At 40.9% G+C, this 144,179-nt stretch overlaps 4 protein-coding genes across 6 annotated transcripts; 3 read left to right on the top strand and 1 right to left on the bottom strand.

The window, feature by feature from the left end:
* The first annotated feature begins 2,121 nt into the window (after window positions 1-2,121).
* Xkrx (XK related X-linked) lies at window positions 2,122-14,764 on the top strand. The gene is made up of 3 exons (XM_059250972.1): window positions 2,122-2,456; window positions 6,714-6,982; window positions 13,503-14,764. The coding sequence occupies exons 1-3, from the start codon at window positions 2,122-2,124 to the stop codon at window positions 14,246-14,248; spliced, it is 1,350 nt and encodes a 449-aa protein (XP_059106955.1). The 3' UTR covers window positions 14,249-14,764.
* Window positions 14,765-63,230: 48,466 nt separating this feature from the next.
* Window positions 63,231-89,814, top strand: Nox1 (NADPH oxidase 1). Of its 3 annotated transcripts, XM_059251282.1 has the most exons (13): window positions 63,231-63,314; window positions 67,178-67,273; window positions 74,803-74,913; window positions 75,125-75,209; window positions 75,530-75,678; window positions 75,785-75,966; window positions 76,054-76,186; window positions 80,596-80,688; window positions 82,145-82,380; window positions 82,593-82,755; window positions 84,394-84,540; window positions 84,710-84,834; window positions 89,688-89,814. In XM_059251282.1, exons 1-13 carry the CDS (start codon window positions 63,243-63,245, stop codon window positions 89,812-89,814), a joined length of 1,719 nt encoding a protein of 572 aa, XP_059107265.1. In that variant the 5' UTR covers window positions 63,231-63,242. The 3 variants fall into 3 exon arrangements, with proteins under 3 accessions (XP_059107265.1, XP_059107262.1, XP_059107263.1); XM_059251279.1 differs by lacking the exon at window positions 74,803-74,913 and having other exon boundaries at window positions 63,270-63,314; XM_059251280.1 differs by lacking the exon at window positions 84,394-84,540 and having other exon boundaries at window positions 63,270-63,314.
* A 354-nt stretch (window positions 89,815-90,168) lies between these two features.
* Cstf2 (cleavage stimulation factor subunit 2) lies at window positions 90,169-118,448 on the bottom strand. The gene is made up of 14 exons (XM_059250963.1): window positions 118,246-118,448; window positions 117,063-117,141; window positions 116,346-116,515; window positions 115,513-115,649; window positions 114,886-115,005; window positions 114,634-114,771; window positions 110,866-110,986; window positions 107,135-107,197; window positions 103,510-103,651; window positions 102,814-102,998; window positions 102,308-102,600; window positions 96,317-96,442; window positions 95,423-95,548; window positions 90,169-92,767 (listed from the first exon to the last, which is right to left on the bottom strand). Exons 1-13 carry the CDS (start codon window positions 118,301-118,303, stop codon window positions 95,426-95,428), a joined length of 1,755 nt encoding a protein of 584 aa, XP_059106946.1. The 5' UTR covers window positions 118,304-118,448; the 3' UTR covers window positions 90,169-92,767; window positions 95,423-95,425.
* A 7,496-nt stretch (window positions 118,449-125,944) lies between these two features.
* On the top strand, window positions 125,945-131,742 carry LOC131899411 (transcription factor 4-like). The gene is given in 1 exon segment (XM_059250857.1): window positions 125,945-131,742. A coding segment is annotated over 1 exon segment (1,998 nt). The 5' UTR covers window positions 125,945-126,015; the 3' UTR covers window positions 128,014-131,742.
* The last annotated feature ends 12,437 nt before the right edge of the window (window positions 131,743-144,179 follow it).

The following is a 144,179-nucleotide window of genomic DNA, read 5'->3' as shown; positions in this document are numbered from 1 at the left end:
CAGCCTGGTCTACAGAGTGAGCCAGCCAGCCAGGGCTACATACATAGTGAGATCTTGTTTCAAAAAACAAACAAAATAACAAAGCCCCCAAAGAAAAATAAATAACAAAGGAAAACAGTGCAAAGAGATTCTATCCTGTGTCCCACCGGTGGAACACCCATCTTCTAAGACATCGACAGTTTTTAAGAAGTTGATCTTAATAGTGTCACCACAAAAGAGGAAGTATGAGCCTCCCAGGCCAGCTGCTAGACCAGGGGCAGCTGTGCTTCAGAGGACAACCTTTCCGGGTGGAATGTGTCCCCCAGTTGACTCTTGGGAAAGGAGGTGACAATTGAGAGAGCTACACACACACACACACACACACACACACACACACCATAAATAACAAAGACTAAATCCACCTTGAGGTCATCCATCCTTTTGGTGGCTGCTCTCTGGCCACTCCTCCCATAGATTCCTCTTGCTAACTTCCTGTGGTAGAAGGAGATTGGCACAGGGTGCTACATTGATATCACCCAGAAGCAGCTGTTTTCCTTTTTTCCTTGGGGTTTAGGATTATGCAAACGAGGCAGGAAAACAAAAGCTCACTGAGGTGGGGGAGGATTGCCTTTAAAAATCCAGGCAATTTTAAGAGCTATTTAAGACACCCCTCTCTGTTTTCCCTAACATCTCTCTTGGTTCTTCGCCAGTCTGTTTAGAATCTGGCCCCTCTTCAGAGCCTTTTAACCAAAGACCTAAAAGTTTATTCTGAAGCTTCTGTCCTGGCCTCATTTTGTAAGAGCAGAAATCAAGGCATATATGTGCTTTCAGTGTCTGTGGGCTGGCTGTGAGTTTTGATCTCTATCTGACTCAATCTTCCCTTTGCTGCATACAGTCTTACCTGGGCAGGAAACTCTGACCCAATTCCCTCTTAGGTTCCCACTTTTCTGATATTATCTGGAGGGCAATAGGACCTGGGGAAGTTCAACCCTGCGGCCAAGGGAGACACACCTGCCTAACCGCGTGGGTCGAGCGAGTGTGGGAGCGAGCCACTTTAGCTAGCTGTGGAGGGAGGGGTAGAAGTGGGTGCCTGCTGCTGCTCCCGGAGAAGAGGAAAGCTGTGGCTCCCTCCTTGCTCCTGAGGTCATGGTGAGAAATGTTGCGGAAGACGGGCTCAGGCTCCTTTTTGATGTGCCTAGCTACCTGGAGCATCCCTTGGCAATTCGTCTTGGAACTCTGGCTCATTTTGTTTTGCCCCAGCTGTCTCTCCCACTCGCCTGGCCCACGCCGCCGCCACCACGCCCAAGTCATCCAGGTACCATAGGTCCCAAAGCCCAGGACCCGCCGCACTTCTCAAACTGTGCCTTTCGTAGGAAAGTGTCTCGGTAAAGAAACCCCTCCAGCCTCTTCTACTCCATACGGCGCGCCCCTCTTCTTTCCGAGGAGACCTCGCTTGGGGACAGTGGTGGCATTACTCCGGCCCCCAGCCAGGCGGTCTTAGGGGCGGGGCTTGGGAAACCTTCCTGAGAACCCTTGCCTCCCTGCAGGTCCTGAGAGCGCTCTGGTGAGCCAGCGCGAGCAGGCAAGCTAATAGGCACAATCTAGCAGCAGGTTGGATGGATGGATACGGTTGGATGGGTACCTAGGTGCTGAACTGAATCCTCCAGGCTGTACTCCTTCTGCCGTGGTTCAGTTCTTTGCTGACTTACGAGGCCACACTGATGAGAATTCCTCAGGAGAAGCTGCTGACTGTGTGATGTGCCACCCCAGAGTGGCTACTCCCCTGCCTGGGGGACTGTGAAAGGAGCCTCAGTGGAAACAGCTGTTCTTGACTCTTCACACACCTGGAATTGGACAGCAGACTCAGTGCTGGGGTGCTTGTCTAAGTTTCTCAGCATCTATGTTGATGATTGCATTCCAGCCAATCAAGAGTGAAGTTCAAAGAGATACTTCTGGACTCTCTATTCCAGACTCTCAAGTCTGGAAGAGAGGTGGCTCCTGTTCTGACTTGTCGGTCTTCATTCAGGAACTCGACTTGACACTGTCCACCTGACTGATCCTTGGACAGCAGTGGCTATGCGGACTCTGTTGGGGATGGATGGAGAAGAGCTCTGAACTCCAGACCATAAGAGATTCTCCACAATGGACAGGGTTTATGAAATTCCCGAGGAGCCAAATGTGGTTCCAGTTTCCTCTCTGGGAGAAGATGTCATCCGCGGGCCTAACCCACGCTTTACCTTTCCGTTTAGTATCCTCTTCTCCACCTTTCTGTACTGTGGGGAGGCTGCATCTGCCTTGTATATGGTTAGGATTTATCGAAAGAATAACGAAACCTTCTGGATGACATACACCTTTTCCTTCTTCATGTTTTCATCCATTATGGTTCAGTTGACCCTCATTTTTGTCCACAGAGACCTGGCCAAAGACAGACCACTGTCATTATTTATGCATCTAATCCTCTTGGGACCTGTTATCAGGTGAGCATTTTTAAATCTCTCCCCAACCAACCCCTTCAAACGTGTACAGAGGAGGATGAAGCTAATATTTATAATCTGATACTGTGTTTCTAATCTAATTCTTCCATTCCTTCTCACTCGATTTCCCTGTCTACTATCCTGAAACCTTATCTGAAATCTTGGGTGCCACCATGGTGACCTTGTGGCATGTATATGTATTTAAAAACGATGAGCAATATCACCAATACGACTTATTAGACAATTTTTACTGAGTTTGTGTTGTGGAAACCGGTATGGGACCAACAAATGCAGCCACCCTGTGCTCTCGGGTTATAGATATAGATTTTTCACTTTACTTGGAATTTGAATTCTGCCTTTTAGATGCGTTATGAATGGATAATCATTCATTCCTACTTCCATTCTGTCCCACATTCAGTTTTCACAACTTGAACTTCTTGGGCTGGCTTTTTTTTTTTTTTGCCACTTTCAAAATTTCTAGAGCTATTTGACATCTGGAAAATGCTTTATGTACTAGGTGGTAGCAAGCTGGTACTACAACTCAATGAAGTTCAATTTCTTTATTGGTAGAGCAGTCTCTTGCTTATCTCATGTTAGGTTGCTGCAATATATGTACACAGATTGGAAGGACCAAGGAAGGTAGTCCACTTCTGTGTGGAGTTAGTAGCAAAGAGCAGTAGTATATCAGTACTCCCATTCAGATTGCTGTGAGCAAGGTGAGAATGTGCTTAATTGTAGGGAGACAGGCATCTGTGTCCGCAGACTCATCTGGATGCTATGAGGTTTCAAGGTAGAGAAACATTGCGTAACTTATGAAATCAGTAGGGAGGAATGGACCAAGTTTGTCGTGACTGTAAGAGAGGCAAACATCTGCAGTCAGCTGAGGAATATGGGTCACAGTGTTGATGGTGGAATCACAATAGGAAGATAGCTCATCATTAGAGATCTCAAAACACTCTGTGAAATTTATTAAGAATGGGACTCCCCTTAATAAAATCTATTACCTATCTGTATATCTATATCTATATAATTCTATTTGTCAATTATATTTCCTTAAATCTGGAAAATGTTTATCAGTATTGTTTTAAACGAGGAGGAACTGGTTAGGTTCCATCACAGAAAATGTGGGATATCATCACAAAGCAGTGGCCTGAATTAGGAGCTCAAGAGTCTAGTCCTCTCTTTAGTTTCACTAGTTGAATGGCCTTAGTGGCATCTCTTAAAAATGTCTTGTGCCTCAGTTCCCTCATCTGTAAGGAAATGGGTTGGACTAGACCTTGTGTTCTAAATCCAAGTGCTCAGAGGGGCTAGGCATGTACTATAAATGAACCAAGTGGGTCAAGAATTAGAAAATAGTCTCACATCTGTTGATAAATGGAAATAAAGTCTCAGTGTTAAAGAAATGGAATACCATGGCAAGTTGGAATCTGGGACGTGCCTGTCTAGGAGGCAGCCACTTAAAAATTCTAACCCATCATTTCTGTGTTGGAATTCAGACTCAGTATTGCCAGACCTAACTTTTGAGGAGAAGTTAGTTCCCAAGACAGGGTTTAATGTGAAATTTCATGATTTTAAATTTGGCAACCTGCAAAAAATGCAGTATGGGCCATACTAAATGCGTACTATCCAGATGTGACTTAGCTGGCTGTATGTAACTTTTGGGTTGGGTGATCTAAAGGTACTTTCCTGTTCTAAGTTTTTCAAGTTGGCTATAAAAGGAAGACTTTATCTTTAACTTGGAACCATGAAATTTCAAGATGTCACTAGAGACTCAAGACAGCCATTTTTTGTTCCTGTTCTAAATGCAATATACTAAATTAGCAGTTGAAGAGGATGCAAATTTTAGCAAGTACCCAGCCCTGAGTTTCTACTTCCTTTTTTTGTTTGTTTATGGCCTTCTACGCTGTTTTTGACTTTGCTCTCCGTGGAGTGTTGTTCACTATTTTTCAGATTGTCATTTAACTTGTAGTGCACGTGGATTGAGACACATTTATAACCCTTGGTTACTCTAAGCCCTCAGCCCACAGCAGGAAGATAATTTTTTTTTAATTTAAAATTTGTATATATTTTTGAAAATTTCCTATATACATACTGGATTCATATCATTTGCATCTCTTTTCCTGCCAACTCCTTCAAATTCATGACTCTTCTTTATTATTGATATTTATATTAAATATAAAATTACATATGCTATGGGACTTCCAGCTACATATATACATATATATAACTTGTTGAGTCCATTCAGTGTTATTCATATGTGTATGTGTTTAAGGCTGACCACTCGGGCTTGACCACAAAGTAACCTGTCATGGGGTCTGTTCCTGTTCAAGACTGGTTCTGCCTCTCTCAGCAGCCATTTGTTGCCTGTACTTCTTCCAAAAAATCATTACAAACCCAGAAATGATACTATGGATATGCTTATTTTCAAGACCCATTCCTTTTCTCATTAGGTAAGAGTTTGATTACTGCTATCAGGCAAATGGAGCTGTTTTTAGGGCACAGCTCCCTTACATGAAATGCAAACGTGCTTTTGGGAATGAAGATGTACTCTGGTTTACTGTAGCTCAGGAGCAAGGCAAGAACTCTTGCTTAAACTAGCAAAACAGCCACAAGAGTAGAAGCATACACAGAATACTTCATGCCACTACTCCAATATTTTGTTAAGCAATGGTATGGATGGCCTTGAAAATGTGCTTAGACATTTTTCCCTAAATAGTGAAAGAGTTGCAATTTCTTCTTTCTTTCCTTCCTTTTCTCCCCCAGGTCTTCCAGTTTGTCTATAGAAAATGGAAGTTTCAGGGCTAGGAAGATGGCTCAGTGGATAAAGCACTTACTGTGTGAGCATGAGGATTTGAGTGTAGGTGCCCAGAACCCATGGACAGCTGGACCTGTATTCCCAGTACTCCTACAGTGAGATGGGAGACAAAGACAAGAAAATCCCCAGCAGCTTGCAGCCAGCTAGCCTGGTATACACACAGAGAACTGCCTCAAACAAGGTGGATGGCAAGGACCAACACCCAAGTTTGTCCTTTGATCTCTACATACACAAACTGTGGCACATGTGTGCCTCTTCGTGTGCTCGTGTGTGTGTGTGTGTGTGTGTGTGTGTGTGTCACACACACACACACACACACACACGTGCACACACATGCACATGTGCTCAAATGTGGAAATTTCTCCTGTATGTATTGGAGTAATACACATGAAAAAAATTCCAGGGCACCTGTGGAAAATGGCAGCCAGTACTTATAGTCTAAACCTTCCTATTAACAGTCAAAGCCTAGAAAAAGCCCATCAATCCTGAACTTGTCTTTAGTCTGTTTTCCTGTTAAATCACTCTCTGTTACCCTCACCTTCTGCCATTTCTCACCTGCCTTCTCTTTTTCATTCTCATCCTCTCATTTGCTCAGCAAATGGTTATCAAATCCCCACTATGTGATAAGAGCTGGAAACCAGATAAATAGAGCCTCTGCCCTCAGTCTATTGGAGAAGATGTCTTCGTTTCCACTACAAATATTCTTGTCAAAAGTAGGCAAGTTTCCCTTCTTTTCGGGGTCAGTGGGGGGAAGCACACTGAGGTGCAACAACACAGTGCACACCAGTTGCTTTTCTCTTCTGTTTACCGCCTCAGAGCTGCCAGAGCTTTTGATGGTGATGGGGGAGGGGTGGGAGGGTCATAACAGGAAATAGACTGTCATCAGGACTTCATGGGTAATATGCTCTCGTAAGGTTATTTTCCTCATAAAGAAAGAATCAGGTTTAAAAAGGATCTGTCCCCAGAAAGAGGCACTCAAAAAGAGATGTTTTCTTGTAAAAGCAGAACTTAGGAATCTCACTTATGAAGCTGAATGCATTTATTAAAGAATGTTTGAATTTAGGAATTTAAGGTCTTGTGAAAACCAGGGCATTTGGGGGCCTTCATCTTTATCTCAGAACATAGTGTTTCTTAATACTTTTGTATGTGAGACTTTTTTTTAAAAAAAACTACAGGCATATTTTTGAGGAGATAAAACAATTCCTTGACTAGAAGGAAGTATTCCTGAAATGGTGTTCATAGGCCAGTAGGTGACCAAACAGAAGAAAAAACTTAGACCCAAGTGACTTGTACAAGGTATGGCCAACCCTTGACTCATGAGCAATTGGCAGAAGAAAGGAAATGCCAAAATAAGTAATACAGCCTCCCCCAGATTTTTCCCTTTATGACACCTTCCTTTCTTGGGACAATTTTAGCTAAGTTCCCGTGATGCTTTACTCCCGCAGATGTTTGGAGGCCATGATTAAGTACCTTACACTGTGGAAGAAAGAGGGGCAAGAGGAGCCCTATGTCAGCCTCACTCGAAAGAAGATGCTAATAAATGGCCAGGAGGTGCTGATAGAATGGGAGGTGGGCCACTCCATCCGGACCCTGGCTATGCACCGTAATGCCTACAAACGTATGTCACAGATTCAAGCCTTCTTGGGCTCAGTGCCCCAGCTAACCTATCAACTTTATGTGACTCTGATCTCTGCAGAGGTCCCCCTGGGTAGAGGTGAGTGGGGTCAAGAGAAGGGAGGGCTCTGTTTAAACCAAGAATCTTAGAAGTTTAGGCCTAAACTATCCAATATACTGGATATACTAGCCTTGTGTGCAATTTAAAGAAAAATAAATAAATAAATAAAGATCACTAAAAGTGCACTTCCTCAGTAGTGATGGCCACAGTGCAAATGCCCAGTAGCTGCGTCTGACTAATAACTTCGTGTTCTGGGATGGCACAAGTTTGGAACGCTTTCAGCATCACAATAAGCTCTATTGGACAGCACTAGAACTTAGGGAGTCAGACATCTCAGACCTGCCAGAATTCTTAAACTGGGACAAGCTATGTTTATACTAAAATTTTTACAAACACCCCCTTTGGCCAGAGTAGCCGTCAGAAGAAAAGAAAAATGTCCCTTTCTGGAATGTGTACACTGTGTTGCTAGTTGCTTACTTTGTTTAGAGATGGCCACCTGTAGAGAGAAGGTTCTCAAATAGTTTTATATATCACAATCATGTGGGGAAGTTCTTTTCCTTTCTTTTTTGTTTTTGGTGATGGGTCTCACCTTATATTCTAGGCTGGCCTGGAAGTAACTATATACGCCAGGTTGATCTCTAACTCATGGCAATTCTCCTGCTCAGCTTCACAAGTGCTAGAACTATTGTATAGCCAAGAGCTAGCATACCTGGGTTGGAAGGGTCTTTTTAAAATTACCTTCCCTCCTCAGACCTGAATCAATCACAGAGCGTGGGAAGGCCAAGAGTCTGCATTTGTAAAAAGCACTCTAGTTGATCCCAGCTAGTTTCACTAAAGAACCACAGATTTAATCATTTTCTCCCATGGTAGTGGAGAGACAGAAAAGTGGTGTGGGATGGATCCAGGTCAGTCAGGTCTGGTCCAAGATCTGACTTTCTTTCTCTGTGATCTCTGAAGGAAGTTACTAGGCAGTCACTGACATAAGTTCCTACTTGTAAAAGGAGAGGTCCCTAGATGAGTAAATCCTCTGGCAGAGGGTGATATATGAGTCAGTATTGTCGATGTCGAGATCAAATGCTGTTAATGAATTTTACCAGCCCCAGTTTGCTTCATCTGGTTGGGCAGATGCTGTTTCAGATGTGGGTACAGCTTGGGCCATTTCTTTATTAGTAAGTACTGACCCTGTTTGACAAAGTCCTCTGTCTCAAGTAAATGCAAGGGTATGGGGAACCTGCCCCCACTTTTTCCGCCAGGGTATTCTTGAGCAGGGAGAAGGAATATGTAGATAGAAATATAGAAGAGAGAGAGACAGTTAGAAACATAGGATAGCCTTGGGAGGGCCTGGGTCAAAACTCACCTGCCCCTTCTGTCTCTACTAAAGGGCTTTTAAAGGAATACCAAGGGCTGGAGCAAAAGACCTCCCCCCAATGCAGCCAAGTGCAGACCATCCCAGACACCTGGTGATCATGCTCATGGTCCAGCCATTCCCTAATGCAGCCCTGTTGTGTAAAGCAAGCTCAGATCTCACTACGAAACCTTTGTGAGCTCCCACACAAGGGGACAGATCTATCTCCTTTTCTCCATTAACAATTGTTTATGAAGTTCTGTTGGTTTGAAAGCTTTATAAGTGTACACGTGACAGTAGTGAGGGGAACATTGTCTGGAATCGATGCTGCTTTACTTCCTGAGAATTTTGGGAGTTGGGCAATCATCTAATTAAAATATGTTTGCATTCCAAAAGTGTCAAATGTGCAAACTGATTGATCTACAGGTAATTGTATCCACACAGAAAATTTCTGGGAAGCTATAAAAAAAAAATCTACCCCAAGAGGGAGTAAGAAATCAGCAGAGTGTGAGTTTTTAAATTTTTTATAAGAAAGTTTACCATCTTAATATACTACTTTTTATTATTTATTTATTTATTTATTTATTTATTTATTTATTTATTTATAGACAGGGTTCCCTGTGTAGTCCTGGCTATCCTGGAACTCCCTCTCAAGACCAGGCTGGCCTCGAACTCACAGAGATCCACTTGCCTCTGCCTTCGAGTGCTGGGCTTAAAGGTGTGCGCCACCACTGCCTGGCTAAAGCCTAAGGACTGTCAGATGTTTGGTAACATTTCAGACCATATGGAATAGATATAAACTAGAAACTAGAACATCACTCACCCAAAGTGATCTCTGTTAACCATTCAGTATATGCGCGTCTAGACTCCTCTTTACTATGTATACATACTGGGCTGTGGCTGTAACTCAATGGAAGAGTGACTGCCTAGCATGTTGAAGGCCTTGCATTAATCTCCAGCATTGCAGGGAACAAAAACATAACATATAACATATAGTTCATATGTGAAATACTCAATTTTTCCATACTAAAATATTCATTGCTTATATTTTCACCTTTCTTGCAGGATTTTTATACCAATCTTCTAAATAGATTCATTCCCGTGATCGATTTGTCAATTACCACATCTTTTAAAAACTTTTCTATGTATGAGTTTGTCTGCACATCTGTATGTGTGTCATTTGTGTGCCTGATGCCTGTGGAGACTAGAAAAGGTCATCGGTTTCCCTGGCACTGTAGTTCCAAGCCACCATATGGGTGCTAGGAACTGAGCCTGGGTCCTCTATAAGAGCAAGCAGCAAGTGCATTTGACCATTGAGCCACCTAGTTAGCCATTAAGAATTATTTCTACTGTGTTTTAAATTAGGAGTATGTGTATCTGTATGTGTCTGTGTCGGGGTATGTGCACATGAGTTCAGATACCTTCGGAGGGCAGAGCTAGAGGCGTCAGATACTCCTGGGGTGAGTTACAGGGAATTGTGAGCTGCCCAGTAAGGATGTTAGGAAGAGAACTCAGGCCCTCTTCAAGGCAGTAAGTGCTCTCAACTGCCGAGCCATCTCTCCAGCCTCCATTTCCTCAATCTTAATAAGCAATACCCACAAAAAGAAAAAAAAATTCACTGATTTTGGATTGAGTTAAATTCCTTAGGTTTGGGGGTTTTATATGAATAATCAATTCTATGTTGAGTGGCGGTGAGAACAGGAACAAGAGTGGTTTAGAAAGCTACGAGCAACCACTTTGCATTCTTCATTCAGGTCTTTGGAAAGAGGAAGGAGGAGGGGGAGTGGAGGAGGAGGATGTAGAAGACAGAGGCTAGCTAAATAGAATTTACTAGCTTCTAGACATTTCTCTAAACCTTTCCCATATAATTATTTCATTTAATCTTCACAACAACTTTATCTATGAGCTTATTACTATCCTCATTTTACAAAAGATAAATGGTAGACACAGAAGTTAAGTAAATCCTCCCCAAGGTTCTGTAAGTAGTATATGGGAATGACTAGATTCAGTGTCTGGTTCTGGAGGCCATGTTTCTGACTATAGCAACATTTAATCTCATATGATTAGTCTATTTGTAGAGAGACGTATGGAAATGGTTTGGCACTTATTGGAAGCATCAGGTTTTCTTCCTTTGATAGCACAACTATCAGTCATTGAGTTCCAATTGCAGGGAAAGCATTGCCCACTTGGCTAGATACCCACTGTGATCACATCAGCTTATCAAAGAGCATCATATTGCGGTGGTGGTGGCACACGCCTTTAATCCCAGCACTTGGGAGGCAGAGGCAGGCGGGTCTCTGTGAGTTCAAGGCCAGCCTGGGCTGCAGAGTGAGTTCCAGGAAAGGCTCCAAAACTATACAGAGAAACCTTGTCTCCAAAAAAAGAACATCATATCTTTTGAATAGGAACAAGAGTGGTTTAGAAAGCCAAGAGCAACCACTTCAATTCTCCATTTGGGATTCTGACATTCTACTCAATGCTCAAGAAGATTTTAGAAATAGAGCTGTGCTTCCTTTTGGATTTTCATGGGGAAGGTTTCAGTTTTCTCACAGCTGGACATGTATCTTCACGGTTCTAGCTTCCCTGGATCTCCTGTTTTTGTGGTATTAGAGAGGTACAGGGTAGACCTACCTGATGCAACAGGCTTCTGAGTGAACAATAAATGAAGAAGAACCTTCCCTTTGCATAAGCATTCCCCAGGACTCCCACTTTCCTTGAGAGCTCCCAGTTATTAACATTATTATTATTATTATTATTATTATTATTATTATTATTATTATTAATTTAGTAATCAGTATTAACATAAAGGAGGAAAAGGGAAGGGTCACCTATATCATCTACAATTGAGGTTTAGTTAGACTAGATAAGGTCTAGGGTCTCCTCTAACATACAGTAATATGGATGTTATGGGTCAAAAAATAGGATTTAAAAGTTTTTTAACCACTCTGCTGCAATTGCTTAAGTATATACCAAACTGTGAGGGTGAAGCATTGTTATTACTAATGACAAAATCAAGTAACCCTATAATAGCTCAGAGAATTGGAAAACTGAGTCCTATAGATATCCAGTGACTTCCACAAGCTCCCACAAAGCTGTAGGAAGGATTTCTAATCCTAAGTATCTATTTTGTCACTGTAAACACATAAGCCTTTATTATTCCACAAACCTTTATCAAGAGCATACTATATTTCAGAAAGTGTGTTTAGCTTGTAAGGATACAGCAAAAGAGATGTGGTCCCTTCTGCCTTCATGGGTTTCTACTACAGTTTTTGGCACATGCAACTGGAGCGAATCATTGGGGAAGACTAATTTCTTGCAGAAGATACACATCAAAGATTAGACTTCAGCTAGAAAGGGCAGTCTTTAGGTATAGTGGCCTAGCACTCGGGAAGCAGAGGCAGGATTTCTGTGAGTTCGAGTACAGCTTGGTCTACATTGCAAGTTCCAGGCCAGCTGGGGCTAAAACACAATGAGACCCTGTTTCAAAAAGAAGCAGAGGAGGAAGAAGAGGGTGGGAGGGTGAGGAAGGAAAAGGGAGAGGAAGAGGAGGAAAGGACTTTAATATGTCTCCTAAGATTATATTTTTCCTGATAATTTCTTTTTCCTTTTTCCTTTATTATTCCCTCAGAATGCCATTCCATGAGTTAGGTCTGCCCACACCTTTACATGTGTCCTTCCCATGTCAGTGAATTCTCAGTTTTAGTCATAAGACTTATTCATTTTGGAAAGTTTATTTTGTATGTTTCTATGATTAAACTTTTGCATTGTACATTCATCCAAAGCGTATATGTTTTTGATCTACAATATGAAGTTTTGACATATGTATATCACTTCATGTAATTACTACGTGTGTGTGTGTGTGTGTGTGTGTGTGTGTGTGTGTGTGTGTGTGAACTCTTTCAGAAAAATCACAGTGTGAAATAGAATGCCCAGGTGTACATGAGAGCTCCCAATCTTAATCATTTTGTGACAGAAGTTTTGTTCCCTTTGGCAAAAATCCTTCTGTTTCCCTCAACACCTAACCCCTGGAAACCATTGCCCTAGTCTGGTTCTTTGAATCTAATTTATTTATGAGATTCTACTTATAAATGGGGTAATACATTATTTTTATTTCTGAGTCTGGCTCATTTCACTTAGCATAATATCCTTGATATTCATCCATTTTATTGCAATGATACAATTTCCTTCATAGAATTGTTGAGTAATACCCCACAGCATATGTATACCATTTTCTTTACCTGTGCACTTATCAATAGACATTTAGATTTTTTCCATATATTAGCTGTTCTGTATCTTGCTGCACTGAATGTGGGGGACCTACCCCCACCTTTCCCTGGGTACTCTTGAGGAGATAGGGATAAGAAAATATTAGGCAGAAAGAGAGACCTAGTTGATGAGAGGAAAGACAAAAACACAGGATAGCTTTGGGAGGACCTGGTTCAATACCCACTGGCCCAGAACTTTATTCAAAAGGGCTTTTTACAGCAATGCCAAGGGGTGAGGCAAAAGACCTCCCCCTTCCTAGATACAGCCAAGTGTAGACCCTTCCAAACACCTGGTAGCCACACCCATGGTCAAATCATCCCCTTATGCAACCCTGCTGGGTAAAGCAAGATCTGATTCTTTAACCTTGAGTAATTTGGGCCTACACAATTGAACAACACAGCAGGGCAAATATTTCTTTGAGATATCAATTTCCTCTCCTTTGTATCTGCACCCAGTAGTGGAATTGATGGATCATATGGTTGTTCCGTTTTTAATTTTTTTTAGTTACTTTCGTACTGTTTTCTACAATGGCAATATCAATTTATGTTCCAATTATGTATAAAAGTTCCATTTTCTCTATATCTTTGTTAGACTTTTTTTTTAAATAAATGGCCACCCTAACAGGTATTAGGCAATATCTTACTGTGGTCATTCTTTGCATGCTAGGCAGGGGTGCTACCCCTGGGCTGTACTACTAGCCCTCACTGTGAATTTCATTTTCATTTCTCTAATGATCTGTGATGTTGAACATCTTCTCCTACATCTGTCTTTGTAAAATATGTTTACCCAGCTGCATGCTGTTTGTGTACATAGCTGCGATCATATATAAGTCTACTCTTAATTGATGTGTTCAAGCCCTGACCATCATCTCTGGACCTCTGGTTCTGAATACAGGCTTCACCACAAACATCAACTAATTGCATCTTTGTCTCATTCCTTATTTTACAGCTGTGCTAATAGTTTTTTCCCTGATATCTGTCACCTATGGAGCTACCCTCTGCAATATGTTGGCTATCCAGATCAAGTACGATGACTACAAGATTCGGCTTGGGCCACTGGAAGTACTTTGTATCACCATCTGGAGGACATTGGAGATCACTTCCCGCCTTGTGATTCTGGTGCTCTTCTCAGCCACCTTGAAGTTGAAGGCTGTGCCCTTCTTAGTGCTCAACTTCTTGATCATCCTCTTTGAGCCCTGGGTTAAGTTCTGGAGGAGTGGTGCCCAAATGCCAAACAATATTGAGAAGAATTTTAGCCGGGTTGGCACTCTGGTGGTACTGATTTCTGTCACCATCCTCTACGCTGGCATCAACTTCTCTTGCTGGTCTGCCATGCAGTTGAAATTGGCAGACAGAGACCTTGTTGACAAAGGTCAGAACTGGGGACATATGGGACTGCACTATAGTGTGAGATTGGTAGAAAATGTGATCATGGTCTTGGTTTTTAAGTTCCTTGGAGTCAAGGTGTTACTGAACTACTGCCATTCCTTGATTGCTGTGCAGCTTATCATTGCTTATCTGATTTCCATTGGATTCATGCTCCTTTTCTTCCAGTACCTGCACCCATTGCGCTCACTCTTCACTCATAATGTGATAGACTACCTCCATTGTATTTGCTGCCGCAGACACCATCAGGAAAGGGCTGAGACCTCAGAGCCATCATGTGAGGCTGAAACAAGACAAAGTATTGTCTGAGTTTTTTCTTCTGAACATTGTAGGGTGGCTTTGGGGTTGACAAGAGCAACTGTGAAATTGAAGGAGAGGGTGTACTCCCAGGATCATTTTCTTGACTCTTCTAGTAAGCCTATCAAAAGAAAGACTGACCTCCGAATAGGTTTTACTTCTTTATGATTGACTGCTATGTTTGGGTACCAGCACTAGACACTGTTTACTTAGTTCATCATCCTCCTACCCAAGTCAGTTGGAATAACTTCAGGTGCCTCACTGAGGCTTTGAATTTCCAGCTTTGCTCAATTGTTTGAATTATTGTTGAGTTTCCCTGGGCTGATTGAACTCTGCCATGGCATATCTGGACTGGTCAGAGGATGTGACAGCTTACTAGCAATGAGAACCTCCCAGAAAACTGTCTGACCTTTACCTGAGAGAGTAGATGGGATATTTTCTCTAATGAGAAATTGTGGCTAAGAAGGTCCCATTATTAAAGAAAGCTACTCCCCAGATGAGTTAATACTCCATTAGGATTTTACTAGTGCTCATCCAGCAAAGAATTCTCTTTTTAGAAGCCTTCATAGGCACCCCTTTATAGAAGGGTATGCAGAATAGGATTCCTTCAGGGAATATTCAGAATGGCATATTTTTCAAGGCAGGATCTCATGTATCTCCAGCTGGGCTCAAAGTCACTATGTAGCTAAGAACTATGTAGCTTGAACTCCTGATCTTTATTCCTTTACCTTCTGAGTGCTGGGACTGCAGATGTGTGCCACTGCATCTGGTTTCTATGGTGCTGAGGACTGAACCCAGGGCTAGGCAAGCACCATTTATGTGGTGCTGAGCACTGGACCCAGGGGCAGATAAGCACTCTACCAACTGAGACATTCCCAGGCCCAAGAATGACTCTTCAGGAACTATGTAAGCCTCCAGCTCCATTGAGGGAAATGTTTAAATGAAATTTCTCACCTGGTATCCCGTTATTAGGAATTCCTTCTGATCCGGCTTTTCTGTCTCTTTGCATTTTATTACTTGATGTAAACAGCAGAGAAACTAAACAGTTACTGGAAGTGTTTATGATATGTGAAAGAAATGAAGATTTCTTTGTGTCTTCTACTGTCCAGAGTATTTTATTGATTTTCATTTCAGGGGCTAAAGTAATAATGGCTAAGACAGCACCTTCAGGTTGCTTTGTATTGGGCTGGGTGACTCCTCAGCAAAGGAAAGATGAAGAGAGAAACTGACCACATGAGATTTCAGCATTGCTTTCTCCCTGCAGGATTTTACTTGCTAATGAGGAATGTAGAATTCCGTCAATCTTTTTGTCATTAACAAACCCCAATGGCCAAATAAATATACATGTATTCTCATGTATCATCATGCTCATATCTCATACCAGTTGGATACTTCCGTGGGCTTGCCAGCTGGATGCATAGAAGGTAACCAAACAATTGATGTTGTTCTGGCCACTACCTACTAGAAAACCAATTATCCCAGCATTATCTAACAAATTATTGTCCCTCACAGACCAGGAAAGTGAGATGAACTCTTAAAAGTACATCCTAGCTGAGGAGCTATTAGCAATTGGTGGCTGCTTGGAGAGGAAGAGTCAGTTTTCTTTTGGATGCAGCTGTGAGAGGCTTCTAATACTCCAGGAGATGTTCCTCCACCCATTCACAGACTGGACTCAGTGGGATCTAAGGAAAAAAGAGAAGGCACATGGATTTGGAAGGGAATAGTGATGGGGGGTGTAGAGGAAGAATTGGAATGGAGGAGATGACAGATGGCTTAGATTGATAATTTACTTCTAAAAGCATTAAAGATGAACAAAAATGTAAAACCAGACTAGCTGTGGTTGTCATGTTTCAAGAACTTGTAAAGATTCTGATGTGAGGTCTTCACCACCATCCAGTTTTACTCTTATGTTGGGGGGGGCTCCCTCTTCTAAGTAGTGAGCTGTTAGCCAGTTATCCTATTTCCTCACATGTCTAGTGTGGTTTTACCAACTTCAACTGCCTTGGGGAACTAAAAAGATTGGCAATTTAGTTTAAGAATGTAATAATTCAGAGACAGCCTCAACTCCTTCATACCATTTTATCATGACAGAGTCTCTGGTTGTCATATGAGACTGACATGGACTTCTGACAGCTATTTATGGAGAATGTGAAGGATATTATCAAATTCCAAAGGAGCACTGCCTCTTCAGATCCCAAGCAAGAATTTCTGCCTAGTGATTACTGTGCCCTCAGTTAAAAGCAGGAATGGTATTTGGAATAATAATTTGGTACATAAGAGCATGTGAACCAGCTACTGAAGAGGAGAAACTATGGGAACAGAGAGACACAGGGTAGAAAAGAATGCCTCAATGTCAAATCAGGCAAACATTTTCCCCATGTGTCCTTCCAGCTATGGTGACTTAATATCCTAGGAATGAAGAGAGTTTAGGGACAGGGGTGTGGAGTAACTTCTAACCTGAAAAACCTGCTGCCCTCACTCAGAGAAGGGAGAAGAGTCGCAACTGATGCATTATGCAAATGAGCCCTTAGATACTCCTCTCTGGTAGTCCTTCTGTTACATAGCTATCTTCCAGACACACAGAGAGAAAGTATGGAATATGAGAGGGTGGGCAGGGGAAATACCCACTTCTGTTTGCAAACACATCTGTAAATACTCTTTTCACCATATAAAGTTCTTGTTTCAGTACTGAAGCTTGCACTCAATACTTGCACCTGCTAGGCATGTGCCACACCACTAAGCTATATACCAATTCTTTTTTTTTTTCCTGAAATAGGGTCTTGGTAAGTTGCCCAGGCTGGTCTTGAACTCATGGGTAGCCTAGGTAGACCTTGAATGTGCATTTCTCCTGTCTCAGCTGCCCTAGTAGCTTGAGTTAACAGACCTGCACTACCAGGCCCAAATATATCCTCTGAAATTTTAAAGTGACACAGGGGATATAGTATATGGACAAACCTTGCTGAGTGAAAGAGAAGACACAGATTAGGCTAGCAAAGGGTTTCTGGGAAAGGAAAACTGAACAATGAGGTTTGGATAAAAGAACTACTAAAGCAAGAGTTTCTTCCTAGTAGTCAACATGGTCTCAACAACTATTCTCATACTACTGATAATTTTGACGGCTAAGTATGGGCAAGTCAGCATAAAGGAAGGTCTAGTAAATAAATGTTAGTTGTTATTTTCACTTGTTCCACAAGTATTTTAAAGACTATGGACACAGAACTGTGAGGTACTGTGAAAAAAATGAAATAATAGCTTATATTTATGAACACAGCATGTATACTATAGTACCATGTACTTTAGAGATAGGGTCTCACTTTGTATCCCTGGATGGTCTGGAATTCACTATGTAGACCAATCTGGCCTTGAACTTACAGAGATTCACCTGCCTCTGCCTCCCTACTTGAGTTAAAGGTGTGTACCTATGATATTGATATATATATATATATATATATATATATATATATATATATTCTACTTATATTTATATGTTCAATCCTCAATATGGTAAAGTATTTGCTATTATACCAAGCCTACTTTACAAGTAGAGTTTAAGGCATAGCAAGGTTAAATGATACACTCAAGGTTGAAGCCAGTATCAAAGCCAGGGTTCAATCAAGACTTAAGCGTCAGCCGGGCGGTGGTGGCACACGCCTTTAATCCCAGCACTCGGGAGGCAGAGCCAGGTGGATCTCTGTGAGTTCGAGGCCAGCCTGGACTACCAAGTGAGTTCCAGGAAAGGCGCAAAACTACACAGAGAAACCCTGTCTCAAAAAAAAAAAAAAAAAAAAAAAAAAAAAAGACTTAAGCGTCTATGTCCCAAGTGTTTGTGAAATTCTCTTAGTAGTTTCAGGATTCCTTTCTAAGATATAGCTAGGTTCATGCCAAACATTCTTTTTCTACAAACATGTCTTATCAGAAGACAGCACTCAATTCCATCTACAAAGAGAAGTCCTAAAGAACCTTAGATGAAAACTGAGTGTGTGTTCACAGGCACCCAGAGTTTGGTACAAAGGTGTGGGAGGATGGCTGGAAGTCCCTTTCTAGTTTCTAATCTTTGTCTCACTTAAGGGTTTTCTTTGTTTGTTTTGATTTTTTTATATGGGTTCTTGCTCTGTATCCCAAGTTGGCCTCTACCTCACTATGTAGCCCCGGCTAATCTGAAACGCCCAATCAGCCTGCCACTCTCTCACAAGCACTGAGATTATAGGCATCGTGATAATCGGGGAGGCTATGAAGGTGTGGGAGCAAGGAGTGTGCTGAGAATCTCTTTATTTATGTATTATGTATGAGTATGCACACGTGCCACAGTGCATACATGGAGGTCGGGGGATAAATTTGGGGACTCAGTTCTTTCCTTTCACCATGGCACCATGGGTTCCAGAAATAAAACTCGGCTCATCAGGCTTGTACAACAAAAGCTTTTATCTGTTGAGCCATTTCCCTGGCCCAATGCTATAACTCTTTGTACTGTTGTCTTAATTTTTTGTGAACCTAAAATAAAAAAAAAAACCTCAAAAAATAAAGTCCTTTAAAAATCCTGGATCACAATATTGAGAGCAATAGTTAGCTGTGATAATATGACAATTGAATTAACACATCAGCCTTGGCTCTAAAATGATCACTTAAAATGTGTCGTTAGAAAACTAATTCTATATATTGAACTATATGCTAAGTAATTCTAAAAGGTGCCATGCTTTGGTTCTTAGCACGTAAAGATTGGAGTCTAACTTAGCACCATTATTTGAGTTGGCTTTGCCATCCTGCTGGGTTTTTTTTCAAGTAAGTTAAAGAAAACTTTGCACATATTATTCTTACGAAACTTTTTCTTCTTTCTCACACTCCTTTGTTCCTCTTTCCTCACTCTCTTGTTCTGCATTCTGAGAATCACACTTGCACAATGGTTCCATTTTGTAAACAACGACAAAATGTGGGTGGATTTTATTAACTAGTTTGGAATATTTGTATTTTATAATACCTCCCATGATATTTATAATTAGAAGAGCATAGTACTTAAAAAGTAAAAAACATATGAAACTTGATTCACACACAGCCTGCTTTCACAAGAGCTTTAAGGTTCGGATGAAGAGAGGCATATGCTTCATAGGATGAACTAGAAATATAAGGCAAATTATGATAGGCACCTTTGAAGGAAAAGGGCTGTCATCTGTTGATTCTTTACTAGATACCAATGTCCATGTTGGATCATTTACAGACTCCCATTTTATTATCACAGTGGTCTTAGGAGGTAGATGTTCTCTATCACTGTTTTTAGATAAAGACACTGAAGCCAAGAATGACTTCTCCAAGGGTACACAGTTTCCACTTCAATCTTTTTGACCCCAAGATTCAAGTTCTTCCTGTTCTACCACACTGCCTCTCATAGATGGCAATTGTCATGATCTGGACTTCGTAGCACTGGGGTAGTGAGCATTTTATACTCATCTTTCATCTTTAAATGGGGCGAGCCCATCCTACCACATAGAAAAGGACAAAGGATCTCTTTAATAATTACATGTAGGGGCCCTAATCTGGATTGAATTTACTCCAGCCATCTTGGCTGTAGTTGCCATCTTACTCAGAAGATGACCCTGGTGTGAAATGAAATCCCTATACAATGAAAAAAAATCAATTAAAATAGAGTATGTCTTGCCCTCCAATGAACTGTTCCTTAATGGATGCTTGACATGATTACAGTTTCTGAGAAAGCTCAGCATACTTGTCAGTTGCCTATGGTCCACCGTAGGGATCAAGTGAAGTCCTTGGTGTATGTGTGCTATTGACATGGACATGGTCATGTCAAGACCCCCAAAGCCTCAGCCCCATGGAAATGGCAAATCATTCCCTGGGTGAGGCTCAGAAGAATGGCAAAGCCTTCCTCTGCTCTGTGTGCAGATGTTGATACCATGTGCAAAAAATGTCCACCATAGCTTCCTCCCTCCAGATGTTTATGGCCCAAAGACAGCTCCCCAACAGGGACTGCTCCTACTGAGATTAGAGTGTTGCCCCCTTTGCCTCATCTGTATACCATAAGCCCTGCCTTCTTGATTCAGCTGTATGCATAACCCTGCTTTTCTGTTCAACTGTATATAACAAATATGCTGAGCTTCTAGGTGAGAGGGATTGTGGCGTCTCCCTCAGAAATCCCAGTCCACCCTATTCCATCCTTTCTTTGTCTGTGTGTCTGTCTTTTATCCATTATCTTGCCTTCCCAGTCAGGTCAACCCCCGGAGCCATGCTGGACACAGCAGTCCTCCTTTGTTTAACTTAGCATATAAACTGCCTTCCTCCTGTCTCAAGTTGCAGGGGTTGCCCATCTTGCCCAAGATACTCTTCTGTCTGTAAGTCCCTAATACATCACATTTTGTGTAACTTGGATTTTCTTTTGCTTTAGTCTCTTGGTGTTTTCTACTTTGGACAGTTGGTTTTTGCACATGAAACTTCCCTGAAATCTTACCCAAAGCAGCTTGTGGCATAGCCTTCTCTAGAGGTCTCCTCCCTCTACATCCTCCTTACTTTCCTGACCCAGTTGGCTCTACATCTCTGGTTTAACCAACTTCTCTCTGCCTGACTCACTTGTTTCCTCAACTCACTCTTTCTCATTGGATTAACCCACTTTCAAATGAGACATTCCTCCCACTAGCCTCTACCCCAAAGTACTCACACTGGCTAGACAAGCTTTTCTGTTGCCCAGACAGGAGAGGGAGATTGAATAGGGAGAACCAGAAAACTATACTTTTCTTGGCATGATATGCAAGAACCACGTGCTCGTGGGGCAAAACCAGAATTCAACACTGGAGCAGAAATGCAGTAATTTATTTAATTAACAATGAAATTGAAAGTGGAATTTGTAAGAAGGGACAGTAAGTAGTAGGGCAAATTTAAATTCTATGGGTGTAGCCTGGCCTAGAAACCAGTGAGGCTGCAGCAGAAGGAATGTACATACTTGCCTGTAGTAGATATGTCTGAATGAGGTGTGGGAATGAGTAGTAACGATGAGATAGATAGAAGCAAAATGCTAAGGGAGCACCATGGAAAGAGTGATTCAGGTTTTACTGAGAAGATGAGGAGGGGTTCCTGGAGGATGTGAAATTTTTTTTTTTTTTTGATTTTACGAGACAGGGTTTCTCTGTGTAGCTTTGCGCCTTTCCTGGAACTCACTTTGGAGACCAGGCTGGCCTCAAACTCACAGAGATCCGCTTGGCTCTGCCTCCCGAGTGCTGTGATTAAAGGCATGTGCCACCACCGCCCGGCAAGGATGTGAAATTTTAACTCTGCCTTGAAAGGTAAGTAGGATTTTCATTGGTGATGCTGGGTGGGGTTGTATTTTTAGCAGAGAACATCACAAGTGATGCCACAGTGGTGTCATGGTTCATCACAGATGTATTCACTGAACATCAAGTGCTTTCCAGATGTAGTATTCTAGGGATGAGACATAGAGGTTTGGTTGCAAAGGCAGACTTAGAGATAGGAGAAATGCAGAGGGCCCTAAGATACTGCCTGAAAAGACTTAATCTGAGGCAGGCGTGATGGCACATGCCTTTAATCCCAGCACTCAATAGGCAGAGGCAGCCAGACCTCTGTGAGTTCAAGGCCAGCCTGTTCTACATACTAAATTCTAGGACAGCCAGGGCTACATAGAGAGACCCTATCTCAAAACCAAACTCAAACCAAAACAAAACTAAAAACCCTGAATCTGTAAACAAGTTAAGGAATAACTGAAAGCTTTAAAATTTACATTTCAGAACAATGTACAGTTCTGTGAATTTTATTACAGTGTAGATGTCCCCATCACTCCGATCAAACCACAGAACAACTCCAACACCCCACAGTATTCCTTTTTGCTACCCACTCCTCTTCGTATTCTCCCTAACACCCAACAGATCTGTTCTCTGTTCCCACAGTTTGTCGTTTTGAAAATGATGACAAAACCCATACGCTCTCAAATTGAAGGCCTTTGAGCAAAGAAAGGGATGACTTGGCGAGGGCCCTTTCAGAAAGATTGCTTTGGTTTTTGTGCAAAGGTTGCTTAGGGGAGGGTAAAAGGAGAAGCTGGAAGACCAGCTGCAAGAGTTCAAATGGGAGATGATTGTTTGGTGCATGTGGTACATAGTCATTAAAGGGAGGGTGTAGTTAGTGAAACAGCTGTGGGAAGAAAATGACATGGAACCAGGTCATGTTGACATCTCTATATTGCTTTCATATATTTTAGTATGATTACCACGGGAGATATAATAGTACACACACAACACACTGGGCTGCAAAACAACACACAAATTATACTCCATATATTTTCTTAAAAAGATGTACATTTTGTTTTCACAGAAAAATGCCTACAAGGTGTAGAAATGTACATGGATATCTTAAACTGTTATTGTGGCACAGTGGAATTAAAGGCAATGATTTTTTCTTCTACCAGTCCTACACTTTGAAAAAGCTTGGTTTGCTCTCCTGCCACTCTTTCCCAACTCCAAGGCATCAAGAGTAAGCAGCAGAACAAGTGAAATGGGTGCACTTCTTCCATTCCTGTAATTTTAACCAGCTGTTACTGCTTTTTTACTGAGGAGAGAGCTGAGGTATTGTGACTTGAGCAAGATTATACAGCTATTTAAGGGTAATTCAGATAGTAGAATCTAGGGATTATAGCCCTAGCTTATATTTCTTTTTGTCAACTTTTTAATCATAAAAAATGTTCAAACATCCATGAAAGAATAATATAGTAGACCCCCATGTACCATTCCTTGGCTTCAACAATGGTCATTTTTCCATTTTTTTCTGGTACTGGGGATTGAACCCAGGGCCTTGTGCATGCTAGGCAAGCACTCTACCCATGAGCTACACTCAAACTCCATTTGTGAATCTTATTTCACTTAGACAGCAATCACCTTTTTGTTTCCACCTAACTAGAAGATTCAAATAAAAGTTCACAAAAATGACTTTGGCATATATCTGTAAGTAAGGATTTTGTTGTTACTAAAAAAACCCAACTACTATGCCATAAACAGATCAATGGGAATTAACAATAATTCTTTAATTCTCTGTCAATAATCCAATTTTCATAGTTGCTTTCAAGCTGCCTTTTCACAGTGACCTAATTTAGATCAGGATCCAAACAAAGTCTACCAACTGAACTTAGTTGACGAAGTCTCAATTCAATTTTATTTTATAAAACTCTCTCTTACTTTTGCTTTTCATTTCCTTTGTTTTTTTGAGACAGAGTCACACGGTGTATCCCTGACTGTTCGGGAACTTACTATGTTGACCAGGCTGACCTCGAACTCACAGAGGTCTGGCTACCCCTGCATCCTGAGTGCTGGGATAAAGACTTGTGCTACCATGTCCAGCTTCTCTTCTCTTTTTGATATCACTGATGTATTTTTAAAAATCTGGGTCCTCTATTTTTTTTAAGAAGAGTTGGGGTTCATGGAAAGACATTTTAAATACAGATTTTAAGCACAGGGTTAATTAAGAAGTGCTTGGGAAGAAATTAAAGGGTTAGGTTAATCGTGAATAGATTAGGTTGATTGATGTGTGAAGATCCCATCTAAATGTGGGCTGGGCCATTCCAGGGGTTGGAGTTCTGTATAGAATTAAAAGGAGGAAGCAAGCTGAGTGCCAACGTTCATCTCTCCCTGTTTCCTGGCTCTGTACACAGCGTTACAATCTCTCTCCCATTCCTGCCACCACGTCTTTCCTGCTTGAATGGACTATACCCTCAAATCGGGAGCCAAAATAAACCTTTCCTCCCGAAGTTGCCCTTGCCAGGTATTTGATTACAGCAAGAAGAGTCACTAACACAGATCCCTCAAAGATGGTGCTCTGGGCTTCCTCCTGTAGTGCATGGTAGCACACTATGTCTACATCCTTGATTTTGATTGATAGTACCATTTATCAGTGGGATCAGGGGATACTTGCCCATCTCCCCACTGTAAAGATCATCTTCAGATATGGGGGTGTAACTCAGTTGGTAGAGTGTCTGCTTAGCATTCATGAAGCCCTGGGTTGGATCCCAGCACTGCATAAACTGAGGGGTTGGGAGTGTAAGCCTGCACTTGGGAGATAGAAACAGGAGGATTAGAAGTCCATACCTAGCTGAGCCAAGCCTGGGATGCCACCCTGGCATGCATGAGACTCTGCCTCAAAACAAACAAACAAACAAACAAATAAATAAATAATATAACAGAACAAAATAAGATTCCTATCAACTTACCCAATTAATCATTGCCTAGACCCACTGTTTCATTAAGGAATTGCAACATGGTGATATTTTTCTAATGCTAATGTTTGTCTTCTGTTGGGATTCTTCTATAAATAGTTACTTTCCCTCATTAGCTTTCTCCCTACTCTGAGTCACACCGTAGCAAGAGAAATGTTTCCTTTATTCTCTTGACCAATTTTATTAGAAATAAATAAAGAAGTATTAAGTCTTAGGGTATTTTGGCGGGTGGGAGTGGGGGGTAGTCCTTCAGTGCTTAGGTGGGCCACTTACAACTGTGCCTCTGCCTTTGTTCTCTGTGTGAACTGTGAAGTTAAGCCGGCAGCCTGAGTGCTGGCAGGCCTTTACAGAGCATGCGTTCAGCTCTGGGCATGCGCATGGCTTCTCATTTCCTTGATTTACAGAAGTCAGCTTAAAATCTCTCTTTCATGTATGCCTTCCTTTTCTAGCCTCTTCCTTTCTAAAGCTTTCCAGTTTGTCTTTTGCTTGCACCAACTGCTATCCCTTCTCAAAGGTCGCTGCAACCAATAACTCTTCCTTGAAAGGTTTTCAGTAAATACTACCCAGTAACCTGCTCGAGCCATTGAGCTATTTAAAGTCAAATGCAATACTCCACAGCGTTTGAATCTTTCTTCCAGGGAGCCACCAGACAGGTAAAACGCACCCATACAATGTTTTACAAATAAAGTCTGTACTGCTTTCTCTGGCACAAAGAAGCTGTCTCAAGTGTGGGCTGTCTCTCCTCAGCTGCCTGTTCTTTCATGGTTAGGAGAGACAATTTAAAATGCCAAAAGTTCCCTCTTGCTGCCCTGCAATGGTCTTCTTCCATTAAGCTCTCCTTTCTTTGCTTCTGGTAGTTGGATGACTAACTCCTGTTTGTGGAGGGTCAGAATCCAGGGATTCTCTCCACCATTTTTTAGCAAGTTCCAGATTTTTATATTTTGTAAAGATGGCATTAGCCACTCTTAAACTAAAATGAGAAGTCTGTTGATGGCATGCACAACTTCTCAGATCATTGGCTAATGATATCCTCTTTGTCTCCCTTGTCCTTCTGACAAAATCCTAGTAATGTTTGATAGTTTCCTTGTTTTCTGCTACAAGGTCTCCCAGACTCATCATGATGCTTACTGCCTCCGACCTGAAAAACCATTTCTTCAAAGGACTCCAGCTCTTTTCCATGGGAAAATATATTTAAAGACCAAAGCCTAGGCACCTTGGGCATTTTGTTGCTGTTGGGTTGTCATTGCTTCTGAGCGTTTGAATGGAAAGATCTAGGAAGAACATCATTCTTACAATAAAATATGTTTTTTTCCTTTTGTGGCCGTTCTAGACCTTCAGATCTCTCTTCTGAGATTAGTCAAGAATAAAGTTTGCTTTACAAGAGGATGGAGGGATGTCCAATAAAAAAATCTTCTGGACATGAGATAGCCTTTGAACTCGTGAACTCCCTGTAGCTGGGATTATATGCACAAGACCTGCACAAGTTTAGGTCCATCAACATTTCATCATGGATCCTGGGGAAGGGGCTCATCTAGCTCCATCCCTCTCTCAGAGCCTATTGGCCGATAATGGTTGTCCTTAGTCACTAAATGACCTCCCCTACCCATGCTCTCAAAAAGCCAGTGGGTCATACATAAAAATAAGGCATGAAAATAGGAGGGGGACTTGTAGGGAAAAGCATTTTAGCAGAAGAGGGAGGAGATAAGCGAGGGCATTGGAGTGATGGAAACAACTAAAATTCATTATATAAATATATGAAACCCAAACAATAATAAAAATGGGGAAAAAAACAAGAACAAGGCCTACTTCAAGAAACACTGAGATGAATTTAGAAGAAGATGAGAGGGTAAAACTGATTACTATGTTTGGAAGTACTTGGCAATCCAGAATAAAAATAGTACAACATGCACAATACCCAAGGACCCGTCATGTGCTAGCAGAGATACCATTTGTCAGATTGTTCACACCTGTGTGGAAGGAAACTGACAGGGTAGCTTATACACACCCACTACCAAACTGTGATATGGACACTGGCTTGACAGAATACATTGCAGCATTCTGCTTTAACACACAGGCTTCTCAATAACTGCCTAGGGACACGATCCTTGAAAGGTACATGGAGGTAGCCAGAAATGAATAAAACCTGGGGTGCACTGATGGTCCACCTGGGGCCACTACTGTTTGAATGCAGGCCTTGCTGGCACTACCTCTTGTGTAAATCATTTTGGGGGCTCTGAAGGGAGAAATGAATGAGGCTTGTCTGTCCATCACAATATCGAGGGATGCCATGATTATGATTTTGAAAGGAAGGAATTTAATGCAGAATTATATTGAGAGCACATTGAAGGTTATATCATTGCAGACTAGGTATGGTACCTGATGGGAGAAGATGAAGATGCTTATGGGAAAGAGAAAGTACAACAAAGCTTCAAACATCATGGGAGAGGAGTATAAGAAAGTTATTTGTTCAGTAGAAACCAATCTAGACTTACCTGCCAACACCCCAGAAAGTCTCTGCCTGGAATCCTGCTGAGCATGCTGGCCAAGAAATCAAGTAGGCAATTTTCACTCTTCTTCCAATTCAAATTCCTTACTTTTATCCCCAGCTTGGTAGCAGACCACCAAGTACAGTTCTCCTTCCCCTCTGCCCCTATCCAAAGGGATTAAACAGACCTTCTCCTATAGCCTGCCTTCCTCACACTTTGTCTCACCCACCAACACCCAAGGTAGTCTCTTCCTGGAAACTCACTGGCCAACTACAAATCTGATAGAGGACTAATATCTAAAATATATAAAGAACTCAAAACACTGGAATCAAGTGTGGTGGTTTGAAAGAAAATGGCCCCGAAAGGGAGTGGCACTCTTAGGAGGTGTGGCTTGTTGAAGTAGGTATGGCCTTCTTAGAGGAAGTGTGCCACTGTGGCAGTTGGATTTGAGTTCTCCTATGCTCTTAGGAGGTGTGGCTTGTTGAAGTAGGTATGGCCTTCTTAGAGGAAGTGTGCCACTGTGGCAGTTGGATTTGAGTTCTCCTATGCTCAAGCTACTCCCAGTGCCACAGTCCATTTCCTGTTGCCTGCAAGATAGAGGACTCTCAGCTACTTCTCCAGCACCACATTTGCCTGCATGCCACCATGCTCCCCACCATGATGATAACAGACTGAACCTCTGAAACTGTAAGTAAGCTCCCCCCCCATTATATGTTTTCCTTATAAGGGTTGCTGTGTTCATGAAAGAGGTACCATAATAGAGGGAGACATCATGGGGATAGGGAGAAACCTGGTGCTAGGGAAGTTCCCAGAAATCCACAAGGATGACTCCAGCTGAGACTACTAGCAATAGTGGAGAGGGTGCCTGAACTGGCTTACCCCGGTAATCAGATTGGTGACTACCCTGTCATCATAGAGCCTTCATCCAGGAGGGAAGGGAGGAGAATCTGTGGTTGGTATGTAAATGAATAAAAAATTTCTTAATAAAGGAAAAAGAATATTAAAGTAAATAGGAAAACGAACAAACAAACAAATAAAAAAAGAGTTGCCATGGTCATGGTGTCTCTTCACAGCAATAGAAAACAAGTAGCCCAAAGGAAAATGGAGTACATATCTAAATGGAGAATACTCAAAAGAGGAAACACAAATGGCTGAGAAGCACTTTTAAAAAAGCTCACATTTTCTTATATACTGAACTTAACATTTGTGCCTTTGAGAATCTTCAAAAATTGACTAGTATTCTTAAGAGCTTGGCCTAAGAGTTCTGCATTCAGTATATATTTTGTTTGTTTATATATATATATGAGTGATTATCTACATGAGCATAAACACCATGTATGTGCCAGGTGTTATGCAGAGACCATAAGAGAATGTCAGTTCCCCTGGAGCTGTCATTGTAAGATGGTTGTGAGCTACCATGGTGAAGCTGAAAATGGAACCCTGGTCCTCTGCAAGAGCAGGAAGTTCTCTTGAACACTGAGCTATCTCTCCAGTCCCTGCATTCAGTATCCTTTGTTTTGAAAATTAATACAATATTCTGATCATGGTTTTCCTTCCCCTGTTTCTTCCCAGATCCTCCTCACCTACCCAACTCTGTGCCTTTTTTCTCTCTTTCTCTTTTAGAAAAGAAACTGGCAAATAAAAAATAAAAAAATTAGAATTTAAAAATGCAAAAAATGCACAAGAAACACACACATGAACACCCCCCCCACACACACACACACACAAATGTTCAACATCCTTAGTCATCAGGGAAATGTAAATCGAAACTACTTTGAGATTTCATCTTACACCAGTTAGAACAGCCAAGATCAATAAAACAAATGACAGCTCATGCTGGCTAGATATGGAGTAAAGGGAACACTCATCAGTTGCTAGTGGGAGTGCAAAGTCATACAACACTATGGAAATCAGTGTGGCAGTTCCTCGGGAAGCTGGGAATTAATCTACCTCAAGACCCAGCTATATCACTCTTGGGCATATACCCAAAGGATGATTCATGCTACCACAGGAACACTTGCTCAACCATGTTCATTGCTGCTTTATTCATAATAGCCAGAAACTGGAAACAGCCTAGATGTCCCTTAACAGATAAACAGATAAAGAAAATGTGGTACATCTACATGATGGAGTATTACACATCTGTTAAAAAATGAAATTCACAGACAAATAAATGGAACTAGAAAAAAAAATCACCCTGAGTGAGGTAACCCATATCCCAAAGACAAATATTGTATGTATTTGCTTATATGTGAATGTTAGGTATAAATTAAGGAAATAGGTGGAGGATTAGCTCACCCTAGGAAGGGAAAACAGAATAGATAGTTACAGATGGATGGCAGTGAAGGATTGGAACAGGAGGATCAAATCATGAGAGGGAGTGAAGAAGGGGTGGGAGGGTAACATGGGGAGAGACAGCTAAAACTAAGGACCATTGAGGGGTTGTATACAGTAGAAGCTTCCTAAAATATACAAATGTGTGAAACTCATATAAATGTAATTGCCAAATAATGGGGGAGACAGAGCTCCAACTGGCCACCTCATAACCAAGCAAAGCTTCCAGTTCCAGAAATGGGTTACATCTAATCTATTGTTGATCAAGGGGGTACTAGGGGGACCCCCCAAACAATCCAAGCTATTTCCAAGGTTATTGAATGCTCCGCACAAACTGATGGTGAAACGTTACTCTTGAAGGCAACACCTGTACAGTTAATTGAACATGGAGAAGTCGAGCTGGTATGTAACTAGAGCCTTCACCCCTACTGACTAGTGTTCACAGTACTGGAAGGTACTCTGCATGCTACCAAAGGAGAAAGGTAAGCACCAACCCAGTTACAACCCCCCTTTGATCTACAATGAAGATCTGCCTGCAAGATGTGTTATTGCAATTGTGGTACGAATCCTGTGGAACTAACCAACCAAGACCCAATTGGATTTAGGGCCTATTCCATGAGATGGAACTTATCCCTGACACTGCTTGGGTGGCCGAGAACCTGAGACTAGAAAGGCCAGGGACCTAGGGGAAAACCAAATACTACTGTTCTGCTCAAGGAATATAGCAATAAAATGGCTCCTAATGACATTCTGCTATACCCATAGATCAGTGCCTTCCTCAGCCATCATCAGAGAAGCTTCTTCCTGCAGTAGATGGGAACAAATACAGAGACCCATGACCAGACAATGTACACCAAGTGAGAGATCTTGGAACACTCAGGCCTAAATGGGATGTCTCCAGTAAATTCTTCTCCTCAAGGCTCAGGGAACCCTGCAGAAGAGGAGGCAGAAAAATTGTAAGAGCCAAAGAGGATGGAGGACACCCAGGAAACAAGGCCTTTTTTTTTTTGTTAAACATTTAGCTACATTCAGCTTTATTAATTTATATAAATATGTCTTTTTATAATTTGTAATACAGTTCCTAAATGGCTGGGATTTTTTTTTTAATTTTTATTTTGCAATACAATTCAGTTCTACTTATCAGCCACAGATTCCCTTGTTCTCCCCCCTCCCGCCCCCCTCACCTTCCCCCCAGCCCGCCCCCCCATTCCAATCTCCTCCAGGGCAAAGCCTTCCCCACAGACTGAGATCAACCTGGTGGACTCAGTCCAGGTAGGTCCAGTCCCCTTCTCCCAGGCTGAGCCAAGGGACCCTGCATAGGCCCCAGGTTTCCAACAGCCGACTCATGCAATGAGCACAGGACCCGGTGCCACTGCCTGGATGCCTCCCAAACAGATCAGGCCAATCAACTGTCTCACCCACTCAGAGGGCCTGATGCAGTTGGTGACCCCTCAGCCATTGGTTCATATTTCATGTGTTTCCGTTCGTTTGGCTATTTGTCTCTGTGCTTTATCCAACCTTGGTCTCAACAATTCTCACTCATATAAACCCTCCTCATTCTCGCTAATTGGACTCCCAGAGAACCACCTGGGGCCTAGTCATGGATCTCTGCATCCAGATCCCTCAGTAGTTGGATGAGGTTTCTAGCACGACAATTAGGGTGTTTGGCCATCCCATCACCAGAGTAGGTCAGTTCGGACTGTCTCTCGACCATTGCCAGCAGTCTGTTGTGGGGGTATCTTTGTGGATTTCTGTGGGCCTCTCTAGCACTTTGTTTCTTCCTATTCTCATGTGGTCTTCATTTACCATGGTCTCCTATTCCTTGTTCTCCCTCTCTGTTGTTGATCCAGCTGGGATCTCCCACTCACCCAAGCTCTCTTTCCCTCGACCCTCGCCCTTCACTACCCCCACTCATGTCCAGGCTGTTCATGTAGATCTCATTCCATTTCTCTGTCATTGGTCGATCCCTGTGTCTTTCTTGGGGTCTTGTTTTCCAGGTAGCCTCCCTGGTGATGTGAGTAGCAGTCCAGTCATCCTTGTTCCACATCTAGTATCCTGCTATGAGTGAGTACATACCATGTTTGTCTTTCTGAGTCTGGGATACCTCACTCAGGATGATTTTTTCTAGATCCATCCATTTGTCTGCAAACCTCATGATGTCATTGAAACAAGGCCTTCTAAACACAGCAGAGCCAAAACACATTTGAACTCACAGAGACTGGCAGTATACACAGGGCCTGCACGGGTCTAGGCCTGATGGGGTTCCAGTGCTAAGAGGGGAAGTGAACACAAGCCAGCATCCCTAACCCAGAAGTTATCTCCATTTGATAATCATTCACAAATGAAAAATTAGTTTTCTCTAAAGGAGTCTTAACTGGGTATACAAATTACTCTTAAGGCCAGGCCCCACGCCCAGCAGTAGATGGCCAACACAAAACAGACTCAATGGTAATTTTAGAGTTGGTTGGTTGTCTCATAATGCCTGGGAATTTTTTTCTTTCTTTTACTTACTCTACAGGTCTTTAGCTTATATATTATGGTTTCTGGTTTTGTATTTTATGGGATTTCTATGTTTGCCAATGTGCTTCTTGTGCTTTTTCTTTGACTTTTTCTTTCTCTGTTCTTTTGTTTTTTATTCAGGTTTGTGTAGTTGAAATTTTCTTTGGGCTGCCAATCAGCTCTCAAATAAAGACACAGAGACTTATTATTAATTATGTATGCTTGCCTTAGCTTAGGCTTGTCCCACTAGCTCTTTTAACTTAATTTCACCTGTTTCTATTCATCTACGTTTTGTCTCGGGGATCTTTAACTTTCATTCTGTATGCCCTACCATCCTGCTTCTTTAATGTCTGGCTGTCTGGCCCCTGGCATCTCCCTAGCGTCTCACTGGTGTCTCTTTCTTTCTTCCTCTAGCCTAAATTCCTCTTCCTACTTACTCTCCCTGCCCAGAAGTTCTGCCTATACTTCCTCCCTTGATATTGGCCATTCAGTTTTTTTATTAGACCAATCAGATGCCTTAGGCAGGCAAGGCAAAACAGCAACATAGCCAGGCGGTGGTGGTGCACGCCTTTAATCCCAGCACTCGGGAGGCAGAGGCAGGCGGATCTCTGTGAGTTCGAGGCCAGCCTGGGCTACCAAGTGAGTCCCAGGAAAGGTGCAAAGCTACACAGAGAAACCCTGTCTCGAAAAACCAAATAAATAAATAAATAAATAAATAAATAAATAAATAAATAAATAAATACAGCAACATATCATTACATAATTAAACAAATAAAACACATCTTTGCATAGTTAAACAAATATTCTGCAACAGATTTGTTTTCATTTACCTTATTTTATTATTTTTCTTTTTTTAGTCACCTGTTTTTTTCTAATGAGAGCGAACAAGAAATGATGTGAATTTGGGTAGGTAGGAAGGTGGGGAGGGTCTGGGAGAAGTTGGGGGAGGGGAAGATGTGATCATAATATAGTGTATGAAAAAATCTGTTTTTAATGAAAATTAATAACGTAGCCCATGACAAGGATCCTAATAAAGGAGTTAAAAAGAGGTGGAACATTCCTCCAATATCCCTTGCCTACAAGAGAGATTGGATAGCTTGAAAGAAGCTTCCATGGAGTGCTACAGGAAGCTGCAGAGCTAACCTAAACAATAATGTTCTGCAAAGACTTTTCAGATGAAGACAGTAAATGTAGTGACCAAGCCGGAAGAGAGAGGAGAGAGGGTGGAGGGAGAAAAGGAGAGAGGGAAAAAGAAATGAATGCACAATGATGTTTCTGATTAGCTAACGATATTATGTTTGTGTTTTTCTTAAATTCATAGCTACATTCACTTCATACTTATTTGCTCAAGGCAGTTTAAGATTTTTTTGTGGTTAGTTTTGTCTTTAGACCACGTATCACTACAGATATGCCATCAAAATTATATATCTAAGGCCACTGGAAGTTATTCTCTTCTTTGTAAAGTTATGTCACTGTCCGGACATATAGTCCTGGTTCATTTGTTTCAGTTGGTTAAAATTTTAGGGGTTGTTTTTCTTCTCTTTGACTTCATTTTATTTTAGCCATACTTCCAAAATCACAGCTAGATAACAAGGTAGAGAGGAATTTATCTTCGATTCCTATCATTCCATCCTATTTCCCTTTTTCTTTAGTTTTTTTCAGATTTGGGTTCACATTTCTGATGTTCACTTAACTCTAGCTTGGAGCGCATTCTACATTGATGTAGGAAGATTGTTTTTATACCCTTTTATAACTTTCTGTTACTCCATTATGTGGGTATGTTAATGTTTATTTAATCTATTGACATTGAAATGATGTCAATAGATGGCATTGAGCATATGTTATTTGCAGGTTTTGTAGTATGTAATTGCAATAGCTTCTGGGAAGTAATATATCCCTATTTAATTTGTACTAGATATTGGCAAATTTGCTTCATGTGGGGCTGTTCCAGTTTGCATTCCCACTTCAGACCTCTTAATAACTCTCCATAGAGCCAATGTGACTCATAATGGTAATTTGCACCTTTCGCCTCACTCATCAAACAGACATATTCAGAGAGTACATCTCATTATTTTCCCTGTGACATACCTTGCACTAAAAACAAATGAGTTGCCTGGTAGCAGTGAGGAAACTTTGGTGGCAAGCCTTGTCTTGTTGTGAGTCACTTATCAAGCTGCCTCCCTGGGGCTGAAGAACGTTCCGGAACATCCTGAACAGTCTTGACTGACAGAGTCCACATTGTCTGTGTCTACACCAACCATGTAAGTTTGTTCATGCACCTTGTGTAAAGAACGAAACATTATATATGGGTATCACATCTCCCTAAAGTAATTGTTTTCTGTTCATCATCAATTGAAGTAAGCCCACTGAAGGCTGTCCAAATACAAACCCATTGTTTTGTTGTTGTTGATCTTGTACCTGGACGTTTGCCCTCACTGCCCTCACAGCCTCTCTCAGAGTTTCCTTGGAGCTTTCGCCATCTTGTGGCCGGACAGGAGGTATAGCTCTTCTGAGTAAAGAACTCGGTGTTTTTACATTGTCTAGAATTTACTTCAAAGTACTTCAGTTTCAGTGATGTGTCATATCTTAGTTCACTTAAGATGTGTATTTTTGCACTTTTATCACCTCTGAAACTGGTGTGGCTGTCATAGTTTAATTGACAGCATTTTCCCCCTGTTTTTGTGCATTAATGAGGGATGGGTCTTGTTAACCCATTGTATCATGGACTCAAAGAATCACTTATTTAATGAAATAGTGCATCTGTCAGTACAATAATCTTTTGAACTCCTAGTCTTGGGTTGTGATAGTGGAGGAAGGAAGAAGGGGTACATTTGGCATGTATTTTGAAGAGGAGAGAGAACTATACATATTTATTCATATTGATGAACCATTTTGTAGTTCAGCTTATATTGGTTTTAATCCATAGTCTTGGGGATGGATCATCAATATTTGATTAATCTTAATTAAAAATACACACTGAGAAATGATTCCTTAGCATTTGAAAGGTGTCCACTCCTTTCAGTGTAGCTAGCTAGACATTATGATATTTATATTCTCTCATCTGAAGCCTACACAACCAAAAGTTCTTAAACTTTCTGTGTGACCTGCGTCCATTTGTTCAAGTGGTGAACTTTTTCATTTTCTTTTGAGGTAGGGTCTCACTATGTATCTCTGGTTGTCCTGGAACTCTCTATGTAGACCAGGATGGCCTCAAACTCACAGAGATCTACTTCCCTCTGCTTCCCAGGAGTGCTGGAAATAAAGGTGTGAACCATCATGCCCAGCCACTCATTAAAATATTAAAAATACAGTTGATGTTATATAAATATGTGATTCCTCCCCTCAGTAATAATACAGTATAAGTGACACAATATATTAGCAGTGTAGGAAGTAAAGTTTTTGTATACTTATTCATCAGGGAGTTCCAGGTTCAGTGAGAGACCCTGTCTCAAAATATAATGTGGCACCGGGCGGTGGTGGCGCACGCCTTTAATCCCAGCACTCGGGAGGCAGAGGCAGGCGGATCTCTGTGAGTTCGAGGCTAGCCTGGTCTCCAAAGTGAGTTCCAGGAAAGATGCAAAATTACACAGAGAAACCCTGTCTCCAAAAACCAAAAAAAAAAAAAAAATGTAATGTGGCAAGAAGTGGTGGTGCATGCCTATAATCCTAACACATGGGAGGCAGAGGCAGGCAGATGTCTATGAGTGAATCTGCTGGCCAGCTATGGCATTTTTGCATGATGGTCTCCCTGTATGTGTGTCTGTGTTCACATTCTCCTTTTAGTAAGAACACCGGTTGTAAGAACACCTACCCTGTTCCCGATCTCATCTTAACTAATCAAATCTACTGTTACCCTATTTCCAAATAAGATTCCATACTAGGATTTTAGGGTTATGCCTTTAACTATGAGTTCTGGGAAGATGCACACCTACCTGATCCCAACCTTATAGTTTCTCCAGCATACCAAGCTGATTTTTATCTCAGGTTCCTTTGTACATGCTAGTCCTTCAGTATGGAATCACAAAGAAATATGACAGTTCCCTTCTCAGCATACAGAAGTCCTTCATCCATATGTAAACTCTACAGAAGGTTTTCTTGACCGTCCTACCCCAAATAACCCATCTACCACATACAAATCATTCTCAACTCCATTTCCCATTTGAATTTTCTTTATACCATTCATAATTTCTCCAAATAGTGTGTTTATTTATCTGTTCCTCCTAGAATGTTCCATGGTGACAGAAAACTGTTGCTTGAGTTTTCCTGCCTGGCCCACAGTCAGGGCAAATCTCTTTCACCTGCCAGTCCCACAGCCTCTCAGACCCGACCAAGTAAACATAGAGACTTATATTGGTTACAAACTGTATGGCCGTGGCGGGCTTCTTGCTAACTGTTCTTATAGCTTAAATTAATCCATTTCCTTTAATCTATACCTTGCCACATGGCTCGTGGCTTACCAGGATCTTCACATGCAGCTTGTCATGGTGGCGGCTGGCAGTGTCTCTCTGACTCAGCCTTCCACTTCCCAGCTTTATTCTCCTCCTTGCCCCGCCTACACTTCCTGCCTAGCCAAGGGCCAATCAGTGTTTTATTGATTAATCAGCAACACATTTGCCATACATCCCACAGCAGAAAACTTTTCCATCTTGTTGACTTTCATATCAGCTCTTTGTACAGTGTCTGTTTGATAGCAAATATTTAGTAAATGCTCAGCATATATATAATTATATATCAATAAAAGAAATAGACATAAATTAGATAATCTATGCTTTATAAACATTTATATAATATAGACTTTTAGTTATATATATTTAAATTTATTAATTTTATAATACAATATAATATAATATAAATCAATTACTGTAGAAAAGTTTTTTGTCTCATTGGAAATTTGTTTGTAAATGTTTGTTGAATGAACATTAAATAAATGAATACTCCCTTTGTTCTCTGAGTCTCTGGATAGTACAGTAAAGTGTCATCTGAGGAAAATAGGGCTTATCTCAAATTCTTAAAATCACTAATTTCTCCTTTTTGAAACAATGTAATCTCATCAAGGGACCAATTACAAAACAATAAAGTAAATGTATTCCTCTCTCCCAAAGTTTCCATTTCCTTGTGCTACCAGTAAACCACCTGATGGCAGTAGAAATCGGAGCCAACTAAAAAGAGGTCAGTTCCAAGACTCATTTGCATGCTCTCCTCAGCCCAGAATCGCTCTCTGGCTCTCTTCAGCCTTTCAAGCTCTTTCTGAGGCTCAGGAAGCACACGCTGATGGGTCCTACCAGACTACACATTAGGAAAATGAGAATCCTTTCCCATAGATCAAGTGACTCAGGAAAAGTCAAGGAACTCCAGCTGAGTTGTCTAAATGTTCAGGCCTGAAGTCATAGCAGTATTGTGTCCTCAGTGTTGTCAATGGAGAGCTTCCTGGAGGAGAACAAAGAATCCAATGACCTCCCTCCCTCCTTCCTTCACCAGGATGGAGGACCAATGGCAGGTGCTAAGATAAACTCATACCTCTACAAAGACTCATGGGGTTTTTTTTTATTGTTTTTGAATTCCCCTAAGGAAAGAGGACTCTAGTCGGCAATCTTTGAAGTTTATCCAACATCTTTGAAGTTTATCTAACTAAGATCAGGATTTTCCTGCAATAAAAAGGGAGGGGCCTTTTGTGGTTTGTGCTTTGCAAAGATTCAAGTAATTCAGGAAAGAAAATTGATTAAAAAAAAAAACCTATTTCCTACTAGACAAATCTTTAAATAAAAGGAGGAAGGAATTGAAATCATTTTGAGAAAAATTCCCAACTTGTTTGCATTCAATCTTTTCCCCAACCTACTTATACAGTGGTTTTTAAGTCTTTGTGGATTGTAAACCCTTTTAGCAAAACATCTTAAGTTAATGTACGAATCACCTGCTGATATTGTTGAGTGAATTCTTGGTCTGTAGATCAGTGGAGGGTACAGTGGAGGGTACACTGGAGTTGACCAAGTGGGTCATTTAGCCGTTTACTTGAGCTCTGGCCCAGCTCCAGCTGTGCAGTGCACTCCAGTTGTCACTGTCCTCAGCTGAAGTACCCCATCTCAACTACTGCTTCTTGCCAGATCCCTCTGTTCTTATCCTACCTTCAGATTTACCTCTCCTAGGTTCCCTTCGTGGGGAGCCAAGGAAGCCCTGTAAAGTGAGGATGAAGTTCTGAGTGAATGTGAGTTCTTATCAAGGACCAGTGCCTCAGACCCATGGGGATGTGGTGCCACCCCCACCCCCAGGGTCAGGCTCAGAAAGAGAGGCAAAGCCTTCCTTTGGTCTGAGTGTAAATGTTGGCTGTGTGTGCAAAAACTAGCAATGACAGCTTTCTCCTCCCATACACTCTGAGACTGCTCATCTACAACGTTCTACTACCGAGAGTAGCTACCTCCTCCTCCCTGTGCTGTATGTAACAAATGCACTGGGATTCTGGGTTGTTATGTAATTGGTGTCCTCCACCAGAGCGAGCACAGCCCACTCAACCCTAGCTGTTCTGTACGTGTGTCCTTTCTTCGTTACCTCACTGCTCTGTCAGATCTCCGGATGTGGTGTCCTTTCTCTTTGGGCATGCTGTCTGTGAAAATATGAGTAATAGGGAAAAAGAGAAAATATGAGGAACAGAAATATGGCAGTGGGCAGGTGAATCACCACCCTGTCTCTCTCTTGGACCACCACCAGCATCAGCTAAAAATGAATTCTAACAACTGAGGACAACGATGTTTTGTTTTTCTCAAAGGAATAACAATGGTGAGAATTTCTTACCTCAGAGAAGACTGGGGAAAAGGTGATTTTAGTAGGAGGGTGGGGGAGAACATAACTTCAAATTTCTCAACAACAAATCCACACAATATAGGGGACTGCTAATCTGAACTACTTAACTCTTTGAGCTACACCTTGTCTGCTTTGATATTAATTATTTATTAGAAGCAGCATTGTCTTAATTTATAAGTGAAATCTTGGAACTTTTAAATAGTCATTTCATGGTTTTGTCCAGAGGAATTGCAGTTCTAAAGCAATGGAAGCAGCAGAGATCTGAGATCTGAGTAGTAGTTTCTTTAGAGATAGTAGTACATTATATGGTATTAAATGAAGCTTTAAGTATTTTGATACTGTTGGACTCATATTTACCTAGTAATTCTCTTATGACTGACCATTGTCGATCTGAAACTATAATTTTTTAGGCCTGCAATTCACACAAGAAAGAGCTTCATAAGAGATGAGTTTGGGATGGAGGGGAAAGTGGGGAGGAATGGGAGGAGGGATGAGAGGGGGAATCTGTGGTTGGTATGTAAAATGAATTAAAAAAAGAGATGAGCTTGCTATACTAGAGATTTAAATGACTGCCTATTCCACCATATACTATATTCTGAAGCTTTTCAGAGCCATTTTCTGCCCCATTGAACATAGACCTCACTAATAATCACATTAACTGGTTAAGCCAAAGGATGATCCCATTACTCAGTGATAGACAACTCCATCAACTAGACTAGCTAGTCATCACATCTGGCTTGCAGCATAAGAAAGGCTAGACTGATCACATTCTATTATCAGGGATAGGAAATGGTCAGTAGAGCAGTATGGATAAGGATGTCTTGAGTAGAGGTCATGACAAGGAAGGCTGTGAAGGAACAAAAAAAGTGATATAGAGATGAGAGGGGAAGAAATCCACAGCAAAACCAGAGAAGACATACCTGAAACTCACTTCCCTGTAGCTAGAGTTTTTCTGCCTGGCCCACCTCAGGACAAATCTCTGTCACCCGCCAGTCCCACAGCCATTCAGACCCAACCAAGTAAACACAGAGACTTATATTGGTTACAAACTGTATGGCTGTGGCAGGCTTCTTGCTAACTGTTCTTACAGCTTAAATTAATCCATTTCCATTAATCTATACCTTGCCACATGGCTCATGGCTTACCAGCATCTTCACATGCTGTTTCTCATCATGGTGGCTGGCAGTGTCTCTCTGACTCAGCCTTCCACTTCCCAGCTTTATTCTCCTCCTTGTCCTGCCTACACTTCCTGCCTAGCCACTGGCCAATCAGTGATTTATTTACTGACCAATCAGCAACACACTTGCCATACAGAACATCCCACAGCACTTCCCCTTTTCTTGTAGTATGTGAATGACAAAGATGGGAAAAGAAGTAATAATGAAGGAAAATGCACTGGAGCCTGTAGGAGTAAAGAGTGGTGGTTGTGAACATTTGTTTATGGAAGATGTGATGAAGTCAAATTAAACATCAGATAGTGTAGTTCACTAGATTCCTTTTTTATTTTATTTTTATTTTTACTTTTTGGTAGATTCTTTTTTTAAAAAAATCATTTCATTTTATGTGTATGGAAGTTTTATTTGCATATTTCTGTGTGTAGCATTTTCATGCCTGGTACCTTCAGAGGCCAAGACAGGGCATCAGATCTCTTGGCACTGGAGTTACTGGTTGTGAGCTGTCATGTGGATACTAGAAATTAAACCCAGGTCCTCTGCAAGAGCAACAAGTTCTCTTAAATTCAGAGCCATCTCTCTAGCCCATTTGACAAGAATCTTAACCTTCTCATCATCTAAGACTTCTTTCCTTATATTTTGCCGATAGACTTCATTTTGAAAACTTGTACTACTACACGCTGCTTTGATAGAACTGCTTCTGATAGTTGATGGTACACATGGCTCCAGACCCAGAGCTGGAAGTAAACAGTACCATTGCCATCTTGGGAAGCTAACGGGGGCGGAGGCATCAGCCACAGCTGCCATTTCAGTCTTAGAAATGTTGGGCTGGAGAGATGGCTCAGAAGTTAAGAGCACTGACTGCTCTTCCAGAGGTCCAGAGTCCAATTCCCAGCACCTGCATGGTGGCTCACAACCATCTATAATTCAATCTGGTGTCCTCTTCTGGCATTCAGGCATACATGCAGGTAGAACACTATATACATAAGGAATAAATAAATCCTTAAAAAAAAGAAATGCTACAGTTTGAATCAATAGGTTTCACAATAAGTCAGGTTCAGATACAATAATTTACAATGTGTGTAAAAATGTACATAGGCTTAAAAGAGAGAAAAAAGGAATATATACAGTTATATAAAAATACATAATTTTTAAAAATAAAGTTTTTAAAGAGACAGTAAAGGTAGTATAAAAAATAAATCACATAAAGATGGATATTATACAGAGAATCTGGATTGTGTTGTCTTTGGGATTTTTAACTACAAAAAAACATTTGATCGTAAAAGCTGTTGAGTTATGCCAATATGTATATTTTAAAGATAACTTGACTTCAAAATTTGGATCTTAGGATATATTGCTTTGGAAAAGAGGCTCTGCTTTTGTTTCCATAAAAAGCCAGAGGCTATGGATTTGTTCCAGATTAAGATACATCAGGTTTGACCAGTCAAGATCCCCTAAAAGGTCACCGATGACACCATGGCCCAGATGATCCAACATCCAGAATGGTTTCAAGGCAACTGGCTCAGACAATACAGCCTCACGGACTACTCCATAATCCTAAAATTTTCTTTATGTCCCCATAAGATACAGTGCCCCCATCCAGCAGGAAGTAGTATAAAAAACTACGCCCAAATTCCCAAATATACCAAATTGACTTTAGAGATAAAATTTGCTCACTCCTTCTCTAAACCCAAACATATCCCTAAAAAAAAAAAAAAAATTTAAAAGATTCTTTTGTCCCATATCAAAAGAGCCCTCTGGTGTGAGACAAAAAAAAAAAAAAAAAAAACAACACACAATATTTTTATTTAAAACACATTGATTATAAATACAATCTCTTTCTTAAGAAAAGGGAGATAGTATAGATATGATAGGATAAAAGATAAAAAATAGATTAATGAACCTACTTTTAAAGAGCAACAACTTGTTTGAAATGTTTTACATTGCTATGGATTTTAGTTTATTGATACAAGTTTAAACTTAATTTTGTTATACTGTATATATATTTCTACTCTCATTGGAGGTATTATGTTTATGTAACTCATTTAAATTGTAATTGATAATTAAAAAAATACAGATTAATAGTCTTCTATGATAGTCAAACTTGTAGCCATGTTAGTTAAGTTTTCTAGGTATACATAGATATATTTCAGATAGATAAGTAATCTTCAAACACTTCAAAGACCTAAAGAATATGACATTTAAAATGTTTTAAAAAATTTAGACTTTCTGGACAGTGAGACATGTCTGCTCCTGGCAGCACAGATTTACTTCAGAGAGGAGGATGGGCATTGAAGACACTCTGTATGGAGTTTATCTTAGCAAAAATAGTCATTTGGGCAAGAAACTGTTCTTGCATGGACTGCTTGATCGACTGGACATGCAGGACCCATAGGAAGATGACCACTAAACTTTGCTTGGCAAAATGGTCCTTCAGGTTCCTGCTTCACAGAGGAAACTGCCAGACATTCTACAGGACACAGAGAAAAGTGACTGAGAGGCTCTAGGCCTGTGGGCTGAAGACAGATGCCCCAACTATAAAAGAACTTTGGATGACTGTCCAGGCTGTCAGCTGTCTCTGTCTACCCTACAAGACTCCTGAAAGTTGCTTGCATCCTTCTCCCATTTCTCAGGTAATATTATATCCTTCTGAGGTCTTTGATGTAGTTGAAGACTAGATACTTACAATTTTCCTTAGTTATGATAAAAGATAAGTTAGATATGAAACCTTAGACTCACAAATATAGGATAGATAGAATATCTTCTTTAATTTTGTCAAATACAAATAGACTAGATATTGTAACTGTAATTCTTACTAGATAACTGTTTTGTTATATGTAATTTTACTATGTTAAAGTTAAAACCTTCCTTTAAAAAAAAAACAGAAAAGGGGAAGTGCTGTGAGATGTCCTTTATGTTGTGAATATATGTTGCTATGATTGATTGATAAATAAAACACAGATTGGCCAGTAGCCAGGCAGGAAGTGTAGGATAGGCAGAACAAACAGAGAAGAGAGGCTGGGAGGTGGAAGCCGGGAAGAGATGCCAGTCTGCTATCCAGGGAGCAATATGTAAAGGCAGCAGGTAAAGCCTTGGAACACGTGGTGACATACAGATTAACAGAAATGGGCTGAGTTAAGTGTAAGAGCTAGTCAGTGGTAGGCCTGAGCTAATGGCCCAGCAATTTAATTAATATAAGTTTCTGAGTGATTATTTTATAAGTGGTTGCAGGGTCTGTGGTGCTGGGCAGGACTGGAGAAAACTCCAGCTACAGAGCTCTGCTCCCTCCCCCACCTTAAGAGGGCTTCCCAGCAGAGATACACTTCTGCTGCTTTGCTCCCCTAAGGGAACATCCTAGAAGAGGTATCTGTTACTTCTCAGCTCTGGCCCAAGATGTTACTTCTTATGCTTCAGTGTGCTGAAGGGGAACCCCTTGCAAAAATGTAACAATCTCCTCCAGCTCCAGGGACAAGTTGTTGCCCCCCCAACCCCTTGCCCAAGGACATCTCAGCAAAGGTTCTTCTGCTTTGTGCTGGCAAAAGATTTTCACCCAAAACTCTTTTAAGGAAGAGATTTATTTGGGAAGGAGGAGTCCAGGAGAGTGGCTGCCTATGCCAAGGTGGGAAAGGACAGCCAACAACTGAACAGGCAGAGGGGCTTCTTAGGGGCAGAGTTTCTCCAGGGAGAAGCTTTTCGGCTCAGGGATTGATTAGTTTTCCTGCTCAGGGATTGGTTGGTTTAGTTGGTCAGGGACAGAGTTGGCTCTGGTTTCAGGGCCAAACTGTTTCTTTCACTGGTCCTTATTAGCATTTTTGCTCTAGTTTCAGGGCCAGGTTGTGTTTCTTTCACTGGCTCTAGTTCCAGGGCCAAAGTGTGTTTCTTTGGCTCTGTTTCAGGGTCAGGGTGTGTATCTTTGGTTCTGTGTTCAGGGCTAAAGTGTTTCTTTCATTGACTCTGGTTTCAGGGCCAGTGTGGGTTTCTTTCACTGGCTCTGGGTTCAAGGCCAGTGTGGGTTTCTTTCACGAGCTCTTTTACCTTTCAGTCCTGCCTTTCAAGTTTCACAGAGATTAAGTAAGCAGGGCAGAGGAGGGTCAGGTGAATCCTGAGCACAGAATGGCTTTACTTTGTGGCAAAAGAACATTGGGCTTGAGAGACTCACTAATAACAAAAGCATTCCCACTCTTGACTTGTGTGAAGATATTTTATCTTCTCTCAAGGTTGTTTGCATCAACTGAATGTAACAAGTGCCTGAGTAGGTCATGGCCTTGCATTCTTGGCATGTTCAGCAAGAGTTTTAGGAGTACATGAAATTTGTGGAGGAGTATTTCTTACAACAAATGGTGTTTGAGGGTATTGTAAGGAGATATTTACATGAGGTAGGTGGTTGGTGACAGAACAAACTATTATTCTAATTAAAATGGTAAATCACCATTTGGAAAACTCCTTCACCCTTACTCAAGTATAGACTTACTATATGATCTGTCAGTTTCACTCCTAGGTACATGTGCAAAAGAATGGAGCACAGATATTCAAGCAAAAATTAGCAAATAAATGTTCACTGCAACACTATCTGTAACAGAAGATGAAAGCAGCCCAAACATACCATCAATGGACAAAAAAGCAAAACTTGGTATATCTATCTAACGAAGTTTCTTTTGGGAAAGAAAAGTGTTGTTGGTTGTTTTTGCTCTTTGCTCTTTTGGGGGGCCAGCCATCTGGCTCGCAAATAAATCACACGGAGGCTTATTCTTAATTATAAATGCCCAGCCTTAGCTTGGCTTATTTTTAGCCAGCTTTTCCTAACTTAATTTATCTCATCTACCTTTTGCCTCTGGGCTTTTCCTTTCCTGACTTCTGTCATCTTACTTTCACTCCTACTCCATGGCTTGGTGGTTGGCTGGGTTGCTGGGTGGCTGGCCCCTGGCATTCTCCTCTCCTTCTTGTCTTGCTTCTTCTTCCTTCCTCCCAGATTTCTCCTTCTATTTATTCTCTCTGCCTGCCAGCCCCGCCTTTCCTTTCTCCTGCCTCACTATTGGCTATTTAGCTCTTTATTAGACCATCAGGTGTTTTAGACAAGCAGAGAATCACAGCTTCATAGAGTTAATCAAATGCAACATAAAATAATGCAACACATCTTTGCATCATTAAACAAATATTCCACAGCATAAACAAATGTAACACACCTTAAAATAATGTTCTACAACAGAAAAGGTGTGAAGCCCAGATACATGCACTGGCGTTGATAAATCTTGAAAACCTTCTGCTAAGGGAAAAAACCAGACACAAGTGGTTGTATATGATAATTCCACATACATAAAATGTCTATAACAGACAAATCCACAGAAGCTAAAAGCAGATGCCAGAAAGCTAACAATTGTTGCTAAGGTCTGGGGGAGGTGGATGGAAGTAACTGCTTTATGAATGTGGGTTTTTCCTGAATGGTGATGAAAATATTTTGGAACTGGATATGTCAATAATTGCACAGTGCTGGGGATGTGCTATATACCACTGAGCTAGATATTGAAAAAAACATTTATTGATTCTTATTTTATGTGTATGTATAAGTGCTTGCATGTGTACCATGTGTGTGTCTGGTGCCTTCAGAGGTCAGAAGAAATGGTCATATGCCTTGGAACTGGAGTTACAAGTCATTGTCATCTGTCATGTGGTTTCTGGGAAGCAAATATGAGTCCTCTGGAAGAGCAGCACGTGCTCTTAACTGCTGAGCCATGTCTCCAGGCCCTGGACTGCGCATTTTTTTTAAAAATGGTAAAAATGGTAAATTTTATGCTATGTGCATTTTATAATGATTAAAAATACTTTATTTATGTATAGGCTTTACTCACTCCAACAAGTCAGTTGGTAAAGCACCGAAACAACAGGACTTAGGAATACAGGTCCTGCCTATGAGCACTGTGGAGACAGTGTGCTGCACTTCATCTCCAATACACCTGGCTCATCTAACTCATGCAGTCATTGTCTTTCTCTTCTCCAAATCTTCAAATCTTCTCTGGATTTCAAAGTACCTCCCCTCTGTCCCAAGGCCAATCCTCCCTCTCCCTTTTAAAAATAACCATTTTTAAAACAATTTTGAAAAAAGTCAACAGAACATTGTTGATTTGAATCATACTTCTGTTTTCAAAATTCAGAAAATCTTATATTCTCGGCAAGGGAGGATAAATATTTGCTTTTAGTCTGGGGAGCGGTCTTCCCTCTGTGTAAGCTGAGTGCTTCTAATAAAGAAAGGGAAATGAATTTTCAAAAGCTTTGCACTTCCTTATCTAAAAGACTACTCATTTACATCCTGCTTTACATATGACAAAAGGCTTTACGTCACATATGTTCATGGTAGAGGGTGTGGTTTGTCAGCCTTTAGCTCTGAAAACTTTCAGCTTTGTCTTCTGTCTCAGACAAAGCAGGAAATTCCATGCCCATAAGTGTGGATGCAGAAAAGTCTTTTCTTACCATCCAGCTTCCTTTCCTATCATCACTGCAGTAAGTCACAGTAGTCATTGATGCAACATACACTTATCATCTCACTGTCTGGACGTCAGAAGTCTGCAGAGTGTCTCTAGGGCTAAAATAAAATACTAACAGTCTGTGTTCTTTACTGAAGGCTCTGAGATATGTCCAGCCCATAGACTACATGAACCCCAGGACAGCTATGCATGTGATGGCACAACACAAAATCATAAACATACTTAAAACATAACTTTTTTTTTTTTACTTCTTCGGTAACTTGATTGTATGATCCTTGACTGTGAAATTTGTATGTGGCAATGTCAAAGATTGGACATACCTGCTGGGAGGAATTCACTCTCCTTTCCAGCTTTGAGAGGTGGCCTGCATTCTTTGGCTTCTGGCTTCCCATCTCAGTATTCAAAGTCAGCAACAACAGATTGTGTTCTCATATCCCAGAATTCTGACCTGTTTTGCTTCCATCTTTGATTTTTAAGGCTTCTTGTGATTGTTCAAGCCATCCATCTAATCCATAGTCATCACCTTGCTTTGAAGTGAGATGGTTGGTCCATCTTATGTCCACCTGCAACCCTCATGCCTTTTTGTTTTGGATGGCCACATACTAATAGGCTCCAATGCTGCTGATGGGAACATCTGGGGGAGAGGGGGTATAGTCCTGCCTCTGATCCCACTACTTAAAAATGTTAATTGAACAAGCACAATCACAGAGAGCTTTATATTCAGACAGAAGGAGTGATCTGGATGAGACAGAGATCATTTTAAGAAGAGTAAATAATGGAAGTTTTCATAGGGGCAGAAGAAGATGTAAAAAGAAAAGAGGAACTCTTGGCATGAAAATCTAAGAGGATGCTGCATGACCATTGAGGTGATTAGAGACAGATTCCTAAAGGTCAAGGAACTAGCTTAATGTTTGGGATTTTTTTGATGGTGGTGGTGGGGGTTCTGTGTCTTGAACCCAGGGCCTTGTGCCTAACTCTAACCCACTGAGCTATATCCTTGACTGTTAGTCTTAAAGAAACAGTATCAGACTAAAATATTATATCTTTTTATAGTAACATCATTTTTACTCTTGAGCTGAGAAAATCTTGTATATTTTTTGACACATGAGGTGGGGTCTCATGTATCCTAGGATGGCATTGAACTCACTACTATGTAGATGAGATTGACATTGAACTTGTGATCATCTTGCCTACATTTTCTGAGCGCTGGGACTGAAGATGTGCACCACCATGCTTGGTTTATGTGGTAAACAAGGACCTTGAGTATGGAACCTAGGGCCTTCAGTATGCTAGGTAAGCTCTGTAACAACTCAGATGGATTCTTCATTCATAAGGATATGATATACTGTGTTAAAGAAGAAAAATAAGGCCTACAGAAGTTAGACTTCTTTTAAAGGCTTCTCTGGGCCAAATTCAGATTTATCGCATCACATGGACCTTACAAGAGTGCTAGTTTGATGAGGTTTTGTTCTGCTTATATGTGGTGAAGAGAACTGATTTCAGATGATTGCATACCCATCATTGACTCTTATCATTCTGGGCTATGTCATTTTTTCACACTGTGACCAATGCCTGATTGTGTCTTTAAAAGGTCTATAATCTAAAAACCAAAAGGATCATCTTCTAACATCATCTTCTATGAATTCAAATAAAAAACAAACAGCAAAATAAATACAACAACAAGTTATCACTAGTTTCATCAAGACTATTTAAATGCTTCTTTTAAATTTAACAGCCATCACGTTCTTTGTTGTTGTTGAATTTATTTATTTGGATTTTATGTGAAATTGTTCACTTAGAAAATTAAAAGTCATCCAAATAAAAGTGAATAGTCTTCAAAACAGCCATCAGTTGGATGTTTATTGAGCAATCATTCCAGGATTTAATTCTGAAGTTGCCTGGTTTCTCTGAAGGAAATCTCACACAGAGAGTAACCACTGGTCCAAAAGGCTCCCAGGACCCTTTGCATTTTCTCCCACACAATTGTTTTCTTATGGCCAACTTCGTAAATAAATGTTTAAAATTTTATTTCTTCCCTTTTTTCTTTTGTTGAAAAAATATTCTTTTCTCATATAATATATCCTGATTATAGTTTCCCCTCTCTTTACTTCTCTCAGTTCCTCCCCTCCTCCCCTCCCATCTGGATTCACTCCCTTTCTACCTCTCATTAGAAAAGAACAGACTTTTAAGAGATTAAAAAACATGAAAAAATAACATATAATAAGATAAAGCAAAAGCTCTCATATCAAAGTTGGATGAGGCAACTCAACAGGAGGAAAAGAGTACCAAGGGCAGGCACGAGAGTCAGAGAACCATTTGTTATCATTGTCAGGAGTCCCATAAAAACACTGAGCTAATAGCTATAATATATATGCAGAGGACCTGGTGCAGACCCATGTAGGCTCCGTGCTTGCTCCTTCAGTCTCTGTGAGCTCTTGTACTTTCCTTACTTGATTCAGAGGGCTGTGTAGTCCTGGTGGTTTCCATCCCTTTGGCTCTTACAATCCCCCACCCCCCGTTCCTGTTTCACTGGATTTCCTGAGCTTTATGGGGAGGGATTTGATGGAGACCTCCAATTTAACATAATGTCTGACTGTGGGTCTCTGCATCTGTTCCCATCTGCTGCTGGAGGAAGCCTCTTTAATGGTGACTGGATAAAGCACAGATCTACATGGCAACTTATAGATTAATAGAAATGGGTTAATTTAAGATATAAGAACTAGATAGCAAGAAGCCTACCATGGTCATACAGTTTATAAGTAATATAAGTCTCTGTGTGTTTACTTGGGCCTGAGTGGCTGCGGGCCCCGGGCAGGACTGGAGAAAACTCCAGCTACAAATGGTGCCCAATGGCAGGAGTTTCCACCTAAAACCTGAGAAAGAAGATTCTAAAACAGAGCTAAAAACAGCTTCCTAGTTGTCTCTCTCAAGTTAGTGGCACCCTGTGGGCTTGAGCTACTCTATGGTGGGATCGTGGCATGTGGGCTTGACCTACACCACATTACACAGAGGTGTCTCCAAGTTGCACACTATGCTGTATGGTGGATATAGTTTTTGCTAGTAAAAAAAAAGGTTTTTGGGCTACACACTGCCTTGATAGAAGCATAGACCCACTGCTTCTGAGAGTTGATGGTACACATGGCTCCCAGATCCAGAGCTGGCAGTAAACGTACTACTGCCATGTTGGGAAGCTGAAGTGAGTGGAAATGCTACAGTTTAAAGCAATAGATTCACAATAAGACAGATTCAGGTGGCATAAACCTCTAAACTGTTTACAATGTGTGTAAAAATGTACATAGGCTTGGAAAAGAGAAAAAAAGTAATATATGCAGTTATATAAAGAAATAGATAGTTTTTAAAAATACAGTCTTTAAAGAGAAAGTAAAAGTAATATAAAAATAAGCCATGTAAAGATGAATATTGTGCATAGAATCTGGATTGTGTTGTCTTTGGGATTTTTAACTGCAGAAAGACATTTGATTGTAAAGACTGCTCAGTTAAACCAATATGTATATTTTAAAGGTACCTTGACTTCAAAATTTGGATCTAAGAATATGTTACTTTGGAAAGGAGGCTCTGCTTTTGTTTCCACAGAAAGCAAGAGGCTATGGATTTGTTCCAGATTAAGATACATCAAGTTTGACAAGCCAAGACCCCCTGGAAGGTCTCTGATGATACCATGGCCCAGATGATCCAACATCCAGAATGGTTTCAAGGCAACTGGCTCAGACAATATAGCCTCACAGACTATTCCAGTCAAGACTTAACCATAATTCTTAATTTCCTCAGGATCCCCCTAAGAATACAGAACCCTTTATTAGCAGTAAGTAGCCTAGAAAACTATGCCCACACTCCCCAAAATAGATTATGGATGTTTGTCTTTGTTTAGGTTGTTGGTTACAAATTGTTATTGGTCATAGCTAGTATCTTTCTAAAAGAAGAAAGGGGGATATGATATAGATAAATAGGATATAGATAGGATAGGATAAAAGGGTAGATTGTTGAACCTACTTTTAAAGAGCAACAACTTGTTTGGAAATGTTTTACATTGCTATGGATTTTAGTTTATTGATACAAGTTTAAACTTAATTTTGTTATACTGTATATATATATTTCTACTCTTGTTTGAGGTATTGTGTTTATGTAACTCATTTAGATTGTAATGGATAATTAAAAAATACAGAGTAATAATTAGTCTTCTATGATAGTCAAACTTATAGCCATGTTAAGTTTTCTAGGCATACATAGATATAATTAAATTAGGTAGGTAATCTTTAAACACTTCAAAGACCTACAGAATATGACATTTAAAATGTTTTTAAAAAATTTAGACTTTCTGGACAGTGAGACAAGTCCACTCCTGGCAGCACTGATTGAAGACACAGATTGAAGACACTCTGTATGGAGTTTATCTTCTTAGCAAAAATAGCCATTTGGGCAAGAAACTGTTCTTGCATGGACTGTTTGATCGACTGGACATGCAGGACCCATAGGAAGATGACCACTAAACTTTGCTTGGCAAAATGGTCCTTCAGGTTCATTAAATTTGCCAAATAAAAATAGATTAGATATTATAACTATAATTCTTGCTTGATAATTGTTTTGTTACATGTAATTTTACTATGTTAAAGTTAAAACCTTCCTTTTTTGAAAAAAAGAAAAGGGGAAGTGCTGGGGATGTCTTTCTGTATGCTGTGAATATGTTGCTCTGATTGATTGATAAATAAAACACTGATTGGCCAGTAGCCACACAGAAAGTATAGTATAGGCAGAATAAGCAGAAAGCAAAATTCTGGGAAGTGGAAGGCTGAGTCAGGAGATGCTGCCAGTCGCTGCCACCATGAGAAGCAAGATGTAAAATACTGGTAAGCCACAAGCCACATGGCAACTTATAGATTAATAGAAATGGGTTAATTTAAGATATAAGAACTAGATAGCAAGAAGCCTGCCACGGCCATACAGTTTATAAGTAATATAAGTCTCTGTATGCTTATTTGGGTCTGAGTGACTGCAGGCCCCGGTGGGACTGGAGAAAACTCCAGCTACACACTAGCTTTCCACACGGCCTCCCAAATACCTCCCATTCCCTGCTATCTCTCCCTGCAGTTTCTTCTCTCTCCAACCCACCTTCTCCCAAACGATTGTCCCACCACTCCTGTCCCACTCACCCCCAATCCACTCATGAAATATATTCTATTTCCCCCTGCCAGAAAGAATCCTACATTATCCCTAGACCACTCCTCTTTACCTAACCCTCTGGGTCTACAGATTATAGCTTGGTCATTTACTTAACAGCTAATATTCCCTTCTAAGTAAGAACATACAATATTTATTTTTATGGGCCTGGGTTACCTCACTCAGCATAATTTCCACTTGCCTACAAATTTCAAAATGTCATTATTTTTAACAGCTGAGTAATATCCCATTGTGTAAATGCACTACATTTCTTTATCCATCATTCTGTTAAGGGATATCTAGGTTGTTTTCACTTTCTGGTTTTATGAATAAAACTATATTGAACATGGTTGAGCAAGTGTTTCTATGGTAGGAGAGAGCTTCTTTTGGTATATACCCAAGAGTGGTATAGTTGGATCTTGAGGTAGAGCAATTCCCAACTTTTTGAGGAATCACCATATTGATTTCCACAGCGGCTGTATAAGTTTGCATTCCCACCAGCAAAGAAAGAATGTTCCCCTTGCTTCACATCCTTGTCAGCATGAGCTGTCAATTGTGTTATTGGTCTTAGCCATTCTGACAGGTGTAAGATGGTATCTCAGAGTAGTTTTGATTTGCATTTCCCTGATGGCTAAGGATGTCGAATATTTTTTAAGTGTTTCCCAGCACACCTGGTTGTGGTGGAGCATGCCTTTAATCCCAGCACTGGAAAGGCAGTGACAGGTGGATCTCTGTGAGTTCAAGGCCATGCTAGTCTACACAGTGAGTTCCAGGAAAGTCAAGGCTACACAGAGAAACCCTGTCTCAAAAAACAACAAAAAATATTTCTTAGTCATTTGAGGTTCTTCTATCGAGAATTCTCTGTTTAGATATGTTCCCCATTTTAATTGGATTATTTGTTTAAGTTTTTTATATCTACTTTCTTGAGTTCTTTATATATTTTAGATATTAACCCTCTGTCAGATGTGGAGTTGGTGAAGCTCTTTTCCCATTCTGTAGGCTACCATTTTGTTCTTTTGATGATGTCCTTTGCCTTACAGAAACTTTTCAGCTTCATGAGGTCTTATTTATTAATTGTTGACCTTAGTGCCTTTGAGATTGGTGAGTTGTCTCCTGTGCCAATGCATTCAAGGGTATTCCCCACTTTCCCTTCTATCTGGTTCCATGTATCTGGTTTTATGTTGACAGCTTTGGTCCACTTTGATTTGAGTTTGTGCAGAGTGATAAAGATGAATCTATTTGCACTCTTTAAATGCAGACACCTGGTTTGACCAGTACCATTTGTTGAAGATGCTTTCTTTTTTCCAATATGTATTTCTGGCTTATTTATTAAAAAATCAGATGTTAATATGTGTGTGGATTTATGTCTGGGTCTTCAAATAGATTCCACTGATAAATGTGTCTGTTTTTATGCCAATATCATGCAGTTTTTATTACTATAGCTCTTTAGTAAATCTTAGTGATACCTCCAGGAAGTTCTTTTATTGTACAGGATTGTTTTAGTTATCTTTCAATTTTTTTTCATATGAAGTTGAGAATTATCCTTTGAAGGTCTGTGAAGAATTGTGTTGGGACTTTGATGGGGATTGCATTGAATATGTAGATTGCTTTTGGTAGGTTGACTTTTTTCATTTTTTGTTTTTTTGTTTTTGTTTTCCAAGACAGGGTTTCTCTGTGTAGCTTTGCGCCTTGCCTGAAACTCACTCTGTAGACCAGACTGGCCTCAAACTCACAGAGATTCGCCTGCCTCTGCCTCCCAAGTGCTGGGATTAAAGGCATGCACCACCACTGCCCAGCAGGCTGACTATGTTTACTATGTTAATCCTACCTATCCATGAGCATGGGAGATCTGTCCATCTCCTGATATCTTCTTCAATTTCCTTCTTTAAAGACTTAACGTTTTTATCATACAAATCTTTCACTTGCTTAGTTAGAGTTACCCCAAGATATTTTATATTATCTGGAGCTATTGTGAAGGGTATTGTTTCCTTGATTTCTTTCTCGGTCCATTTGTCATTTGTATATAGGAGGGATACTGATTTTTTTTAAGTTAATGTTGTATCAAGCCACTTTGTTGAAAGTGTTCATCAGCTGTAGGAGTTCTCTGGTGGAATTTTTAGGATCATTTATGTATATACTATCATATCATTTGCAAATAAAGATACTTTGGCTTCTTTTCCAATTTGTATCCCCTTGATTTCCTTCAATTGTCTTACTCTTTTACTTAAAACTTCAAGTACTATACTGAATAGATATGGAAAGAGTGGACAACTTTGTCTTGTTCCTGATTTTAGTGCAATTGCTTTGAGTTTCTCTCAATTTAATTTGATGTTGGCAATCGGCTTGCTATATATTGTTTTTTTTATCTTTTTTTTAAGATTTATGTATTTATTATGTATACAATATTCTGTTTGCATATATTTCTGCAGGCCAGAAGAGGGAGCCAGATCTCATTACAGATGGTTGTGAGCCACCATGTGGGTGCTGGGAATTGAACTCAGGACCTCTGGAAGAACAGCCAGTGTTCTTAACCTCTGAGCCATCTCTCCAGCCCTATATATTGTTTTTATTATGTGTAGGTATGCTTCTTGTATCCATGATCTTGCCAAGTCTTATATCATGAAAGAGTATTGGATTTTGTCAAAGGCTTTTTAGAATCTAATAAGATGATCATGTGCTTTTTCTTTCAGTTTGTTTATATGGTGGGTTATATTGACAGATTTTCATATGTTGAACCATCGCTGAATCTCTGGGATGAAGCCTACTTGATCATGGTGGATGATCTTTTTAATGTGTTCTTGGATTTGGTTTGAGAGTATTTTATTGAGTATTTTGCATCTATGTTATAAGGGAAATTTGTTTATAATTCTCTTTCTTTGTTGAGTCTTTATGTAGTTTGGGGATCATGGTAATTGTGGCCTCATAAAATTAATGGGCAATATTCTGTTTCTATTTTGTGGAATAATTTGAGGGGTATTGGCATTAGCTCTTCTTTGAAAGTCTGGTAAAATCTGCACTAAAACCATCTGGCCCTGGGCACTTTTTTTTTGGTTAGGAGACCTTTAATGACTGGTTTTATTTCCTTAGGGGTTAGAGGTCTATTTAAGTTGTCTGTCTGATCTTGATTTAACTTTGGCAAGTGGCATCTATCAAGAAAGTTGCCCATTTCTTTTAGATTTTCCAATTTCGTAGAGTACAAGTCTTAAAAATGTGACCTAATGATTCTTTAGAATTCTTTGGTGTCTGTTGCTACTTTCCCTTTCATTTCTGATTTCGTTAATTTGGATATTCTCTCTCTCTCTCTCTCTCTCTCTCTCTCTCTCTCTCTCTCTCTCTCTCTCTCTCTCTCTCTGCCTTTTAGTTAGTTTCGATAAGGTTTTATCTATCTTGTTGATTTTCTCAAAGAACCAACTCTTTGTTTCATTGATTCTTTGACTTGTTTTCTTTATTTTATTGATTTCAGCTCTCAGTTTGATTATTTCCTGCTTTCTAGTCCTCTTGGGTGTGACTACTTCTTTGTGTTCTAGAGCTTTCAGGTGTGCTGTTAAGTTGTTAGTATGAGATCTCTTCAAGTTTTTTTTTTTTTTTTTTTGGTTTTTCGAGACAGGGTTTCTCTGTGTAGCTTTGCGCCTTTCCTGGGACTCACTTGGTAGCCCAGGCTGGCCTCGAACTCACAGAGATCCGCCTGGCTCTGCCTCCCGAGTGCTGGGATTAAAGGCGTGCGCCACCACCGCCCGGCAAGTTTTTTTTTTATGTAGGCACTTAGTGCTATAAACTTTGCTCTTAGCACTGCTTTCATTGTGTCCTATAGGTTTGAGTATGTTGTATATTCATTTTCATTGAATTCTGGAAAGTCTGTAAGTTCTATCTTTATTTCTGTCTTGACCCATTTTTCATTCAGTAGGTAGTTGTTCAGTTTCCATAAATTTGTATGCTTTCTGTTGTTTCTGATATCCAGCTTTAATCTGTAGTGGTCTAATAGGATGGAGGGAGTTATTTCAATTTTTTGTATTTATTAAGAATTGTTTTGTGTCCAAGTATATGGTCAGTTTTGGAGAAAGTTCCATGAGGTGCAGAGTAAAAGGTATATTGTTTTCATTTGGGTGAAATGTTCTGTAAATATCTGTTATGTTCATTTTGGTATATAATATCTGTTAGCTTCAATATTTCTCTGTTAAAGTTTTGTCTGGATGACTTGTCCATTGGTGAGAGTGGGGTATTGAAGTCTCCCACTATCAGTGTGTAAGGGTCAATGTATGATGTAAGGTGTAGTAGTATTTCTTTTACAAACTTGGTTGCCATTGTGTTTGGGGCATAGATGTTAAGAATTTAAATGTCGGGAGCTGGAGAGATGGCTCAGCAGTTAAGAGCACTGGCTGTTCTTCCAGAGGACCTGAGTTCAATTCCCAGCACCCACATGGTGGCTCACAACCATCTATAATAAGATCTAGTGCCCTCTTCTGGCGTGCAAGCATACACGCAGGCAGAACACTGTATACATAGTTAATAAATAAATAAATCTAAAAAAAAAAAAAAAAAAAAAAAAAAAAAAAAAAAAGAATTTAAATGTCATCTTGGTGAATTTTTCCTTTCATAAGTATGTAGTGTCCTTCCCTAATTCTTCTGATTAGATTTGGTTTAAAGTCTATTTTGTTATATATTAAAATGACTATAACAGCTTGCTCCATTTTCTTGGAATATCTTTTTCCAACCTTTTACCCTGAGGTCTATCCTTGATGTTGAGGTATGTTTTGAATGTAGCAGAAGGATGGATTCTGTTTTCACATCCATTCTGTTAGTCTGTGTCTTTTTATTGGGGAATTGAGATCATTGATAGAGAGGTATCAATGACTAATAAGTATTGATTCCTGTTATATTGTTGTCGTTGTTTTTTTTTTGTTGTTGTTGTTGGTGGTGGTGGTGGTGTGTGTGTGTGTGCGTGTGTGCGTGTGTGTGTGTGTGTGTGTGTGTGTGTGTGTGTGTGTTTCCCTTCTTTTGATTTGCTGGTCTGGGACTATTCTTTTTGTTTTCTTGAGTGTGATTAACCTCTTTAGGTTGATTTTTTCCTTCTATTAACTTCTGTAGAGCTGGATTTGTAGATATTTCTTAAATTTGGTTTTATCATGGAATGTCTTATTTTCTCCATCTATTGTGATTGAAGGTATTGCTGGGTATATTAGTCTGGCCTGGTATCTGTGGTCTCTTAAAGTCTGCAGCAATCTTTCCAGGCCCTTCTGGCTTTTAGAGTCTCCACTGAGAAGTCAGGTGTAATTTTAATAGGTCTGCCTTTGTATGTTACTTAGTCTTCTCCCCTTGCAGCTTTTAATATTCTTTCTTTGTTCTGTATATTTAGCATTTTGATTATTATTTCTTTTCTGGTCCAGTCTATTTGGTGTTCTGTATGCTTCTTGTACCTTGATAGGCATCTCCTTCTTTAGCTTAGGAAATTTTCTTCTATGATTTTGCTGAAAATATTTTCTGTGCCTTTGACCTGGGTTTCTTTTTTCTTCTTTTTCTGTTCCTATTATTCCTAGATTTAGTCTTTTCATAGTGTCCCAGACTTCCTGGATGTTTTGTCCCAGGCCTTTTTTTTTCAGATTTAACATTTTCTTTGACCGAGGTATCCATTTCTTCTACTGTATCTTCAATGCCTGAGATTCTTTCTTCCATCTCTTATATTCTGTTGATGAAGCTTGTCTCTGTAGTTTCTGTTTGGATTCCTAAATTTTTTCATTTCCAAAATTCCCTCAGTTTGTGTTTTCTTTATTGATCCTATTTCCATTTTCAGGACTTGAATAGTTTTATTCCACTGTTTGCTTGTGGGTTTGTTTTTTTTTTTTTTTTGCTTTCTTTAAGGGATTTACTTATTTCTACTAGTTGCGTTTTCTTGGGTTTGTTTAAGGGATTTATTCATTTCCTCCAGTTTTTTTTTATTTTCCCAGATTTTTGTGAAGCGTTTTATTTATTCATTTCCTCTTTAAGGATCTCTATCATCTTCATATTGTTGGTTTTAAGGTCTTTTTCTTGTGCTTCAGCTATTTTGGAATATTAAGGGCCTGCTGTGGTAGGGTAGCTAGCTGGAGACATATTTCCCTGGCTGTTGACTGTGTTTTATGCTAGTGTCTCCACTTCTGGGCTTGGGATGATTAAAAGTTGAGGTCCTGATTTCTGGATTTGTCTTTGTTTGGTGGGTGTTTTGTTCCTTGGTTTCTGTTTCCTCTGTGGATTTTAGGAGAGTGTGATTGACTGTGTGTTGCCTGCTCAGCTGGTGTGTTCATGTGGAATGCCTGCTGATGTTGGAGGCTGGTTAACTGGAATGAGTTGGGGGAAGGAAGTTTGGAGGAGAAAGTCTTTGTGATCCCTTGGGGATGGGGTCAGAGAGGAAAGGGAGACCACAGCATGTTTCTAGGTACAGAGTTGGGGATGAAATTGGGGGATTGCCTCTCAGGAGCAGTAGGAGGGATGTGGGTCTGTCTTTAGCCTACTTGTTGCCATGGGAAGAGCTGCGCTTGGTTAGCAGGGAGTGCTTCCTAGAGCTGGTGTCTCCAGACAAAGCAACAAGTTCAGTGAGAGAAGTTAGGTGGGGACAATCTATGGGATGCACAGGAGATGTTGGGAGGTGTGAGGGAAGGCTGCATCTAGTGTTCTGTTGCAGTGCTAGGAAAGAGACTGGGGAATTGGGTCTGGGACAACAGAGAGAGCCATCATGTTCATTTAAAGGTTCTTGAAAGGGTTGCTTGGAGTGTCCTATGTACGTGTCAACACCATCTGTTACATGGTAATTCCTGGAGGAGATGTACAAGAATTATAAGTGTAAAATTAAGTTTAACGTAAGTGATGAATGAGACAAGTGATTAGAAAAAAGAACAGTCAATTTAGGGAAGGGCTTTGTGTTTATAATATATAAGAATTCACCCACTAGCTACTGATGCCACTGAAGTATTCTCTCTAAGTCTCCAGGAAGCAGTCCAGTTCAAATTTACCCAATGTCAATAATCTATAAACCTGGGAAATGCAAACATTAAGATGGTAGGTGAAAGAATACAGGGTGAATGGACTCTGTTATAATGTTTGGAGCTGATGAAAGGAAAGCAATTTCTAGAGAATTTATAGAAATGAAAGGCTTGATGGTAAGAAAAAAATAGCATGTATTTCATTGTGTAAGGAAGAGAGGTTTCAGATTAGAGGCATGATTATTGTAGTTAAATTAGCTGCTATAATCTTCCTGTTAAATAATCTTTCTGCTGTAGGGTAGTGGTAATTTTCCATTCAGATCATTAGCTATCTTAGTTCAGTGTCATTGATAACCAGCTTATCAACTGACTTCCTCGTATATCAGTGCAAGGTGGGAACCCACACCCTTAGACACAAAGGTCCATTTAGCACAGCATTCATAATTCTTTAAGGAATAAATATAAATTTATATATTCATGACCATGATGAATCATACACTCAAGGTTGGAGGATATTTGAAACATATTTAGTTCACAGTCCATCTGGTGCTGATATTTGTACAAGATAACTGGCAAGGAATTGTCTATCTTTCCTTGGGCATCTCAAGTAAGAATGAAGCCATTACCTCTTTACTTCATTGAATACTAGAGTTGGAAAATGTGTTTTATATTGAAACAAAATGTGCTATTTTGGAGTCTTCATTCCTAGGTCATCCCCTTATGTCCACACATATAACAATCTAAACCCAAGGGTGAATTATACATACACACCTATCCATGACAAATCTCTTTCTAAAGACACATTTCCTAAAGTCCTTAACTCCTCCTAATATAGGATGTCTCAAATTCTGGTCACCCTCTGTACACAGGCTTGAGCTTCCTCTTTTAAGATGTGGTCTTTGGCTTCTCCACTGTTCTGTACAACTTTCAAAAATAAGTCATTTTGTGATGAGTCATTAAAACAATGTCCCACTCCAACTTCCCTCTATGCATGCCCCTTTGAATGAGCCTAAAGTGGCTATGAATGTATCTGGGATACAGCTATAGGGATGTTGGACCTGTGATATATTTAGCTTTGGTTTAGAGCAATATGAACTATGCGCATTCTTGGACACTTCTGTATATAGTTAAGTGATTTCTAGATGCCTTAGTGTAAGAATTATTTCCATAAATACTCTTAACACCTGCTGTTCCAATTTCACTCTGTATTGCATAACTCTAAGGTGCAGGTGTGTTACCCAGATAATAAAATGTTACTTTCATGAGTTTTGTGGTGTTGAAGAGATTTTCAGCTTTATCACATAGATAAAATGTGCTATGTGTTGAGCTATACTCTTATAATGAGTAAAATTAAATGGAATATAAAATCATACCTTAACAAAGCCATTGAAATATGCTATGGTTTCTTTCCTTCTTTTAAATTAATAGTGCCTTGTTGTTGTTGTTGTTTTGAGACAGGGTTTCTCTGTGTAATTATCTTGGCTGTTCTAGAACTCACTCTGTAGACCAGGCTGGCCTCGAACTCACAGAGATCTTCCTGCCTCTGTTTCCCAAGTGCTGGGATTAAAGGCATGCCTCACCATTGCCCAGCAAAATCACATCAAAAATACTACTTAAAAGTCAACAGAATGAATCCTCTTTGTAATTTTTAAATTAGACAAACAGACACGAATGCTCCCTTTGTTCAACATTTTACTGGAAGTTATAGTGAATGAAGTATTTCAAGAAAAAGAAGAGACACAAGAATCAAAAAAGAAGGGAACTATAATTAGGAGGGGAAATGTAATTGGACTTTTTAGAAAAATCTACAATAGGAAGCCTAAATACAGAAATCCCATTAGGATTTGTGAGATTTGGAGAAATGGCTCAGTGGTTAAGAGTACTTGTTGTTATGTAGGACCGGAGTTCAGTTTCCAGCAGCCACATGGTGGTTCACAACCATCCATAACTCCAGTTCCAGGAAATCTGAAATCCTTTTCTTACCTCCATGGGTACCAGACACAGACATACATGCAGGCAAAACACTCATGCACATAAAATAAAAACGAAATACTTTATAAGTGAATTTAGTAATGCTGAATACAACATTCAATATGTAAAAACCAGTAATATCTTTATGTAATGGCCATAATTTAAATGTGTATCATTTGTAATCCCATGAAAATATAAAGTACTTAGCAATAAAAATTGTATAAAAGTTCAAAAGGCCAAGGATTGAACACTAAGATGTGCAAGCTTGTCCTGTCAGATAAGACTTATATAACCATAGCAATTAAGGCAATTGCAAGGGAGATCTGAATAGAGAGATCAAGAACAAAGTCACATGTAATATACATTTGATGTCTATTAATAAACATGACAAAATTGACACATCATAACAGTAAAGAAAGAAAAGATTTCAAAAATGATCTTGGAATTTTTAGTTTTCCAAGTAGAAAACTAGTACATCAAAATTCTGCTTTACACAGTACATAAAAATTCAACTCCAGCAATTGATACACTCTAATTAAAAAAAAAACACTTAGGAATTATGCTAAACCTAGAAGCTACAGATTGCCAAATCAAAAAAGACAACAAATGAATCCAAAACACAATTGTGAAAGGCCAAAACCATGAAGTTTTAGAAGAAAATACATGAGACTATCCTGACATCTGTGTAATAATGGATTACCAAAACAAGTCACAAAATATGTTAATCATAAAGAAAATGACTGAGAATCAGAGCACATAAAACTTAAGAATTTTTCACTTATCAGAAACCAGTAGCAAAAGACTACAAAGATAGGCTTGGGAAGATGGTCAAGTGGGTAAGTGCTGTTGTACAGGCATGGAGAACCTTGACTATATCTTCACCACCCATGTAAAAGCCTGTGTGCTGGGGTTGCCTGCCATCTCAGAGCCTGCTGTGCTGAGATAGTTGGACCTCTGGGGCTTGCTGGCTATTCAGTCCATCTAAAACACAAGCTTCAGGTTAATGAGAGAGCTGTCTCAAAAAAAATCAACTGAAGCCTGACAGTAAAACCCTTGCCATTGACCTATGGCCTCTACCACATACATGGGCACCCACACTTGCACACTTGCATATATCACTCATGATTTAAAAAAGACAAAGAAAATGTGAAGCTGCAACAACAATCAACAAAAGAACTCTAAAAATGTATAAGCAGGGGAAAATAAGCCAATAGGAATATAGATTTAAATAAAACCTACAAACCAGAGGAGACATTTATCAATAGTGAAAGTGCAAGTACTAACAGTTGAATTAAAAGATGCTTAGTTTAATAATCTCAAAAGTTTACATGAAGGAAGTGAGTCTTTTCTGCAGAGCTCGTTGGAGCAGGCAGTTCCATGAGTGCTTTAGACCAGCTTATCTGTGAAAGGCATTTGTAAATCTCAGGATCCAGGAATTCCGCTCCTGGGTATAAGCCTTAGACAAAATGCGGTGTATTTGTGGCACTCCATTAATACTATCCCATTATCACTCCATCAAGAGTAGAATGAATGAATGGATTCAGGCAGTGTAACTGAATTGCAACTACTTATACCAACATGTGTGACTCTCCAAAGAAAAGCTAATGAAGAAAGCAAAGCACAGAAGCATGCAATGCTTACACACAGCTATATTTCTTTCACAGAAATTCAAACTAAGAAAAAAATCAGAATGGAAATAAGTGAAGAGTTTGTGGGCCATGCACTTATAGTTATGAAATATCCAAAGAAAAAGGGGAATTAGTGCCTCAAATCTCAGGTTGCATGTGGTGAAGGAGAGAAAAGAGACATGATTAAAGAGGAACCCCCTAGGGACTGGAAGATACTGGGAACAATTGTTCTGTTTTTTTTTTTTAAACCACAAAGTCAGAACTTAGGTATTAATTCTTCACAATTATTCTGTAATTTACACACACACACACACACACACACACACACACACACACACACACATTGCGTACTCTTGTGTGTGTATCTTAGTATTTTAGAAAGGAATAATTTCAGTGCCCAGAACTCAACAATGAGCTCTAGCTTACCCACCATACTAGGGGACAACCACCTCCCTACTTTTGAAAGCTCCGTGTCTATTTTGAATAAGGTACACATTTCATATTCTGTTTGTCCTTCCAGCCAGTCAAGTTCTCCTCGGCACACTTATCATTCCCATCAGTCTGGAATCCTCCTGCAGGGAAACTGGTTTACTGAAATTTCTGAGTTAGCTGAACTATGGTCTAGTTGCCGCTGCTGCTCTGATATAGCTCCTGACGGTCCAGCTCCAAAAGGCTTCATTGGTCTGGAAATGCATCTCAGTTTGATAGAGTATTTGCCTAATGTGGAAGAAGTCCTACTTTTTGACCCCCAGTATTGCATAAAGTAGGTGTGGGATGCACTCCTATAATCCCAGGAGGCAAGAAGATCAGAGCTCAAAGTCATCCTCAGCCACACAGTATGATTAAGGCCAGCGCGGTTACATGAAATCTGTCTCAAACAAAATAAAATGGAAACTTTCTTAAAACACATGCTTCCCTCTTTGCTTCTCTTGTAGTTAATCTGTGTATAGTCTCCGCCTAATTATGTTTCTCGTGTAAAATTTAAACAAATGTCTTATCTCGTAAAGTAGTGCTTTATGAAGTCACTTTGTTAAGATTATCAGAGAGACTATTTTGACACAAGAAGACTGCTATTTCCTGAATGGGCGAAAACCTCATCAGGGAAAACCCCTGTGGTTGTCATAGGCAGGGCTTGTCTACCTAAGCTGATAACACAGTTTCATCTAGAAGAGGAAGGCAGAATTCACTTTTGGAAGCTTTGTAAGTAGGTGTGCATTTTTGCATCTTGCACACTCAGACCTTGAGCTGGACAGAAAGAAGTGTTTATCAAGAGGGAGCTCTCCAGAATCCTCATTGCTCCTATGGAGGCTCCAAACTTCCACTTGACAATGGGAAACTGGCTGGCTAACCACTGGCTTTCAGTTTTGTTTCTGGTAAGTGGCATTTCATTTCCTATTAATTAGGAATTTTATTAGAGTAAGAAGACATCATGTTTGTTAATATTTGTGAAGTTATTCAAAAGAGAAAGCATCTATAGCAATTATTTGGCTTGTCAAAGCCAGTTATCATTTAGAAAAAGCCAACTCTAGGCCAGATGAGAGAACAAAGCCAAATGATTTGCACTTGTTCATGTTTCCAAACCATGAGGACTTGCGGTTGAAATTTGTTTCCATTTTTTCTCTTTTCTGTCTTATTTCCAACTGTTGACGTGAAGTCTTCATTTCTATCTTCCCTATATTGTTGCCATCAAGATTTCATAAAATAATTGACTGCCTGAGATGAAAGTGATCTTTGAGATCATCTTGACCTAGCAATGCTCAATAGAAATATACTATGAGTCACTTGAGGAATTTCTAAATTATCTCACACTTGTGCTGAAAGGATAAAAAGAAACAGATGAGATTTGAGCGATGCAATTCATGGGCATTCTTTCAGCATGTCATCAATACAGACAATTTCAATATAATTTTTATTGTTCAATTGTTTCTAGGTCTTTGGAAGAGCATGTGTACTTTACATGCACAGCACATCTCAATCAGAATTAGCACACTTCAAGTGTTTTATAACTACATGCTGATGGCTAGCTACTGCATTACACGGCTTCCCGAGTTTTATGAAGGAAATCAATCTAGACTGCGCAGTGAATTGGCAAACAATGACTCCAACCCAGTTCACTGGTATTCAGGCTAGAACTTGCTCACAATTCCATCTATATGGGATCCCTTTCTACACACACATTTTTTTCATACACATGCATGCACACAGGCACACACACATATACACACACATTTGTATACATACACAGACACACACGCACACACACATGTATACACACATGCTCATGCATGCACACAAACACAGACACATACTCACATACACACCACCTTTTTTCTTCTTATGTTTCTAAGTCACACCTAAACGTGAGGTTCCCATGTCCTTCTCCATTCTGAGTATTTTATTTCTCTCCTGGGGCTCTTGACTCTTTTTTTTTTCTATTGCTTTTCTTGAACCCTATAGGACTTTTCAGGTGCTTCAGAGACAAAGTATGCAGTGACCTTGGAGGAATTTTTACTTAGTATTTAATGAAAACCCCGAGAGCTTTGTAAATCAGGCTATCCCATGATTTATATTTTTAATACTCAGTGTCCCGTGTTTAGTTCCTTCTCCACTATAACAGAGAGATCACTAGCTTAGGGGAAGGGAAATCTGGCCAGTACTTTCAGTTCTGCTACTGGATGACCTTGACCAAATTATTTGTTCTTTCCAGACTTCAGGTCCTCCATGGTGTGGGTGGCGAGAGATCAGCTGGAGAAGGGACGGGTGACTAATCAAGTGAATTGATTAGCTTCGGATAAAGGCTGTTTGCTGCTCTAAAAGCCACTGCAGTTCCCCCTCCTTTTATTCTTTTTTTTTTTTTTTTTGGCTGGGGAAATTCATCACTTATAGGGATGAGTCACATTTAACTCTCTGGCTTCTAGTTCCTCCCCTTCCTTTGGCAGCCCTGATGGCAAGTTCAACTTCTTGCTATCTGTGGTATGCACTCCTATGTACACGTTTGAAATAGTGAGTACATTACTCAGAATATTTTGGCTCCTCCTTCTCCCCAGGTCTTGCGCTTCACCTTCTTTTCCATTCCCAGTGGGAAATGCAATTCCTGACTTCCAGATGTTGCTGTTAATTCACTTCCTGGGCCTACAAGTGTTGATGGGCTGATACAGAGCTTTGTGTTCCTGTGTCCATCTCACATCTGGAAATATTTCTGATCCCCAAAACGAGCTTTTTTTTTTTCCTGTTCACCAAACTCATTTCCCTCCCATTTTATTTGTTAGACAATTTCATATAAGAATACTATATTTATACCATTCCCCTCTCCTTCCTCCAAATCCTCCCATACACCTCCCACTCCTCAGATTCATGGTCTCTTATTCTTTAATTACTCTTAAAGTATCTATGGCTTTCAATTTTCTTTTTCCACTGGCATCAAACAGTCTCTAAAAGCCATTCAATTCTGAAAAAGAATTCTGGGCAAAGGCGGCAGGAAGGAATTGATTGGATGTGGTGCCTGTTGTTCCTGCTACTTTGGAGGCTGGAGTGGAAGGCTTGTCTAAAGCTTAGGAGTTCAAGACCAGCTTGGGTCAAACCAGCTACAATGAGACCCCATCTCTCACACACAAAAGAAGAGGAGGAAAGGCAGGAGGGATGGAGGGAGGAAAAAAGACAGAAGAAGGAAAGAAGAGGAAGGAAGGAAGGAAAGGGAAGGAAGGAAGGAAGGAAGGAAGGAAGGAAGGAAGGAAGGAAGGAAGGAGCAAGCTAGTTTGGTAGTAATAGAACTTCAACATGTAGTTAGTTAGCATTTCGTAAGCTTGTACTATACATAAAGCATTGCATTACTCACTTCACGTGCATTAGTTCTTGCAAGCCCCACGACATGGCTCTGAGATAGATACCTCAGTTTATAGGTGAAAGAATTGATTCAAGAACTTAAATATGTCTAAGATTACAGAGGTACTAAGTGGTGGCACCAGAACTTGAACCTCAGATGTTTGACTCCAATGTTACACTTAGAACCACTTTACTGTACTGCTCCTGGCCTGTGAGTGGTCTATATCTAGGGAATACAAATGGGCCATGCCCCAGGCTAAGACCCTTTGCCAGTGAGCTGAAATGATTCTTAGTGATTTGGGGTCAGGGGTGTATGAAAAGTCATCCTAATACTACAGAGATCTGCTCAGTTGCAGACTAGCACCTCCAAACTTAGGCTAGAGTTCAATTGATTCATCTCCATGGCAACACATAGTGGGTTCCAAATTACCCTCTTACCCAATGTGCAGAGGTTTAGACAGGCACACACAGTCCTTACAGCTCACACAACTCCAAAACAATACGTTAGTTTGCAAAAAAGTCTCACAACCTAAAAGCAGGAAAATAATATGTCAGGGTATAATTAAAGAGGCAGACCCATCTGGGAATGGTTTAGTCTTTTTCCAGTGGGCATTGTTTAACGTTTTTTTTTGGGGGGGGGGGTTTCGAGACAGGGTTTCTCTGTGTAGCTTTGCCCCTTTTCCTGGAACTCACTTGGTAGCCCAGGCTGGCCTCGAACTCACAGAGATCCGCCTGGCTCTGCCTCCCGAGTGCTGGGATTAAAGGCGTGCGCCACCACCGTCCAGCCAGTGGGCATTGTTTAAAAGATGCTAAATTTATTCTTTGTTTCTTCAGAAATTCACATGGTCACTTAGTGCCATCTTCTAGGTGTGATAGTTTGAAAGCTCCAGCCAGTCCGGGAAGTGGCAGATGTTTCTGAAGAAAGCTGAACATGGGTTTTAAGTTTTTGCAAGCTGTTTGTTCTCTGGTCCAGCTACTCAGCTTCACCATAGCATCATGGAAACATCCATAAACGATATGGAAAAGAGTAGACATGCCAATCCCACTTTATTTATAGTCAATGACATTTGAGTCTCATGTATATGTACTTTTATGTCATGATATGTTATCCTGACGATGTTTTCAACCATTGAAAGTGAAAACAAAATTGCAAACATTTTGAGTTTGGAGGACGCGTAAATCTGATGATGAGCCATGTGTGCGCCACGGACCTCAGGTTGCTGACCCTCCTTATTAGCATCTGATGCATGTCTCAGATTGTCCACTCGGAAAACAGGTTGGATAATAGCAGGATTATATTAATTTAAAATGAAAATGGATGAACACAAAATGCTCAAGATGTCCATATTATTTCCTAACCCTTCCATACATCTTTCCCAATTCCTCCATATTACTTGCTTGTTTTTTCTTCTAGGTTTCTTGGTTGGGTCTCAACATTTTTCTGTTTGTGTATGCCTTCCTGAATTATGAGAAGTCTGACAAGTACTTTTACACAAGAGAAATTCTTGGGGTGAGTACTGTGCTTGTGATGTGGACAGTTTCTACGTTGGGTGTTTCTTTTTGTTTTCCTTTTTTAAGACATAGTTTTCCTATGTGTCCCACGATGGCCTCGCTCTTGCCATCCTTATGGCCCGGCATCCCGAACAGCTGAGATTACAGGCAGGGGCCAGCAGGCCTGCCTACTGTTCGCTTCTGTTGTTGATGTTGTTTGTCACAGCCTTCCACTGCCGCTCCTTTCTGACCCAGCTCTTTGATTTCTTCTGGTTTACCAGGGGGAAAAGGCAGATGCTCATTCAAATTTGAATTTCAGGTAGATGATGAGCCACGTTGATATATAGACACTCCACTCCAGTTATATACATAAGTATACAAAGATATTCACTTTCATGAGACTTTCTTTTTTTGAGACAGGGTCTCATCTGCCTCTTGGCTTCCGGAAAGCTGGGATTCAAGGTGTGTAACACCATGCCTGGCTTCATGTGAAGTTCTAATTTGCTACATCTGACAGTGCGCACACTCCTCGGGCCCAGGAAGGAAAACATGGCCCAATAAGGAAAACATGAACTAACGAAAACTATTGGGCAGTGCCTCGCAACTGGTTTTCCAAAGCTCAGGTGACCCTACAGGGATCCAGAAGGCTACCTAGACAGAACTCCTGCCCCTGCTTCTACTTTGGCCAGAGCAGCCTTCACTTGCCATATGGCCTCCTGCATATGATTTTTTTGTTTGTTTGTTTGTTTTTCGAGACAGGGTTTCTCTGTGTAGCTTTGCGCCTTTTCCTGGAACTCACTTGGTAGCCCAGGCTGGCCTCGAACTCACAGAGATCCACCTGGCTCTGCCTCCCGAGTGCTGGGATTAAAGGCGTGCGCCACTACTGCCCGGCTTCTCCTGCATATGATTTTAAGAGCTTGCTGAGGATAAATATAAATTGTAGTACACTTATCTGGTATGCTAAAGTCCCAGGTTCAATTCCTAGCAATGCAAAATAATGTTCTGAATGATATTAATATATATTCATTAACTTACATTAATATTATAATTAGTTATTATATTATAAATTAAAATATTTAAGGAAGAAATAAAAACAAATAAAAAAGAAAATAGAGGAATTAAAAAGGAAATCTTGGTTGGGGCTTGCGAGATGGGCTGGCACGTAAAGGTAATTGGCACTAAGCCAGATGACCTGAATTTGATACCTGTGACTCACATGGTGGAAGGAAAGAACTGACTCCTGCAAGTTGTCCTCTGACTTCCACAACACACACACACACACACACACACACACACACACACACACACACACACAAATAAATGTAATTAAAAAATTAAAGGAAAACTTGGAAACCACTGCTGTGGTTTAATGCCTCCCTGTGAAAAAAGAGGGATACCCAGGGGTTTGGGAGGCTGGAAGGGAGGCCATACATTGCTACAGAACTCAAGGTCTGCAGAAACATTGGATTATCTCCAGGTAAGAACAGAGATGAGTAGGCTGGCTGGAAAGGTGCCAGGTCAAGTACAGAAAAGGGGGGTGGGAGTTAGCTGAGTGCACCGGTTTGGAGGTGGCCAGGTGGAAACTTGGAGGTGAGGCAGTTGCTTCTCAGAGGGGTGCACCTGGGCCCTACCTGGTTAGGAGAGAAAATGTGCTTTCCACTTCTCTGTACTATGGAGTAACAGATAGGGGATTTGTTAAAACACTTTCATCTTGACATAGCTTTATTTCAATAGCTTTCCCCAAAGACTCACTCAATGTTCCCATGTAAAGGAAGCTCTCCTTTAAAAAAAACCTTTTTCTCATTATAATCAAAGGACACACGTTGAGATCACAGTGAATTTGAATGTTCTGTTCATTGCTTATTTCATCCTGCTGTTTTCTTATTTTAAAAGTTCATTCTCTATCCCCTTTTAGAAACTAGAACTCCAAAGGAAGTGTTAATTTGTCTTAAAATAGCTTTTTATTAATAGGACGATGCAATAAATATGACTAGTTATTAAGAACTTGCTTACTTCATGACCAAAAAGTCAGTTGCAGAGAAATGAATCATACTGATATCCTGTGGCTGCTTCGATTTTTAAAGCTTTATTTAAAAATGAATTATAGGCATAGAGAACCGCTCAGGAATTGCATAAAAACACTAACCCGGAAGCCATAATATATACACAAAGGACCTGTAGGGTATACATGTATGAATGTATTGAAAAATTTTAAATAAGATAAATATTTTTTTAACAAGTCCTGACAGGACAGTATGAGACAAGTATGCCACTGAGTTTTTCTTCTGTTGACCATCCACTGCTGGGCACGCAGCCTACACTTAAGAGTAGTTTGTTTCCCTAGTGAGATTCCCTTGGGGGAAACAACTTCCATTTGCCAGTGGTTAGCAATTGGAGATAGCTTCTGGGTTAAGGATGGGGGCTGTGTCCACTTCTCTTTCCAGCTCTAGGACCCCTGCATCTGGTAGAGACCCATGGAGGCCCTTTGCATAATACTTCTGTCTCAGTGAGTCTGTATGCGCATTGGTCCTGTTGTGTTTAGAAAGCCTTGTTTTATTGGTGTCCTCCATCCTCTCTGGCTCTTACAGTCTTTCTGCTTCCTCTTTTGCAGGGTTCCCTGAGCCCTGAGGGGAGGGATTTGATGGGGACATCCCATTTAGGATCAAGTGTTCCAAGGTCTCGCGTTCTGTGTTTCTTGTGCCTTTTCTTGAGTTCTTTTCCTTCTGTTTTGTTCTATTTCATTGTATAGTTTTTGTTTTATCTTATCATTATATTATATATTCACTTAGAAGCTTGCTTATTTTCTAGTGAGAGACAGAAAGGAGGTGGATCTGGAAGGGAAGGAAGGTGAGGAAGAGCTGGAGGGGGAGTAAGGAGAGGGGAAACTGTAATTGGGATATATCATGTGAGAAAAAAGTATTTTCTTTTTTAAAATTCTATTTATTTATATTTTATGTATGAGTGCTCTGCATGCATACCTGCACGCCAGAAGAGGGCACCAGATCTCATTACAGATGGCTGTGAGCCACCATGTAGTTGCTGGGAATTGAACTCAGAACCTCTGGAAGAGCAGCCAGTGCTCTTAACCACTGAGCCATCTCTCCAGCCCCTGAAAAAAAATCTATTTTCAATAAAAAAATAAAGACTATAAATGATGCCGCTTTCAGTGAGATCAAAGTGTGTCAGTAACATGTGAAAACCCCTTTTATCCCGCTCCTCAGAGATCAGCACTATTAATAGATTGCTGCATGTGTTAAACAGTCACACTGATGTATTCACAAATGCATCAGGTACACATTTTGTTTCTGTTCCAAGGTAGGTAATATTGTTCATTTACTTTTTAATTTTAATATCATGAAAGTTGTTTTTGTTTAATATATATGTCTACAAATACGGTGGGACTCACACACACACACACACACACACACACACATATATATATTTAATTCAGTCAAAAAAGGATCACACTACAGATACTGGGTGGAAATCACTTCCTACACTCAATGTGTCTTTGATATCTTTTTATGTGATCTTAGTGGAGCCAGTTCATCCCAGCTTACAATAGTAAGCATCTCTCCCCAACTCTGCATTCAAGGACCTCAAGCTGGTATCTTGAAATCATGTTTGCATTATCCAAATAGGCAGATGCTTGAAATGGAGAGACTCCATTTAACAGGCATAAACTGTTTGTGGTCTGTTAGCAGAGGGAGAGACAAACAAAATGCAGTGTATACACAGCAAATGGCTTTCTTCTTTCGACTGTTAAGAAGAAACAGAATTAGGTTATTTGCAGAAAAATGGATGTAACTGAATATAACTATATTAAGTGAATCAAATCAGCCCTGGGAAGGCAAATGTGTTGGTTTCTTTCATTGGCAGGTCTCGAGTTTTATGTGAAGAAATAAAACCACACATGTGTAGATGACAGGAAAGTAGAAGTAAAACTGGTGGGGGGCAAGAGGATTAAAAGGCAGGGGAGAGATGAAGGAAAGAATGGTAGGAGGGGAGGGAGGGAATATGATCAACATACTATATACTGGTACAAAAGAAAACTTGAAAATGATCAAGCTTAAGTTTTAAAAGCTGGCTTTTTAAATATTTGCAATGCCTACACCACTGCGTTTATGTTTGAAGAGAATTATCAGACCTTTATATTAATAGACCATAATTGATTGAATCATTTACATAAGGTAATTTTAAAATTCATGCTCACCTTGGGAGAACAGAGAACCACTCAGTTAGCTATGAATCGCTGCAGATAAGGAGCAGAGGGAGGAGTTTAAACCCACAGTAAATGAGGCCTTACTGACCACAGGATTTCAATAACATTGGTTGATGTAGAGAAATGAATATACATTGGAATAGTTCCACATTCTGCAATTGAGTGAAATAAAAGTTGTTTTTGTTTGCTTGTTTGTTTCTAAAAAGAATTTATCTTGGATGGATGGATAACTGCCACAGAATGTGGAGATGGGAAATTACAGTCCTGTATTTTCAATTTACTTGCCAATTTTAGCTTCAAGAATCCTCTGTGACTCAGATAAGTACACTGTGGGAGCCAATGTGGAAAGGCAAGAGCTTTGAGATGAGCAGAGACAATTTCATCTGCAATGGACCAGGCTGTCTCTACCAAACCCAGGCAGAGTGTGAGTCAGCAGAGGGAGAGAACACGGCTCATGTGAAGTCTGAAATGGGAAGCAGTAGGACAGCTTTGTTCACTGTGCTGCCTATGCTGAAAGCCAGTGTGGACACCAGGCGATCTTGACCTGGCTTGCTTCACTGAGGTTACACTGTCCTGGGTTTAGGTTGTATGTAAAAATGGTTGTTGGTTTGTTTTTTTTAAGTTGAATACATTTCTTCTTCCCTCTCTCCCTCTCTCCCTCCCACCCACCTTCGCTTCCTTCCTTTTTCCAGTTACCATATAAAGAAATAAAGGGTTTTCATGATGGCGGTTTCTTACACATATGTCAATTTTACTTTGTTCTTATTCCCCTTCCTCCTGCAGAGCCTTCCCCAATCTTCCCTATGCCCAACTTGCTGGTTCCCTCTTTTGAAATGTTTCCTCTTCTGCTTTTATGTCACATGTAATCCATTACTCTCTCATTTGTTCCTTCTTTCACCTTCCTTAAGGACGCGCTCTTTCCCCACGGTCCTTTCTCTCTTCATGGCCTGCATGCACACTGACGCAGACAGATACACAGAGACGCAGACAGATACACACAGAGGCAGACAGAGGCAGACAGATACACACAGACGCAGACAGACACACACAGAGACACATGCAAGCTACAGCCAGAGTCATTTCTTTCTTTCCACCATGTATGTTTTGGGAATCAAATTCAGATTGACAGTAAGCACCTTTACCAGCTGAGCCATCTCACTAGCCCCTGAAAAACCTTTTAATTTCATCTGATTCAACTTTTCAATTCTGGGGTTTATGTCCTGGGTTACTAGAATCTTTTGCAGAAAGCCCATACTTATATCTTGAAGTGTCTTCCTATGTCTTCCACATTGAGAGTTTGAGGCCGTAAATTCAGGTCTCTAATCCATTTTGAATTGATATTTTTGTTCAGAGTAAGTTATATGGATTTAGTTTCTTCCTTCAACAGATGTCTATCCAGTTTTCCCAGCACCATTAGGCTGATTTTTTCCCCAATATGTGTTTTTGACACTGTTGTCAAATATTGGGTGCAGGTAGGTATATGAGTTTATTTCTGGGTCCTCTTTTCTATTACATCAGCCTATAGCTGTTTTATAAAATCATTTACTTTCTGTGTGTGGTATAGGTGCATCTGTGTGCATAGGTGTGAGGACTTCTGTTCACAAGCCAGGAGCTGTCAGGTCTTCTGCTCTATCACTCTCCACATTATTCCTTTGAGACAGAGTCTCTCACTGAACCTGGAGCTAGGCTGGTGGCCAGCAAGCTCTGGTGATACTCCTGTCTCCACCCACATTCCTCAAGCATTGTAGTTACAGATGTTGCTGTCATGCCTAGCTTTGTACATGGGTGCTAGGGGTTAGAACTCAGTTCCTCACGCTAACATAGCAATGTTCTTACCTGCTTCACCATCTCCCCATCCCTTTATATGTGTTTTTGTGACATTACCATGCCATTTTGTTGTTATAGTTCTGTAGTATAATTTGAGATCAGGTTTTGTGATACCGATAGCATTATTTCTGCTAAGGATTTCTTTGGCTATTCAGGATCTTTTTGTACTTCCATATGAATTTTAGATTGTTTTTTTCTAGTTCTGTGAAGAATATCATTGGAACTGTGAGGGGAATTGCATTGCGTCTGTAGGCTACTTTCATTGATATAACCATTTTAACAATATTGATTTTCCCAATCCATGAGCGTGAGAGGTATGCATTAATAATTATTTTAAAAGATTAAGAAATTGTGAATTCTCACCCATACTTGTCTGTTTAGTTGTTTACAGGCATACATGTAAGACTCACCAATTAGCTGAACTGCAATGAAAAATAGCCTAGCTGCTCCCCCACCCAATCACTACTATAAGATTGTCATAATTCATAGATAGCAGTCCAAAAAAACCATAAAGCAACTTGCAGATCAGTTGTATAGAGTTGAGAGGTTGAGTTTAGCTGCCATGACCAGCCTATACATTTTACTGTTCTTGCTTTATGCTCCCTGGTCACTCAAGGAAATCATCCTGAAGTTCTGCACTTAGAAATTACACTTTCTCAGGGAACAATGCTTACCTAGGCCCTGTGTCCCCTGCCCAACACTGAACAAAGAAAGGCTCTCCCTTCTATCTCTAGCTATATTTAAGAATATTGCAGCCGGGCGGTGGTGGCGCACGCCTTTAATCCCAGCACTCGGGAGGCAGAGCCAGGCGGATCTCTGTGAGTTCAAGGCCAGCCTGGGCTACCAAGTGAGTCCCAGGAAAAGCGCAAAGCTACACAGAGAAACCCTGTCTCGAAAAACCAAATATATATATATATATATATATATATATATATATATATATATATATATATATATTGCTCCAAGTGTTCCATTTAAAATATGTCTTATACAACTGGCTACATTTTTATTTTCTAAGCAAGTACTGCTTTCTTAAAATTTCAACATTAGAAAATGTAGAAAAAAGAATAAAATAGTCATCACCCATAATTGTACCTTTAAATATAAGCTTTAGTTAAAAATATATAAAAGTATATATGATCTTCGAGGCTATTTTATAAAGGGCAAACAATAAAATTATAGATAAAAACATGAAATAAAAGAATCCACTGCAAAATATTGCATCCACAGACTGTATTTGCTAACATGGAATTACTGAATCTTGTTCGTGTTCACATTAGTAAATATATCACCCAACATTTCCAAAACACTGTCATGGGAATTGAGTTTCAATTCCAGTTAGTAAGCTCAGCCCATTTTCTCCCTTTGGCAAAGACACTGGCCTGGTATGCTGGTTACTCCAATGTCCATTTGCTCATCTTAGAAAATTGGACTGGACCAGTCCTCACCTGCTAGATGCTGAGATAAAGTAGCAGTCTCTCCTTTCTCCTCTCTTCCAGACTGCCTTGGCCTTTGCCCGAGCCTCTGCTTTCTGCTTGAATTTTAACAGCATGGTGATCCTGCTTCCTGTGTGTCGTAATCTGCTCTCCTTCCTGAGGGGTACCTGCTCAGTGAGTTCTGGCTGTGCTTAGCTCAGCTTTCACATTAAAGAAACAGTCCCTGAACAGTTCACTACCAAGTCCCTAGGAATGGAACCCAGAGGTCTCCTTTGGTGGATGAGGATGGTTGGGTACTGGTATGCTGTGGCCAAGGCAGACATGTTGGTGGAATTTCATTAAGACTGGCTGGTGACACCTGACCAGAATGACTTTGCATTTGTAGTTTTGCAACCGCACACTGAGAAAGCCATTGGATCACAACCTCATCTTTCATAAGTTGGTGGCATATATGATCTGCATATTCACAGGTAACTCGGGCAAAGCATGCAACCATGGACAACAGGTGATTCAAGGTACAGTGTCATTCGCCTGTGCATATAATCATTAGAAAATATTTAATGAGCACCTGGAGCTCTTTACAAAACACCTTTTTAGACCTGTATTCATGGAGTATATAATCTATTCCTTTGGGAACTGAATGGGGGGTGGTGAGGGAGGTCTTGGGCCTTTCTGTGTTGAGTACATACTGTGGACTCAGTATTCTGCTGGGCACTCTAGGTGGAGGTCTCTTATTTCAGAGGGGTATGGTTGCCTTAATGTTCCTGACACCTCCCATCTTTCCACTTAGCTATTCATGTCATTGCACACCTATTTAACTTTGAACGCTACAGCAGAAGCCAGCAGGCCATGGATGGATCTCTTGCCTCTGTTCTCTCCAACCTAGCTCATGAGAAAGAAGGAGATTCTTGGCTAAATCCCATCCAGTCTCCAAACACGGTGAGGTGATGCGACGGAAAAGCCTGGGTATCTATCTGGTCATGATCCAGAAGATCATGGTATTCTTGGGGGATTTTGTGCCAGGCTGACATCTCTCCTTTCGCAGACAGTGATGTATGCAACATTCACCAGTGTTGCTGGCCTTACTGGAGTGATTGCCACAACAGCCTTGGTGCTCATGGTAACTTCAGCTGTGGAGTTTATCCGTAGGAATTATTTTGAGCTCTTCTGGTATACACATCATCTTTTTATCGTCTATATCATCTGCTTAGGGATCCATGGCCTGGGGTAAGGTCTTTAGATCCCATTCTCGCGTCCCAGCCCCTGATCTAGGATAATTCATGATCACAAACTGTCCTACTTTGTATGTTTCAGTGGGATTGTCCGGGGTCAAACAGAGGAGAGCATAGGGGAAAGTCATCCCAACAACTGCTCAAATTCTTTTCTTGAGTGGGATAAGTATGAGTGGAGTTGCAGACGTCCTCATTTTGTGGGGCACCCCCCTGAGGTAAGCCGTGGGAGAAGGACTGACTCCTATTTTACTGCTACCCTTGTTAGTACTGTCGTTGTTGGTTCCTTCCTATAAAAGATATCTATGATCCTCCAAAAAAGTCATCTGCAACAGGCAATTACCGGGACTCTTGAAAAAGAAATTGCTATAGCATGTAGCAACCACTAATTGCTACACGCTGTGTGACTTCCCTATAGAAGTAAAGTTATTGATAATATTTACTATGTCCAGTTTTGCTGCTTGAGATAGATGATCTCTGAGGTAAGTACTTCTTGCATCTCCATTTTGGGACGAAAGGTTTCTGTAAGATGAAGTAAAGTCACCATCAATAATTAATGGAGCTTTCATTCAAGTCTAGGTTTTTTATGAACCCAAAGATGAAACCCTTGACCACTGTATTGTTCCAAAGTTCAGCTGTGAAATCACAGTAGAATTTTCATGGAGAAAAATCAAACCATCCTTGGAGCAGGCTATCTTTAACGTTCTAGCATGCTTGACAATTACCATCTCATAGTTTGTATGATGGCATGTCAAGTGCTTGTTGCACAGGCATAAGGATGAGCTCAGCTCTTCAGTGCCCACATCAAAAGTGAGGCATGTCTGCATGCACTTGGAATCCCAGCCCTGGGGAGGTAGAGACAAGAGGATCCCTAGTGCTTGCTGGCCTGTGCAGCTAGTCAAATTGGTAAGTTTCAAATTCAATGAGAGACTCTGTGCCAAACAATAAGGTGGAAAATGATTGAGGAAGCTACTCCATTGACATCAGGCCACCACATGCCTATGCATATACACATGTGTGCTTGCATGCATGCACAAACGCCACACACACACACACACACACACACACACACACACACACACACAGAGAGAGAGAGAGAGAGAGAGAGAGAGAGAGAGAGAGAGAGAGAGAGAGACTGAGTTCCAGGGGTTGTGTTTATACTCAGTGGTGAAGGACCTGAGTTCAGATCCTCAGCACCTACATGAGAAGTGGGACACTTCTTATAGCTGCACACACTTGTAATCCCAGCACTGGAGAGGTAGAGACAAGAGGATCGATACATGCACAAGGCCTTGGATTTGATTCTCAACACAACCAAAAATAAGTAAATAAAAATATAAATACATAAACTCAGGGAATTAAATGTATATCCTCTGCTAATTATCATCAATGTAGTTTACCTTAGCTTGCTCATAATGTTTGCTACATTGAGGAATCAGTGGAACTAGAAAAACAACTTGTGATGCCTCAAAGTACTCTGAGAATGATTAAATCTTTAAATGATATGAATAGATAAATTCATAGACTACATGATTTATAATTGAGGAGGCCCACAAAGGTTTCCTAGTGAGATCTGAGCTTGCTTTACCCAGCAGAGCTGCATTACAGGATTGCTTGACCACGTGCATGGTTACTAGGTGATTGGAAAGGGTTTGCACTTGACTGTGCTAGGGGGAGGCCTTTTGCTCCACCCCTTGGCATTCCTTTAAATAGCCCTTTAGAAGAGACAGGAGGGGGCAGTGGGTACGGATCCAGGCCCTCTCAAGGCTATCCTGTGTTTCTATCTATTTCTCTCCCCTCTATCCTTCTATCTAAATCTCTTACCCCTCACTCCTCAAGAGTACCCTGGGGTAAAATGTGGGAGCCGGTCTCCCAGCTGGCTTCTCACATATAATATGCTATCTAAGAATTAATATTAGGCCGGGCGGTGGTGGCACACGCCTTTAATCCCAGCACTCGGGAGGCAGAGCCAGGTGGATCTCTGTGAGTTCGAGGCCAGCCTGGGCTACCAAGTGAGTTCCAGGAGAGGCACAAAGCTACACAGAGAAACCCTGTCTCGAAAAACCAAAAAAAAAAAAAAAAAGAAAAAAAAAAGAAGAATTAATATTAATAACTAAGATGGAAATATATGAATGGTGTTTGCCAATAGCCTGGTATTAAGGGAAATCAAGACTACTTCTCAAAGCACAACCTACAGTAGCTTGTGAATTTATTGCTATTTAATAAATTCTTACATTGTAGAAAAAGACAAATGTATCCATCTGTGGTTCTGACATGTGGCCCACATAACAAGTCCCTATAAGATCCCTCTTTCTTTTTATCATCACTGAACATCTTACTATATGAATTAGTCCTACTGCTGGACACTTGTTTCCAATATTTGGTTCTATCAAGTAATGATATAATTAACAGCCTAATGTCGTTAAACGTATATGCAAGTAAAATTATGGAATAAACCCCCAGAATCAAAATTTTCAAGTCTAGAAAACAGTGCCTAATCACTATCTACAAGTACTTACAAATGTGTATATATATATATTTTTTTCTCGAGACAGGGTTTCTCTGTGTAGCTTTGCGCCTTTCCTGGAACTCACTTGGTAGCCCAGGCTGGCCTCGAACTCACAGAGATCCGCCTGGCTCTGCCTCCCGAGTGCTGGGATTAAAGGCGTGCGCCACCACCGCCCGGCCGTATATTCTTACCAGTGGTACATAGGAGGATTTCTCCACAACCTGGTCAATGTATTCTGTTAGGAGACTTTTGGGTCCTTACTAATATGTCAAGTAATTTAAAAGTATCTTTTAAGAAGTATCTACCATCTATCTGTGTGGTTATAGAATGGCTACAAAGAAGTAAAGGGGCCACAGTGAACTTGAAGATCTTCAGGGTGACTTTACTGGAAGCAGAGGCAGGGGCTGATGGTACTGCTGCAAGGAAATAGCTGTGGCAGCCAGCTAATAAATCCTGTTGGAGAGCTGTTGAAGATGGTTCAAGCAAAGCCACAGCATCATAACTAAGCAGAGCTTTAGCATTGAGTCTATCCACAGGGGCGAGGCACAGGGCCAGGGAGCCTGTGGAGGTCAAGCGCACGATCAGACCTAGACAGATGAATGGGTGGATGGACAGATGGATGGGATTAGAGTGGATCCTATCAACAGTGGGGACTTAACCGAGTTGAAGCCTCTGAGACAGTTGGTAGTTCTCTACCTTTTCAGTCCCCTGATGCACATATGAAATGGTCAGATGGCAGTTCAGTGGTGGGCCTGCCATTGCTCTTACGCTGTTAGATGCCTTGCTCTTCATGGGATCCAGGTGAGGATATTGCTCATCAGTGTATCTTCTCCATATAGTGCTGGAGACATTAGATTGGCCTATTTTGAGGTGTACTTAAATTCAGGAGTTACTTTGATTGGCCGTGAAGTACCCTGAGTGAGGATACCAGTTTTGCTACCCAAATGTTTCTTCCACAAACATTTACAAAAAGATACTCTTTTTTTTTTTTAAGACAGGGTTTCTCTGTGTAACCCTGGCTGTCCTGGAACTTGCTCTGTAGACCAGGCTGGCCTCAAACTCACAGATATCTGCCTGCCTCTGCCTCTCGAGTACTGGGATTAAAGGTGTCTACCACCACACTTGGTTATAAAAAGATAGTCTTAACACATCCACCACTTAAAAATTAGAAAAATAACATTTATTTATTAAAGATAGTTTAAAACATAAAATAGAAGTGAATTAAAAATTAATATGTTTCTACCACCTGAGGTAATCCTATCTATGTCATGGAGTCTTTCCTCTATTGTCAAATATTCCTTTCAAAAACTTTAAAACATCTGTATTGCCATTTTGGTCATATTTTTTCTTAGTAAATATTTTGGTCAATATAGTTGCCATGGGGTTTATGCACACCCTTGTTATTTTTTTTTCAATTTCTATTTTCTAGAAGTAAATTCCAGGATCAAAGAGAGGGAATACTTTGACACTGTTGAGATGTGCTGGCAAATTACCCTCTAGGAAGAAGCTGTCAACATCCATTAGTTACATGTGAACACGTGGATTGCTCCAAATCCCAGTCACTTCTGGACATTACTGCTAAAAGTTGACTTCCAACTTGACAGACTAAAGTAATATGTGTTTTAGAGAGTCTACTTCCTCTTGGTTTTGTGGTGTATTGTTACCAGTAGCACCAACCATATACTCTACACCCTCCCAACCATTTTTACCTAGTTTTGTATTTAATCATTTATTTCTATTGTGCATCTACGTTTTTATGATGGCCACATTTTCTTAGATTTTCAACTTTTTAAATTTGAAATATAATTTAAAACACACACACACACACACACACACACACACGTACCCTTATGCCTTATTTTTGCCATTTGCATTTGCTCCCCGATATGACCTGTAAATTTCAGGGGATGCTCTATTTTATTAATGACAGAACGAGAAACAAAACTATTGTTTGGGGTTTGTTTCCTTCCTAAACATTGCTGAAACCAGTGACGTGATAATGATACACAGTAGAGAACTTGATACACATGCATTAAACGAAGAAATGAACTGCTACACGAATAAGTCCTGAATGAGAGATTTAAGGGTAACTTCATTCTTCACCCTGTTTTTGTGCAGTCTTGGAAGTGGATCCTTGCACCGATTGCTCTATATATCTTTGAAAGGATCCTTCGCTTTTATCGCTCCCAGCAGAAGGTTGTGATTACAAAGGTAAGGAAATATACACTTGCCACTGCAGTGATAAAAGCTCTGTTCTACCTGAGTGCAGAACTAAATTGTCATGATGTTCACCCCAAAGGCATAAAAATGATTTTGGAAGAGGAGTTTCCTCAGTGCTGGACAAAACTGTGGGAAATAGGAACCACTAGCATGGGCCTACATTGGAGGGTACAAACAGAGGACCTGAGCCAGAGTTTACCCACAAATGTTTTTTGTTTTGTGTACACAGTGATTATTGAAATGGTTAACTGGGTCTAAGGATGTAGCTGGTTCAGTGGTGGAGTGCTTTTTCACTGTGCTTAAGGGCCTGGAATTGTTCTTGTAACCCAAACTAAGATAAAGACATGGTTACCAACATTTAAGAAACTGGAGTGCTGGGATTAAAGGCGTGCACCACCACTGCCTGGCTGGAAGTTTCCCCTTTAAAAGGACATTTCTTGGGGACTGGGGAGATGGCTGAGTGGTTAAGAGCATTTGCTGCTCTTGTTCTGGGCCCAGCTCCCACATGGAGGCCCACAAATGACTGTAATTCCAGCTTCAGGGGATCTGATGCCCTTTTCTGGTCTCCATGAGCACTACATACATGTGGTGCATACACAGACAAGCAAGCACATACATACATAAAAATAATTGATAAAAAACACAATGGGAGCCAGGTGGCAGTGGCACACGCCTTTAATCGCAGCACTCGGGAGGCAGAGCCAGGCAGATCTCTGTGAGTTCGAGGCCAGCCTGGTCTACAGAGCGAGTTCCAGGACAAGCACTAAAACTACACAGAGAAACCCTGTCTCGAAAAACCAAAAAAGAAAAAACAAAGCCACAATGGGATTTTATTAAGTTATAAAGAAGAATAAAATTTACAGAAAAATAGATGGAACCAGAGATTATCATGTTAAGTGAAATAAGCCTGAAAGACAAATAAATGCCATGTTTTTGCTCATATTTGGAATATAAATTTAAATATGAACTAAATATAAATGTATATAGAGGAGAACTATGCAGGAGATGAAGAAATTGTAACATGAAAGCAGAATGGTGACTATTTGGGGGAGAAAGGGAACCAGTAGTGAGGGGGAAAGCATGAAGCCAACACGAGCAAGGTACAGTGATATCTATATATCTATATCTATATATGTGATATATATATGCCATAGTGATATGTATATATAATTTCATAATGAAATCCATTATTTTGTATGGTAATTAAAATACAATATCAAAGCTGTTTTTTGTCCTTCTCATGAAGTATCAGGAACCCTGACAGCACAGAATCTCAGTTCCACATTGCAACCATCGTCAGGAGCTAAGTCATGGCCGCTCCCTTTCAGACAGGACTTGACCTCATACTGTACAAGTCAGAAGCTCTCAGGCTTTACTCATTTATTTAAATGTCTGCCCTTGTCATGTTCGGAGTTTGCCTCTAAGGATTTATTCGCTTCATTCACAGGTTGTCATGCACCCATCTAAAGTTTTGGAATTGCAGATGCGAAAGCGTGGCTTTAGCATGGAAGTGGGACAGTATATATTTGTAAACTGCCCCTCAATTTCCTTCCTGGAATGGCATCCCTTTACTCTGACCTCTGCTCCAGAGGAAGAATTTTTCTCCATTCATATCCGAGCAGCAGGGGACTGGACAGAAAATCTCATAAGGACATTTGAACAACAGCACTCACCAATGCCCAGGTAGGTCCTTGAGACCTTCAGAGACTCAAAACAGGACGTAGATTAATCCAAAAGAAGACCATTCCTTTCTGAAACGCAAGTCTGGTCAGCAAGCCTATGATTAAAATGAATGGGCAGGTCGCGGCTGGGTTCGCAGTTTATTTCTGGGAGGACGATTGTGGCTAAGGCCGGAGACGAGACTTCATGCTTTATTGTCTTCTTTCATTTGGTAGGATTGAGGTGGATGGTCCCTTCGGCACAGTCAGTGAAGATGTTTTCCAGTATGAAGTGGCTGTATTGGTTGGGGCAGGGATTGGGGTCACCCCCTTTGCTTCCATCTTGAAATCTATCTGGTACAAATTCCAGCATGCAGACAACAAGCTCAAAACACAAAAGGTACATTCCCACATGTCGTCATTCCCCCCCACACACACACCCCGGCCTGGCCCTGACAGGCCGAGGCCATCATAGCCCGAGGTCTTCCCCTTAATAAGGAGGGCAGGAGAACCTATCTGGAGACAGGAATGAGTCATAGCTGAGGAGGACAGAGGTGACTTCTAGGAGGCGCCAGCAGGGGATGCCCAGACAGTTTAGCCTGGCCTCTGCACCGGAGCAAACAGGCTGCGCAGTCCAGGCTGCTAGAGTCCAGTCTGTATCTTCTCAGTTCAGAGGCGAAACCTCTGCCTGGTGAGTTCTCTCTCAGCTCTATAGCACTCTAATCCTTCAAATTAATAAAGCTATTGCTGCTTGCCATATTAAATATCGTAAAAATAGCCTTTTATAACCTGGACAGAATATTTTTTGTTTGTTATGTTTTTGAGACAAGGTTTCTCTGTGTAGCCCTGGCTGTCCTGGAACTCACTATTTAGACCAGGCTGGCTTCGAACTCAGAGATCTGCCTGCTTTTGCCTCCTGAGTGCTGGGATTAAAGGCATGCACCACTATCCGGCTTTGAACAGAATACTTTTTAAGGCCTATGATAAAATAAATAAATAAATAAAAGAACTCACATCTCATGCTGAAAACAAAACAACACCCTCCCCTCCCCGCAAAAAACCCTCAAACCTGAGTGATCACTTCTCTTGGTCAGTGTACCTGCATCTACAGTAGTGGTCACATGAACACAGGATCCTTGTTGTTGTTGTTGTTGTTGTTTGTTTTTCCTGAGACAGGGTTTCTCTGTGTAGCTTTGGTGCCTGTCCTGGAACTCACTCTGTAGCCCAGGCTGGCCTCGAACTCACAGAGATCCGCCTGCCTCTGACTCCCAAGTGCTGGGACTAAAGGCGTGTGCTACCACCATTCAGCTCACAAGATTCTTTTTAAGTTGCAGTTTTATTTTTATTTATTTTTACTTTAAAATTTTTCATTTTTTAATTTTATGTTCATTATACACAGCATTATTTCACAATGACATTTCCATTAAAGTGTATCGTTTACTATGAGCATGTTCACCCACCCCCTTCATCTTCTCCAGCCCCTCTGCTGGTAGCCCCCCCCCCTTTTCCTCAAATAGCTCTCATTCTGTTTTCACGTTTCTTATATGAGACAAGCCTTGCAATATTCGGCTTTCTGAATGTGACTTCTTTTGTTGAACATAATGATCTCCTTGTAACAAACATGACCTTTTTAGGTTCCTTCTGTAATGGGAATTTGTCAGAACTCTGGGCATTCAAAATAAAAGCCTTCTACTCTGTAAATGTGATTCATTACCCTTAGACTCGGTCAACAAACATAGATATGTCTATGTATTTACGTATGTGTTATATGTGTGTGTATCTTTTTTTTTTTTTCCGAGACAGGGTTTCTCTGTGTAGCTTTGCGCCTTTCCTGGAACTCGCTTTGGAGACCAGGCTGGCCTCGAACTCACAGAGATCCGCCTGCCTCTGCCTCCCGAGTGCTGGGACTAAAGGCGTGCGCCACCACCGCCCGGCTATATGTGTATCTTATATACACACACACACACACACCTGTCATCACAATGTACATTGTGAAGGATACTTAATAAAGGTATATGGACTATTTTGCTGATTTCAGATCTATTTCTACTGGATCTGCAGAGAGACACGTGCTTTTGCCTGGTTCAACAACTTATTGAATTCCCTGGAACAAGAGATGGAGGAATTAGGCAAAATGGATTTCCTAAACTACCGTCTCTTTCTCACTGGCTGGGATAGCAACATTGTGAGTTCAAATGAAACACTGATTCCAATATTAAATGTTATGACAAAATATAGTGCATTTCTTATCATTTCTTACCTGGCCTCATCCTCACACCAAAGGTTTCAAAGTGGCCAAAAGAAGAGGCAGCTGTCAAACTTGATTTTTCTAATTTGTATTTCTCTGGTTCCAGGCTGGTCATGCAGCATTAAACTTTGACAAAGCCACTGACGTCCTGACAGGTCTGAAACAGAAGACCTTCTTTGGGAGACCAATGTGGGACAATGAGTTCTCCAGAATAGCTGCTGCTCACCCCAAGTGAGTACCTTGCCCTCTACTTAACTGAGTCTACAGAGTTGGAATTTAAGTATACTGAGTGCACCTGGGGAAAGATCTCTGGGACAGAAAGGGCTAGTGAGATAGAACATCAGGTAAGGTGTTTGCCACCAAGGTTCATGCTCCAAGTTCAATCCTTGAGATCCCACATGGTAGAAGGAGAGAACAAACACCCCCGTGTTGGCCTCTGACCTCTACACTTGAACCATGGCACTCTGCCCACTTGTTGAGCTCTGACACACACACACACACACACACACACACACACACACACACACACACACTAATAAGTAAGTTTAATAGAAAACTTTAAGACTGAGGAAATTTCATCTGGGTTTTTAGTAAAAATAAGGCTCATGATCTTGCAATTGATGAAAATCTGTTCCTTGTCCCCAGAAGCCTCTATTCAATGAGTAAGGTGAAGAGATTCTGCTCTTAACGTAGTACTGAACAAAACAGAGCACTGGAGAAATTAACATACATTTTGTGAGGTGAGGTGCTCAATGATTTGGGATGTTTTATCTAGTTCATTGACCAACAGAGCTCAGTGTTTTGAGACAGTGTTTCATATGTCTCAGGCTGGCCTCTCCAAATATATGTATACATATACTTGCATACACACACATATCTTGATATATAGCTAGCTGTCTTAGTTAGGGTTTTATTGCTGTGAAGAGACGCCATGTCCACAGAAACTCTTATAAAGGAAGGGTGGCTGGCTTACATTTTGGAGATTCAGTCCATCATCATGATGGTGGGGAGCATGGTGGCATGCAGGCAGAAGTGGTGCTGGAGTAGTAGCTGAGAGTCTACTTCTTACAGGCAACAAGAAGTTGACTGACACACTGGACAGTATCCTGCGCATAGGAAACCTCAAAGCTTGCCCCACAGTGACACACTCCCTCCAAAAAGGCCATACCCACTCCAACAAAGCTGCACCTCCCAATAGTGCCACTCTCTATGAGATTATGAGGGCCAATTACATTCAAACTACTACAATAACCAATGAGGATCTTGAATTCTTGATCCTCCTGCTTCCATGTTCAGATGTGTGCCACTACATCCAGTTTTCCAGAGTGTTTTGAGACATGTTAAAGCATACAGAGAAAGCCGATGCTCTGAAACTGGCTGTCCTAATGGGAAAAAGAGGAGAAGGATTTCAGTAACCCCCTGGGACAAGCTGGCAAGGGAAGAGCAATCCATCTGCATAAGTGTTACTCATTACTTTCTGCAAATGTAGCTATTACTATTCCATTATAGGTTGAACAATTGGATATGATTGCTTTACAAAAAGCATACATTCAAGGAAGAGATGCGGAGAATTAATTCACAGTAAAATAATGCACCCCAGGAAACAGGTCTGTGGACACCTTAGGGAAGAAAGCTCAAAGGACAGGAAATACACAGAAAGTGAACAGTGAGGCTTCCTGAAGGCATAAAGCATGTAGTGACATAAATTTGGACGATCCTGGGTCCCAACTCTGGTTTTGACACTTTCCACTTATGGTTCATGGAGCTAAAAGTCCCTCTGACCTTCAGATTTTTTGTCCATAAAATGGGGATATTAGTAGATGCCTGCTTTACTCACATCCATGGTTGTTGTGAAGATTGTGTCACTATACGAAAGTTTCTTTAAATTGTAAAGCAGCGTGTTAGCAAAAGTCATGATGCAATTTTTATGAAGCTGTGAGAGGAAGTGAGAGTGCTCAGAAGGATGAGAGAGAGAGGAGAGAGGGAAGGTGTGGAGAAGAGGGAAAGAGGAGAGAGGAGGGAACTGTTTCGCTGATTTGCTTATTTATGGGTGTCACTATGATATCCTTATACCTATGGGTCACTGTATTGTCTTTGCATGTGTTCACTTCAACTGCCCCCCGCCCCCCAAAACCAAATCCCCTCAGCTGGATCTTTCTTTCTGGAGATATCCCGCCCTCCGTCTTCTTTCTTATTACATTGCCCTCTGAGAAAGAACATGGTAAAGGACTGCCTACAGGATGCAGGGAGGGAGAAACGAATCAGCAACAAAGGCTCAGAATGAAGAGAAGTGGCATCCCAGAAGCCAAAAGAACTATTACAGCAGCCTGGGCGCAAGTGGTGGGATGGCAGGCTCAAGAGGTGCTTACTATTTAGTGTAAGGATGAACTGAGAGTATTTTAGAGACAGGGCAGTGTTCAGTAGGTCCGAGAGAGGAATAACACGGCCACAGCAAAAACGAACAATAACAAGTGTTGGCAAGGAACTGGAGAATTTGGACTCTTACTGTATTGATTATAGATAGGAATGTGAGATTGCAACACCTGGAGAAGACTTTTCAACAGTTCTTCAGATTGTTAGACATAGACCCATATGACTCAGAAAACCCACTCCTTCATATATACTCAAGAGAAATGACATGACAACACACAAAAAATGTGCACATGCATGTATATAGCAGCATTATTCATAATAAACCAAAGTGACAACAACCCAACTTCCTATCACCACGTGTTGTATGTAGAGAATGGGATTTTATTCATCTATAAAGAGGAAAGGAGTATTGACACATGCAATACCGTGGAGTAAGTGTGAAGATACTATGTTGAATAAGAGAAACCAGAGGCGGGTTGGAGACATGCCTCAGTGGTGAAGCGTGTTTGCTGTTCTTCCAGGGGACCTGAGTTCAGTTCCCATCACCCATAAAAGGTGGTTCAAAACTTCCTGAAACTGCAGCTCCAGGGAATCTGATACCTTCTTTGGGATTCTGCAGGCAAATATATTATACATGCACATGCTATCCCCACATGTACACAATTTTTTTAAAAAAAATGAACACTGTTAGAAAGAAAGGGTCATTTCTGGTATAAGTTTCTATGTAGAGAAAGTAGATCAGTGATTGTGTAGGGTAGGGTGGTATGGCTGGAAACCAGTGAGTTCTAATGTAGACAAGGGGGATGGAATTAGTGAGGATGTTTGCCTAACTTGGTGGTTATACTAAAAAGCGCTATTGTACAGTTCAAAGGGTGCACTTTATGGTACATGTATTATACCATAATAAGACTTAAAAAGAGGAGAGGTAAGAGAAGTTGAGATCCACAGCATAATTTGAAAGGTTGGCTTTGGCAGAATACCAACTTCAAAGGCACAGTAAAGTTTGGGGTGGGGTAAATTCACAAAAGATCATTAATAGAGCAGTAAACCCATATGCATGCACTTGCTGTGGGGCAGGTACTTTTCCATTTATTTTGTATGTTTTTAATGGCCAGAACCACGCTGTAAGGTAGGTGCTATTTGTATTCCAATTCTCAAAAGGGAAGGAGGTTAGGAAATGTGTTAGAGTGAAATAGATGGGATGTCAGAGTGGCCAAGGATACCGACCGGCTCTGCCTGCAGTAGCCAGGATGGCCCAACATTTTCCCCTTCGGGACCGCCACTCAGGAAAAGGCAAATCCTTGATTATTTGGCAGAAAAGAATTTGAAGACTAACCAAAGTGAAACAAGTTAGTGAGTTTAAGTATTTAGACAGAGAGTCATATAGGACAAGGACAGTATATAATCCCAAGACAAGGACACAGGCTTCTCAAGAGAGTTACGTCGATCTTCACAATGACTGCATATGATCCTGTCCTTGGGCTTACATTCCCTAAAGGGTATAGTTTACATGCTTTCATGATTAAACAAAGCTTAAAATTTAGGGGAAGTTAAAAAATTGAATAAAAATGTTTCGTTTATTTTTCTCAAGAGTTGCTCTTTTGTGAATGATGTGGTCAGGTGCCTTTGTGACTTATGAGATCGGGAAGCTTATACGGCCAAAGTCAAGGTGGCAGCCACTCTAGCCCTGAGGAAGCATAGTGTACTCATCGTTTTACACTCTGGTTTGGTCCATCCTTAGAAAACCTCACAGTATCTCTGTAGGCCATTCTGACTCTGTCCTCGGGTTGTCTCTTCACTTAGCACGAAAGGCAAACTAGATCTCAGGGTGAGGGGCCTCTCTCCCTGCTCATGTCCTCTTAATCTCTCCTGTCTTTTTATCCTGCCCCCCCCCGCCCCAGAGCCTAACGTTTAATAACGGTATTGTATTACATCCCTTGTATCTCTGTTCTCAGTGAAATGGGGGAAGGCTGAGAGCATATTTAGGACTTAGAAACAAAAAGGTTATGAAAATTTTTTCTTGGAAGAAAGTAGGATTTCAACAAGTGAATTTAAGTTTTTATCAGAACCTATTAACGATATATAATGGGTTTCATTATATTTTAATACATGTATATATTTTAATATTTATTTTTGAAATTAAAACATAATTACACTATTTCCTCAACTCCTTTCATGTTTCCCCTTGCTCTCTCTCAAATTCATGGCCTTTTCCCCAAAAATATACTAATACCACCTGCTCACTCAGTTTAACGTTACTTTTATGTATATGACTTCAGGGCCGACCACTTGGATTTTGATCAGATTTACCTCCTAAGACCCTCTGTCTTGTGCCCTCCCACCCCTGCTGACTTCTTTAACTCATCCTTCTTCCACTTTCATGGTTTCCCCCCTCCCTTTTTGGTGACCTGGTGAGTTTAATTAGGGCTGCTTCGAGCATTATAAGTCACCAGTGGCTATAGGACTGAAGAAAATGTTGAAACCAACTCTCCCTCAGCAACCATTACTACCAATAGCTCCTCAGAGAGTGGGGGGCCATGTGAACCCCAGCAAAGGACAGAACAATGATGGACTCAGGTTGCCCAGGTAGATGTCTGTGAGACAACTGAATTTTGGTTCGACCTCATTGGGAGTAGCGGAGCTGTCCTCCACTGTCACTACTGTCATGGGCTTCCGGCACCCAGGTAATTACTACTGCTCTATTCCTCCAGGTCAGTAGTGGGGGTTTTCTTATGCGGCCCTCGGACTCTGGCGAAGAGCCTGCGCAGATGCTGTCAGCGATACTCAAGTCTGGATCCTAGGAAGGTTCAATTCTACTTCAACAAAGAAACGTTCTGAATTGTAGAAAGTGGCACAGGAGTCCACACTTCCCTTTTCACCTCACAACCTGCGGGTCAGCTACTAGGTAATACTGTCCCTCACGAGGACTTCACTCTCCACTTTTAAAAACATTTGCACTCAACTTCATCATACCTGAGCTTTGCCAACCCGAGAGCTGCAAAAATCACAGTAACCGCAAAGCATATAAGCTGTTCTTTGTGGGGATGATTGTAAATCCTGGAAACCTGACTTCAGCCGAGGTTTGCCGGTTGACACGTACACAATTTAACCTCTGGTGTCTTGGTTGATTCCTGTACTTTGGTTCACAATCTCCCCTCCCACTTGTCCCTCACAGAAGATTTCTAAGTAGTGTGAATTTTAAAATATTTATTGAATCCATGATAAAACAATAATCATAAATAATAAACAACATAAAATTACCAAGATTCCCACTCCCATATCATACTCACTAGGTACATTGTTAAACATGATCTTATCCAGTGTGACCAACAGTTTACATTTCTTTCTTTTGTCAAAACACTGAAAGGTTTTCATCTTCGCTTATTGAACAATTTTGTTAATTTCCCTAGGCTTTCCATCTGAAGTATATTAACTGTAATCAAATTTGCTTTCTAATCAGAAGCCAACTATATTGCCATTTTGCCGCGTTTGCAATAACTATGAAGGCCCAGCCTATATCATAGGATAACTTAATTTAACAGAAGCTCTCCATTATTTTTGTTACAGGGGTTTGTTTATGAATGTCTGGTATAAAAAAAAATAAAAAAATTATAATTTTGACTATTTTCCAGGTGTTACTTACTGAGGAATCATTCACTGAATGTCATTTTTTTTCCTATAAAAATGTTTATTTTTCCTGTCAACCAGGACAATAACCACACTGATTCTGGGATGTTAGTCATGGTGAATCACAAGAAAAAGAAGCTCCAGGCTCCTCACAGGGAGAAAAATCCCACACTTCAGTGTGCTCAGACTGTTGAACTCACAGATTTGGCAGACTGAATCTAGACCACCTATTTTCTACCATTAATTGACCAAGAGTGAACAAGTTTACATTTCCAATTATCTAGGAACCTATGGCTTGAAGGATTAGCAGGATCATTTTTCAGTCACTAGTCTGAACATAATAAACACAGGTCATGAATTTGGGGTACCTAATTGTACTATTATACCAGTAAAAACACTGGTGAGTGCTTCCATAGGGATAAATTGGGGTGCCACTGCTCTTGTCAATTTATTCACCTCAATGTCTGCTAACCACATTAAGTTTAATGAGGCTTGGGGAAAATGCACACTAGGATTTCCAGGAGATGGTTTCTATTAGACAACTGCTTACCAAATAACTTCAGCCTCAGGAATCTTGATTGGGAATTTGTTGTGTAAAACCCAAGTTCCTAACTAGAAATATTTTCCTCAAGATCTCTGTGTCTAAAAATATTGGTGCTTTAAAATTCTGACAGCTGCTCGAATCATCACATCACTGATTATTTATGCAGGAGGCAGAAAAGGTAATGGAAACAATGAACTGCATGCATAATTAACATCGTAGTTGAACTTGGGATAAGTGAACTAGACAGGGAGTGCTTGCTGGTTTGCACTTTTCTTGATAGGTTATACTCTGACATACCAGCAAATTTTCATTGTAAATATATGGAAACACCCCTCAATTTTAATATTTTTGCATTTTTTGGTTTGGCATGTAAGCAATGCTATTATGCTTTATATGCCTAGTAATGATTTTAATTCACCTGCCCATAATCCTAACACAGAGGGCAGGGTTCTGAGAATATAAATAAGCTCACAATTAGTTCTAGTAAATAAACTTTACTAATTATTAAGGCAACTCTTCAAAGGTCTTGAGGTTGACCAGGTGGAAAGCAGCCATGCTCCTCCTTAATGCCACCATGGGAGAACAAAAGGCAAGGAGACCTGCAGGTTAGCACAGGCTAATGGCACTAATTCTCTTCAAGTAGGTAGTACTTGGAAAAAAGCAGGCAACCCTAACAGACAATCTGCCTTTCTGTGCTCTATACTTGGTCCTCTTAAAAGACTTGAAAATGTCAAAGTTTTAGGGTTTTCTGTTTTAAGTGCTTGGAATAAATTTAGTTAGAGGACAGGGCCGAAAGCTTTGCGATTTTTTGAAAGATGGGATAAAATGTATTTTGTTCACTTGATTTTCCTTATTAAATTTGAACACGTGGAAAACCAGTGGCTTTGTAAACTTGTAAAGTTGGCTACCTAGACAGAAGAGCTTTACAACAGTCTCTCAGGTTGTTAAGACACACTCAAACCAGTGCCAAAACAACCTTTGTCTTAACTCTGAACTTCGAATGTTCAGACCTGCTACTGACCAAACAACACATTCTGGTAATTGGATTGTCCTAAACCAAACGCATTTCTGTGGTATGCTCTTTGCCTGTTTGCCTTCTGGCCATTTTATAGTTTTAAACACTTGCTTTTTTTCTCCCAGAAAACTCAGAGACTCTAGAAAGTTTTCAAAGGGCTGAAAGCAAACTCAACAAAAAACAAAGTTCCTGAAAACATTGCTACTGAGAAATACTCACATATCATTAAAAAGAATAAATGTTTAGGCTAAAGTAAGAACAGAGCTATGGCAACAGGAGATTAAAGGACAATGTGCAGTAAGGGTAGAAAACACATCTAAGCTTTTGCCTTGGTGTTTAGCTTCTTAAAAGCAAAAGGGTTATGTATATCAATTTGCGGTATGTGAAAATTGTGTTCAAAGTTTAAACTTTTTTGTCACAAAAAAATATACAAACTAAGACAACAAAATGAACTGCTTTCATTTGGAGAAATGGTGATGTGAGTCCTCCACCTGGCAGCAATGTGAGTCATCGGGGATTAGGATGCAGAATTCACCATGTTTTCAACATTTCAACAATGTTATGGAATTATATTTCCAGATTTGTTGCCAGGTGTTTTTGAGAACCTGTAAGAAAAAGTTCGGAGAAAGCCATTACAAGTGGACTTCCCTTTCCTAAACACCAGAAAAAACAATTACCCCCATAAAAAAGGCAAACAAAAATGGACTGAGGGAAGAGGAGATGTGCTAAAGATCAAACAGCCAGTATGTGCCTCATGTCCTGTTTCCTCACTGTCCTTTGTAGCAGGGTTTCTCAGCCTGGACATTACATGGACATTTTCAGAAGAAGTGAGGAAGATGGTCTGTGCATCATTGTGTGATGTTCAGGAGCATCTCTGATATCTACCCATTGAATGACAGTGGCATACTAATTTAATAAATATTAAATAAATATTAGTATTTCTAATAGTTGTGATGACATAAACTGTCTATAGAAATCGACAAATATATACCATAGGCAGGCAAGCCTCCCCTACTTCAAAACTCCTTCCTTTCTCTTTCTCCTATGTGTATATACGTACATGAGTGCAGAAGCAAGAAGTCCAAGTCACCTCAAGTGTTAATCCTTAGGATGGCCATCCACCTGGGTTTTAGAGACTGGGTGTCTCACTGGGACCTGGGGCTCACTGATTAGGTTAGGCTGGCTAGTCAGGAGGTCCCAAGGATCTTCCTGTCTTCACCTCCCCATCTAAGATTACCAAAGTGTGCCACTGCATCCAATTTTCATGTGGGTTCTGGGGTTTGAACCTGAGTACTCATGTTTGTGTAGCAAGCACTTTAGGGACTGAGCTATCTCTCCAGTCCAATAGTGATAAACAACACTGTCTGTGATGGGAGAAAGGAACCCAAACTGTAAGTTTAGGATGAAAAAAAAGCCAATGCTTCAGCTACAATATGCATAAATACCAGTAGAGCGTTTACTCACATAAAATTACAGTTTGTGACTGAGTTGTAAAAACTGAATATAGTTTGTAGTCTAGTTCACAGTAATATACCAAGGCCTGGCCTTGAACTACAAAACAAAAATATAAGATGCTATCATGAGGTCCTTTGTATTATTTCTCCAACTTCCTATGAAACTATGATTGCTTCAAAAGGTTAAAATAAAAATCCTATAAAATCTTGCCCTGAGGTCAATATGCAAGGCAAATGAGATATAATTAAGAGTACACAATGAAAGAAATTTCAGTAATACTTCTATCTTCACACTCCTAAAACCAGTAGTTTTTTATAACTGCAGAGAATGCCTTTTCTGTCATAATATTTAAAAGTAAATGCCTATGAATATAGTCCATATTTTTAATGAAGAAAATAAAATGCTTGGAATATATGGAAGAAAGGTAAAGTAGGATGTACTAAGAGTCTAGTTATCCAACCACCTATGATCACTTCCAGTTATAGTAGTCATTTAAAGTATCAGTAGATACAATGCATATTTGCAGTTTGGAAGCCTTGAAATCACTACAAATACAGACTACAGTACAGTTAGTAAGACTGCTAATTATCATGAGTTCACTGTTACATGGTAACATGTGCATGGGAATTATAAGACACACAGGGTTAAAAAGAAAAAATTCCAAAGAAGACGTTCTAACAGGTATTAGGACAATATGAAATTTAAATTGCTTTCAGAGAACAGAATTGTTTATGAAATACAAAGAGGGAAAATACTTTTGAAAATAAAACAATATTTATATAAGCAAGTTTGGCCACACGATTATTTGAGGCAAATTGGATCCTTCTTACCTGACAGATGAGCAAAAAAAATAATGGTACTATCAGCCATCTTTCAAATGTAAAGAAACAGATGTTGACAGGGCCATTTACTACTTTAAATGGCTTGTAATAGTAACCATCAAAATATTCATTACAAGGGCTGGGATATAGCTCAGCTGGTATAGAGCATTCCTCGAATGCATGAATCCCAGATTTGCTCTCCAGTACCTCAAAAGCAGAGTGTGGGGCTGCATGCCTGTCATCTTAGCACTTGGAAAGTGGAAGCAGGAGGATCAGAAGTTCAAGGTCATCATCAGCTACATAGTGAATTCAAGGCTAGTCTGGGCTATATGAGACCCAAACACACACAGACACACACACATTACAAAACAAAAAACTAGAAGCCTAAAGAGTAATATGTTATTGAAATACTCTGTATTTCCTCCATTTTGAAGGAATGGTTTGGAATAAAACAACTAATCATGGAATGATCCACACCAAACTTTGATAGGTTCTGTTGTGGGAATGAGATTCAGGAAGCAGGGTCTTTCACCTTTGCCTACCTCCCTTCCTTTCTATCACTTATGTTTATTTATTATGGGCTCACACTGCTACTGTGTGTATAGAGGTCAGAGGATAGATTGAGGAGAGTTGGTTTTCTTTTCTACCATGTGATTTTGTGGATCAAACTCGGTTTATCAGAATTGGCAGCAAGTACCTTTACCTGCTAAGCCCTACCTTTAACTTTATATATTCCCATGCCTTATTAATTTTGGGAAACTGACCCTATATTAATTTCATCATTAGAAAAGGCTGAAAATAATTCAACAACTGAACAAATATTCTACAGCCTTACCGATCCCCAGAGATGCTGACTACTGAAGGGTAGACAAAGCCTAGTGAAGACTGGGGGCCTCAGAGAACATTACGTTGTTAAAGGTTGAAGTTGTGTACTTCAAATACAGAAGGACCTAGTTCTGCCCAGGGACCATTCAATCAGCTCACCTTTCAAGGTGCCCCAGTGGATTTCTGTATCTGTTCCTTTAAGATTAGGATACTCTGCCTTTGTTCAGGAGGCAGCATGGCAATCTGGTCTGCAGTGAGTTGAAGGACCTGCATAATCAAAGCAGCCTGCACAGAGGAAAGGAAGATTGTGAGTTTCAATGATGAGTCAGAAAACCAAATACAACAAAAATACCACCAGCTTCTGTCCAAAAGCTACTGTCATGGGAAAAGGGAGGATATTTCTCTCTCTCTCTCTCTCTCTCTCTCTCTCTCTCTCTCTCTCTCTCTCTCACACACACACACACACACACACACACACACACACACACACCCCAAACTGCAAGCCGGAAAGAAAATGGTGAATAAAGGCACAAGAATAAAGGAAAATACCTAAGATTAGCTGATGTAAAGAGATGCCTCAGGAACTCAAAGTTCCTGCATACTATGATGGCATCTGTGAGCCCTGGGAACTCTTAAGTTTTTAGCCCTGTTTTGAGTTTCCCCCTCACAAGTTTAAGTCTTCCCATCAGACACAAGCTCCCAACAATAGCCAAGTATAACAACAGAAAGATATACTTGTGGTGAATATGCTATTGTTTTTTTTTAAGTATTGGTAGAAAGGGGAGGCAGAAAGGAGCTTTGGATTTTTAGGTCAGTTTGGCTTTCACAGGAAAAAATTGACATTTATAGATGAATATGAAATGTAAAATCATATTCACTTAAAAACTTTAGAATCAGGTCCCCAAAATGCTCAGTCAAGATCATTGGAGAGTTCTAAGTTAGAGTAAACATCTCTTTCAAAAGGACTTTGAAGACCCAGGATCTTCACTGTAAGTGAAAAGATCAAAAAGACTGTATTTGTGCACAGGGAGGCAGTCAGACAGTGTTGCTTACCTTCTCATGATCCTGGGGTGTGACTTGGCTCTGTCCAGGACTAAAGCCACCAGGCTGGCTTCCACCTTGCATGGTCGCTCCTTGCATGGTCGCTCCTTGCATGGCTGCTCCCTGCATGACTGGGACCTATGGGTATAAAGAAAGGAGACAGCATACAGAATTCCTGAGTTCCATGAAACCTCAATATAGTACCAATCTTGACACAGATAAGAGTGAAAAGAGATTAATGATCTAAAGATCAGCTTATACTGTTAGCAAAAGCAGAAGGCAGTGTTTGGCCAAAGATCCTCTAGCATACACATCTTTGCCCATCATCACTAACAAATAATACACAGTGCAGGAAGGGGACATCAAATTAGCAAAATTTAGCCAAATATGCATAGGGAAAACTAGGAGCACTGGAGAAATCAATGCTCAGAGTAAACACAAGTAAAGCCAATTGACTTTGCACAACTGTATATTGCTCTGCTGGGGAAGCGATGTTCACACGACTACTGCCAACCTCTAGTTCAAGTATACATTGGTAGTTATTCTCAAAGGGCTCTATCCCACAAAACAGACGGTCAGTTTTAGAGAGAGAAAGGAGATAGGAAAGTCTCTGGGGAAAAGAAGGTATTAGCCCAACATTTGCTTTTTAGAGATTTCTTAAAACAAAAACAAAAACTCGCAATATCCCTTTTAGTGCTCAGAAAACCAATGGTGGTATGCATTTTTTTAAGCTTCTTTTGATTTTATGTGTGAGTTTTTTGCCTGCATGCATGTATATCTGTGCACCATATGCATGCCTAGTGCCCATGGAGGCCAGAAGAGGGTGCTGAATCCTCGGAACTGGAGTTACAGATGGTTATGATCCACAACATGGGTGCTGAGAACCAAACCCAGGTCCTATACAATAACAAGTGCTCTTAACCACTCAACTATCTCTCCAGCCCTTGTTTTTTTAGAGCTTTCTATAGAGTACATTACAATTGCTTCCTGTTTAATACAGACCAAGAAATATTACTCAAGTTAGAACAAAATGTAGTTAGAGCGTATTTATTGGTATTTAGAATGGTTAGTGGGTCCAATCCTTTGGAAGACAACCAGAACCCAAGGAAAATGCCTCTATACACCTACTATAACTAACTAGATGTACTCTATACCTGTGTGATGCTCACACTCAGGCTCTTACCTAGAGTTTAGATACTTTTATTGCAAACAAATCTTTAACAAGCTTGTTACCTGCTTTCCCAGATCACAACCAGGGAAGTATAGAGAAACACCTGTCAGGAACAGATGATGTGGTTAACAATGTGAAGAAGGAGGTGACAGTCCATCAGGAAAGGGAAGAGATACCCCACAGGACAAAACTATGTTTTATATTATAACATAAATAATAATGGATCTATTTTCATGTTAATTTTGAGGAATCAAAAATGATTTAAGTATTTTTTGCATTTTACTTAAGAAAACAGGAAGCATAAAATATACTGAGTCCACTCTTTTTTCACTAAAATAGTTCGAACAACTTTTAGAATAATTCTTTCACCTGGTGTGCTGGCTTGAATAAGAACAGCCCCCATAGGCTCATAAATTTGAATGCTTATTTACCATGGAGTGGCACTATTTGAAAGGATTAGGAGGTATAGCATTTTGGAAGTAGTGCATCACTGGGGGTAAAGAGTTTTGAGGTTTCAAAATCTCACGCCAACCCAGTATCTCCCTCTGCCTATGGATCAGGATGTAGCTCTCATCTACTTCCCCAGCACCATGTATACCATGCATGCCATGCCTGCTGCCATGCTTCCCACCATGATGATGATGGGACTAAACCTCTCAAGCTATAAGCAAGCCATCAAGTAAATGCTAAGAGCTGTTGTGGTCATGGTATCTCGTCACAGCAACAGAACAGTGACTATAACATAAATTGGTACCAGGGAGTGGGGTATTGCTGTGACAGGCCTGATCATGCTGCTTGTTGGCAAAATATGGAAGAGTCTGGACTACAAAAGTGGTTGGATGCTTTAAGTAGGGCTTAATGGGCCATCTTAAGAGGAGTATTGAAAATAGTGCTGAGGGTGATTTGAACTGTGGAGACCTGGCTCAAGAAGTTTCAGAAGGGAAGAACAATTAGTAAGTGGCCTAAGGACCATTCTTGTAACATTTTGGCAAAGAATGCAACTGTTTTTGCCTGAGTCTTAAAAATCTGCCCGAGGTTAAATTGAATAGTTTTGGATTAATGGCACTAGCAGAGATTTTAAGATTGCCAAATATTGACTGTGTCATGTGATTGTTAGTGGCCACTCTTATGCAGATATATAACGAAAAGGAGTAAGCTGAGAAAGAAAAAATATAAAATGTACAGTTTGAGGAGAAAAGAAGTACACTTGAGCAGAAAGTGTAATGGAGCTAATCTCAGTACTCAAGGAGATAAAAAATTTAAAGAAAAGCCTGATGCTAAATGGAATAAAGGGAGTAGTGACCTCAGGGCAAGACCCTACCCAGCTAATTTTCAACTTGTGAAAAAAAATTAAGGAAAAGCTTAAGCAGTAAAGGAAACAATCAACAACAAAAAGCTGATGCAAATGTACATGAACAAGGAGGTCTAATTGCAGCCCCATCAAGCAGCAGAACTTGGCAGCTTTGGCCACAAGTCAATGATACAAAAAAGGGGTTATAGAATCTCCCTCTGAGGCTAAGGGAAGCTGCTGAGGCCAGGCATGTTCAAGGGTGTCCTTGTACGGAGGCACAGAGAGGCCATTATGTGAAATTGTGAGGTGAAGCCTGGATTTCATTGGAGACTCCAAGATGTTGAAGTTGTCAGAGTCGTGGGATATCTGCCAAGAAAAGCTGCAGATTGGGTGTGGATCCAGCCCAAGAAAGAAGTGTGCTGCAGTCAACATGGCGGAAAGGAGTTGGAAGATCTTATGATGTCTTTGGCATCAGACATGGAGATTCAGAGTTTGGAATTTGCCCAGTTGATTTTCAGTCTTGCTTTGGTCCAGTATTTCCTTACTATGCTCCCTTTCTTCCCTTTTGAAATGGTACTATATACTCTGTGTCAGTGTATATTGGAGGTGAGTGATCGATCTTTTTATTTTTATTTTATGGGTTTACAAGTAAGAGATTGCCATGAGTCTCAGAAGCGATTTTGAATTTTTGAACAGTGTTGAGACTGTGATAGACATGGGGATTTTTGAAGTTGGACTGAATGCATTTTTGTATTATGATATAGCTACGAGCCAATGGAAGCCAGGGAGTCAAATGTGGTAGTATGAGTAAAAATGCTCCCCATAGGCTCATATGGTTGAATGCTTATTTACCAAGGATTAGGAAGTGTGGCCTTGTTGGAGGAAGTGGGTCACTGGGGGGTGGGCTCTGAGGTTTCAAAAGCGCTAAGCCCAGTATCTGCCTTTTGGCCTATGGATGAGGATATAGCTCTCATCTACTTTTCCAGCACCACGTATGTCATGCCTGCTGCCATGCTTCCCATCATGGTAATAGAACTAAACCTCTGAAACTGGAAGCAAGCCCTCAATTAAATGCTTTCTTTTATAAGCATTGCCACTGTCATCTCATCATGTCTCTTCACAGCAACAGTAACTAAGACACCTGGAATACTCATTCACATGCATCAGCTCTTTTCTAAGACACTGGGCACATGAAGCAGTGGCACATAGAAGCATTTAGTCCATCCAGGGACTTGTGTCAACCTTAATGATCTATTATGGATATGAACCACCTCTGGCTACACTCACTTAGGAATTTACTAATACTGATTAAATAACAATCTTAGACACTGTAGTATGAAATAACTACCCAAAACTTGCCAGTTGAAGTTTCCAGGAGTACCTGTACTAGGCAGATAGGTACTTGCAAGACTGGCCACATACCTTGGTTGGCCCAAGACAGTTCCAGTTTATGCTTTTGTCTCAGAGTAAATTAACAACACTTTCATTCTTGAATGTGTTCTTTGTACGACAAATTACATAACCACCCTAGTAACAAGCCTTTTAGCTACAATGCTTCTAACTGCATGGACTAGAGTTAAATTTAAAACCTGATTTAAAGTGATATATGAAGGCCATATTAAGTTAAAAAGACAAACATGAAAAAAAGGATAATATTAGAAAACTACACTAAAAATATCAGGTAAGCCAGATGTGATGGTACATGCCTTTAATTCCAGCACTCCCAAGACAGAGACAAGCAAATCTCGGTGAGTTCAAGGCCAGCCCAGTATATACAGAAAATTCCAGGTCAACCAGGGCTACATGAAGAGACCCTGTCTCAAAAAATAATCTAATAAAGGCAATTGTCTATCACAAGTGAGAAATATAAAAGAAAAAGTGAGGTTTCAAACACAACACTTTTATAGATGACTGGGATGTATTATTTATATATTTACTGAATTATATTGCTAAACATGTAAAAAAGTATCAATTTGAAGTTCTTATTTTTTTCTACCTTGGATCTAATTGGCTTTACAGACTTTTAATAAAAAGTATATTGGTCTGGGGATATAGCTCACTGGTAGATTATTTAGCATTTGTGAGGTTCTAGGTTGAATCTTTGCATCACAAAACCAAATTAAAAAAAAAACCACCACAACAACAAAAACCCTAGCATTATAAAGTAATGAATTCAAGCACTAGCAGAGAAAAAGGAGCCAAGATATTAGCCATCATTTTCAATGTCTTTTTCCATGGAATTGTCGGGAGAATTACATAAGCACTGTGTGTAGTTACTTGGTATCTCTCTCCTCAGCTAGTCTGCCAAGAATTTGCTGTTCACACTACTATATCCCTAGTACTATGCTTGGTATTCAGTAGATGCTCAATAAATTAAGTATTGAAAGGATGTATAAAAAACACGTGTGCTATGAGACTATTGACCATAGAGGGTGCAACAAGAATCAAAGCCTACAAACACATTTTTTTAAAAGCAAAACTTGAAATATAACAGAAAATAATTTTTATTCTATATATACCAAGAAAAAAAGTCCTATTTTTATCTCAAATTGAAGAGGATCAGGCAAACATCCACACACAGAGACACATACACACACACAAGTAAGACAGAGGAGTAGAAGAGCAAGCTGTATCCTTGCAAATCAGGCAAACATCCACACACAGAGACACATACACACACACAAGACAGAGGAGTAGAATAGAAGAGCAAGCTGTATCCTTGCTTGGTCATTTTTTTAGTGAGGTGAATTTGGTGAAGTCACCGGACTTTCCGGCCTTCAGCTTCCAAACCTATAAAATGAGAGCACTGGATGCTGGACATGCTGCATTCTAGTTTTGATATTTCTCTCTCTCTCCTCCTTTTCCTCTCCCAACCCCCAATACACTGGAAGATACAGAAACACATGAAAATGGGAAGAGAAATGGAAAAATGAAGACATCAACATATAGAAACTTGGGCAGATACACACATTCTATCTCCCCACAAGCAACTGGAGATGATAAATGAGGAGGTGACTACTACAAAGTATCCCATACACACAGCTGGAGCGAGCCAAGTGAAGGAGACAGAGACAGACTGCAGTTCCAGAACTGTATGCAGATTGTCTTTTCTATACCACTGTTCATTTAGATGCTGTGATGACAATAAATCCACACAGGCTCTGCCACGCTGAGATAATCGAAATGAACACAACTCCTCAAATGCTCTAGTTCAGGGTTGCACACTATAATCATTTTTGAGGTTTTTCAAATGGTCTGAGATCTGTACAAGTTTTTTTTTTGGAGGGGGGCTTTGTATGTGATGTTGGTTTCTATACCCAATGCAGAGTACTCCTTGACCTATACATTTTTATTTTCAGAGATCTTCTGAATTATCAGAGACTAGAACACTCTTCTTCTAAGGGATATGAGAAAGTAAAAGGCGAGCCTAGTCTCTTCTTTTTAACAAGCAGATTCACTTAAGTCAGAAGACAATAAAAATCAGGCTCAGTAAGCAATTCTCAAATACATTAAGATTTTATGTAGATGCTACAAGTATTACCTGTCTTGTTCCCTGGGGAACGACAGCCCCCATGTTCATTGGATTGGGACCTTGGATTCCACTAGGCATAGGTCCTCTAGGTCCAGGTACTGGGCCTCTGGTATCCATGCCTCTGGCTTCCATGGCACGGGCTTCCATAGCACGGGCCTCCATGGCACGGGCTTCCATGGCACGGGCCTCCATGGCACGAGCTTCCATGGCACGGGCCTCCAGTCCTCTGGCATCCAGTCCTCTGGCCTCCATGGCTCTGGCCTCCAGCCCTCGTGCATCTAATCCTCGGGGATCTCTTCCACCTAGAAAGTTGTAAGAAAACCAGTATGTAGCTACTAATTTGTAGTCACATCTCTCCTTACCTATGAGACTGTCTCCTTTCTAGTTTATTAGATTTGTAGGTAAATCGTAAAAAATCTTGCCAAGACTCCTGTCCCATATTAGAGCTGAAGAGAGCCAAGTTCTTCATCAACCCATGGCTACTAGTTGGAGTTGTAATGCTGTTTCCCCCTTACCTCTAGCATCCATGGGTGGAACCCTCTGATCTAGCATGGGTCCTCTTGGCTCTGCCATTAAAGGTCTGGGCTCAGCTAATGGACCTCCCCTCATATCATGTGGGGGTGGTCCACGGCCTTCATGGCCAGGAACATGGTGCATGGGTGGGCCCTGATGAGGTGGTGGTGGTGGTCCCAGGTAAGCTCTAGAGATGAAGAAAAATGACATATTTTAAAGCAATAACAATCCTCATTTCTAAGGTTATATGGATTTATCTGTCTCTATCTTTGTGGGGCTGAGGATTGAAGGCAGGGCCTTGGGAATCTTAGGCAAGTGCTCTATCGCTGGTGTTACACCCCCAGCCTAAGGTAGATTCAATGAGGTGATTCAAGTACTTAGAGAAAAGCCAGAGGTATGATCCCCACCATCAACTATTGCCATTAATAGTACCATTACCTCACGTTTTCCTTGCTTAGGTATATAGTACTAGAATTTTCAATTTCTGAAAATATGGTAGTCATAGCTGGCTCAAAGTTACCTTCTTAACTTTACAATTATGCTTTAGGAGAAGTGCTTAGTCTTGGACAGTAGCTACAGATACTTATGTATCTTTTGAAGTAGGCAAACAGGTCCAACTCTGTTCCAGAAAGAGTTTGCTTTCAATGTAAGGAAAATTTCCACCTTCTCAAGCTGTTTCCTTCTACATCAGTACTTACCTAGGCTCAACCTCTCCAGTCACAGACATTAAGGTGCCTCCCCGTGGGTCATTGGGGGCATCTCCTAACAGACCACGAGGAGTTGGGACGTTGGCAGGCAAGGCTCCCCTCTGCATAGCTGCTCTGGGGTCTTGCATTGGCACTGACAAGGAAACAAACATGGAGTTAGTGCTGTGAAAGACACATAAGGAAACAAGAAATGACTCTATACCACTGACAACGTAATTTGGACACGTTACAGTGGGTGAAACCTCACCACAGAAGAATCCTCTTGCAGCTCAAGAACAGAAGCAGGGTGTAGGCAGAATCTGTGCCATGTCAGAGGTATGGATGGAATTATATAAAGAGCAAACTGGGGAGCAACCTGCCAAGGACGAGCATGTGACCTCAAGTAACTTACAATCCTTGTTTCCCTTCTAATCAATCTTAGTTTAAGGACCAGAGTCACAAAAGAGAGATAGGGTCTTGGAATATGAACACTGCCATAGCTCTGCAAGAACCTGCTGTCTCCTTACAGACTGCTATTCCATCCAAGTCTCCTAACACCAGTAGGGAGGAAGCAGAGCCTCGGATGGATGCTCATATCATCCATGTTCTCTGCCCTGTGTGAAGAGGTCAATCTTAGGCTTGTGGCCTCAAGAGAAAAAAAAACACAAAAATAACAAAAACAAAAACCCCAAAACACTACCCTTTTGAGGTTCTAAAGGTGAGGATGACTGCCAAGCAGCTCTTTTCCTCTCAACATCCCACCCTGAACACCATAAGCAAAAGGAAACCTGCAGATACGATGGGTACCTTGAACTCGCTCAATTGATGCAGGCCCGGCGGGTCCCACGGGCGAGTGCTGTAGGGTTCCTAGGTGAGCAGTAAGTTCAAAAGGAGAAATAGCAGACACTTAAAATAGCTTGAACACACAAAGGAACATACACATATGGAGACTAGAGGTTTACACATGTCAGTAAAAAGCCAAGAGTTTGTTAGTTTGCCCCAGCCTATAAAACTTCCTAAACTACAAGAGGCCTTTGTCTTATCCAACAGTTCCACTTTGACCAGGCATCTTTCTTAAGGGAAACCTATGGGCTGGTTTACTTAGGCAAGAATAACCAGCAATTTTGGACTCTCCTTTCTGTTGCTACAGCATTTTCTTTTGTGTCTTCCTGTACATTTAAAAAAAGAAATAAAATAGAGAAAAATGTATTTTCAGAAGCAAAACATGAAAGAAATTCCAATGAACATGACATGAGATTTATCACCAAGAGACCATAACAGAAGTGAGGCAATACTAGTTTTGTCTTACTTTAAAGTCTAAAAATTTCTGTCAAAAAAAATCAAATGGGTAAATGCAGCTGATGATCTTTAGGTGAGGAAAGAGATTATCACTCTAAATGAAACAGCCTACCACAGCAAGTCTATGACTATAAAAAATGACGAAGATTAATGAGCTGACAAGGTAACCAACATTAAACAACTCAGGAGGTGGGAAAGCGAGAAGCACTGTCTCAAATACCTGTCACAATTACAAATGTGCACCCCAAACAAGGATTCCAGGCAGAGACAAATGTGGTCACAAATGAAAACAGTTTCCTATGCTGGGTACTGAAGGAAACTGCTGAAACTCATCTCACTTTCATCTCTGTGTCAACAGATCCTTGAAATACTTTCAAAATTTGAGTCAATTCCTCTTGGTAATTCTTAGCAGAAAGATGGGGCTAAACTCCAGTAGGAAGAAAGATGTCTGATGGAAGTATGTGGTGAATGGCTGAGGGATTCACTGAGACTAACGGCCAAGAAAGAGGGAGAGATGTGACTGATGGAAGCCTAAGCCCTTCTCAGTACTGCAGAGATACTTTGGGGTAGATGTCCTGACAGTAATGGGATGGCAGTACACAGCAGCACAGAAGCATGGGATACTTTAGAGGGAAGATGGCATGTTTGGCCAGAAGTTTGTCTTGTTGCCATTCATCCGGTAAGACAAGTTTAGACTCATCATTTCAATCACCAATTACTGTGTACAAACCATGGGCCTGTTATCTTAATATTTTGCTTTTGAAATAGGTTTCTCTTGTAGGGAATCAGCTAAGAAGAAAAACATTAAGCCCCTCTGTTCTTGTCCAAATCAATCTATTCCCAACACAGGAGGAATCTAATGAGTAAGTACAGTATTTTGAAAATTCTTTCTGAAATTAGCACTGGCAGTATAAAATAATGGGAGAGGGCAGATTTTGTTATTATTACTTTCTTTTTGGTTTTTTGAGACAAGGTGTTTTTATGTAGCCCTGGCTGTCCTTGAACTCACAGAGATCCACCTGCCTCTGCCTCCCGAGTGCTGAGATTAAAGATGTGTATCACCGGGGCGGGCGGTGGTGGCACACGCCTTTAATCCCAGCACTCGGGAGCAGAGGCAGGTGGATCTCTCTGAGTTCGAGGCCAGCCTGGACTACAGAGTGAGTTCCAGGAAAGGCGCAAAGCTACACAGAGAAACCCTGTCTCGAAACAAACAAAACCAAAACCAAAAAAAAAAAAAAAAAAAAGGATGTGTGTCACCACTGCCCAGTGAGGGCAGATTTTAGATTCAGAGATTTTAATTTTAAAGTCAAAAGAGAAGAGCACCAGATTCAGGCCATAATACTCAGATATGAGTATGCACTTACCGCATCCCATTGAGAAACTTAAAACTCCCGTGCTTCCATCTCTTTACCTGTAAAACTGAGGCACTGCCCCCCAACTCCCGAGGTTGTCTATGGAAACTGAAGTGACTGAGTATTTACAGTACACATTCAGTTCCCTTGTTTCTATCATCTTGTTTTTAATCAAACTACTGTATTTTCTTTTCCTTCAGACTCCAATAATATGAGAAAAGAATGCAAAGATTCTGGAAGGGCTGCTGCTCTTATATAGTGTTTTTGCCACAGTACAGGAAATACTTTGCAACTATGCTTTACAGACAGACCTCTGCTTTGCTCCCAGTTTGCTAAAGGGTTTACTTCTTGACATCTACAGACCCAGTCATATACTATATTCTCACTATTAAAACTTCTTACGAAGTCGCCGGGCGGTGGTGGCGCACGCCTTTAATCCCAGTACTCGGGAGGCAGAGCCAGGAGGATCTCTGTGAGTTCGAGGCCAGCCTGAGCTACCAAGTGAGTCCCAGGAAAGGCGCAAAGCTACACAGAGAGACCCTGTCTCGAAAAACCAAAAAAAAAAAAAACAAAAAAAAACTTCTTACGAAGTCAACAGCTATTCACAGATAGAGAACACGCTAGTGGAGTTGTAAGACTGTCAGGAAACAAAGGTTGCATTTGTTACACATCACTGATTCTTATAGAGCTAGGCTCTGAATAGCCCTTATGGAAAGTCTGGACCAATAGACGTTTTGCTGACCATAGAAACATTCTACATCTGCAATGTCCAGCGTGGTCTTCATTAGCACGTGTGGCTACTGAGCACTTGGAATGCGATTACTGTTCCCAGGAAATAAGAACATTAGGCATTACTTAATTTGAACTTAATTTTAATTAACTCAATCTTTAAATTGCCACTGGTGGTTAGTGGCTGACACATTAGACAGTGCAGAGATGGAACATTTCCATGTTCAGTATATATACAACAGATATTTAACACTTACCTTGTCCTCGTTCCATGGGCACTGGTCCACCTCCTTGCATTCCAACTTGGGCTTGCATGACTCCTAGAAAATAAAGGGCAGGGAGAAAAACATAAACTGAGCCTGTAGAAAAAACAACAACAGTGGCCGAGTTTACAAATGTCATCATTTTTCCCCCACATGGAGAAACCTATGATGGAAGGTGATAACTACCATTCAGCAATGCAGTGAAACAGAAGATGAAGTTTGTCAGTATGTCACACTTCAATGACAAGTGAGTTCAGGAGTATTTCATTTCAATTACCAAAATTGTGGCAGAAAGCCCTTTAATGCAGGAAAACAATGCCTCTTACCCACAAGACTCTTCTCATGGGAGGCAGTATCACTCTTAGGGTATTTTATAAATGTGTGGGTATATTATTTAGTTATGACAAAGCTTTTGGGGGGCACAGTTAACCCTGAATGAGATGGTACCAGGAATACTAGGTGGCCTACAAAGTATGAGATAGTTCCACAAAATCAAGACTGATCTTGTGTCTGAAAAAAACTTTTAAATGACTCACTGAACATTCATACAAAGGAAAAGTTGCCTGCTGCCATCTCAACTTAGAATCTGAGTCTGTTGTATTTGTGAACACAAAAGTCCTATGTGCTGCTGTTTTTAGTATATAGACATACTGACTTTCCTAGAAATGCAACACTGAGTACATTATGGAGATTGTAATTTGTTTTAAAAGAGTTTTAGTATGATTTTTCACTATTTAGGAAAACCACATCAATAGTCCTTGTGGTATCTGAATTATCAAAAGCAAACATCACTGTAACTGTCTAAATTTTTAGTTTTTACATTAATGGGCTAGATGTAAAAACCTATTACATTTTGTTTTCTAACTCTACCTGGACATTTATATATTAATTTTTAATCATAAATTAACTTTCTTTTATTTTCTGTTTCTATTATAATTAGGGCATAATATTAATTTTTTGAAGTTATGTTATAGAGGCTGTATCATCTGTGCACTACATTTCAGGACAGTAAAGCCACTGCAAAATATCTATTATAAAAAGGAGGACCTATGGTCTACACTAACCAGATGGGGTATGATGACTACTATATAAAGAATAATCACGCACCACAAATCCTTGACTGGTCCCTTCCACATAGCAATAATTCTGTTTTCTCCAAAGGAGCAAGATATGCTGTTGAGTGGGGACAAAAGGCAAGCTGATTTGTTTGCAGTTCATGGATACTTCCTTAAAATAGAAAGTACAGATCACATCGTCCCTATCTCACTAAACATGCTAAGCACTAAAAACGTTATGGATTAAGTGTCCAGAGAACTGGGTGCTAGCCCAGCTCTTGCTACTAAATAATGGTGATTCTGAACAAGTGACTCAATGAAAGTACTATATTCCCAGCTTCCTCATCTGTAAAATGAACAGGTTGTTCCAAATAGTAGTACCCAGAAGGTGGTCCCCAGTCAGACAAGCCAGATCACTATCAACCAGAAAAATGTGAAAACTGCAAATTCTCAGGTTCTGCACCTCAGATTTATTAAATCATAGTTTGGCAGCAGGGACCATCAATCTGCATTTTATAGGCCCTTCAGGTAATTCTAACACATATTAAAGTCAGAAACCACTGATCTAAATGACCTCAAAGCTTCCTTCCAGCCATAATGTTCCATTCCATTGAATCCAGACCAATTACTAACACAATACAAAGGTTTAGGATCTGAGGAAAAGATAGCAGAAGGCATTATGAGCATAATTTCTCACATAAAGAAATCATCACATAACACCTTTTATTTGTAAAGGCTAAATCCCCAGTGGTGGAACTGGTGGTCAGAATGTAGGAATCTTTCATGTTGTACTACTTTCTTCTGTCCTCTTCTTTGAAACTTGACACTGATGGGTGTAAACGGCATTTTATTTTTACTTAATTTGTAGCTCCCAAACTATAAAGGAGGCCGTTTTTGTTGGTCATCTGGCTTTGCTTTTACAAAGCTCTTAAACAGTTTCTTCCTGCACTTTTCTAAAGGTTGTTTTTCCTCTTATCAATTTTCAAAGACTGTAGGATAGCTCAAAAAATTCCCAAGAAGTTTTAATGAATTAATAAATACAAATACTATAAGCTCAAAAACATCCCTTGAAAGTTAATTATTTTAATTTTTTTGTTATACTCAGTTTTTGGTTTTTGGTTCTTTGGGGGGTGTTTTGATTGGTAAAACTTTTTTGTGCTTGCTGCTGGGGACTGACATGGTAGACAAGTGCTTTACCACTGAGGGGCACTCCCATCTTCATTAATTTCCATTTCTTGCTGTCTTGTGCTTTATTATTTTTCTAATTAATTAGTACCAGTATGGAATTTATTTTTTAGTAACACAGGTATTTAGAATATTCATTTTCTTTTAGGCACCACCTTACTTTCTCATACCTATTTGTATGGCATATAAATATATATTACTTTTGTTTTAAATTATACTATTAGAATTTTTATTTTCTCTTTAAATAGCTATAGTATGTTCCTTAATTTTCCAAGTCAAGATTTCTTCCCACTCACCTTTTTTTTTGGTTTTTGAGACAGCATTTCTCTGTGTAGTCCTGGCTGTCCTGGATCTCACTCTGTAGACCAGGCTGGCCTTGAACTCACAGAGATCAGCCTGCCTCTGTCTTACAAGTGCTGGGATTAAAGGTATGTGCCACTACCACACCTCCTACTCACCTTTTAGTTATTTATTTCTAATTTTATTGGTTTAAAATCAAACAATGTGATCTATAAAAATCTCTACTGCCTCAAATTTGTTAAATTTAGCTTATGGCTAAGTACGTGGTCTTTTTTTTTTTTAAAGGGTTCTATGGTCATTTGGAGAGGGGAGTATACTCCACACTTAAGCCAACAGATGTAAGGCTATCTCTAAATATTAAGTGTAGTGGGTAGCCATTCCAGCTTTGGTCTGGAAGTTCCAACCCCCATTGAGGCTTTGGTAACTGTCACGCCTACAAGGCGGGGCCAAGAGAGGACCCTGAAGACCTGAGATCCAGATGCCCCGCCTTCTCTTGGTTCCTGAAACCTGGACGCTAGAGGTAGACCGAGCAGAGTTCTCCAGAGAACACCGCCGCCGGACTGTGCTACGTCTTCCCCAGACCCTGCAACCTACCTATCCCTTCATTTGTAAGTCATGCCACTAAATAAACCTCCCTTTTTACTACGTGGAGTGGCCTTAATAATTTCACCAATAATTAAGTGGAGCTTGTTGGTCCTATTATCTATTGAATATGTCTAACTAATTTTTATTCATTAGGACAAGATTACTCAACATGTCCAGAGAGGGTACTGATCAATAGCCTACATTAGCATTTCATGACAATGTAAGTACAGAATTGGAGAACAGATATTTAGAAATCTCTATGAATTTGACACTGTTGTGACATCCAAGTGTATGTCATACCAGCACTTAAGAGCTCATTTAGCTGGGATTGATGGCATATGCCTCTAATCCCAGCACTTGGGCATCTGAAGTAGGGGGATTTACAAGTTTGAGGCTAGCCCCAGCTACACAGCAAGACATTTTCTTCCAAACAATACAAAACAAAGAAGAAATCATCTAGTTTCCTCAGCCTAGAATACATGGTACAGCTACACATCTACTTTATATCAAGATCCTGTTAAATAATTGGCTGCACGTCAGCAGGTGCTACTATAAAACCTCAGCAAAATAACAAGATGGTAAAGACTCTCAACTGATTACCTGCAGGGGCTAAGGAACCAGGACCAGGACCTGCTACAGCTGCTGTCATTTGCACTGGGGCTGGAACTCCACCTGGCATAGAAGCTTGCATCAGAGGTGCACCATTAACATGCATTCCGCCCTGACCAAGAGAAAAACAAGTGTGAGCATGTCTCTGCAGACTCCAAACATTTAGTCTGTGGCCTTAAGTTTCTCTTAAAATTGGTAGCTCCAATAGTCTGCCAAATAGCGTTCTTGTGTATGTCTTCTATAACATTAGGTTCATCACATACTCTGAATTCCACAGAAGCAAACTGCAGTATGTAACTTGAGCCTGGTTATGTGAATGCAGTTAAGATGGAGCATATGCCTAATGTAAGTCTTATCCATGTGGCAGCGCAGCAAGTAAAACCCATTCTTGACTTCACTGATTAGAACCTAACAATAAGAGTTTTAAAAAATGCCTTATACTTGACAAAAAAAGCGACTGAGACTTCAAAAAAAAAAAAAAGTCCTGCTCATACTCTACATTTTTATGAAAAAAAATTTCCAAGCTTTAATAACTTCTGTCCTTGGATGTAACTTTCTTGGGGGTATGTGTACATTTGTAAATTTTTAAATGATACATTAAATTGCCTGAGAGAAAAGATATGCAGTATCATTCCCTAGAGAACTACTCACATCTTTGGAATGTGAATAACTACAAAGAATAAAGAGTTTTAAAAGAATCGAATATATGAGCACCAAAAAGAAGAAAGTTTGGAGTCTGAGTTCAGTAGTATTCCACTTTCTGCATGTCTCTGCAGTCTGTGTATAGTACAACATTTTAGTAATAAAGAAGTGAGGAGTGAGATTCAGAGTAGAGATGCTGCTCACAGCTGCTGCTTCTTAAACCTACAGCAGTGGTTTTACCTGTTAAAGTCCAAAACAGCATGGATCTCAATAGATCGTGATTGGTCCACATGTTCAGTCCTGAACTCATCACTGTGAGTGGTGATGGCAGAGGGGAGTGAAATGTACTAGCACCCTGCTTTCTTCAGATAAAATTCAAGACCTCCAGTGGATATTCAAAGCCTTAGATATGTTTTAACTTGTCTGTATATATCAATTGTTTTCCTCCAAGGTTCAATTTAAAGGCTTATAACAATAACTAAAAAATAGAACTACAGCAATACACTGCAATGAAAGTTCTATGAATATTTTAAAAATCACACACAGTTCACTACAATGAAAACTAAACAGGAAAGAGGAAAGTGTACAGTGAGGTGGTTGAAACAGGTCATGAGATTAGACTAGGTTCAGATCCTAATTTACCACCTATGGCTCTTTTAGACTGGTTGGATTTTCAGTCTTAATGTTCCCTTTCTGCAAAATACTTATCTAGGACAGGGGCTGGAAAACTATTGCTCATTGGCTAAATTCTTCTTTCATCTTTTTTTGTTGTTGTTGTTTGTTTTTTGAGACAAAGTCTTTCTATACAGTCTTGGCTGTTCTGGAACTTTCTACGTACACCAAGTTGGCCTCAAACTCAGAAATCCAGCTAGCTGCCTCTGCCTCTCAAGTGTTAGGATTAATGGCGTGTATCACCAAATTGGCTAAACTCTTTACCAGTTAAAACATTTTTCAAGCCAGGAATAGCGGTGCATGCCTTTAATCCTAGCACTCAGGAGGCAGCGACAGGTGGATCTTTGTGAGTTAAGAGGCCAGACTGGTCTACACAGCAAGTTCTAGGACTGTCCCAGAGCCATATAGTGAGACCCTGTCTAATATATGGTATTTTTTTCTCAAATTTCTTGTGTTCACATATACACCCCAGCATACATGTGGAGGTCAGAGATCAGAGGATAACTTGTATAAGTTCTCATTTTCCATTATATGGCTCCTGGGGATTGAACTCAAGATTGCTAAGTGTGGCAATAAGCACCTTTATCTACTGAGCCATCTCGTTATCCATCCATCCATCCACCCATCCACCCATCCATCCATCCATGCATCCATCTATCTAGCTAGTATGCATGTGCATATACTATGGAACACTTGAGGACAATTTTCAGGAATACATTTTCTCCTTCCACAATGTGTGTCCCAGTGATTGAACTCAGGCTGTCAGTCTTGATAGCAAGCACCCTTATTTACTGAACCATTTTGCAGGCCCCAGCCTTTGTTTTTTTGAGTCAGGATCTCAAATAGCCCAGAATGGCTTCAATTTTGCTAGGTAGTCAAGGATGACCTTGAACTCTGATCACCTGCTTTCCTTCCAAGTGCTGAGATTATAGGCACTACCATGCCTGTTTCTATAAGAGGCTTTATAACTAAGGTTTTCCTGGAAAACAGTCACATACTTTTACGTATTATCTCACATTACAGAGACAATACAGCTTGTAAAGCCAAAGATATTTACTACCTGAGTTTCTGAAGAAAATGTTTACTAATCTTTGCCCATTGGATTCATCCACATTATTTACCTCTACAAATCTAGTAGGTGAAAAATAGTGGCTTATTTTAGTTTATATTTTTAGAATGAATACTTAATTTCAGTTTTGTGAACTGGTTATGCCCATTACACATTTTGTTTTTTTTAACTAATTTATGGGCTTTTTGCTTATGAAAATAATATAAACAACATAACCACCTATGTGGCTTTCAATTACACCTCCTATTTTTCTACTCCTTAAATAACTACTCAGAATTCTTATACGCATTTAAAATGGTTGTATTTGGGATGGAAAGATGGTTCAATGTTTATAAACACTTTCTTCTCTTGCAGAGGACTTGGGTTCAGTTCTCAGCACCTACATGGAAGCTCAAAATGGTCTATAACTTTAATTCTAGGAAATCTGAATCCTCTTCTGGCCTCCTTGGACACTGCATGCACATAGTGTACTTACATATATGCATAAAAACAGATACACATAAAATACACATACTTTTATATATTGAACTATTTTGGCATTTCACTTAACAGTTTGAGAATTTGTGCTGATAGATACCCATATGGAGAATATTCCCATATTTACTTCATTTTACTTTCTGTATGCCATTATATTTTTTAGTTTTTTGTGTTGATACCACATATTCTTGCCTACCTTACTGCTGTATGGCATTAGGTTTCTGAAAGGCATTCCTATTTATCCATGTAGTTTATTGAACTGTTTAAAGTTTTCCATTGGATAGATATACCAAATTTTCTCCACTTTTCATTAATGAACATTTCATATGTTTTTAATATTTGCTATTATCATATGGCAATAGACATCTCTGAGCATGACAAAGTACTCTTTATTTAGAATTGGCCTTTTTGTACATCATAAATCCCTTTTCCCATTTAGTCTTTAGTGTTTACTTCCTTTTCTTTACAAAAATGTCAACCTTCAGATGTATTAAATTTTTATGTCTGTAGGGATACAATCATGCTTTTGAACATATGCTTTTTCCATTGTTACTGCTGAGAAGGAAGACAGTAAGAATGCTTGCCTCATTCTGCTGCTATGAAGATTTAAATGAGGTAACATAAAGGATATTGAAGTGATAACCACAGTGGCAGGTATACACACCCACAAAAAATTAGCTTTTTAGAAAAGGGTTCACAGGAAGGACCTCTGTTTTATTAACTTGGAACAGACTCTACATTCTTTCAGGTGGTATGAGCTCTGCAATCTGGAAATTGCTTTTATGCCTAAAAATTTTAATTACCATCTCTGAATCCTGCTGTTTCTTCTCTCAATATTCTCCTGGAAAGAAAATAACATTTTAAGACAGATTAAAAAATGTTGTGGAATAAAACCCTACCAAAGATTGAGCCTGAGGGGCCTGAGGATTCTGCTGGTTCATTGAAACATTGGGTCCTGAGCCAGGCCCAGCAACATGGACTGGCTGAGGGTTGCCTGAAATCAGCGTTGGGATATTTGTCTGGCGATGCAGAATTTTCTAAAAAGTGAAAAGATACATCTATGAGCTGTCTGTTTAACAAGCCAATCAGGCAGTTCCTATCCCACTCAAAGAATACCCTACTATTTCCATACCAGAACCAGAAGCACTCACCAGGGCAATCTCAGGATCCACAATTCTCATCACTACCTGCGCTTGTAGCAAAGCATAAGCCAGCTGTGGATTCTGAAGCAACATGTTTCGTGCTTCCTGGGGACTATTCTGGACACAGAGCTGAGAAGATAAGAAAATTTACCTTCAGGTTCAATACTAAGAATCTGATAATGGTTTGAGCCATTCTAACTCATAAAGGTAATATTCAAGGTAATCTGAGTTAGTACTGACTTTTTTTTTTGAGACAGTGCCTTATGTATCCCATTCTGGTTTTGAACTGTGACCCTTCAGCCTCAGCATTCCAAGTGGTGGTACTAAAGGCACGCAACACCATGCCTGGTGATTTAGCACTGATTTTGACACTGAACAAAAAATCTCGGCCATGGCAGGCAAGAAGAGTCATTTATAATATGGTAACATCACTTATGGGCAAAACATCTACAGGGGGCATAGAAACACAGCTGGACTGTTTGGGCAGGTCTGTTGCCGTATAAAAATAGCTTCGTGTATAAAATGTGGACCAAATAGTGTCTATAGACTCAACTACTTAAGCTCAGGAAATTATGCCCAGTAACACTTGAAAATCTGATGTAAATGGTCTTGTTTATGATCTAATGCTCCCCCCACCTTCATTTGCTTCATCAGCTCAAACATCTGTTCTGGCGGAAGACTGGCAACTGCTTTGCTAATAGATTCAGGGGCATCCTCGGGGCTGATGGTCTCTCCATAAGGCGACTCAATGACGGGTGCACCAGTGCCAAGGCCTGATTAGGAAGAAAGCACAAGAAAGTCAGGAAGGCAAAAGAACCACCTAAGTCATTTCAAGTGTATTTTCCAGGGCTTCTGTGAGCACCCATCAATAACTGCAAATTCTGGAGCTGGAAAGTAAGCCACTCAAAAACGTCATTTCAGTGAAGCAAAGTGACAGTGTATCTTCTGTTCTTAGAGGACAGCTGGGCCAGTGATAATGCCATTATTGATTTGACAAATCATTTCAGAAGAGAAGCATTTAAACAGCAAAGACGTTACTTTCACCATAGGATTTGTGGAAACGCCTTTAGGCTTGGTGAACCTGAATTTCCCTTAAACTGGAAACCAACTCCTAAGAAGAGAAGGATTTCAAGCCGGGCGGTGGTGGCGCACGCCTTTAATCCCAGCACTCGGGAGGCAGAGCCAGGCGGATCTCTGTGAGTTCGAGGCCAGCCTGGGCTACCAAGTGAGTTCCAGGAAAGGCGCAAAGCTACACAGAGAAACCGTCTCAAAAAAAAAAAAAAGAAGAGAAGGATTTCTAAAGCCAAGCTGCTTAAATGTACACATCCTTCACTCGGGCACCTGGGGTCGTAAGACGCTTTTCATCAGCTAACCACCCCAGCATCTTCTAAAGCATAATCGCAAATGAAGAAATTGCATGGCTTCATCTTCACTAACCTGGAATGCACAGGGCTTGGATTGATACTCACTTTTCAGTTCTTCCTTGTTCTTTTCACTGGCAGCATTATCCACTCGGAGTGCTCGCCCACTGAATTCGCGCCCATTCAGGTTCCGCATGGCACTAAGTGCTGTCTCTTGGTCTTGGTATTCACAGAAGCCATAACCCTTTGGTTTTCCTGTTTCCCTATCATAAACCAACCTGAAGAGCAAAACCAGGTATCAGGAACAAATGCTACATACACACAAGCTTCCTGCTAACACTGGCATGTTCTAATTTAGCCCACAGTAAGATACCCTTCTAGCCGGGCGGTGGTGGTGCACGCCTTTAATCCCAGCACTCAGGAGGCAGAGCCAGGCGGATCTCTGTGAGTTCGAGGCCAGCCTGGGCTACCAAGTGAGTCCCAGGAGAGGCACAAAGCTACACAGAGAAACCCTGTCTCGAAAAACCAAAAAAAAAGATACCCTTCTAAGCCAGGTGTGGTGATTGAGCAAGCCTTTGATCCCAGCACTGTGAAGGCAGAGGCAGGCGGATCTTTGTGTAAGGCCAGCTTGGTCTACAGAGTGAGTTCCAGGACAGCCAAGGCTGTTACAAAGAGAAACTATGTCTCAAAAAAAGATACTTTTGTGTTTTTGAACCAAATCTTTCAGGTAAGTCTGGATATGAATCATAAAGCCTATGTATTTACTTTAAAAATCTGTGGTGATTTTTAAGAATCTCTCATTAAGTTCTTAAAAGAGGATCTCACCTGAAACTAACAACAGGCCCAACCTCAGAGAAGATGTCCTTCAGTTGCTCTTCGGTAGCTTCATAAGGAATGTTTCCCACTAAGGAACAGATAACACATTCAAATGCTTCCACGTGAGCACGTAAACTGTAGGCTTTCCATCTTTATCAATAAATATACAACTGACTGGACAGCGTTCACCAAAACCCCGCTTCCACTGTATCTTTTTAGACCTCATAACACAGGCAGAGACTAAATAAAAAAAGATGTCTTTCAAACAGTTCCCACATGGATATATGACAAACAGGACGTTTTCCTTAACTTTGATAAAAATAAATGTTTAAGCACTGGTATTTAGCCGTAGCCCTATAAGTTGGACCAGTGACTACTAAAAAGATAAATTAAAGGGGATGGGTTCGTGTCTTTATTTCCATGTATACATACGCCTATGGAGGAATAGCCACGACTATAGTGGAGGATGTTCAAAAATTATTCTGAACTGTTTTGTCATGTTTCTTTCAAACAGTGCTTCGTGTGTTCTTTTTGTTTTGAGAATTTCCTTATGTAGCTCTGGCTGGCCCTGTTATGTAGCCGAGGCTGGCCTTGAATTGGAGGCAATTCTACTGCCCCAAAACGTGCTTTGAAAGCAATGCACCTATTTGAGAAATAACTCGTTTAAATCCTAAGAGTTGCTTAGTTTCGCTTCTCTAAAATCTCCCCGGGCTTGATTCATTCATTCATTCATTCGCAACCCACCTCAAGATGCCAGGTGGCCGCTACCACTACGGTTGGATGAAACGTTACAAGTAAAAAGCAAGCGGTATTACGCGTTTATGAGAGGGCGGAAAGTGGATATAGGGTCGATGGCTTCAGAATAAAATCTGTATTTGGGGCTAGGAGAAGCAGCACGGAACAGGGACGCTCTGTTTCCACGCACCTTTTCTCCTAAAAAATAACTGAGAATCGTGAAGGGGGAAACCGCAGGGAAGGCAAACGCTGGAGTCTAGCTCCCCGAACCCCACTGCGGAAAACCTCCAATACCGGGGAGCCCAAGTGGGGGTGGGGGGGTGTTTGCCCACGAGTACACCAGGCTGCCGCGGCAAAGGACAGCAGCGAAACCGCACGCCCGCCCCGACACCCGCTCCGGCTGGGGACCGCAGCGCACGTCCCTCCCGGGCTGGAGGCACCATCGAAATCCTCTCACCGAATACTGAACGCAGAGAACGATCCACCGCAGGGTCTCTAACAGGCAAACCCGCCATGGCTCACCCCCTTAGGTGGCTTCCGGTGCGCCTAAACACACTTCCGTGGGAGAGTGAGTCCAGGGCTGAGCACGCCTCCGTCCGGTGGGAGCCGGAAGCACCTGGACCGAGCCGCCGGGGCCCCGGCTCCCCGCCTCCCGGTGCGGGTTCCCGCCTGGCGTTTTGTCCGGGGGAGGGGCAAAGAGTCGGCAGGAAGGGCAACAGCCGGAGAAAAGGGGCGTGGCGGCGTGCCGCGGGGCGGGGCTATGCTAATTTGAAGTGTTTGCGTTTGCAGCCCTCCTTCTCTGTCTTTTTCGCTGGCGCCCACCCTAGCGTTTATAAGCTGCACTACGGAGGGTTGCGGCGGCTTTAGCCTGGCAACAGGGAAATCATTTGCTAACAGCTCTGGCACTGTCATCTCAGTACTGTCCTACGAGAAATGCGGGGGCCCTCCCCAGTAGCATCCATCCTATTATTTTGTTGAGGCTTAGCTGTACGGAGAGAGAGCTGAGACAGACTGGAGAATGAGAGGACTCGCAAAGTCTGCTGCCAGCCATTAATAAGAGAGCCTAGGGATGACAGACTGTGCTCTCTCAGAAAGTCCCTGAGTTCCAGATTCTTATTGCTGGGACAGTGTGGCACTGGACATTAGCAGGGAAGCTTTGGAAACAATGTAAAATGCCACTGACTGTGGTTGCGCACACTCCTGGGATAGTGCGTTGGAGGAAATCCAGGGTAGGTTATCTTGAAAATAGGATTGAAAGAACAATGAAAGGAGTTCATAGCACTGCCATCTGAGAAAACCTACTATCTGGTAAAGGAAGTACAAAGTAGAAAAATAGGCACAGAATTGGAGGCATGGGCTTAAAATATTAATTCCATGAGCTGGGTATATGGCCCATTGGTAGAGTGCTTGCAAACCATGCATGAGACCCTAGATTAAATCCCCAGAAAAACATACATCCTGTATCAGAAGAGTCTGTGCTTTAAATGTGAGGAATAGAACACACACACACACACACACACACACACACACACGGTGGACAATGTCTCAAGGAATAATTCTGGTAAAGAGAGGAAAGTTTGGGAGTATCACCAATTCATTATACAATCACTATGTGACCTATAGGATATCTTATATAATAGAATTGTTCAAAGCTTGATATTTATAGCTCTGTAAAAGGCACATATTCAGAATTTTGGTGTGTCACAGTTCAATATAGTGAATCTTGACTAAATGAATGTATGGCTAAGTAGATTTCTCAGCTAATATTTTCAAAATTCATACAGACAGAAGATTTACTCAGGGTACTTAACTGAGAATAGAGAGAGGTTCTTGGACTTCCACCCAGTCTGTAGGGGGAGATTTTACACAAGGAACTGGAGAGTCATTTTTCAGTGAGTGCCTCTGGTGGATCTCAGGGCTATGCAATTTGGAAAACATTGTAGTTCATGAAGTAGTTTTATGACAACATTTGGTATGACCATCCATTCTTTTTATCTGTAAATTTTTGTTAAGGAACAGCTGGATAGCTTATAGTAGGCCTAGAAGTTCTTTGCCCAGCTCTCCCCGTTGTGAGAGAGGATGTCTGGAAATGGACAGGAGTGGTCTGGGTTGCTGGATGACCAGTCAAACACTATTGCTGGAAGAAGATCCAGAAACAAACATACTGTCACATGCAGAGTTCTACTCAATGAACTCCTCACTCCACCAGATGCCAGTTTTCCTGGAGAAACACTTTAAAGCAGCTGTCCTGGAGAAAACAGCCCCAGGCTCTAACAGCCATGTTGTGTGGGAGTTGTGCACGAAGCACTTCTGCCTTAGCTCTTTCCCAACTATGCAGCTAATCCCAAGAAAAGTTGACATTTGTAGGGACTGGTTCCCTCCTCTGTGGAGGCACAGGGGGTCCTGTGCTCACAGATAAGCACTAGGGGAACCAGGAATGTAAAACACACAGTGTTGTCTCTTTAAGGGGAGAGATGTATAACCCGTTTCCTGGCCACAAGGTTGGGAGCAGATGTGGTCAATAGCCTGGTGACTTTTGCACTGTTCCTGTGGCCGAGACGCCGGATCCTCCCCCAGGCCCTTATGAGTTTGTTTTTCTCAGTCAATCTATAGAACCTATCTTTGTGGAAGATGTCACATGTACTTTACAGAGAGTTTCAGTGTAGTAATGTCTTAAGCTTTGTTGTGCATACAGGATTGAGTTATTTATCACCAGGAAACTTTTTTTCCAAATTGTGCTGTGCTCAAATATGCCTAAAATAAACTGACCAGTGTCAGACTCTAAGTTTGAACCAACACCAGCTACTGAGTTGTGTTGACCTTTCTTGCCTCCCCGTTTATCACTACTCTGCTGCCCATGGTAGTCTCAGAGACCCCCATAAGTTCTGTTGCTGTACAATATCTTTCCACAGAATAACAGTTTATGACAATGTTAACTTGTTAGTTCACAGTTCTGTGGGTCAGAAATCTGAATGGAAATGGCAGGATTCTCCATTTAATTTTTCACAAGGATGGAATCAATGTCTTGGGCTTTATGTGGGTTGTCTATGGGACACAACCAGCTTTCAATCTCACTTTATTGTTAGCAAAATATGTTTCTTTGTGGTCATAGACTGTGGTTCTTCTTTTCTTGCTGCCTTATTTTCCTGGGGCTGTTAGCTTTAGCTCTTGGGTGCAAAAGCTTCTCTCTGGTCAATGCATGGGGTAACTACATTTCAGAGCCAGCTCTTATGGGACAAGACCTTTCCTGGGGAGATGCAACACAAATCCCTGAGTCACCTGGAAAGAACAGTCAGCTGGTCTGAACTGAGTCCGGGCAGCATGGCAGGTTTCTGCTTCTTCCAGGCAGTTGGCCTAGCCTCAGGGTCTTTGCAGCCTGGCTCCTCTGAGAGTCTGTTTTGCACTTTGGCTTGTCTGACAGGGACTCAGCAGCTTGGGTTGTTTACTCATGGAGGAAGGGGCCTAGAGAATCTGGTCAGTTGCAGGAACTGCTGAAGTGCTTTTGAGTTGTTTACCTTCCTGCTTAAGGAGATCCCCTGCAGGATGGACTGTTTCAATCTGGGAGGAAAGGGTTACAAAACGCCAGCAATGGCCCAATGAAAACCTGTGCTCCCAGTCTCAATTTTGTGATGGTAACTGGAATATTCTGCTTGTATAGGCTCACCTGGATAATTTCTCTATATTAAGATCAACTATGTTGGGGCTGGAGAAACGATTGAGGAGTTAAGAGTACTTGCTGCTCTTGCAGAGAACCAAGGTTCCATTTTCAGCACCCACATAGCAGCTCAAAGGGGCCTGGAATTCTAAATCTGTGGGATCACACGCCCTTTTCTGACCTCTGTGGACACCAGGCACACATGTGGTATATAAACTTACACATAAAGAAACACTCATACACACAAAATATGAATACTTTTTGTAAAAAGACCAACTATGTTGTGCAATCATGAAAATAAAAGCCATTATAATCATGTGAGGCCTTAAGAATTAGCAGACAAATACATCAAGAACTGGGGAAAAAAACCTTACGGTCCATGTTAGACAACTGCCTATCGTGCCCATTTTGAGGATAGTCCTGTTTAAGTAGCCAACTGTAGTTACACATTATGGTAATCCCAGCACTTGGGAGCCTGAGAGCCTGAGGCATGAAGATTATGGATTCGAGCCTAGCTTGGTCTACACAGTGAGACACTGTCTCAAAAAAATATTTGAGTAACTTGCGTTAGGTCCCACAATAAGAAGCTGTGGCATGGTTTCTCTGGTGCCAGAGACTGTTTAAATGCTGTTTTTATTCCCTCCTAATATAACTCAGAAAATTTAGCTGGCTCAATATGTTTCATTACCATTTTAGGGAAATAATGTAAAGCATATGATCATTTGATGATGAGTAGATGGCTCATAGAAATAAACCACCAAGAAAAGATTGAGGCACTTAGCCAGAATGTGTTCCGCATCTCCAACCATCTGTGGAAAATATACTATATGTACTATTACATCAGCAGCTAAACTGACTGTAGTAGTTATACAAGAGGAGCTGTGTGCAAGGGGTGCGTCCTAAATGTTTGCTGTTTTATCTTTGGATTTAACGTATAGGCTGCAAACTCGTTACTCTCACCTCAGTGCCTGCATATTGAGAATCTTCTCATCATTATCACATTTCCTGTGTGACACTTCTTTTGTCATCAGTTTATAGCAAAGTGAAGACACAAAGTGGAGTGTCTGATCCTCTTGTTATGATTGAAGGCTAAATTAGCAATGATATGGGTGTGATATTAAGTAGTAGAAAAAACACTAACAAAGAAGCATTTCTACATCAATAGAAATAAACATATTGGAAGAATGTCACTTGGGGGCTTTAAAAAGATAAAATTACCCCTAATGGAGAATGGAAGAATTTGGGAATTGTGGTGGTTTGAATGAGACTGTTCTCCATAGGCTCCAATGTTTGAACGCTTGGTTCCCACTTCATGGAACTGTTTGGGTAGGTTTGGGAGATGTGGCTTTACTGGAGGAAGTATGTCCCTGGGGAAAAGCTTGGAGGTTTCCAAATCCTCATACCATTTCTAGTGTAGAGCATACATTCTAGTGTGCTCTGCTTCTTGCTTCTGGTTCAAAATGTGAGAATTCTCCTTCTGCTCTCAGCATCCAGTGCCTGCTGCCTGCTACCTCTACACCACCATCATGGATTGTAAACCTCTGGACCCATAAGCCTAAATAAACTCTTCCTTCTCTAAGTTACCTTGGTCATGGTGTTTTATTACAACAATAGAAAAGTAACTAATATAGGAACCTATAATTAAGATTTACACGGTTGAAAAATTTGTAAGAAAATTCTGAGTTCTTAGCCAGTCTTGTAGATGACATCACAAATTTTGGATGGGATATAATTAAATGAAGCAAGCAATATCATTTAAATCTATAAGGGTAAATGGACTTGGATCTTTTCCTGATTATAGAAGTCCAAATTTCCAACACTGATTCATGTTTGATCCATGTTTTAATTTCCTCAAATTCATTAATTTCATACATGAATAAAAAAATCACAAAAACAGACATTGATTGTAGAAAGTGGACTTGGTGGCTCATGTCTGTAATTCCAACAGTCCATGAGGTAAGGGAAATCTCTTGTTTGTCTTCAGAGAATATATGGAAAGGTAGGTATGTAAACAGTTCTAAATGAGACTGACAGTGAGAAAAAAGTTCAGTGAACAGAGCCTGTAAGAAATAAAGAACCATGTGGCTTACAGAGAACACATGAATGATGGGCACAGATCCTTATCAGTGTCTGGTTGGAGGTACCAATCAGAAATACTGATCCTACTTTCTACACTGTTGTATTATCAGACTGGTTCTACAGCAATATTAATACAATTCTGGTAAGACTGAAGGTTTCATCCCTACTATTACTCCAAGAAGTTGTTCAGTTTACAAAAATTGTTCATTTGGGTCTTTTGATTTTTAACATTTTTATTTCTTAGTTAATTAATTTTGTTCTCAATGCAAGCTGTGTATATTTCTCTATTTAATTTCCTAGAATCCTCCTCCTTCAGAGAAGGTTCTAGACTCTTATTCCATACCTTTGCCTCAACCTGTGTGTGTCCTGAGAAGTGAAGTGAGTTTCTTCTATGTAACTGCATACTTGGGTCTTGCTTTTTTTTTTTTTTTTTTTTTTTTTTTTTTTTTTTTTTGTGGTTTTTCGAGACAGGGTTTCTCTGTGTAGCTTTGCGCCTTTCCTGGAACTCGCTTTGGAGACCAGGCTGGCCTTGAACTCACAGAGATCCGCCTGGCTCTGCCTCCCGAGTGCTGGGATTAAAGGCGTGCGCCACCACCGCCCGGCGGGTCTTGCTTTTTAATCCATTGTATTATTCCATGTGTATCAGTTGGAATTCTTAATTCACTTATGTCTAATGAAACTATTGATAGGTTGTAGGCGGAGTGTTTTGTCAGGACCACTGGCGCCTAAATAACCACACAGGGAAACTTATTAATTATAAATCCTCAGCCGATAGCTTATGATTGTTACTAACTAGCTCTTTCAACTTAAACTAACCCATAATTCTTATCTATGCTCTACCATGTGGCAGTACCTTTTTTCAGCACAGCACATTCATCTCCTGCTTCCTCTGCATCTGGCTGGTGGTTCTGCCCTCTTTCTTCCCAGTGGTCTCTCAGTCTCGGCTCTCCTGCCTAACCTCTTCCTGCCTAGCTATTGGCCAGCTGGCTCTTTATTAAACCAACGAGAGTAATACACACCACAGTATACAAAATGATTATTCCACAGCAACACATAAGGTTTGTTATCACTGTCCTTTTGCAACTTGTTTCCTTGTTTTACTGTGGCTCATCTCTCCCTCTTGTAGCAGGAATCTTTTTTTTTGTTTGTTTTTGTTTTTTGTTTTGTTTTGTTTTTTTGAGACAGGGTTTCTCTGTGTAGCTTTGCGCCTTTTCCTGGATCTTGCTCTGTAGACCAGGCTGGCCTCGAACTCACAAAGATCCACCTGCTTCTGCCTCCCGAGTGTTGGGATTAAAGGCGTGTGCCACCACCGCCCGGCTTTGTAGCAGGAATCTTAAAAGTTCTTATTAATAAAATCAAACCCGAGGCCAGTTATTGGGGTCAGTGCTGGTAGATCAGAGAGACAGAACAAGCCATGGCTACCTCACCTTGCCAGTTCCTCAGCTGGTCCTGTTTCCTCAGACTGGAAGCTTCTGTGTCCTCATCCCAATGGCTCTCAGCTGAACTGCTGCTAGAAGCCTGAATGCTTAACCAGCCAAAATGCTTAACCAGGCAAATGCTTCTAGTTTCTGGTCCTCACGCCTTATTAACATTTCTGCTTTCTACCACCGCTCCCTGGGATTAAAGGCTCACTTTCTGGGATTAAAGGCGTGAGTCACCATGCTTGGCTATATCCTTGAACAGATGGATTTCTGCCTCTGGAATGCTAGGATTAAAGGCGTGTGCTACCACTGCCTAACTTCTATGTTTAATATTGTGGTTGTTCTGTCTCTGACCCCAGATAAGTTTATTAGCATGCACAATATTTTGGGGACTACAATACCACACCCTCTCTTACAGTCTTTCTTTGTGACTAAGTGACTTCCTGGAGTGTTATATTTTGATTCCTTGCTTAGTATTATTGATTTGTCTACTATAGATTTTTCTTAGATTTTTTTTATGTGTATAAGTGTTTTTTCCTGCTTGTGTGTATGTGTACCACATGTGTGTTTGCTGTCCATGGAGGTCGAGAGAAGGTGTTGGATCCCTTAGAACTGGAGTTACAGATAGTTGTGAGCCACCATGTGGGTGCTGGGAGCTGAACCTGGGTCCTCTACAAAGATCAGCAAGTGCTCTTAACAGCAATCTCTGCAGCCCCTCCCACATATTTTTGCTTTGTGGTTATCACAATCCTTACAGAAATCCATTTTGATTAGAACAAGGTATTTTGAAATTATTGTAATGTAACATGATCATAAAGATAAGCGAGAAAGAGGAAATATACTAAAAGGCTATATTCGCATCCATTCCTTTCTATTCTTTGATATTTTTAACTTTTTAAAAAATTCTTGGGAAGAGGTGGTGGTGGTGGTGGTGGTGGTGGCGGCGGCGGCGGCGGCGGCGGCGGCGGCGGCGTCGGCGGAGGCAGGGGGATAGACATGACCGCCGCCTGGGCGCCGGCACTGCACCCGGAGCCCCTCGTCGCGCGCGGGCGGTTTGTGTGATTTTGCTAAAATGCATCACCAACAGCGAATGGCTGCCTTAGGGACGGACAAAGAGCTGAGTGATTTACTGGATTTCAGTGCGATGTTTTCGCCTCCTGTAAGCAGTGGGAAAAATGGACCAACTTCTTTGGCGAGTGGACATTTTACTGGCTCAAATGTAGAAGACAGAAGTAGCTCAGGGTCCTGGGGGAATGGAGGCCATCCAAGCCCATCCAGGAACTATGGAGATGGGACTCCCTATGACCACATGACCAGCAGGGATCTTGGGTCACATGACAATCTCTCTCCACCTTTTGTCAATTCCAGAATACAAAGTAAAGCAGAAAGGGGCTCATACTCATCTTATGGGAGAGAAAACGTGCAGGGTTGCCACCAGAGTCTCCTTGGAGGGGACATGGATATGGGCAATCCAGGAACCCTTTCGCCCACCAAACCTGGCTCCCAGTACTATCAGTATTCTAGCAATAACACCCGGCGGAGGCCTCTTCACAGTAGTGCCATGGAGGTGCAGACAAAGAAAGTCCGAAAAGTCCCTCCAGGTTTGCCCTCCTCAGTCTACGCTCCTTCAGCAAGCACTGCCGACTACAATAGGGACTCACCAGGCTATCCTTCCTCCAAACCAGCGGCGAGCACTTTCCCCAGCTCCTTCTTCATGCAAGATGGCCATCACAGCAGTGACCCTTGGAGCTCCTCCAGTGGAATGAATCAGCCTGGCTATGGAGGAATGTTGGGCAATTCCTCTCATATTCCGCAGTCTAGCAGCTACTGTAGCCTGCATCCACATGAACGTTTGAGCTACCCATCCCACTCCTCAGCAGACATCAACTCCAGTCTTCCGCCGATGTCCTCGTTCCATTGTAGCGGCACAAACCATTACAGCACCTCCTCCTGCACTTCTCCTGCCAACGGGACCGACAGCATCATGGCAAATAGAGGAACTGGGGCAGCAGGTAGCTCCCAGACTGGAGACGCTCTGGGAAAAGCCCTGGCTTCGATCTATTCTCCAGATCACACTAACAACAGCTTTTCATCAAACCCTTCAACTCCTGTTGGCTCTCCTCCTTCGCTCTCAGCAGGCACAGCTGTTTGGTCCAGAAACGGAGGACAGGCCTCATAATCTCCTAATTATGAAGGACCCTTGCACTCTTTGCAAAGCCGGATTGAAGACCGCTTAGAGAGACTGGATGATGCAATTCATGTTCTCCGGAATCATGCAGTGGGCCCGTCCACAGCTGTGCCTGGTGGCCATGGGGACATGCATGGGATCATCGGACCTTCTCATAATGGAGCAATGGGTGGCCTGGGCTCAGGGTATGGAACTGGCCTTCTTTCAGCCAACAGACATTCACTCATGGTTGGGGCCCACCGTGAAGATGGCGTGGCTCTGCGAGGCAGCCATTCTCTCCTGCCAAACCAGGTTCCGGTTCCACAGCTTCCTGTCCAGTCTGCAACTTCCCCTGACTTGAACCCACCCCAAGACCCTTACAGAGGAATGCCACCAGGTCTCCAGGGCCAGAGTGTGTCTTCTGGAAGCTCCGAGATCAAATCCGATGATGAGGGAGATGAGAACCTGCAAGACACAAAATCTTCTGAGGACAAGAAATTAGATGACGACAAGAAGGATATAAAATCAATTACTAGCAATAACGATGATGAGGACCTGACCCCAGAGCAGAAGGCAGAACGTGAAAAGGAACGGAGGATGGCTAACAATGCCCGCGAGCGCCTGAGGGTCCGTGATATCAATGAGGCTTTCAAAGAGCTGGGCCGCATGGTGCAGCTCCACCTGAAGAGCGACAAGCCACAGACCAAGCTCCTGATTCTCCACCAGGCCGTGGCTGTCATCCTCAGCCTGGAGCAGCAAGTGCGAGAAAGGAATCTGAATCCGAAAGCTGCCTGCCTGAAAAGAAGGGAGGAAGAGAAAGTGTCCTCAGAACCTCCCCCTCTGTCCTTGGCTGGTCCACACCCTGGGATGGGAGACGCAGCGAATCACATGGGACAGATGTGAAAGGGTCCAAGTTGCCACCTTGCTTCATTAAAACAAGAGACCACTTCCTTAACAGCTGTATTATCCTAAACCTACATAAACACTGCTCCTTAGCCCCTTTTTTTTTGTAATATAAGACAAGTCTGAGTAGTTATGAATTGCAGACGCAAGAGGTTTCAGCATTCCCAATTATCAAAAAGCAGAAAAACAAACAAAAAAATGAAAGAAAGAAAGAAAGAAAGAAAGAAAGAAAGAAAGAAAGAAAGAAAAAAGTGCAACTTGAGGGGCGACTTCTTTAACATATCATTCTGAATGTGCGAAGCGGTATGTACAGGCTGAGACACAGCCCAGAGACTGAATGGCAATCCTTCCACACTGTGGAGCAATGCATTTGTGCCTAAACTTCTTTTGGAAAAAAAAATATAATTAATTTGTAAGTCTGAAAAAAATATTTAATTTAAAAAAAAATTGTAAACTTGCAATAATGAAAAAGTGTACTTCTGAAGAAAACGACATGAACGTTTTTGTTGGTATTCAAGTCAGCTAGTGTTTCTAATGACCGGATATTGGATAGGGGAAGCCCGGCTACCCTCATAACAAAACCAGCAAACGTCCTGATGGCAACCAAGTGATGACATTAGCCATTCCTTAGGGTAGGAGGGACAGATGGATGTTATAGACCTATGACAAATATATATATAAATATATATATAAATATATATTAAAAATTTAGTGACTATGGTAAGCTTTTGTTCATTTGTTTCAGACTTTTTTCTCCTGTAAAAAAATAGTACTGATTAACTTTTTTAAAAGAAAGATTTTACTGTAAATATGGATTTTTTTTTTTTTGGTCTGATTTTTGTCCCTTCCCCAGTTTGTTATCGTACCCTGTAGTGCCAACTCTGCTTCCGGAGGGGCAGTGCAGGACGGAGTGCTGACCCTGATGTTGCTTCTCATTCATAAATAGTAGAAAGTTGTTTCTCCAGTCTTTTGGGAACACAGGACTTAAAAAAATCACATCATGTGTAGAAATTACATGCAGCATTGCCCAGGCAAGGCAAAAAGAGTTTGTCCGGCTTGTGGCGCTGCCCTTGTGACCCTCTCCTGGGATTTTCAGAGGTACACGGTTAGAATGCTACAATGTTACCACTGTGCCTTCCAATGTTTATATCATCGGAAACATAACATAATCAAAGTGGCTGTGATTTAACAAAACGATTCAAGTGTTACCTACCTGTGTAGCCGAAGTAGTGTGCAGTGAGGCGTTTCTGAATACATGGTCAGATTTTTGGAAAAAATACAAAAACTTAAAAAAAAAAAAAAAAGAGTCAAGTTCAAAAACCGTCAAATGAGAAAATTGCAAGTAGTGTGACCGAGCTGATTGATTTTGTTGCTTGCTTTCTTTCTTTCTTTCTTTCTTTCTTTCTTTCTTTCTTTCTTTCTTTTTTCAAAATGGGTTTACTAAAAAGTAGATGACTTACTTGCCTCCTCCTTCGTCTGAAAAATGCCAACCAATCATGCAGCATTATAACAAGCCTTATAAGTCCTGAAGCATTAAGTTGCACTTTTATGAGGAGGGGTATAGTGCAGTATTCTCTGGCCAGTATGAATGAAGTTTATACTTAACATTTGATAGAAACATAGATCAAACTATGGCACAGCAACTCATCAGATAGCTAGCATTCACTCTGGGCACAATTGAACCAATTCCCATCCGAAATCTTCCTAATGGTTGACTTTGGTGTGTAGTGCAGTAAACAGTAGTGCTTCTACTTAAGCATCCGTCAGCATCCTTTCGTCTCTAACTGGTTTCTATTTTTACAGCCACACAATCTTGGCATGTATTAAGAAAAAAAAAATCCCTGTTGAAGTAGTTTTTTCCACCTATCAGCACTGAGTAAATGCCATAAATCCATGGAAATGGTCTAAATGCCCCATCTGTTGTCCTGTTTTACCAGTTACGTAGTGATGAAACACATTTGTAAATTTTATGCAACCAATGGCAAACCTATCATTATTTTGAAACTGTGTATGTAAAAGTTATATTTTTACATGTAGACTCTTGTTATTATGTGTTTTAATACATTGTATCAGGTTTTTTGCTTTTTGCTTTCTAAACTGTGTGGTTTTTTTAAAAAAAGTCATTTAAATGAAATAGTGAGCTACAAGAATCTGAAATTTATGTTCATTTCCGAAAATGTAAGAACAAATAAGATAGTTATCACGTGGTCACCTTTTACAAACCCATAAACATTTTGATTAGCTCTGTGTGTGTGTGTGTGTGTGTGTGTGAGTGTGTGTGCGCGCGTGCGTGTTGAAAACTGTAAATATGTTCAGTAGTGATAAAACTAAAATGCTTTGATTTGTTAAGTTCCTAAAATGTGGAGGTGGATTGAAAACGTAGGAGAATAGCAGAAATCAAATTTCATGAAAAGTTCTTCGGGGGCTTTCCTATGAAACGTGCGAACAGAGGGGCTCAAAGAAGGGCACGGAAGACAATAATGTACACTCCCCTCCTCCCTAAATGATGGAAACCATGTGTACTTGTTCCCTCCCCCATGTTGAAGATTTCCTTTTCGTGATCCATTCTGCACTCACTTTGTATAGTCTACCAAGGCGGGTATCCCTAGGAACATTATTATTATATAGGAAGCAGGTATACTCTGATCACATTCAGGATAAGTGTATAGAAGAGAATATGGTGTTTACTCTTTAGGGAACTGGAAATACTCCCTGCATTGATGTACATTTTCAGAATGGCACTTTTGATACATGTTATCGTAAAGGTGCTTACTAAAGCTGAATTAAAGTTTTTCCAATCTGTAAACAAAGCAAAAAGTTAAATTAGTCATTTGATTTTTTTTTCAATTGGTGCTTTTATATTCTGTTCTCACTCAAACAGAGGAAAAGCTGCGATTTCTTGCTCACCAGCTTTGATGTATTCATTACTTGGTAATGTAATACGGCTATTGTCAAATTCCTTTTGGAAATAAGCAAAAGACTCCCTAAAGGCCACCAGAAGCTGCTGGCTGCATTCTGCTTGGTGGAGAAACATGATCTGACCCTCTCTGTAGTAATTGGGTTGTATCTCCAGTTTAAAAGAAAAGAAGAAGAAAGGGAATGTGGCCTTTTTAATGTGTTTTTTTTTTCTTGTTGTTATTTTGTAATTATCAAACCCAGGTAAGATATTGGTATTCCTGCACTGGATTTTTGAAAGCAACTTAAAGACAGGATTAAAATACTATACATACATTTCATAAGGGTCCAGACTACACTAGATATATATGGTGTGGTGATGCATAGGTTAGGGACCCGTTTAGAGGCTCAGACTTTGAAAGCAGCTTGGAGCAGTTGATCCACCTCCACATTCAAGTACTTTATGAATATGCAGAGTTAGGGATCTGCCCATCTAGGAGTTCCCACCATTTGTCCTCTGTGTAACTGTGAGGAACACTAATGCGCATACAACTCTCAGATCACCCAGTCGTACAACTGATTCTGACTCAGTCTTCCGATTCCTGGTTCTGTTTTGTTTTTCCACGTTTTTCCCATCTCTTGATTTTTTTATTATAATTATTATTTGTGATCTTTGTTTTGATGAGGGGTTGGGAAGTGGGAGGGAGTCGAACTGAGACTTGGGGGTAAGAGGATTTTTTTTTTTCATCTTTGCATCCAACAGGCAGAATATGATCTGTGTCCAAAACTGAACTTAAGTCAGGAATGAAACGATTCAGCATAAACAAGCACAAAAAAAAAAAAGTAGTCTGCCGGCTGACTGGAAGCAAAAATTAAATAAATTTAAAAAAATAAATAAATAAAGAGGTGAAGACGGAATATGATGAATTCCAAGACAATGGGGCACCAAGGCCTTTGGGCCTCTTCTTGATTTTGCTTTGGTTATGTTTGTTTTCTTTCAAGATGTTCTTTCTCATGGGACTTGAAGTGACTCATCTCTGTGCAGTGCTGTTTTGCCATATGCTCATTTCAAGTATTATAGACATATGTAATGGTGAAATATATGAACTGTGGCCTTTTTCATTCTCGTTACTTGTGATGCAATTAAGTGAAGATAAGAAAAAAAAAGCAGAGATTTACCATTTATCAGTGCCTGGCTTTTTGTTATAAAGCTTTGTCTGTCTAGTGTTCTTTTGCTATAAAATAGACTGTAGTACACCCTAGTAGGAAAAAAAAACTAAATTTAAAAAATAAAAAATATATTTGGCTTATTTTTCGCAGGAGCAATCCTTTTATACCATGAATATTACAAAAAAAATTGTCAGATTCTGAATATTTCTTCTTTGTAGATTTTTGGAATCATTATGAGTAAAAGTTTGTTACTTTATTTTACTATTTAAAAGATGTTATTTTACCATGTGTTACCGAGATGAAACTGTATGGTAGCTTCTTTTGTTTGTTTTTGTTTCTTTGTTTTTGTTTTAGTTGTAGGGTCGCAGTGCAGACTTTTTTCTTTCTTTTTTTTTTTTTGCGACTGTACACATAGCTGCAGCATTAAAAACTTTAAAAAAAAGTTAAAAAAAAAGAAAAAAAAGGGAAAACATTTCAAAAAAAAGATAAACAGTTACACCTTGTTTTCAATGTGTGGCTGAGTGCCTCGATTTTTCATGTTTTTGGTGTATTTCTGATTTGTAGAAGTGTCCAAACAGGTTGTGTGCTGGACTTCCTGAAGAGGCAAACCACCCAGCTTGGTCTAGACCATTACCTGTTCCCATCTGTAGTTATTTGATGAAGTCATGTACATGACCGTTCTGTAGCAATAAATGTGCCATTTTTATAAAAAAAAATTCTTTGTGTCTTTCACATCATGCATTTTAACTCCATTCATTCCCCATCCCTTTGTATCTGTCCTCTGCCCATGCAACCTCCCCTCCCAAAATAAAATAAAGTAAAATTTAAGAGAAAAAAAGAAAAAAGAAGGAAAAAACCCAATCTCATCATGGGAGCTGTAGTGTGACACAGTGAGTCATGCAGCGAACCCTTTTACCTACACATTTTTACTTGCAAGTGTTCATTGCAGAGAGTCATTGGTCTGGTTTGAGGCTTCTGGTTTCTGCTACACTATCGATGCTGGGCCCTCACTGGGACTCCTCTTGGATATCCTGTTGTTGTCCTGTGTCATGGAGATCCTGTAGTTTTGGGTCTTCAGGACTAGCCCCTTCACGATGCTGCAGCAGATCATAGATGGGGTGGATGTTAGGGTGGACCAACTCATAATCCTGATTCTGGGCATGGGTAGTTGCAGGGTTGGTCAGCCTGCCAGCTCTTCCCTGTCTTCCTTACCAGGGTGAGCTCTCCAGCTTGCCCTGGCTACTTCACCTCTTGCAGCAATGAGCAAGGAGTGGAGCCAGTCCTCCTGTTTTTACACCCTCAGGGTGGCCTCTGCCACACCTACACCTTCAGGGCCAGCTCTACTGTGTTGCCCAGGTGAGGTGCAGGGGCCACTCTCCTGCGTGCTACAGCTGGTGAGGGGCAAGGATAGTTCTTCCACTCTTATGACCTCAGGCAGATGGGGGAGGCAGATCTCCCACGCTCACTTTCTCAGGCCTGTTAACCCACACTCCCATGTGCGGGGCAGGGCCCATTTTCCCAAGTGCTGGAGCTGGTATGCGGGCGGGTCAGCTCCTTCACTCACCACAGGTGGCAGGGGCAAGGGGGAAGGGCATCTTTCCCTCTCCCTCAATGCAAACATGCAGATGTGGGGGTGTGGCCAGCCATCCCACTCTCACACCCTCAAGGATCTGCCCACAGGGTCACAGCTGACAGCAGGGCTGCTTTCCTTACTGCTGTAGCTGGTAAGGGGGAGGGTCTGCTCCCTTGTCTGTCGCAGGTGGCGAGGGGTAAAGGGAAGCATCTCTCCCCTGCCCATGCTGCCACATGACAGACAGTTGTGGAGACAGCTTTCCCATGCTCACGACTTCAGGGCTGGCACATCCACATGTCCGCCAACAGGGTCTTCTTTACTGTGCTGCCCAGGTGAAGGGCAGGGCCTGCTCTCCTGAGTGCTGCAGCTGGTGAGGGGCAGGGGCAGCTCTCCCACTCTTATGACCTCTGGGCCAGCTCTCCCACCCACCTCAGGTGTAGCAGTGGTGGAGGGCATCATGGGGGGAGGGCATCTCTCCCCCACCCATGCCACCATAAGGCAGATGAGGGGCAAGGTCAGATCTCCCACACTCATGTTCTTAGGCTGGCTTGCCTGCACCCCCTCCACACATATCCCCATCCCCCCCATGCCAACAGGGTCAGCTCTGCTGCTCAAATGAGGTGCAGGGCCTGCTTTCCTGAGTGTTGGAGCTGATAAAGGGAGGGTCAGCTCCCTTGCCAGCTGGAGGTGGTAGGGGCAAATTGGGAGGGACTCTTCCTCTCCCCTACCACACCACCCTGCAAACAAGGGAGGAGGTACCTGCTATGCCCCTCCTACAGCTTCAGGGCTGGCTCACCTGCACGCCTGTCTATAGGGTCAGCTCTACTGTGCTGCTCAGGCGAGGCACAAGACACATTTTCCTGAGTGCTGCAGCTGGTGAGGGGTGCTCCCCCACCTGCTGCAGGTGGCAAGGGGCGAGGGGAGGAGGGCATCTTTCCCTCACCCACACCACCACATGGCAGACAAGAGGGCTGTGACCTGCTCTCCCATTCTCACACCCTCGGGGCCAGCTCCCCTGTGCCCCTGCAAACAGGGTTAGCTCTATTGCGCTGTCCAGGTGAGGGGCAGGACCAGTTCTCCCTAGTGTTGCAGTCAGTGAGGAGTGGGGCCAACTCTGTACAGCCCTATCCTCTCAGCCTTCAGTGGTGTCAGGAACCATGGACATCAACACAGACTGAGGCTGCATCAGGGCCATGAACCCAGACATGGGCCCCGGTAGCAGCCCAGGCCCAGACATCACCATGGCCCGGGGGGTGGGGGGGGTGGGGGGGTGGGGGTGGGGCAATGAAGCTACCCATATCAACCCGCTCCTCACTGCTTTCACCTCTTCAGATATGTCTCTGTCCACAGGACATGAACCATTCTGTCTCTCTTTCTCTCTCACATATGACACCATACGTTTGCTCACCATAATAGTGTCTGTCAGTTTGGCGCAAGATGCCAGGAGGGCGCATGTTTTCTCCTTGGAGCCTGGGGTGGACTGCTCCAGGCCTAAGTGTGAATCTCCTTGTCCTGCTCAGTCCCTTCTGGCGCTGGGCAGGAACATGCTTCCTCCTCGGAGCCTGGGGAGTACCACCCTGGGGCCTGTGCATGGATCTCCTTGTCCTGCTCAGTCCCTTCTGGCGCTGGGCAGGAGCATGCTTCCTCCTCGGAGCCTGGGGAGTACCACCCTGGGGCCTGTGCATGGATCTCCTTGTCCTGCTCAGTCTGTCATGCTTGTTTGATGTCTTAAAAACAATATGACACTTGAACCTAGAGTTTTACACACATCAGACAAATGCTGTTATACTTCTCATTCTTGAATCTTATTGATTTTTTATTTTTGAGATAATGACTCATTATGTGGCCCAGATTGGACTCAGATTCATGATATTCTCTCAGCTTCCCAATTATAGGAGCTAAAGTCATGTGTCAACATGCCTGGATAATTTTTTAATGTTTCATTAGTAAACACTAATTTACATAAGAATGGGTTCATCATAACATTTTCACATATATACATAATGTATTTTAGTCATATTTACTCCAATGCTGTCTTTTGTCCCCATCCCATTCTTTTTTTCTAAGATTTGTTCTTTATGTATACAGTGTTTTGCCTGCATGTGTCTCTGCAGGCAAGAAGAGGGCACCAGATCTCATTACAGGTGTTTGTGAGCCACCATGTGGTTGCTGGGAGTTGAATCAGGTCCTCTGGAAGAGCAGCCAAGTGCTCTTAACCAATGAGCTATCTCTCCAGCCCCCACCCCATTCTTATTAATCCCTTTACTCTTCCTAACTAGACTTCTTCTAATTTCACGTCTTTTTTTGGTGACTCAATGAGTCCCATTAGGATTGTTTACAGTATAGGTAAGAGTTTGTTTGCAGGATCATGGGCACAGTGCTAGTGGCTACATCCTTAAGGAAAGTGTCTCTCCTTCCTCCATTAACTGTTATCATCCTACGAATCTGCTTGGGGTGCGGGGCCCCAAGTACTAGTCCTTCTTCCATGACAGGGTGTTGATGGGCAAGAATCTTGTGCAGATAATTGCAGCTTCTGTGTGTTGACGAATGCAACAGCCACATGATGCCCAGAAGCCAACGTTCCACACTTGTCCCCCTACTTTCTCCTGTCATTATATTTCCCATCCCTTTCCTGCAATGTTCCCTGAGTCTTAGATGGAGTGCTATAGATGCCTCTTTTGTGGTTGGGCATTCATCAGTTACCTCCCCTGTGTACTTTGACTAATTCTAACTCTGCAATCACTGCCAAGTACGGTTAAAGGAAGCCCCTCTGACCCAAGCTGACAGCAGCACTAGTCTGTGGTTATAGTTACATAGAAGACAATTTGACAGGCACATCATGTCCACTTAGCAACATGACAGCAAGAACTTCCCCACTAAACCTATGGCCTCCCCAGCCACTCCTGTGGAGTGAGACTCAATTCCAATCAGAAAGCAATTGGCTTTTTTTTTTTGAATCTCATAAATGTATGCAGTAGAACATCATGGTCTATCCCCATCTTACCCCTCCAACTACCTCCATTTACCCCCAACATGCCACTCCCAACTTCATGCCTTTTTTTGAGACAGAGTCTCACTATGTAGCCCTGTTTGACCTGGAACTAGCTATGCAGACCTTCCTGGCCTGGAACTCACAGTGATCAAGCTGCCGCTGCCTACTGAGTGCTGGATTACAGACATTTGTCACCACGCCTGGCCTCATTCCTGTTTAAGTTTACAACCCATTAAGTCCTCTCAGTGCTGTCTATATGTGCATGGGTGTGGGGCCGTGCACTGGAGAATGGGAAATCTACAAGTGGCCATATCCGCAAAAAGAATCACTGCCTCTCTCTCCCAGCAACTTCCCACTGCCAAAAGCTCCTTGCAGTGTCATGGTCCAAGAATGGAGTCCTGTGATGAGATTTCTCAGTGCTTGTGAGAAAACTCCAAGGAACCATGGCAAGAGTCTTACAGTCTCAGTTTCTTAAAAAACACAGATTTTTTTCTTGCATTTTGCTTTTGTGCCCCTCCCAGGTGTAGCAGATAGGAGTGAGTTTACTTCCAATTATTCATTATCACTGGCTATTGTTATTTGGTTGGATGCCTCTTTGGAAAAACCTGGTTTTGCCATGTGCAGCTTACTCTTGTGATTGGGCACCTATCTCATATGACTCCTCTTAACCCCCAGAGTATATATTGTATATATATATCCTATCCTCCCCTCCCCTCCCCTCCCCTCGTCTCCTCTCCTCTCCTCTCCCCTCGTCTCCCCTCCCCTCCTCTCCTCTCCTCTCCTCTCCCCTCGTCTCCCCTCCCCTCGTCTCCCCTCCCCTCCTCTCCTTCTTATTTAGACAAAAAGGGGGAGATGTAGTGGGTAGCCATTCCAGCTTTGATCTGGAAGTTCCAACCCCCATTGAGGCTTCGGCAACTGTCACGCCTACAAGGCGGGGCCAAGGGAGGCGCCTGGAGACCCGAGATCTGGATGGGCCAGCACTCTCTCTCTGTTCCGGGACCCTGGATGGTGGAGGTGGACCGAGCAGAGCTCCAGCGAACACCGCTGGAGTGCAATACACCTTCCCCAGACCCCGCGACCTACCTATCCCTTCATTTGTAAGTTACCCACTTATCGGGGACTACGGGGGTCCAGCCCCTCGATAGTCCCCTCCCAGGGTCCGGGAAGAATCTACAACCAGCTGATAATTAATCTTTGATGAGAAGAAATGAATCTATGTACACGAAACTCCTTAGTCCATACACTTTATTCTTCTGAGTCAGTTACAAGCTTATATTCTGCTCTCGTATTTAGCCCATTTCTAGCCTGATTTCTCTCTACACTTGTCTGCGGTCCCCTCTAGGTTCTATCTTAATTCCTTCATCTAGTTCTGCCCCTTCTAGGTTCTCATCCATCTTGTTCCTTCCCATATCATCTTTTCTCCCATCTTCTCTCTCCTCATCTCGTTCTTCCTCAACTTGTTCTTCCCCATCTAGTTCTTCCTCATCTGGTTCTTCCTCATCTTCCATCTCGTTCCTCTAGTACTCTCCTCTAGCCCTTCAATCTAATTCTTCCCCATCTCAGTTTGTTCCTCTCAAGTTCTTACCCATCTAGTTCCTCCATACTCTTTTCTCTTCTCTCTCTCCCCATGCCCTGGAAGTCCTGGTATATAAAGCCAGGCTTCCAGGGTCAAATGGAGGGGTGATAAGAATCACATAGGGAGCCAATAACCATTAATTATCATTTGCAACCCCAAAGGGAAGTGACCAATGGGGAAATGAATTAACTAAAGGCTAAATTCGGGTAATATCTAAGAAGAGGGAACCTTATGTGCTCAACTATAGTCTTAAACGTGATTAGTAGAAAATGTTAAGAATCTATAAGTTGCTAGGTCAATGGGAGAAAATAAAACTGTCTTCTTTTTTCCTGTGGCTCCTATCTGTCCAAGCTATCTGCCATTTTTTTCTGCAGGGTGGGGGAAAGTGTGCTCAGTCGCTAGGCAACCTGTGTACAGCTAGATGCCTCTGGTGATAGTTAAAGGGAGATCTGGAACCAGAGGTAAGGTTTGGGAAAGGAGGAAGTAAAGCTTAATTGGCACATCTGCCAGGCCTTCTCAAACAGGTAGCCTGGATGGTTAAGTCTGTTCTTAGAGAATACAGAGGTATCTCTGATAAAGTATTCTCCTCCATCTGGGGATGGACCTGGCCGGATGCTGCTAATGATGATAATTACAGGGAGGCTTGAACTGGGGTTCTGGCTGAGCATTGCTGTCAGCGCAGAAGGTTATCTAAATATTCCTAGAAGTGGTTAGGTAAGGAGTTAGTGGTCTATAAAGTTAGTAAGGCTGTAAGAAAGGAGGGCCCGAGCTAAATTGCACCTGACCTAGGTGGTGTCTCCTTGTGGAATTTACCTTAAATCAGGAGACTTGCATGTAGACTGTTATTACTGCTAGTCCTTGAAAGTGGCCAAGGGAGATATCTGATTCCAGAGAAAGCCTTTCCTGAGGCTGTTCTTCAAATACCTGGAATGTGTATGTCCAGAGAGTGATCAGTCCACACTGTTAGCCCTTCTTAGGGAAAAGTCAATTGGGAAAACTATGAAGGCACACATGACTTTCATAATAGAACACAGCTGATATATAACAAGCCAAGTAACACCAAAAACTCCTTGGGATTTGGCTTCCTCTGGAGGAATTCCCTGATTCCTCCAGGTAGTGGCTTTGCCATAACCAGCTGAGTTCTTATAATATATTCCTGTGGCCCGCAGCACCCACTAAATAAATCTTCCTTTTAACTACGTGGAGTGGCCTTAATAATTTCGCCAATATACAAAGACCATCGCTGGTAGTCTCCCTTTCTCAGTTCTCAGTTACAAATTAATAGTGACTACGATAGGACTCAACATTGTCAGAGAAGTGAAAAACCCTCTTCATATAAATGTATATGAAAACACTGTATAGTCTATACAAATGTATTCTGTTTACTGATATCCATTGAAATAAAATGAAGATACAATCTTACAGACAGGCTCATCTACTTACTACCTAATTTTCTTCTTTCATTGTAATTAAAACTTCCAAAGTCCAACTACTATTGTCATCCTGTCAGATCCTGAAACTCCAGTTACCAGGCTCAACAATAAATGTTAAAATCTAGATGCAAATCTATCCTCTCTCATACTCTTCAATGGTAAAGAAACTGTGTAGATCACATAAAAGCATACTACAGTATAAGCATCCACATGAGAAGATTTGTAATTCAACCTGGGGCAAGGAGGATGCACATGTCCTCTTGATAGAAGCATGACACTACCTTGTAGGAGTTCAGTCAGGATGAGGCAACAAGTAAAAAGGTACATCTCATGTACTCTAACTAGACATCATATTTTCTTTGCGGTTTATCTTGCTTGTATACATCTACACTGTTTTTAATATCATGTTCTTTCCTCTGAATCAACAAGTGTGTGACATTTGACTATTCCTATGAATAAAGTTCAATCACAGAAAATAGGTTAGATGAAAACAATTTCATTGGGTTTTATACAAATTTAAATATTTAAATAAAATGCAAGTTTCAATGTAAATAATGTTAGGAAATATTCAAATGAGTATGATGTAAAGATAATGAACCTCTGCTGTCTCCATGAACACCCAACAGGCCTTTGCTGCTTCCTAACTCTGAAACTCTGAAAGTGATGAAGGTACACTTGACCGCTGTGGTAGGTCCTCTTTGCCTGCATTAATCCATTCAGGTTCCTACAGCAGAAGACCACACCCAGAATGGTTTATATGCAGCAGAAGCCTATTTCTCACAATGATGAATGTTTAAAAGTTGCAGGAAAGGTTCAGGAGATTTGTTACCTGGTGAAGACTGACTTTCAAGTTTATTTTTATGTTATATCTTCACATTATGGAAGGACAAGGGAACTCTATGGAGTCTCTTTTTAAAAGACATTAATCTACCCTATCCTCATGACCTAAATACCTCACAGAAATCCCATCTCATCTCATGATTTTATATTATCAGTGTATAGGATTTTGACATATTTATTATGTGGGCATAAACATTCAGTCAACTACATATCTTTAGAAGTACTAGTGACTATAAGAGACAGGCTAAAAAGATTTGTGTTGCTACTGACAAATATTACTTCAACTTGTTAATATTACCCTGTCATATGATTTTATTTGATTGAATTAAATAATTTCTATATATTAGTCTGATGAGTAAAAAGAAAGTCAAATAAATGAATTCTGTCTTACTGTTCTGCTGTGAGGAGACTCGATGACCAAGGGAACTTAGAGAATAAAGCAATTAATTGTTGGCTTGCTTACAGTTTCAGAGGGTTAGTCCATCATCCATTATCATTGTGGTGGAAACCGTAGTGATAGATAGGCAAACAGAGCTTTACATCCTGGTATCTGCAGATAGTATGGAGAGAGAGAGAGAGAGAGAGAGAGAGAGAGAGAGAGAGAGAGAGAGAGAGAGAGACTGTGGCTTGGCATAGGCTTTTGAAACATTAAAGTCTATCCATCTCCATTGATATACTTTATCCAACAAGGCCACACCTACTCCAAAAAGGCTACATCTCCTAATCCTTATCCAACAGTTCCGTGGACTAAGGACCAAACATTCAAACATTTTAGCCTTTTGGGCTCATTCTCATTCAAAACATCACAAATGCTAATCCAACAATTTGAAGAAACTGACCATCAATCTGCAACCTTGAAAATCTGCAAATGTCATGTCATAAGAACAGCATTGAAATCATTGATTTAAAATCACAGGCCACTCCATTCTCCCTCTGCTCTCTAGACAGCCTCTTTCCATCACACATTAGTAATTTTGTGACCTCCAGATGAAGCACATATATCTAAAGATTCAAAATCAACATCCACATATGAGAGACAACATGCAACATTTGTTCTAAATCTGGGTTTCCTTTGTATTTTTGTTTTGAAGTCTATCGATATAGACTGGAAATTTTCATGAATTCATTTTTTAAAATTTTTGATACAGTGTTTGTTTGGCCCAGACTGTCCTGGAACTCACTCTGTAGAACAGACTGGCCTCAAATTCAGAGATACACTCACCTGTGCATCCAGAGAGCTGGGGGAAGGATGGAGTGGGAGAACAATGAAAAAGATATCTTGATAGAGGGAGACATTGGGGCATAAGGGAGAAACCACTCTCCACTATTCCTAGAAATCTAATCTGGGGTCATCCTTGTGGTCCATCTCCTGGCTATTATGAATAAAGCACAAATTAATGTGTATGAGCAGTTAACTCTATAGTAGCATGTGGAGATTTTTTTGGTATGTCCCCAAGAGTAATCTAGATGGATCACATGATTGGCACATACACACACACACACACACACACACACACACACGTACATGGTTCAGGAACCTTCACACTGATTTCCATAGTTGCTGCATTTGTTTGCACTCCCACAGCAGTGAATATGTCTTCCACTTTCCTCATATCTATGCAAGCATATATTATCATTTAGTTTCATGATCTTAGTCATTCTGACTGAGGATGTTGATTATTTTTTAAATATATCTCAATCATTTGGATTTCATCATTTGAAAAGGATCTGTTTAGTTCCATGTCCCATGTTTTGTTTGTTTGTTTGTTTTGGGTGGTGTAGTGTTTATCATTTATACTATATCCTCAGGAGAGAACTTAATTTTTTTTTAAGTTGGAGCATAATACTGGCCAAACTTTAGCTTAGCTCTCCCATTGAAACTGGGACTCAGAGTGATGTGTCCCTGAGTGCCTTTGTTTAAAATAGATGGCTCCCAGACCCATAAGATAGGCATTATAATGAAAAGAGATGGAAGTAAGGTCGTGATATTATCTAAAAACTAAACTGGGCTCAGAAAGACAAATATGACATGGTTTCTCTCATATGTGGAATCTAGAATTTAAAAAATACATATGACATGGTAACAAAACGGATTCCAATGAAGGAAGAAAAATGTCTAAACAATGGAGTAAGGGAAAAGGAAGGTTAAGGACAGAGGAGAAGGAAAATATTCCAAGTGTGGTCTTACATGCGGAATGTCTGATCTCTCTTATCTGTCTACCTGTTGTCTAGCTATGCCTTTACCTATTTTTATGTATGTATGTATGTATGTATGTATGTATGTATGTATGTATGTATCTATCTATCTATCTATCTATCTATCTATCTATCTTATTTATTTATCTAACTAAGAATTACATAGTGAGACCTTGTCTCAAACAAAGGGAATGAAAAAGAAAGCAAGAAAGGCAAGCTAAGTGATAGTTTTCTGAAATGAGACAATGATGACATGCTCATGGCAAGTTTACTTCAGTGTGTCAGAAGGTAATTGTTTTCCTGCTCGACCAGGTAAATCTTCCTATATACCTCACTCAAGAACGAAAATTAAGATATATGGTAACAATGTAGATGATTTCTTATTATCTGCCTTTTTGGTCTTCTGAATAATTAGATTAATCCCCAAATGCACACACGATTAACTAATGCTGATATCCCTAAAAACATTGATGACACCATTGCATGCTATATCACAGACTCTATCAATGTTTTCTTCCCTCTCCCAGAAATTAGGCCATGTAGATGTAACAGTCTTATTAACTAAGAAACACAGAGCCAAATGCAGAGTTAAAAGCCCAAGGGGTCAGAGCACTATCTAAGAGCTGAGACTAAAACCGCCTTCTTACCACCCGCTGCCGTCCTTCCCCCTGAGAAAGAGACCTACTTCCTGTGTATCTGTCTTTTTATTGACTTTCTGTTCTGCCTTCTCATTGGTTGTAAACCCAACCACATGACCTCCTCGTCACTGCCTATCTCTACAGACCTCCAGGTCTTCTATGGTTGATATTGAGATTAAAGGCATGTGTCTCCATGATGGTGGTATCCTTGAACACACAGAGATCTGCCTGTCATGTGATCGGGATTAAGGGCATGTGCTACCACTGCCAGACTTCTGCTATGGCTTGCTATTAGCTCTGACCCCCAAGTAACTTTATTTATTAACACACAAATAAAATCACATTTCAGCACAAATAAAATATCACCATAAGACCAGGCATCCTTTAGCTTTGTGTCAGTGACTGCAAGTTGATAAGGAAGTGTCATATATTACTTTCCCTCCACTTGCAACTGTGTACAAGCCTAGACTTCCCCTCTTCTAATCCCTAGACCAAGCACAAGCTATAATGAAACCTGGTTCTTCGCAGTGGTTTCTTGACTTCTGACATGTAGGTCAGGTAAGGCCATATCTTGTAGTACAAAAATTGCAACCCCTATATTTACATTAGAAACCTATATGGTAAAGTGTGGGAGCCCGTTCTCGGGTTCCTCGTGGCTTTACCCAGCAGGTCCTCATAGAGGATGATTAGACCACGGGCCTGAGTGCAGGTGTCTGAGATGGTCTGCACTTGGCTGTGCTGGGGGAGGAGGTCTTTTGCTCCACCCCTTGGCGTCTCTATAAAAACCCTGGGACAGAGACAGTCGGGGCCCATTGGAATAGGTTCCAGGCCCTCTCGAGGCTATCCTTTATTT

This window comes from Peromyscus eremicus, chromosome X (assembly GCF_949786415.1).
Source record: "Peromyscus eremicus chromosome X, PerEre_H2_v1, whole genome shotgun sequence".
Classification (NCBI taxonomy): Eukaryota; Metazoa; Chordata; class Mammalia; order Rodentia; family Cricetidae; genus Peromyscus; species Peromyscus eremicus.
The sequence above is the reverse complement of the archived record's forward strand: the minus strand, read 5'-3'. Positions and strand labels throughout refer to the sequence as shown.

Bases quoted from the DNA above. Each gene is read 5' to 3' on its own strand.
- Xkrx (XM_059250972.1), top strand. From the start codon at position 2,122: ATGGACAGGGTTTATGAAATTCCCGAGGAGCCAAATGTGGTTCCAGTT. The intron at 2,457-6,713 runs GTGAGCATTTTT...TTACTCCCGCAG, and splicing joins CTCTTGGGACCTGTTATCAG to ATGTTTGGAGGCCATGATTA. The intron at 6,983-13,502 runs GTGAGTGGGGTC...CTTATTTTACAG, and splicing joins AGAGGTCCCCCTGGGTAGAG to CTGTGCTAATAGTTTTTTCC.
- Nox1 (XM_059251282.1), top strand. From the start codon at position 63,243: ATGGAGGCTCCAAACTTCCACTTGACAATGGGAAACTGGCTGGCTAAC. The intron at 76,187-80,595 runs GTAAGCCGTGGG...GTTTTTGTGCAG, and splicing joins TTGTGGGGCACCCCCCTGAG to TCTTGGAAGTGGATCCTTGC. The intron at 84,835-89,687 runs GTGAGTACCTTG...CTATTCCTCCAG, and splicing joins ATAGCTGCTGCTCACCCCAA to GTCAGTAGTGGGGGTTTTCT.
- Cstf2 (XM_059250963.1), bottom strand. From the start codon at position 118,303: ATGGCGGGTTTGCCTGTTAGAGACCCTGCGGTGGATCGTTCTCTGCGT. The intron at 102,999-103,509 runs GTAAGTACTGAT...CTTCATCTCTAG, and splicing joins ACTGGAGAGGTTGAGCCTAG to AGCTTACCTGGGACCACCAC. The intron at 102,601-102,813 runs GTAAGGGGGAAA...ACAACTTTCTAG, and splicing joins TCCACCCATGGATGCTAGAG to GTGGAAGAGATCCCCGAGGA.